At 60.2% G+C, this 126,129-nt stretch overlaps 7 protein-coding genes across 9 annotated transcripts; 1 reads left to right on the plus strand and 6 right to left on the minus strand.

Moving 5' to 3' along the window:
- Window positions 1-599: 599 nt before the first annotated feature.
- VANGL2 (VANGL planar cell polarity protein 2) lies at window positions 600-11,286 on the minus strand. 2 transcript variants are annotated; one of them, XM_054398558.1, is made up of 7 exons: window positions 11,216-11,286; window positions 10,038-10,158; window positions 7,538-8,145; window positions 5,697-5,827; window positions 3,546-3,681; window positions 1,686-1,917; window positions 600-860 (listed from the first exon to the last, which is right to left on the minus strand). In XM_054398558.1, exons 1-7 carry the CDS (start codon window positions 11,284-11,286, stop codon window positions 600-602), a joined length of 1,560 nt encoding a protein of 519 aa, XP_054254533.1. The 2 variants fall into 2 exon arrangements, with proteins under 2 accessions (XP_054254533.1, XP_054254532.1); XM_054398557.1 differs by having other exon boundaries at window positions 5,691-5,827.
- Window positions 11,287-29,580: 18,294 nt separating this feature from the next.
- Window positions 29,581-29,991, minus strand: NHLH1 (nescient helix-loop-helix 1). Its single transcript, XM_054398562.1, has one exon. The coding sequence runs from the start codon at window positions 29,989-29,991 to the stop codon at window positions 29,581-29,583; it is 411 nt and encodes a 136-aa protein (XP_054254537.1).
- Window positions 29,992-45,712: 15,721 nt separating this feature from the next.
- On the minus strand, window positions 45,713-70,328 carry NCSTN (nicastrin). The gene is made up of 17 exons (XM_054398540.1): window positions 70,202-70,328; window positions 69,556-69,660; window positions 68,472-68,595; window positions 67,676-67,794; window positions 64,860-65,005; window positions 61,382-61,532; window positions 60,412-60,521; window positions 59,671-59,823; window positions 57,030-57,134; window positions 55,399-55,476; window positions 53,779-53,948; window positions 49,977-50,079; window positions 49,632-49,727; window positions 48,222-48,309; window positions 47,381-47,532; window positions 46,425-46,637; window positions 45,713-45,846 (listed from the first exon to the last, which is right to left on the minus strand). Exons 1-17 carry the CDS (start codon window positions 70,326-70,328, stop codon window positions 45,724-45,726), a joined length of 2,163 nt encoding a protein of 720 aa, XP_054254515.1. The 3' UTR covers window positions 45,713-45,723.
- A 135-nt stretch (window positions 70,329-70,463) lies between these two features.
- Window positions 70,464-96,300, plus strand: COPA (COPI coat complex subunit alpha). 2 transcript variants are annotated; one of them, XM_054398559.1, is made up of 33 exons: window positions 70,464-70,503; window positions 71,064-71,177; window positions 72,118-72,191; window positions 72,869-72,949; window positions 73,232-73,308; window positions 73,960-74,069; window positions 75,969-76,078; window positions 76,601-76,700; window positions 76,826-76,961; window positions 78,084-78,166; window positions 78,662-78,812; window positions 79,357-79,423; window positions 79,546-79,621; window positions 83,439-83,521; window positions 84,264-84,403; window positions 84,968-85,053; window positions 85,380-85,566; window positions 86,347-86,509; window positions 87,091-87,237; window positions 88,137-88,326; window positions 88,445-88,540; window positions 89,902-89,990; window positions 90,404-90,527; window positions 90,972-91,061; window positions 91,151-91,260; window positions 91,430-91,507; window positions 91,657-91,725; window positions 91,895-92,031; window positions 92,938-93,124; window positions 93,214-93,324; window positions 93,911-94,072; window positions 94,162-94,356; window positions 95,707-96,300. In XM_054398559.1, the coding sequence occupies exons 1-33, from the start codon at window positions 70,464-70,466 to the stop codon at window positions 95,764-95,766; spliced, it is 3,723 nt and encodes a 1,240-aa protein (XP_054254534.1). In that variant the 3' UTR covers window positions 95,767-96,300. The 2 variants fall into 2 exon arrangements, with proteins under 2 accessions (XP_054254534.1, XP_054254535.1); XM_054398560.1 differs by having other exon boundaries at window positions 85,428-85,566.
- Window positions 96,301-96,797: 497 nt separating this feature from the next.
- Window positions 96,798-99,533, minus strand: S100A11 (S100 calcium binding protein A11). Its single transcript, XM_054398561.1, has 3 exons — window positions 99,459-99,533; window positions 97,788-97,925; window positions 96,798-97,063 (listed from the first exon to the last, which is right to left on the minus strand). The coding sequence occupies exons 1-3, from the start codon at window positions 99,459-99,461 to the stop codon at window positions 96,911-96,913; spliced, it is 294 nt and encodes a 97-aa protein (XP_054254536.1). The 5' UTR covers window positions 99,462-99,533; the 3' UTR covers window positions 96,798-96,910.
- A 2,493-nt stretch (window positions 99,534-102,026) lies between these two features.
- LOC128980101 (trichohyalin-like) lies at window positions 102,027-110,604 on the minus strand. Its single transcript, XM_054398541.1, has 6 exons — window positions 110,467-110,604; window positions 108,310-109,914; window positions 107,312-108,250; window positions 106,991-107,150; window positions 103,604-106,861; window positions 102,027-103,474 (listed from the first exon to the last, which is right to left on the minus strand). The coding sequence occupies exons 1-6, from the start codon at window positions 110,602-110,604 to the stop codon at window positions 102,027-102,029; spliced, it is 7,548 nt and encodes a 2,515-aa protein (XP_054254516.1).
- Window positions 110,605-118,150: 7,546 nt separating this feature from the next.
- Window positions 118,151-119,953, minus strand: LOC128980122 (cornulin-like). Its single transcript, XM_054398565.1, has 3 exons — window positions 119,816-119,953; window positions 119,009-119,302; window positions 118,151-118,906 (listed from the first exon to the last, which is right to left on the minus strand). The coding sequence occupies exons 1-3, from the start codon at window positions 119,951-119,953 to the stop codon at window positions 118,151-118,153; spliced, it is 1,188 nt and encodes a 395-aa protein (XP_054254540.1).
- Between the last annotated feature and the right edge of the window lie 6,176 nt (window positions 119,954-126,129).

Below are 126,129 nucleotides of genomic sequence, written 5' to 3' on the forward strand. Positions count from 1 at the left end.
TCCTGGGGGCTGGGGGAGGTTTTCATAGCAGCCATGGGTCACAGAGGGGTTTGGAAACCACTTCCTACCCCCCTCAGGAAAGAAAATAATAAATCTCCAGGATTAAAATCCCCTCAGGCCCAGGCACTGGGCAGTGGTTTAAGGCCAGAGCCAGGTAGAAGGTCAGAAGGTCCTTGGGACCTGGTGGTGCTTGAAGATGCTGGTGAAGAACATCTGGAGTTAGCCCTTGAGTGATGGCACCAAAACAGTCTCCTTGCTGGCCCTGCTGCTGCCCCCTGCCAGCTGGCACCTTCTGGGGGGGATGCTACAAGGACCTGGGTTTCAGAAAGGAGGAAGAGGAGGAAGAGGAGGAGGAGGAGGAAGGGGCTCAGCCCACCCCTAAGCGGGGACCGAGCCGAGGCGCGGAGGGCAGGCGACCACAGGTGGTGGTGGTGGTGGTGGTGGTGCTGGATCTCCTCTGTGCCCACCACAGCTCTGCCCTGGAGCTGTGGCCTCCCTGAGCCTTGGCTGGAGCTGGGCAGGACGAGGAGGAGAGGTGCAGAGGAGTTTCCCACCCCCAGCTGCACAGCCCTGAGCCCCTCCCCAGCCCTGGCTGCCGCTCACACCGAGGTCTCCGACTGCAGCCTCATGACGAATTTGTGCGACTTGGGGTCCACAAACTCCTCGGAGAGCTTGAAGAAAGGAATCTTCTTGGTGCTGACCACCAGGCTGAAGTCCTGCCTCTTCAGCACAAAGACCACTCCGTCCTTCAGCCCATTGGTCACTGGCTCCTCGCTGACCAGTGTCCACTGCTTGGCCAGCCAGCGGTCCTTGTGGTACTGGATGGTAGGACCAGCGGTCAGGTAGCGCTCCAGGAAGGCCTTGGGGAGGGGACAACAGGGACAGGAGAGTCACAGCACTGTCAGGGTGGGAAGGGACCTCAAGGATTATTCATTCCTTTGGTTGGTTCAGGTTTTTTTTCTCTCTGTCTTTCCTGGCCCCCACCCTTGGTGCTCTCTTGGCAACTCAATTAACCATCGTGGCCTTCATTAATGTGCTCCAAGCAGGAGCTGCTGCTGGGGGTCCTCCTGGTGGGGAAGGAGAACGTGGGCAGCACAGACCCAGCAGGGAAAAATGCCCCCAGGTGCCCCAGATTCTCTTCCCCTCTTGGAAGTCTTGGCCTTGTGTGCCAGCAGGGCTGGGGTGGGTGAGGGGATGCTCCTTGTGGCCTTCCAGTGTCTGAAGGGGGCTACAGGAAAGCTGGGGAAGGACTTTTGAGGGTGTGAGGTAGGGATGGGACTGGGGGGGGATGGAGCAAAACTAGAAATGGGGAGATTCAGATTGGGTGTTAGGAAGAAATTCTTCCCCATGAGGGTGGTGAGAGACTGGCACAGGTTGCCCAGGGAGGTGGTGGAAGCCTCATCCCTGGAGGTTCATAGGATCAGGGATTTGTCAGGGTGGGAAGGGACCTCAAGGCTCATCCAGTCCCAACCCCCCTGCCATGGGCAGGGATACCTCCCACTGGATCAGGTTGCTCAGAGCCACCTCCAGCCTGGCCTTAAACACCTCCAGGGATGAGGTCAGGCAAGGGGGCTTGGACCTGGATGACCTTCAACTTGGACCTGGATGATCTCCCAACTTGGACCTGGATGACCTTCAAGGTCCCTTCCAACCCAACCCATTCCATGCCTCCCACCTCAACACACCTTGGGTGTCATGTCGTGGGTGATGCAGAACTCCAGGTGCTGCAGGATGCTCTCCATGGTGTGGTAGGGCTGCTGCTTGGTGGTCCTCAGGTACTTCTGCATGGCCCTGGCCATGGAGGCAAAGATGGCCTGAGCTGCCTCCCGGGGGTCCATGATCTCCCTTGGGTTCTTCTGGTCGTCCTCCTGCAGCCTCTTGATGTGGGTGAAGGCTTCCTCCACTGCCACCACCAGCCTGTAGGGAGGGAAGTCATGGAGGAGATCTCCAGGGGTTGGTGAGGAGCCACTTGGCAGCAGGAAGCCCAACTTGTACCCCAGGAGAGGTCTGGGGGAAGGTTGAGGACAAGAGGGGATGGGTTGAAGCTGGGAGAGGGGAGGTTGAGACTGGAGAGGAAGAAGAAGTTCTTCAGAGTGAGGAGGAGGGAGACCCTGGAACAGGTTGCCCAGGGAGGTCCTGGATGTCCCCTCCCTGGAAGTGTTCAAGGCCAGGCTGGATGAGGCCCTGAGCAACCTGGGCTGGTGGGAGGTGGAAGATCATCCAGTTCCAAGCCACCCTCACACCAGACAAGTTTCTCCAGAAGCTCTCCACACCAGGAGACTCCACAACCTCTCTGGGCAGCGTGCTCCAGGCCTCCAGCAGCCTCACACCAAACAACTTTCTGCTCCTGGGCTCCACTTTGTGCCCCTTGGCAAGGCCCTGGGCACCACTGAGCAGATGCCAGCCCCAGCCCCTTGCCCCCCATAGGTCCTTTAGCTCTTGCTGAGCATTGCTCAGATCCCCTCTGGGGCTGCTCTTCTCCAGGCTCTCAGCACCAGGGAGCTCTCAGCCTTTGCTCCTCACAGCTTGGAACTGAATGACCATCCTCCAGTTGGAACTCAATGATCATCTTCCAGTTGGAATTGGATGATCATCCTCCAGTTGGAACTGGATGATCATCCTCCAGTTGGAACTGGATGATCATCTTCCAGTTGGAATTGGATGATCATACTCCAGTTGGAACTGGATGATCATCTTCCAGTTGGAACTGGATGACCATCCTCCAGTTGGAACTCAATGATCATCCTCCAGTTGGAATTGGATGATCATCTTCCAGTTGGAACTGGATGATCCTCCAGTTGGAACTGGATGATCATCTTCCAGTTGGAACTGGATGACATCCTCCAGTTGGAACTGGATGATCATCTTCCAGTTGGAACTGGATGACCATCCTCCAGTTGGAACTCAATGATCATCTTCCAGTTGGAACTGGATGATCATCTTCCAGTTGGAACTGAATGATCATCTTCCAGTTGGAACTGGATGATCATCCTCCAGTTGGAACTCAATGATCATATTCCAGTTGGAATTGGATGACCTTCCAGTTGGAACTGGATGACCATCTTCCAGTTGGAACTGGATGATCATCTTCCAATTGGAATTGGATGATTCTCCAGTTGGAACTGGACAATCCCCCAGTTGAAACTGAATGATCATCCTCCAGTTGGAACTGGATGACCATCTTCCAGTTGGAACTGGATGACCATCCTCCAGTTGGAACTGGATAATCCCCTTCCAGTTGGAACTGGATAATCCTCCAGCTGGAACTGGATGACCTTCCAGTTGGAACTGAATGACCTTTCCAGGTCCCTTGCACCTAGATGAGCAACCAGCTCTGGTGGAATCCACTCTTGAAGCTCCCTCCCAACCTAACCCAACCCAACCCAACCCAACCCAACCCAACCCAACCCAACCCAACCCCCACCACCAGGCTGCTCTTCCCCAAGCCCTAACGCTCACAGGAGCTGAGCCAAGGAGCTCCCCACTGCCCAGGTGGTTGGGGTGGGGGGTTCCAGCGGGCATCAGGGGGTGCAGGGGGGCAGTACCTGGCGCGGCGCTTCCGCACCCTGCGCTCGTGCTCGGCCTCCTCGTAGTAGAACTCATTGTGGCTGTTGTCCCTCCGGCGGGCGGCCGCCGCGATCACCGCCCGCGACTGGCTGCTGGAGTTGTTGGTGGAGTTCTCTGCTGCCAAGGAAGGCTGAGGTTAGGGCTCCCCAGAGCCAGCACAAAGGGTGCAAGGGGTGGGGCTTGGAGGCACCTTCCAAAGGTTGAGGTGAGTCTCCCAATGAGTTGTGGATTGGTTTGGGTTGGAGGCACCTCCAAGGTTTATGACGGTTGAGACTCCAAAGAGGCATTGAGTTATGGATTGGGTTGGGTTGAAGGCACCTTCTATGTTCACAAAGGTTGAGTTTAGACTCCAAGGAGTCATTGAGCTATGGATTGGGTTGGAGGCACCTTCTATGTTCACAAAGGTTGAGTTTAGACTCCAAGGAGTCATTGAGTTATGGATTGGGTTGGAGGCACCTTCTATGTTCACAAAGGTTGAGTTTAGACCTCAAAGAGTCATTGAGTTATGGATTGGTTCGGGTTGGAGGCACCTCCAAGGTTTATGAAGGTTGAGTTTAGACTCCAAAGTGTCATTGAGTTATGGCTTGGGTTGAAAGCACCTTCTATGTTTATAAAGGTTGAGTTTAGACTCCAAAGTGTCATTGAGTTATGGATTGGGTTGAAGGCACCTCCAAGGTTTATGAAGGTTGAGTTGAGACTCCAAGGGGGCATTGAGTTATGGATTGGGTTGGAGGCACCTTCTATGTTCACAAAGGTTGAGTTTAGACCTCAAAGAGTCATTGAGTTATGGATTGGGTTGAAGGCACCTCCAAGGTTTATGAAGGTTGAGTTGAGACTCCAAGGAGGCATTGAGTTATGGCTTGGGTTGAAAGCACCTTCTATGTTTATAAAGGTTGAGTTTAGACTCCAAAGTGTCATTGAGTTATGGATTAGGTTGAAGGCACCTCCAAGGTTTATGAAGGTTGAGTTGAGACTCCAAGGGGGCATTGAGTTATGGATTGGGTTGGTTGGAGGCACCTCCAAGGTTTATGAAGGTTGAGTTTAGACTCCAAAGTGTCATTGAGTTATGGATTGGGTTGAAGGCACCTCCAAGGTTTATGAAGGTTGAGTTGAGACTCCAGGGGCATTGAGTTATGGATTGGGTTGAAGGCACCTCCAGGTTTATGAAGGTTGAGTTTAGACTCAAAGTGTCATTGAGTTATGGATTGGGTTGAAGGCACCTTCTATGTCATAAAGGTTGTTTAGACTCCAAGTGTCATTGAGTTATGGATTGGGTTGAAGGCACCTCCAAGGTTTATGAAGGTTGAGTTGAGACTCCAAGGGGGCATTGAGTTATGGATTGGGTTGAAGGCACCTCCAAGGTTTATGAAGGTTGAGTTGAGACTCCAAAGTGTCATTGAGTTATGGCTTGGGTTGAAAGCACCTTCTATGTTTATAAAGGTTGAGTTTAGACTCCAAAGTGTCATTGAGTTATGGATTAGGTTGAAGGCACCTCCAAGGTTTATGAAGGTTGAGTTGAGACTCCAAGGGGGCATTGAGGTATGGATTGGGTTGGTTGGAGGCACCTCCAAGGTTTATGAAGGTTGAGTTTAGACTCCAAAGTGTCATTGAGTTATGGCTTGGGTTGGTTGGAGGCACCTCCAAGGTTTATGAAGGTTGAGTTGAGACTCCAAGGAGGCATTGAGTTATGGATTGGGTTGAAGGCACCTCCAAGGTTTATGAAGGTTGAGTTGAGACTCCAAAGAGTCATTGAGTTATGGATTGGGTTGGAGGCACCTTCTATGTTCACAAAGGTTGAGTTTAGACTCCAAGGAGTCATTGAGTTATGGATTGGGTTGGGTTGGAGGCACCTTCAACATTCATAAAGGTTGAGCTTAGACCCCAAAGCCCTTAAAGGTCCCCCCTGAAGCCCTCAGAGGACCCCCCCTAGAGCCCTTTCTTCCAGACCCCTGCAGCCCTAGAGCAGCAGTTGAGGTGCTGGGGGCTGCCCAATGCTCTCCACGCCCCACGGCCAAGCTGTGCTGATCCCATTCCAGAGAAGAAAACACAGGGATGGGGATGGGGAAGGGGAAGGAGGAGGAGGAGAGAGGACAAGAGGAGAAGGCAGGGGCTGGGGAGCTCACCCTCGCCAAGGGAATAGACTTTGAAGCCAGACATTTTCTTGGACAGGACGGACTTGGGCAGGTTGAGGAGGGCAGGGTTGTAGACCGGGAAGTCGTGGTAGTAATTCTCCAGGATCCAGACAGCTGCTCGCTGGATGCTGCAAGGGAGACACAGCCAGGGGTGGGGGGGCACAGGGGAGGCTGTTAGCAGCAGCTCCAGGGCTGGGGACACACAGAGGGACAGCAGGGAAGGACACAGGGACAGCTGCAGGGACAGCTTGGCCCATGGGGGCAGAGAGGCTGTGCCCAGTGTGGGGCACCCAGAGGGAGAGTGCCCCAAGCCCAGCGTGGAGGGGTGGGAAGGGACCTCTGGAGAGCATCTCCTGCACCCCCCCTGCTCCAGCAGGGCACCCACAGCAGCTTGCCCAGGGGCACAGTGCCCCTGGGGTTGGGAGCTCTCCAGAGGAGACTCCACAACCTCTCTGGGCAGCCTGCTCCAGGCCTCCAGCAGCCTCACACCAAATAACTTTTTCCTCCTGCTCAGCTCCAGCCTCTGGGCTCCACTCTGTGCCCCTTGGCCTGGGCACCACTGAGCAGACCCTGGCTCCACCAGGTTCCTCTCTCCAACCTTTTGATCTCTCCCAGAAGAACCTCACCCTGGCTGAACTTCTTGAGCTTCCTCTCTCCAACTCCTCACCCTGCCCAGCTCAGCCAGCACCCCCAACCCCAGCTGAACTTCTGGAGGTTCCTCTCCCCACTCTCTCCATCTCACCCAGCAGAACCCATCCCTGGTTGAACTTCATGAGGTTCCTCTCCCCAGCTCTCCATCCTCTCCATCTCTCCCAGCAGAACCCATCCCTGATTGAACTTCTTGAGGTTCCTCTCCTGAACTCAGCCAGCAGGACCCATCCTGGTTGAACTTCTTGAGGTTCCTCTCCCCACTCTCTCCATCTCACCCAGCAGAACCCGTCCCTGGTTGAACTTCATGAGGTTCCTCTCCCCAGCTCTCCATCCTCTCCATCTCTCCCAGCAGGACCCATCCTGGTTGAACTACTTGAGGTTCCTCTCCCCCACTCCCTACCCTTCCCACCTCACCCAGCAGAACCCAATCCTGGTTGAACTTCTTGAGCTTCCTCTCCTGAACTCAGCCAGCAGAACCCATCCTGGTTGAACTTCTCGAGGTTCCTCTCCCCACCCTCTCCACCTCACCCAGCCCTGGTTGAACTTCTTGAGGTCCCTCTCCATCTCTCCCAGCAGAACCCATCCCTGGTTGAACTTCTTGAGGTCCTTCTCCATCTCTCCCAGCAGAACCCATCCTGGTTGAACTTCTTGAGCTTCCTCTCCTGAACCCAGCCAGCAGGACCCATCCTGGTTGAACTTCTTGAGCTTCCTCTCCCCTACTCCCCACCCTCTCCACCTCACCCAGCAGAACCCATCCCTGGTTAAACTTCTTGAGGTCAGACTCCATCTCTCCCAGCAGAATCCATCCCTGGTTGAACTTCTTGAGCTTCCTCTCCCCACCCTCTCCACCTCACCCAGCAGAACCCATCCTGGCTGATCTTCTTGAGCTTCCTCTCCTGAACTCAGCCAGCAGGACCCATCCTAGTTGAACTTCTTGAGGTTCCTCTCCCCACCCTCTCCACCTCACCCAGCAGAACCCATCCTGGCTGATCTTCTTGAGCTTCCTCTCCTGAACTCAGCCAGCAGGACCCATCCTAGTTGAACTTCTTGAGGTTCCTCTCCCCACCCTTTCCACCTCACCCAGCAGAACCCATCCCTGGCTGAACTTCCCCAGGTCGCTCTCCCCACCTCCCCACCTTTCCCTGGCATCACCCTCCCCCCTCCCTGGCACTGCCCCCGGCGGGTACCTGAGGTGCCCCACGTTGTAGAAGCGGCTGGCGCCGTCGGCCGAGCGCACAGCCTTGAGGGTGAACTGCGGCTGCAGCTGGCGCAGCTCCAGCAGCACCACCGCCAGGTAGTGGACGAAGAGCAGAGCGTCCACCAGCGACACCGAGTACTGCACCACCCCCTGGTAGTTCCTGTCCCGGGAATCCAGGATCCTGACGCCGTAGAAGAGCCAATAGGAGACCACCAGGAGGAAGACCAAGACCATGAGCAGGGCGCGGAAGACGAAGACGCGAGGGAAGAAGGCTTTGGGGCGGCGGAAGAAGAGGGCCCAGCTGCCCAGCAGGAGGATGAGGAGTTTGAAGGCCACCGAGATGAAGAGCCCCTCGCAGGCCGTGCCGCAGGGTTCCAGCTCCTCCCTCCACAGCAGCTGGGGCAGCAGCATGAAGGCCAAGGGGGTGAGGAAGGCCAGCAGGGCCAGGGCCCCGGCCAGCGAGACCCCCAGGTGCCGCCAGCAGTCCAGGTGGGCGCTGTCCTCCATGTCCTTGGCGATGCGGCTGAGGTCATCGTGGGAGATGCTGTGCTCCGAGGTCCCGGTCACCACCGTGGTGGTCTCCCCCCAGTTGTCGTCCTGAGGAGGGGTACAGAGTCATGGAAGGGTTGGATTGGGAAGGGAGGCTCTGGAGGGCATCTCCTGCAAGCTACACCACCCCCCCTGCTCCAGCAGGGCACCCACAGCAGCTTGCCCAGGGGCACAGTGCCCAGAGGGGGTTGGAGGCTTTCCACAGCAGGAGACTCCACAACCTCTCTGGGCAGCCTGCTCCAGGCCTCCAGCAGCCTCGCACCAAACAACTTTCCCCTCCTGGGCTCCACTTTGTGCCCCTTGCCCCTTGGCCTGGCCCTGGGCACCACTGAGCAGAGTCTGGCCCCAGCCTCTTGCCCCCCAGCCTTTAGCTCTCGCTGAGCATTGCTCAGATCCCCTCTGGGGCTGCTCCTTCACCACGTGGGGGTTGGCTCCGTGTCCTTCCCATCCCCAGCACCCTGGAGGGGGGAGCTGCTGGATTCTCGGGACCCTCCCATCCCACCCCAGTTCCAACATCTCCCCTCTACCAGACCTCCAAGCCCGGGGCACTGCCTGGCACCATCACCCCCATCCAGCCGACGGAAGCCTCAGCCTGGGGTGGGCTTGGGACCACAACTTGGCCTAGGACCCTCCAGGAAAGCCTCCTTGGTGGCTCTGTGCTGTGCTCTGCACCTCTCCAGCCCGGCAGGAGCAGCTCTGGAAGTGGGAAGCTGCCAGCTCCCAGGCAAACCCCCTCATTAGCAGGGCCAGAAGGGACATGCCCAGCCCAACACACCCCAACCACCACCGTGCAGGAGGCAGGGAGGGAGCTGCCTCCTCCAGCCAGCACCCAGACAGGGAGCTCAGAGCCTTGGACACATGGAAACATGGAATTGTTTGGCATGGAAAAGCCCTCTGAGAGCATCCAGGCCAAGCAGCAACCCAGCACCACCATGGCCACCAAATTCTGGCCCCAAATGCCATGGCCACAGGGCTCTGGAACACCTCCAGGGATGGGGACTCCACCACCTCCCCGGGCAGCCTGGGCCTGTCCCTGACCACTCTTGCAGGGCAATCCCAATGGGGATCTTCTTTTCCCATTCCTGGAGGTGTTCAAGGCCAGACTGGATGAGGCCTTGAGCAACCTGGGCTGGTGGGAGATGTCCCTGCCCATGGCAGGGGCTAGGAACTGGCTGATCTTGAAGGTCCCTTCCCACCCAACCCATTCCATGAACCTCTGACATCCCTCAGACTTCAGGATTCATTTCCCCTCCCACCCCACAGATTCCAGCGATTCCCTTCCCAACAGCAAACTAAAGCCAGGCTGGGGACTCTCAGGAGGGATGGGAAGCGAAGGAGGCTGCAGGAGGACCCCAGCCCATGCCCAGGTGACCCCCAGGCTGCCATCAGCTGGTGACCCAGGCCGGTTGAGCCAGCAGCCACCGCAGGTCCCAGGCTGCACCGGCGCCGGCTCCACAGGGGGGAAGATTGAAAGGAGCCAGGGAGCCGCCGGCGTGGGCGGCCGGGAGCCGCTGGGAGCCGCTGGGAGCCGGGGATTGGCAGCCCGAGGAGTGCCAGTGCCCGGCGTGGGGGGCATGGGGCTGCTGGCCCCCGCGCCAGGGGACCCCAGTGGCAGCCTGGCACAGGAACCTCCAACCCTGCCGGCAGCCAGGCTGGGGCTGCCCCACAGCAGCCGGAGCTCATCCCTAGGGATTGGATCCCCAGGGTGTTTTCTAGCCCTGTGCCCACCCCGGCTGCTTCCCCAGGGCACCGTGGCAGCCCCTTTCATTTGCAGCCGGCGCCGCCTGCCCGCCCTGCCCGCGGGCACCGCGCAGGAGCCGGCCAAGGGCCAGCCCAACCGGCTCGACCGGGACACGGAGGGCGTGCCCGGGGCCCCCCTGCCCTGCCCTCAGCAGCAGGGGGGTAGGGGGGCAGAGGTGCCAAGCCCGTGCCCAGCTCACCCTCTCATCCCCCCGGGTGGACTCATTGTCCAGCAAGGGCTCTCCTGGTGCCTGGATGGTCACCGACTTGTCCCCGCGGCTCCCATCACGGCTCTTGGAGCGGTGCCGGTCCCGACGGTCCCTGGCAGGCGAGAAGAAGGCAGTGGGGTGGGTGAACACCTCCAGAAACCTGTGCCCACCCTGCCCACCCTGCCCACCTGCAGCTGCTTAGGGGCTTGGATGGCTGCTGGTGTTCACAGAAAGGGTTGGGTGGGAAGGGACCTTGAGGATCAGTCAGGTCCAAGCCCCTGACAGGGGTAGGGACACCTCCAACCAGCCCAGGCTGCTCCAGACCTCATCCAGCCTGGCCTTGAGCACCTCCAGGGATGGGAAAAGAAGATCCCAGTTGGAATTGCCCTGCAAGAGTGGTCAGGGACAGGCCCAGGCACCTCCAGGGAGGAGACTGAGGGGAAGCCACCATGGAAGGAGGCTGAGGAGAAGCCTCCGTGGAGGGAGGCTGAGGAGAATCAAGGAACAGGTTGGGTTGGGTGGGGTTGGAAGGGACCTCCAGAGATCATCCAGTTCCAACCCCCTGCCATGGGCAGGGACACCTCCCACCAGCCCACACTGCTTCAGGCTTCATCCAGCCTGGCCTTGAACACCTCCAGGGAGGAGGCTGAGGGGAAGCCACCACAGAGGGAGGCTGAGGAGAATCATGGAACGGGTTGGGTTGGAAGGGACCTTCAAGAGCATCCAGCTCCAACCCCCTGCCATGGGCAGGGACACCTCCCACCAGCCCAGGCTGCTCAAAGCCTCATCCAGCCTGACCTTGAGCACCTCCAGGGATGGGCCCATGGGCTTGGACCACAGCATTGAGGACTTGGGTCAGGGATTTTTTTTTCTCCCCTCACCACCTAAGAGCATCCCAAGGGAGGGTCGAGGACTTGAGGGACACAACCAAGCCTCCTCCAGCCTGGCCTTGACCACCTGCAGGGATGGGAAAGGAAGATGCCAGCTGGCAGTGCAGGTCCCAGCAGAGAGACCTGAGGGATGCTGCTGGAGGGAGGCAGGCAGGAGCCGGCTGGGAGGGGGTCGCACTGGGGCGCGCTGGGGTCACCCAGGCTAAGCTTTGGGGGTTCCTGACGAGCTGTCTGGGTGCCTGGGGGGCAGGGGTGGGCGATGCCAGGCTGCCCCCTCACCTGTGCTTGCGGGAGCTGCGGGAGTGCCCGGACTTGTAGGAGTAGCCTGAGTACTGCGACTCATTGTCCATGGTGTCCGAGCGCCGCCCCTTGTGCCGCTCCGCGCCGCAGCCCTTGGCTCTGCCCGGCCCTGGCACGGCCGCCAGGGCCTCCTTCACAGGTGGCTTCTTCAGGCCCAAGGGCACCTTCAGGAAGTCGACTGTCACCTTGAGGGACTCTATTTTGATCACCTGGCTGGGCTCTTCTCAGGAGAAAAGGGCTGGGCCACCTGCGGGGGGCCAATGGGGACAGGGTCGGTGTGGGGGCAACATCCCAGCAGGTGCCAGCTGTGGTGAGCACAGAGTCACAGAATGGGCAGGGCTGGAAGGGACCTCAAGCATCATCCAGTTCCATGCCCCCTGCCATGGGCAGGGACACCTCACATTGGATCATAACATCAGAGTCACAGAGTCAGAGTCTGCAGCTGGGGGGAGCCCAGCCCTGGCCCCAGCACTCCAGAGGTGCCCTCCCCAGGGCAGAGCAGAGGGGCAGCAGAACCTCCCTTGCCCTGCTGCCCACACTGAGTGCCCCCAGCAGCCCCTTGGGGGCTCCTTGCCTGTGGGGGCACCTTGCTGGCTCCGAGGCACCTTGTCCAGCAGGATTCATGGATTGAGTTGGAAAGGACCTTTAAAGCTCATCCAGTTCCAAGCCCCCTGCCATGGGCAGGGACACCTCCCACTGGATCAGGTTGCTCAGAGCCACATCCAGCCTGGTCCTAGAGATAGGAGCAGGAGGAGTGGAACAAAACTAGAAGTGGGGAGATTCAGATTGGATGTTAGGAAGAAATTCTTCCCCATGAGGGCAATCCCAACTGGGATCTTCTTTTCCCATCCCTGGAGGTGTTTAAGGCCAGGCTGGAGGTGGCTCTGAGCAACCTGATCCAGTGGGAGGTGTCCCTGCCCATGGCAGGGGGCTTGGAACTGGATGAGCCTTGAGGTCCCTTCCCACCCTGACAATTCCCTGATCCTATGAACCTCCAGGGATGAGGCTTCCACCACCTCCCTGGGCAACCTGTGCCAGTCTCTCACCACCCTCATGGGGAAGAATTTCTTCCTAACACCCAATCTGAATCTCCCCATTTCTAGTTTTGCTCCATCCCCCCCCAGTCCCATCCCTACCTCACACCCTCAAAAGTCCTTCCCCAGCTTTCCTGTAGCCCCCTTCAGACACTGGAAGGCCACAAGGAGCATCCCCTCACCCACCCCAGCCCTGCTGGCACACAAGGCCAAGACTTCCAAGAGGGGAAGAGAATCTGGGGCACCTGGGGGCATTTTTCCCTGCTGGGTCTGTGCTGCCCACGTTCTCCTTCCCCACCAGGAGGACCCCCAGCAGCAGCTCCTGCTTGGAGCACATTAATGAAGGCCACGATGGTTAATTGAGTTGCCAAGAGAGCACCAAGGGTGGGGGCCAGGAAAGACAGAGAGAAAAAAAACCTGAACCAACCAGGAATGAATAATTGAGGTGCAGGCAACGTTTCAGGCCCAGCTGGCAGCACAGGGCTCTGCCTGGGCACGTCCTCCAGCATGGAGCTGGGAATCTCACACCCAAGGAGATGATCCCAGCAGCTCCCAGTTCCTCCAGGAGCATCTCTCCACACCACCTCCAGCTCCACTCACAGCACCAAGCCAAGGTGGGCAGAGCTCAAGGCTGCCAGGGGAGGGGAAGAAGGAGGCTGCCAGGTTGCTGACCCAACTCAGGGATCCCAATCCCTGTGGTGGCTCCAAGGATTGGGATCACTGAGTTGGGTCAGCCCAGGAGCATCCAGGGACTGGTCCAGCATTGCAGGGGTGGCTTGGAGCAGATCTTGGGCAGTGATTTGTGGCCACCACATCATCATCAGGCAACCCCAGGTGCCATGGTGGCCATTTGGAGGTGCACACCTCCAGGAGCCTGGAGCCACCAGGGGGTTGGGGAGCTGCTGGGATGGGAAAAGAAGATCCCAGTTGGGCAGCAGAAGGCACTGGGAGCTCAGGGAAAGGCTTGGGGGTTGCACTGGTGGCCTGCTGGGGTCACTCCACTGGGTCTGGGGACCTCCAAGCTGCTTGCAGCTCAGGCATGGGTTTGGAGCTGGTTTGTCTGGGCCTGTGACGCCACCAGGGATGGGGCCTGGAGCCACCAAGGTGCTGCCTGGTCCACACTGGGGTCCTTCCAAACCCAACCCAAAGGTCTTTGGGGGGGCTGCAGGCATCAGGCATCACCCAGAGCCCCACACCCTCCCTTCCCAGTAGCTGATACTGGGGTGGGGGGTGGGCAGGGCCGTGGCACGGTGACACCAGGCTGGGCTCCCAGGGAGATGCCATTTAGACCCAAACCAACCCCAAAAAGGTCTTTTGGCCTCCTCTGCAGAGCCTCAAAGAAGGGAAGGGGCTGGGGGTCGAGGAGGAGAAAGGGAGTGAGGAGAGGCTGGGGGGTGTCCCTTTGTCCCAGCTGCTGGATGCTCCCCCACTGATCACCATGGCAACAGGAGCACCCTCCCCACCCCCCCCCCCCATGCTGGTTGTCTAGGAGATGGCACCGGGGCCAGGAGCTTGTCCCAGCATCCCCAGCGAGCGCTGGGGGAAGGGGCTGGGAAAGAAAGGACCCCCCTGTGTGTGCCCCCCACCCCAAACTGCCTCCTGCCAGCCCCCTGCTTCTGGGCTTTGTCTGTGGGCTGGGATCAGGTTTCCACTGGAACAATGCCTGCTGCCAGCGCTGGGGCAGGGGGCCAGCAGTGGCTGCTCCCCAGTCTGGACCATTAAGACCACGAGGAGGCTGCTCCTGGGGCAGGGGATGGAGCCAAAGGCACTCACCAGCTGGGCACTGCAGGAGGCTGGGCTGGGCTGGGGGCAGGTGGGAGCTGCTGTGCCCCTTGCCGGCGCTCACCGAGGGGCTTGGGGCATCCTGAGCCATCCAGGTGGTGGCTGCTGCTGGGGGATGCTGCTGGGGGATGCCCTCAAGGGGTGGGTGGCCAGGCTGGGGGTCCACGGTGGAGCTGGGGGAAGGAAGAGAGAAGGATGTGAGGAGCTGGGAGGCCCCTCTGGCACATGGATGCCAGGGCCGGGCACTGCCAGGCAGAGTCTTCGTCCCATCTGCAGGGCATCAGCCCCAGGAGAGCTCCTGGCTTGGGCTTGACTGCTGGTGACCACCCAAGGAGAGGAGGAGGAAGAGAAGAAGGAGGAGAGGGAGGAGAGGGAGGAGAGGGAGGAGAGGGAGGAGAGGGAGGAGAGGGAGGAGAGGGAGGAGAGGGAGGAGAAGGAGGAGAAGGAGAAGGAGGAGGAGAAGGAGGAGGAGAAGGAGGAGGAGAAGGAGGAGGAGAAGGAGGAGGAGAAGGAGAAGGAGAAGGAGAAGGAGAAGGAGAAGGAGAAGGAGAAGGAGAAGGAGAAGGAGAAGGAGAAGGAGAAGGAGAAGGAGAAGGAGAAGGAGAAGGAGAAGGAGAAGGAGAAGGAGAAGGGTTTGCAGCAGTCTGCCCCATGGATGAATTCAGCACAGGGTGACCTCCATCCACCTCCAAACCAAGGCTTAGTTCCAGCTGATGAGGACCTTCCCACCTTGCTCATACCACAGCAGGTGGTGGGCTTGGGGGGGACACAACCCCCAGCTGACCCCCAGCCCTGCCAGGTGAACTTGGCCACCAAGCAGCCACCCTGCAGCTCCCTGCAGCTCCAGGTTCTGCCATCCCAGAGTCGCTTCCAGTGCCAGCAGAACATCTCCAGGGAGAAGAGGGTTTGGTTTTGACCCAGCAGAGTAGGGAGAGCAGGTTCAGCAGCAGCAGCAGCAGGTAGTGAGGTGGAGAAGCTGGAAAGGGAAGCCTGGAATCCATCAGGAGAAGCAGCTTCAGCCTCCCAAGCCCAGGGAGAAGCACTGAGGGCTGGCAGCTGGAGCCAGCTGCATGCAAAGGAGCAGGAAAACTCCGATGGTACCACGGGGGGGAGGTGGTGAAGAGCAGAACAAAACTTCCCCAGGGCAGGAGGAGAGAGGATTTGCCACCTCCTGACATCTTCAAGTCCAGACTGGATGGTTTCTTGGGGTGCTGCTGGAGAACATCAGAGGGGTTCAAAGCAGCTGGAGCTGAGGCTTTGGGGCGGTCAGGAAAGCCTCTGCCACCCTCTCTGCTGCCTTTGAGAGCAGGAACCTCAAACACAGAGCAGCTTTGGCATTCAAATGCTCCAAGAAAACACCCAGCAGAAGAAGACATCCAAGTGGTTTGAGATGAGAAAAAGCTCTCTTGGCTCCAAATAGCTCCAGATGCCAGGGGGAAGTCAGGAAGCTCCTTGGATGGGGCAGCAAACTCCACCTGCAGTGCTCCCTCCCTGTCCCACGCAGCACCAAAACCTCAGGTCTGGACTGGAGGGAGCCAGCTCTGAGCCAAGGGCAGAGGGAGACAGCAAGGACTGAGCAGCCTCAGCCCTGGCCAGGAAGGTTGGGATGGAGGCCTCTGCATCCATGCTGGAGATCAGCTTGGGACCTGACACCATGGAGCTGGTCCAGCTCCGGAGCAATGAAATCAGCCCCAGTGGGAAGTGAGGCTCTGGCCCTGCTCCACCTCCTCAGTGTCCTCCTGGCAGTGAGGAGTCCAACCCTGCCCCCAGGATTCCAGCTGTGCCCTCCCCAGTGCCCAGCCCAGGGGCACAATCCCTGCCCTGCTCCTGCTGCTCCAAGCCAGGCTTCTGCTGCCCTTCTGGGCACCCCCTGACCCATCTCCAGCCCCTGGCACCAAGCCCCCTCCAGGTCCTTTCCCACTGGGCAGTTTCCATTCTCTTCACCCCATCCTCCCAGTATGCCCAGGAAAGGGAAGTGGCAGCAAGGCTCTGCCCATGCCAGGTGTCCCCTGGCACCACAGCAGCACCAGGGGGGATGCCCACGGTGGGGAACCAGCTTGGGAACTGGAGGCACCTCCCAGCCCCAGCACATTTTCTTGCTTGGCTTCACCACTACGCCTTGTTGCCTCCACACAATAGCTGCTTCCCTGGCCAGCCCCCACCACGCTCCCCCTGCTGCCCCCCAGAAAGCAGGAGGTGGCAGGGGGGGGGCACACACACAAGCTGTGCCCACACCAAGGCCTGGGGGAGAGGGAGGTGGCCAGCACCAGGAGCTGGGTGCCCCACAAAGGTTAGGGGAACCCCTCCCCCACCAACCATGGATGGGTGGGGAGGGAGATGGGACCCCCAGGTAGGAGCTGGGGTGGGGGGGAAGGTCGAAGCAGATCCTTCATGGCCAGGTCTACTCAAGCACCAACCTTGGAGCTGGGGGGAGGTTGAGGCAATTTGCTGCCCTCCCCTCTCTCTCTTTGCAGCCAGAGTCACCAACCCCAAACATTTCCCTTCCCATCTCATCTGCCCAGGTTGGATCCAAGCTCACAGCAGGTCCCTGAACCCTGGTGGTGTTCAAGGCCAGGCTGGATGAGAGCTTGAGCAGCCTGGGCTGGTGGGAGGCTGAAGATCATCCAGTTCCCAACAACCCTGCCAGGGGCTTTGCCCTGATGGCTTTGCCCATGGCAGGGGGGCTGGAACTGGATGCTCTTCAAGGTCCCTTCCAAGCCTGGGAGATGCCACCAGTGGGAGGAAGCTGTTGGCACCGACCAGGAGCTCCAGAGGGAGGTGGGAAAAGCCCAGGGGAAGCTTAATCCAAAGTCCTACCCCAGGGGGTCTCATTCTGCTCTCCAATTGCTCAGCGTCAGGAGGTTTCAGATCCCTTCCAAGCTGCCAGCTCCAATTAGGATCAGCAGGGATTGTTCCAATCCCTACAGGAACCTCCAGGCCCTCCATCTCCACCCAGTTTCCTCCAGTGGGGAAGTCCCACTGGGAGGCCATAGGATAAATCCCTCCCCCCCCTCCTCCCCTCCAGAACTTCCATCCCATGGAGGGTCCATAGGATCACTCCACAGCTCCAAAGGACCTCCCTGAGACCTAGGAGGCAAAAAATGGTCCCAGAGGACCAACCCCCAGCAGGGATTTGCATGGGAAGGGACCTGGATGGAAGGAGAAAGGGATTTGCAATGCAGACTGTGATGGCACCAAGGGATCCTAACTGCAGCTCCTGGAGCTTCTGCTGACCTCCCTCAGCTCAGCCTCCCCAGGAGCAGGGTGCTCAGCACCCACCCTGTGTCCTCAGCACCCACCCTGAGTCCTCACAGCCTCATCCACCTCCACCCTGAGCCTGTGGGGAGCACTTGGAGCTTCCCAGGAAGACAAATGGCAGCTTCAGCTTCATGGGGTCTGCTGCTGGGTGCCCCCCACAATGCCCAGCACCCCTCCCCAGCACCACAGCTGCCAGATCTCCCTCTCACTGCCCACATCACATCTTCCCTGTGCCCCTCTTGCTGGGTGGCATCTCCAGGTGGGACAGTGGCATGAAGTGACAAAGCTGCTGTCACCCTGGGGCACGGGAGGGGGGCACAGGATGGTCCTCTGGTGGTCCCAGAATGGCTCTCTGGTGGTCCCCAGCATCCAGCTGTGCTCACAGGGGGAGCTGAGGGGCTGCAGGGTCCCCACTCCTGGTTTGGGCTGCTCCATTCCAGCAGGTTCTGCAAGATCTGTCCCCAGGATACTGCAGTGAGACCCCAAAAGGCCACTCCTCACCCCAAAAGGGGACACCCACAGCATGAGCAACCCCTCAGAGCTCCACTCCAGCTGCCTAAGCCTCAACCCTGCTAAATGCCACCAGCTGTGGTGGGCAGCAGCCAGCTCCAGCCCATGCCCTGGAGCCTGGCAAGGCAGGGTGGGGATGGAGCCAAGTGACCAACTTCAGCCACCCACTGTGGTGCCAAGGTGGGACCAGGCTCATGGAGAGCCACAGAATGGTTTGGCTTGGAAAAGACCTTCAGGAGCAAGTCCAACCATGATCCAACTCCTCCAAGGCTTGGTCCTAAACCCTCAGCACCACATCTCCAGGCCGTTGAGACCCCCTCCAGGGATGGGCACTCAGCCACCTCCCTGGGCAGCCTGGGCCAGGCTTGGAGAATCCTTTGAGTGAAGAAATTTCTTCTGATGCCCAACCTGAGCCTCCCCTGGGGCACTCAAACAGCTTTGGAAGGCACAGGAGGATAAATCCCTCTGGTGGGATCCAGCCCTGGAGGCTGGTGCCACGATGCCCACGGATCTGGGCACTCACAGCTTGGGGAGAGCCAGGGAAGGGGCAGGGAATCCACGGTTTGATCCCAGGGCCCTTCCCAAGCATCCCAAGTGGACAATAAAGCCACAAAGCATCTGCCAGCCACGCTGGGCCCTGGCACAACAGAGCCAGCAGCTCAGATGAAGCAGGAGCAAAGCCTTGGAGCTGCTTCAGGGCTGAGGGGCTGCAGCCCCCCCCACCCCCCCGTGCCAGCCCCATTGTCTGTGAGCTGATGACAACAAGAACCCAGACCTGAGCCCTGTGCCAGCTGAGGGGACCCCAGGGGCAGCACAGGGGTGCCCTCACCCACCCCCCATGCCTTGTGCTCACCCTTGGGGTTGTGCCTTGGGGGATGGGGGGGAGATGCCCACGGGATCCACAACCTTCAACCAAGCAGCCCCAAGGGCCAGCAGCCAGGCAAGGAGCCCTGGGCAGCTCTGCTGAAGCCATCTGGTAATGAAATGAGGCTGAGGTGCCCCCCCCCACCCCCACCCCAGCACAAAGCCCAGCAGTGAAGACCCAGGCAGGCTGAGCAGGGCTGGCATCTGACTCAGGATGCCTCTGAGCCCAGCTCTGGTCCCAGCACAGTCCCAGATTGCTGTGATTAAGCAAGAGCTGTCCCCAGGGGCTCTCTTGAAGATAATATTTAATTATTTTCTCTCTCTCTCTTTTTTTTTTTTTTTTTCCCTCCCTCCTTCAAGCTCCACCACAATTATTAGAGCAAAGCCTGGGGGTAAGGGTGGTGGTGGTGGGGAGAATCCAGACTCAAATCCCTCTCTCCCCACCAAGGAAATGCAACCTCTGGCCCCAGACAGAGCAGCAGGGACCAGGGCTTGAGCTGGGTGCAAGAATGGAGGGAACTCCCTGTCTGCCTCCAGGCTCTGTGCCAGGATGGGACCAAGATAAACCGGATCAGAATCCGGATGGGTCTCTTCCCCCCCCCCCCCCCCCAGAAGGTACTGGAGGGGTGGTGGTAGGGCAGGGGGTGGGGGTGATGCAGGTCCTGAAGAGCTGGCAAGCAGCATCACCCCTCTGCACCTCCTCATCCTTCAAAGCAACCACCCAGCCCTGGCTCCAGGGCAGGGAGAGCAGGGTGGGCATTCAGGGGGTGTCCCCTCCATGAGTGTGTCCCCCCCAGTAGGTGCCCACCCTCGCCCCCAAACCCGCGGGCACAGGCAGGGAGGAGCCCTGAGCTCACCCCCAAGGCTGGGCACAAAGAGCTGCGAGGCCAAAGGGTGGCTGACTGCAGCCTGCCCAGCAGCCTCCAGCTGAAGCACAGCCACTAGGGACAGGGAAAGCCACCGTGGGGGACACACACACACCGCCCCCCACCCCCCAACCCCACAGCATCACCCCCCCGGGGACCATTCCCTAAGGGACCATCCACGGAGCCCATCCCTGGCTGCATCCCTCCCCACCCCCATCCATAAACCCAGGACGATTCCTACCCCGTCCTCTCTTTTTCCCAGCCTTAAAATCCTCCATCCTGGGGCAAACCTAAACCCCCACACCTCCTCTCCCCTCCCCTCACCCCCTCCCCAGCATCGCCCCTCGCAGCCGAGAGTCCCCCCCCGGGACAAGGCTCCCCGGAGCCGCCGCTCCCCGGCTGGCTGCGGGCCCAGGCAAGTCCCCGGCGCCTCCAGGCCCTTCCTGCGGGAAGCAGCTCGGCGCAGCCCCCCCCAGCCCCCAGCTCCCACCCCCCAGGAGCCCCCCACCAGCTCTCCCCACACTCACCATCGCCGCCACACCTTTGTGAGCGTCCTTGGCTGTGTCCCCCCCCCCCCTCCGCTCCACCTTCGCTTTTCCTCCCCAGCACCAAAATCCTGGGATCGCTGCGGCGGCGGCGGCGGCGGAGGGGGAGGAGGAGGAGGAGGAGGAGGAAGAGGCGGAGGAAATCCTGAATCCCAGCGGAGCGGCTCCCACACTCCCCCCCCCCCCCACCCCCCAGCCCAACTCCGCTCCCCACCTCCAGCCCGGTCCCGACCCCCCCTCCGCCGCCCAGCCCTGGCTCTTCCCGGCCGCTTCCCCCCACCCCCGGCGGCCGCCCATTGTCTGCGCTCCGCGCTGCGGGGCCATTGTCTGGGCACCGGGGGCGGGGGGGGGGACACGACGCACACCCGGGACCCCCGCCCACCGACCTGCAAGTGGCGGAGGGGTCACAATAAGAGGGGTGGGGGAGGGTCTTGCATTGGGGGTGTCCTGGTCCGAGGAGATCCTGGCCCCCGGGGGAGGGTCCTAGCCGGGGAGTTCTTGCCTAGGGGTGTCCTGATGCGGGGGGGAATCCTGACCCCCGGCGGGGGTCGTTTTGAACCAGAGGGGTTCTAGCCGGGGGAGTCCAGTCCAGAGGGGTCTTGTCACAGGGGGTTCTTGGTTAGGGGTGTGCTGACCCAGGGGGGATTCCCCCCCATCCCCCGGAGGGTGGAATATTGTCTGAACTCAGAAAGCTCCCACCCGAGGAGGTACTGCCCCAGAGAAGTCTCATCATGGGGGTCGTATCCCAAAAGAGTTCCGGCTGTGGGTGTCCTGCCCCAGGAGGGTCCAACCCCGGGGGGCTATCCCATTAGGAGATCCTCTTAACCCAGAGTGATCCTACCCGGGGTAATCCTCCCCCAGGGAGGGTCTCACCTGTCTCGGGGGGGATCCTGACTCGGGGGGTGTCCTGCTCCAAGAGGGTCCCCGGGGGGTGGGTTCACACCCATCCTCGACATGGATTTTTGGGATAAGGATGGTGGCGATGGTGGGGGTGAGGGTCGTCCCAACTGCTGCGGGGGGTGGCACAGTGGAGGCAGGGTTAAGCCCCACTGGGGTCTTCCCTGGTGCAGCAGAACACACACTTCCACCCCCCCCCCGGAGTGCTCCCCTGCATACGAGTGTGAGCAAGGCCAGGTTGGGGTGGGGGGGCCCGAGGATGAGCCTTGGGCCTGGTCGTTATGGGGGGGATGCTCAGTGCTTTGGGGCAGCACCGGGGCACTCAGTGGGGCCCATGGGATGGAGCCGATGCTCCCACAGCCTCCTTACACCTCCTGGAAAAGGGGTGCTGGATGACGGGGGGTGAGGGCACGGCAAGTGGAGGGGGCACCCAGTACCCCTACTTGCTCCAGAGGGCCGGCCCCCACCAGCACCCTACCCTCCTGGGGTAGAGAAACTCCCCCCCTGCAAAGCCAGACCCTTGTTGGGGCAAGGGGAGAAACGAGAGAACCCCCAAAATAAAACCCCACAGGGGGGAGCGGGCGGCGGGGGCGCAGCCCCTACGCAGAACAGCAGGGCCAGGACTGGGGCCGGGGTCGGAGCCGCTTCATCAATGAGCAGCGCTGGGAACCGGCCCCCCCGCGCCGGCCAATGGCGTGCAGAGCTCTGCCGCCGGCGCTCCCCATTGGCTGGATTTAAATTGAGCTGTTTGGAGTCAATGGGGGGGAGGAGGGAGCGGGGGCGGGGCCAAGGCCAAGGGAGGTGACAGGGGGAGAGGGACGGGGGAAAAGGGGAGAGGGAAAGGGGGAGAGGGAGGAGGAGAGGGAGAAGAAGAGGCACAGGGGGAAAGGGCAAGAGGGACAGGGGGAAAGGGACAGGGGCAGTTGCTGGGCCGAGACGAAGCTCCTTGCAGCTAGCAGGGACAGCCCGGGAGAAGGTTGCTCAGAGCCCCAACCAAGCTGAGCTGGGCTGGTGCCAGCCAGGGGGCATCTCCCACCTCTCTGGGCAGCCTGGGCCAGGCTCTGCCCACCCTCAGCACCACCAATTCCTCCTTCTCTCCACTCTCCATCTCCCTCTTGCACTTCCAACCCATCCCTCCTCTTGTCCTGCCACCCACAGGCCCTGCTCCAAACTCTGTCCCCAGCTTTCTGCTCAGCTCTGGAAGGGCTCCAGAAGGTCTCCCTGGAGCCTTCTCCTCTCCAGGCTGAACTCCCCCAACTCTCCCAGCCTGGCCTCTCAGCAGAGGGCTTCCAGCCCTGCCAGCATTGCTGTGACCTCCTCTGGCCCTGCTCCACCAGGTCCCTGTCTGTGCTGTGCTGAGGACTCCAGAGCTGGCCCCAGCACTCCTGGGGGGAGGTCTCACCGTGGTGCAGCAATGGGGCAGAAGCTGTGACCCAGCAGGTCTTGGGGGTGGCTGCTGGGTGTGTGGGGGGGTCCCCTCTGCTCTCCCTTCCCCCTGCTGCCAGCTGCCCTGGGTTGTCCTCTCGTTCCTGCTCCAGCTCCGGGAGTGATTAATGGGCTCTGGGAGCTCATTCCTGGCCAGCTGGGGTTGCTGGAGCCTCCCAGCCAGCTGGGAAGGACTTCATTGTTCCACCTTCTGATTTATGGGGGACAGTCCCCTCCCTCCACACCCTGCTCTCAGGACAGAAGGTCCTGCCTAGCTCTCCGAGATGCCCAGATCCTGGGACTCATGTGGAGCACCTGGGATCAGCAGGGCACTTCCAACCTCAACAATTCCATGATTTAAAGTTCTGGGTCCTGGGGGATGCTTTTGGGAATGTTCCCCCTGCACACACAGCTGCCCTGCACCTCTGCTCCTTGCACTGCTGCCTTGTCCCAGCCCTGCAGTGGGGTTTGTGGTGGGTCTGGAGGGTGCCAGGGGATTCTCCAGGACCTGGCTGGCAGGGACAGGACGTCCCCAGGCTGGAGGGTGCCAGGGGATTCTCCAGGACCTGGCTGGCAGGGACAGGAGGTCCCCAGGCTGGAGGGTGCCAGGGGATTCTCCAGGACCTGGCTGGCAGGGACAGGATGTCCCCAGGCTGGAGGGTGCCAGGGGATGATCCAGGACCTGGCTGGCAGGAACAGGATGTCCCCAGGCTGGAGGGTGCCAGGGGATGCTCCAGGACCTGGCTGGCAGGGACAGGAGGTCCCCAGGCTGGAGGGTGCCAGGGGATGATCCAGGACCTGGCTGGCAGGAACAGGATGTCCCCAGGCTGGAGGGTGCCAGGGGATGATCCAGGACCTGGCTGGCAGGGACAGGAGGTCCCCAGGCTGGAGGGTGCCAGGGGATGCTCCAGGACCTGGCTGGCAGGGACAGGGAGTCCCCAGGCTGGAGGGTGCCATGGGTGTGTTGTGAGTGTGCAGGGCCCCGTGCTGGGCACCCAGCAGATGGCACTGCCGCCTCGCACAGGCGAGATGGGGACACAGCTGCTGCCCACGGTGACGTCCCCCGCGGGAGCCGGGCACACGCAGCCAGCCTGGCCCCGGGGCAGGGGGCTGAAACACTTCCCCCTCCCCACCCTGGGGGTTCCCTTCTGCTCCGGCTGCTCCTTTTCTGGGGAGGAAGGGATGTGGGAGGGGGCCAGCAGCCATCCCCACCTCGTTGTCCCCAGGACAGGGACACAAATGCCACCCAGCAGAGGCAGCTGAGCGGTTTCAGGCACTTCCCTTGACCTGCTCCTTCAGGACAACCCTGAAGGGAGGCTCAGGTTGGCCACGAGGAGCAATTTCTGCCCTTTGAGGGTTGCCCAAGGCCTGGCCCAAGCTGCCCAGGGCAGTGCTGGAGTCCCCATCCCCTTCAGGGATTCTCTGAGAGCCCCCTGAGCTGGAACCAAAAGTGACCGTGGGAGCACTGGGGTCTCCCCAAGTCCCCTCCCCTGCTCCCCCCACCAGCCTGGGACAAAGTCTCCTGGCATCCTTCCCCTGCTCCCTCCCCCACCGCCGTCGTTTCCCCTCCGACGTCTCCACCGAGCCGAGGCCAATCGATTAGAAGGAGAAATTTGGAGGCAGTCGGCGAGCAGCTGCCACCTGCCCCCCGGGGCCGCCGCTTCCGAGCAGACAAAGGCGATGGAGCTGCAAACCTGGACCCCCGCGGAGCTCAGGGTGGGCTGAGGAAGAGGGGAGAGGGCAGGGGGCTTGCAGGGGGACACGGAGAAAGGAGCTCTGCGTGGTCAGCTGCTGAGTGGTGGCTTTGCAGCCAGGGATGTGCTGATTTCCGAGGGGTAGGCAGGAAGGAGAAGGTTTTTTTGGGGGTGGCCAGGGGGATGTTTGGAGCAGATGTCCTCATCCTGCTGCTGTCAGCAGAGGTTGAGCCTTTTGGGGTCTCAGCAAACCCAAGTTGGGTTCAAATGGTGACTGCAGGGCAGGGCAAAGCCCAAGAGGTGGCATCTACCCTGGTGTGGAGTGAGCCCAAGCCCAGCTGGGGTTGGCAGGACGTTGTGAGCACCAGGAGGGCATTGCCTTGAGGGTCCTGAGCTGGAGCAGTGGGCAGGGTCTCCCTCCCACCATCTCCATCCATCAGGCTGGAGGGTTTGGGGCTCAGGCTGGAAGGATTTGGGCTCAGGTTGGAAGGATTTGGGGCTCAGGCTGGAAGGATTTGGGCTCAGGTTGGAAGGATTTGTGCTCAGGCTGGAAGGATTGGGACTCAGGCTGGAAGGATTTGGACTCAGGCTGGAAGGATTTGGGGCTCAGGCTGGAAGGATTTGGGGCTCAGGCTGGAAGGATTTGGACTCAGGCTGGAAGGATTTGGGGCTCAGGCTGGAAGGATTTGGGACTCAGGCTGGAAGGATTTGGGGCTCAGGCTGGAAGGGTTGGGGCTCAGGCTGGAAGGATTTGGGGCTCAGGCTGGAAGGGTTGGAGCTCAGGCTGGAAGGATTGGGGCTCAGGCTGGAAGGATTTGGACTCAGGCTGGAAGGATTTGGGGCTGTTCAGGCTGGAAGGATTTGGGGCTCAGGCTAGAAGGATTTGGACTCAGGCTGGAAGGATTGGGGCTCAGGCTGGAAGGATTTGGGGCTCAGGCTGGAAGGATTTGGGACTCAGGCTAGAAGGATTTGGACTCAGGCTGGAAGGATTTGGGGCTCAGGCTGGAAGGATTGGGGCTCAGGCTGGAAGGATTTGGGGCTCAGGCTGGAAGGATTGGGGCTCAGGCTGGAAGGGTTGGGGCTCAGGCTGGAAGGATTTGGGGCTCAGGCTAGAAGGATTTGGACTCAGGCTGGAAGGATTTGGGGCTCAGGCTGGAAGGATTGGGGCTCAGGCTGGAAGGGTTGGGGCTCAGGCTGGAAGGATTTGGACTCAGGCTGGAAGGATTGGGACTCAGGCTGGAAGAACTGGGGCTCAGGCTGGAAGGATTTGGGGCTGTTCAGCCTGGAGAAGAGAAGGCTCCAGGGGGACCTTAGAGCTGCATTTCAACATCTGAAGGGGACCTCCAGGAAGGCTGGAGAGGGACTCTTCAGAAGGGCCTCGGATGACAGGATGAGGAGCAGTGGTTTGGAGCAGGAGCAGGGAAGGTTTGGGTTGGACATCAGGAGAAGTTCTGCACAGTGAGGGAGGTCAGACACTGGCACAGGCTGCCCAGGGATGTGGTGGAGACTCCATCCCTGCAGACATTCAACATCAGCCTGGATGTGGTCCCTGGGCAGCCTGCTCTGCTTGGGGATGTTCACTGCAGGGGGGGTTGGACAAGATGCCCTTTGAAGGTCCCTTCCAACCCTGGGCACTCTGTGAGTCTGGGCATGGCCACAACCTGCGTGGGGAATCCTCCAGCACCACCTAAGAGCCTGGGGAAGGGACAGGGGCAACCCTGGGATGAAATAAAGCAGAGAGCAGAGGGTGAGGCTGGGCACAGTGCCCTCCAGATCTCTCTTTTGCTGGCAGTTTAATTCCTGTCCCCTCCCAGCCCCTCCCCAGCTTCCTCAGGAAATCCTCACACAGCCTGAAGGGCCGAGACAGAGACATACGAGGGGTGGGCTTGGCTGGGCGGGGTCGGTTGGCTGGTTGGCTGGTTGGTTGGTTGGTTGGTTGATTGATTGGTTGGTTGATTGCTTGGTTGGTTGGTTGCTTGCTTGCTTGGCTGGTTGATTGTTTGCTTGGTTGCTTGGTTAGTTGGTTGCTTGGTTGGTTAATAGGTTGGTTGGTTGGTTAGTTGGTTGCTTGGTTGGTTGGTTGCTTGCTTGGTTGGTTGGTTGGTTAGTTGGTTGGTTGGTTAGTTGGTTGATTGATTGGTTGGTTAGTTGGTTGCTTGGTTGGTTAATAGGTTGGTTGGTTGGTTAGTTGACTGCTTGGTTAGTTGGTTGGTTGCTTGGTTGGTTGCTTGGTTCCTTGGTTGGTTGGTTGGTTGTTTGGTTGCTTGCTTGCTTGCTTGGCTGGTTGATTGCTTGGTTAGTTGGTTGGTTGGTTGATTGATTGGTTAGTTGGTTGATTGGTTAGTTGGTTGGTTGGTTGATTGGTTGATTGATTAGTTGGTTGATTGCTTGGTTGATTGCTTGGTTGGTTGGTTGGTTGCTTGCTTGCTTGCTTGGCTGGTTGATTGTTTGCTTGGTTGGTTGGTTAGTTGGTTGCTTGGTTGGTTGGTTGGTTAGTTGGTTGATTGGTTAGTTGGTTGGTTGGTTGCTTGGTTGGTTGATTGGTTAGTTGGTTGGTTGGTTAGTTGTTTGCTTGGTTGCTTGCTTGGCTGGTTGATTGCTTGGTTGGTTGGTTGGTTAGTTGGTTGATTGGTTAGTTGGTTGGTTGATTGGTTAGTTGGTTGGTTGGTTGGTTGATTGGTTAGTTGCTTGGCTGGTTAGTTGGTTGCTTGGCTGGTTGGTTGGTTGGTTGGTTGGTTAGTTGGTTGGTTGGTTGGTTGCTTGGCTGGTTGATTGTTTGCTTGCTTGGTTGGTTAGTTAGTTGGTTAGTTGGTTAGTTGTTTGTTTGGTTGGTTGTTTGGTTAGTTGGTTAGTTGGTTGGTTGGTTGGTTAGTTGGTTCCTTGGTTTGTTACTCGGTTGGTTGGTTGGTTGGTTGGTTGGTTTATTACTTGGTTAGCTGATTAGTTAGTTGATTGGTTGCTTGCTTGCTTGGTTGATTTGTTGATTTGTTGGTTGGTTGGTTGGTTGATTGGTTGATTGGTTGCTTACTTGCTTGCTTGGTTGATTTGTTGATTTGTTGGTTGGTTGGTTGGTTGATTGGTTGCTTACTTGCTTGCTTGGTTGATTTGTTGGTTGGTTGGTTGGTTGATTGGTTGCTTGCTTGCTTGCTTGATTTGTTGGTTGGTTGTTTTTTTTCCACCCTCCTCCTCCTCCTCCTCATTTTTCTTTTCCTGTCCATTTTCTAGATCCCTCTCCCAAAAGTGCACAACACAGCAAATAAATAAACCTATTTCTCAATAAATTAATTCAATAAATATCCTCCTGGCACGGGGGGGGGGGGGGTGGGAGTGGGGGGGGGTGGGGGGAGGGGATGCCCTGACCTGCCCTGCCCTGCTCTGCTCTGCCCCTGCCCTGGCTGGGGGGTGACAGAGGTAGGAATCATCTTCCCTGCTCTGATGGGGAGGGGGCAATGAGGTACAGAGCAAGGCTTGGCAGGGGGTGGGGGCAGAGGTATGAGGTGGGATGGAGCCAGGAGGTTTGTGAGGTCCCAGAAAGACCCAGCTGGGGGTACAGGGCTTGGGCACCCCTGTGTGGGCAGCAGGCAACACCTCGGGAGGGCAAAAGGTGGAGGGTGGGACCCCAGAGGGCAGGGTGGGACCCCAGAGGGCAGAGTGGGACCCCAGAGGGCAGAGTGGGACCCCCTGCTCTGGTTCTGGGGTCTGCTGGTGCTTGCAGGGCATGGCACTGAGCCTCTCACCACCACTTCTCCACCTCTGGCACACCAAGGTCCAGCTCCCCCCAGCAGCAGCCCCGTGAGGCTCCATGAGGAGCAGCCCCAAAGTGATCCCCGGGGGCCAGGTTGTGCCTCTGCTCCCCAGCCTCAGCTCTGAGCACAGCCCCACTGCCCCCACCCGGGGCACCCTGCCTGTGCCCTGGCACTGCCAGTGCAAACTGAACCCCAAACCAGGAGCACCCAGCAAGCAGGCACAGCACAGCAATTGCTCCTGCACCGAGCTGCCCCCAGCCTCAGCCTGCCCTGTGGGCTCTGCTGCTCCCTTCCCTCCCCTCACCCCCCAAGTGCTGATCCACTCCTGGAGGGGGCCTGGGAGAGCCCCAGCTGCTGGGAGCTGGGCCAAGGGGCCCTGCCTGCTGCCCCCCTCTCTGCCCCCACTGCCCTGCCAGCTGCAGGTAAAGTGCAGTTCACCCCCGGGAAAGGTGAGGCAGCACCAGTGCCATACTGGTGTGAACTGGGGGGGGGGGGGGGTCCATGGCACCCTGGGGCAAAGCCTCTTTGCACATGAGCCCCTTCCCCAGCACCAGCTGAAGGAGATGAGGGATGCTGGGGATGCTGAGCACCAGTGTGTGCCCCAGTGCTGGGCTGCGACCCCACTCAGGCCTTTGTCACCAAGGGGAGGAAGAGGAAGAGTGGGGAGGGCTGAAGTGCTGCGTGGGGAGGGCTGGTGGCCTGGGGAGGTGGTCTGGGGGTGCTTCACACTTGTGCACTAGTGCAAAGGAGGGGGGGGAGCAGCAAAGGCTGGGGTGCAGGAGGCTGCTGAGCTTTGGGGTGACCCCAATGTGCAATAGGGGGGATGGGGTGAGGGGCTTGGAGAGCCCCCAGGGACTGCTCCAGGCCTGGCAGGGGCAGCAGGCAGGCAGCACAGTGAGGGAGCAGCATCCTCCTGCCCCATCCCCAGCTGGCACCTGTGGGAAACGTGGCTAGGTCCCACCAGGCCTGCCCCACACTTGGGGGTTCCTCGCGGGGTATGCAAAGCTGGGGCAGCCCCCCAGGAGCTGCTCCCAGCCCCAGGATGCTCCTGGGCTGTGGTCCCTCTGTGGACAGGATGGTCCTGGTGTGGTCCTTTAGGTGCCCAGCACGATGCCAGGGGCAGAACAGCAGCAAAGAGACAAAATGCCCAAACTGGCCGTGCTGGGGGGGACAGCTGGGGGTGGAAGGATCAAAGGGACAGACAGACAGACAGACAGACAGACAAGCCCCCGGCGCTGCTTGGTGCTGCAGTGCTTCTCAGCTCCCTTTTCTTGTGGCTCGTTCAAAAGAAGAGCTTGGGCTGAGTGGTTGTGGGTCAGGGGGAGTGGACAGACAGACGGACGTGGGCTCAGCGTCAGGAGGATGAGCAGCAGAAGGACAGACGGACGTCAGGAGCACACTTGGTCAGCACAGGCTTCAGGCAGCAGATCCAGCAAGGACAGACAGATGGACGATGGAGCAAACATCCAGCTGGGCTCAGGCGGGACGGAAAGACAGACGGACGTGGGCTCGGTGGAGGGCGGGGGGAGATAGAGAGTTTAGATGTGGAGTAGAGGAGGCAGCTGGGGACTTGGTCCACTCGGACAGACAGACAGACACAGGCACAGCTTTCCGGACGCCCAAGGTAGGCTCGAGGGCGGCAGAGGGGCGGCCGGAGCCCAGCGCTGGGTTCGGTGCCCACCGGGCCAGGGCCGCCGCGGGCGGGCAGGGGGCAGGAGGCAGCTCAGACGTCCAGGACGTGGTTCAGGTAGGAGATGTAGCAGATGGCCAGGCGCAGGATCTCGATCTTGGAGAGCTTCTTGTCGGGGGGCAGGGTGGGCAGCAGCTTGCGCAGCTCGGCGAAGGCCATGTTGAAGGCTTCCACCCGGATCCGCTCCCGCGTGGCGTGGGCTGTCCGGTACTTGGCCGTGGCCCTGCGCCGGCGCCGCCGCTCCTCCCGGCTCAGGTGCTGAAGCTCCTTCTTCACCGCTTCCCCTGCCTCTGCCACCCGGGACTGAGGGCACAGCCCGGTGCCAGCCGAGTCCTCGGTGCCGCCCGAGCCGCCGCCGCCGCCGCCGCAGTCGCTGAAGACAGATTCGGCCTCGGAGTGAGCCGGGGGCAGGTCGAGCTCCGTCTGCTCCGAGTTGAGCATCATGGTGGGAGAGGACGAGGAGGACCCCGGGGCTGGGTGCTGCAGAGCTGGGGGGTGGCAGGAGGCTGGGGTGGCGAAGCTGAGCTGCTCTGGTTTAAAGAGAAGGGCCCCGGGTCACGGCGAGCGTCTGCTTGTTCTCCTCCTCTTCCTCCTCATCACACGCAGCCTCCCTTTGCCCCGCAGAAGTGGTTGGGCAGGTGGCAACCTTGGCAAGAGGGGAGGGGGAGAAGATGGGAGGAGGCATATAAAGGAAGGGAGGGGGGAAGCTCCTCCAGGGCCCGGGGGCTGTCCTGCTGCAGCCGTGGCAGGACCTGGCTGTGGAGCTGTCAGGTGTCAGAGCCCAACTCCTCCGGCGTGCTCTGCAAAACAGAAGGGCAGGGAGGACTCAGTGCCAGGCAGCTCCTGGCAGACAGGAGAGATGTCTGGGCAGGCATCTGGGCATCTGGGCAGGGAGGTGGTGGAGTCCCCAGCCCCGGAGGTGTTCAAGAACCCTGTGGCCACAGCACTTGGGGCCAGGGTTTGGGGGCCAGGGTGGGGTTGGGTTGATGTTGGCCTGGGTGATCTCAGAGAGCTTCTCCAACCCAAACCATTCCATGATCCTATGCAGCTGGAGAACTTGGCTCTTTGCTCTGCCATCCCTGCAGCCAGAGTAGGGCACAGGATGAGGGGCAGTGGTTTGGAACTGGAGCAGGGCAGGTTTAGGTTGGACACCAGGAGGAAGCTCTGCACAGTGAGGGTGGGGAGAGGCTGGAACAGGCTGCCCAGGGGGTGGTGGAGGCTCCATGTTCAAGATCAGCCTTGCTGTGGCCCTGGGCAGCCTGCTCGAGCTGGAGGTGTCCCTGCTGCCTGCAGGGACCCTTGGAGGGTCCCTTCCACCCCAGTGCCATCCATGAATCCCATCCCTGCTGGACCGGGATGGGGCTCCAGGCCCCCCAGTCGCAGGGAGCCGGTGGGGTGGCTCCAGGAGAAGGTGGCAATGGTTGCTGCTGGCTCCCTGGGGAGGTGACAGGTGGTGGATGAGCGAAGGGGAGAAGCAGCCTGCAGGGGCCAGGGGAGGGGGGTGCTAAATGAGTCCTTCTGTCACGGACCCGGGCACCCCAGCAGATGGGAGCCACCGCAGCTGCCCTGCTGGATGTGGCCAAACAGGCGCCGGCTCCAGGCTCCCCCGGGATGCGGCCGGGAACGCTGCCGCTCCCCTCTCCCTTTCTTCTCCTTTCCTTTCCCCTTTCCCTTTCATCTCCTTTCCTTTCCCCTTTCCTCTCCTTTCCTTTCCCCTTTCCTCTCCTTTCCTTTCCCCTTTCCTCTCCACTCTCCTTTCCCTTTCCTCTCCTCTCCCCTTTCCCTTTCATCTCCTTTCCTTTCCCCTTTCATCTCCTTCCTTTCTCCTTTCCTCTCCTTTCCTTTCTCCTTTCCTCTCCTTTCCTTTCCCCTTTCCTCTCCTCTCTCCTTTCACTTTCCTCTCCTCTCTCCTTTCCCTTTCCTCTCCTCTCCCCTTTCCCTTTGATCTCCTTTTCTTTCCCCTTTCCTCTCCCCTTTCCTCCCCTTTCCTTTCCCCTTCCCTCTTCTTTCCTTTCCCCATTCTTCTCCTTTCCTTCCCCTTTCCTCTCCTCTCTCCTTTCCCTTTCCTCTCCTCTCTCCTTTCCCTTTCTTCTCCTCTCCATGCTCCCTTTCCTCTCCTTTCCTTTTCCCTTTCCTTTTCCTCTCCTTTTCTTTTCCCTTTCCCTTTCCTCTCCTCTCCTTTCCCCTTTTGCTCTTCTCTTCTCTTCTCTTCTCTTCTCTTCTCTTCTCTTCTCTTCTCTTCTCTTCTCTTCTCTTCTCTTCTCTTCTCTTCTCTTCTCTTCTCTTCTCTTCTCTTCTCTTCTCTTCTCTTCCCCTTTCCTCTCCTCTCCTTCTCTTCTCTCCCTTCCTTTTCCCTCTCCTCTCCTCTCCTCTCCTCTCCTCTCCTCTCCTCTCCTCTCCTCTCCTCTCCTCTCCTCTCCTCTCCTCTCCTCTCCTCTCCTCTCCTCTCCTCTCCTCTCTCCTCTCCTCTCCTCTCTCCTCTCCTCTCCTCTCCTCTCCTCTCCTCTCCTCTCCTCTCCTCTCCTCTCCTCTCCTCTCCTCTCCTCTCCTCTCCTCTCCTCTCCTCTCCTCTCCTCTCTCTTTTCCTTTTTCTCTTCTTTCTCTCCCCTCCCCTCCTTCTCTCCTGCTGCCTTCCCCACACATCTCCAGAACCCTGCCAGGTGCCTCCAGCACTCCAGAAACAGAGCTGGGCAAAGCAGATCCTGCTGCAGGAGCTGGGCAGGCATGGAGCAGGGGAAAGGGAACAAACTTCAGGTGGGGAATTGGTGCTGCTGGAAGAGCTGGAGCCAGGCTGGGCAGGCAGCCAGGCAGCAATGTCCAACATGTTCCCTGTCTCAGGGCTGACAAGCTTGTAATGAGCCATGGGATGGAGAAATGGAGACTAAATCATGGACTGGTTTGGGTTGGAAAAGCCTTCTGAGATCCTCCAGTCCAGCATCAACCCAGCACCACCATGGCCACCAAACCCTGGCCCCAAGTGCCATGGCCACACATTTCTTGAACACCTCCAGGGATGAGGACTCCATCACCTCCCTGGGCAGCCTGTTCCAGTCCCTGACCACTCTTGCAGGGCAGAAATTGTTCCTCATGGCCAACCTGAACCTCCCTGGGGCAGCTTGAGGCCATCTCCTCTTGTCCTGTCCCTTGTTCCTTGCCAGAAGACCCCAACCCCCACCTCACTGCAGCCTCCTCTCAGGGAGCTGTAGAGAGCAATGAGGTCTCCCCTCAGCCTCTTCTCCAGACTGAACACCCCCAGGTCCCTCAGCAGGTCCTCCCCAGCCTTGAAGCTCAGCTCTGGGGCTGGATATGCACCATGGCAGCTCTGCCCTGGCAGCTCCTGGGCTGTGGTGAGAAGCTGCTGCGTAGACACCCAAGGTGATGCTGCCTGTGCCCAGCTCCTCTCTGCTCCTGGGGATGGGGACCTGCACCTGACCTCCTGCTCTGGCTTCAGCACTCTCCTGCCTCCCTCTGACCCCGCTCTGGAGGCACCAGGCGGGCCCTGCTCCGTTCCTGCTCTCCAAGCCCAGGTGCTGCTCTGTCCCACCCTGCCGCGGGTGCTGTCCGTGTGCTGCTGAACCAGACCCTGCCGAGCAGCTCCACTACCTGCCGGCCCCATCGCTGCAGCTCAGGGCAGGCCAGGAGACAACCAACCACCTCCTGCCCTCTCCTGGGACACCAGGCAGGAGGTTGGCATCTCATCCCGGGGCAGGGCAGGTGGCAAACCCTCTTCTCTTCAGGCAGATGGGGATGGAGACCTGGCCCAGGGGCAGTCACTGCTCTGGCACAGTCTGCAGGCTGTGGGACAGGTCCCTGTGGCTGTCTCGGTGTCCTTGAGGCTGACTTTAAGGTGCTCCACACAGGAGTCCTGCACAGGGAGGGTCTCAGTCGCAGAGGGAGGTCTGCAGGAGGCACCAGAGCATGGGCATGAAGAGAAGGTTCAGTGCTGGACCCAAAGTCCTGAGCTCCACGGGGTCAGCCTGGTCCTCAAACAGCTTCACCAGAGTGTGGGGGAGTCATGCCCTGAGCGGCTTCCTTCTGACCCTTACCTTCAGAGGAACCATCTCCTGCCACCATCCCAAACTCAGCTGGGGCAAGGACCTCACTCAGACCCACTCTGGCTCCAGCCCTGCCCTCAGCAAAGCCCCAGCAGCCCCCCGTGCTGGGCTGCACCCCAGCTCCTCGCTTCTCCTGGAGCTCCCAACCGGCTGCTGGACAATTTCTGGAGACTCCTTGGCCACACAAAGTGCATCTGGGACCTTCTCTAAGCCACCTGACCGGAGGTTCCTTGTCCCTTTCCCTCTCAGACAGGACCTGTGCCAGCGCCCAGCCGCCTGGGGCTGTGCTTTCAGCCTGGCTCCGAGGTCAAGCCCCTTCCCCAGGCCAGCCCCGCGGCTTCGTGTGGACCTTCCCCCACGGCCCACGCCGCTCATCTCCCCTCCCCACCCTCCACTCTCCCACTTCAGCACCCCCAAACCTCACAGCAGCATCCGGGAGCTCTCCCATCCCCAGGACCTCCACCTTACCCTCAAGCCGATGACCATTCCCAGTTTCTGGCTTCCCTCTCCCAGCAGGATGAAGCTCCAAGTAATCCAGGGAGGAAGGCACCTCCAGGCTCATTGAAGAGGCAGAAAGTTTCTCGGGGGGTGCTGCTCCTCCTCGGGCTGGGCTCGGGGCCGGGGGGGAGTTGTCAGGGAGAACCCCAGCGGCCTTGGGGCCAGGACATGTTGCTGCTGCTCCCCGGGCAGGAGTGCGAGAGGGCCAGGGGGCTGTGATGGGCACCCCACGGTGGGCATGTGCCCCACACTCTATATATAGACCCCAACCTCGCCCGCCGGGCCGACCCCGGCTGCCTCATTGGCCGCGCTGGTGCCCCCCCCCTCATAAATATTCAAGTAAAGGCAGGGGGATGCCATTGGCTGTGCGGGAGGTTGGAGCCCCCGGGAGAGGAGGGAGGTGGAGGTTGGATGTGGTCCTGGAGGGTGGATGGAGGTGGTGGGGTTGGGGGAGAGGGAGGCAGGGAGGAGGGTGGGGGTGCTCCGGGAGAAGCGACATCTGCTCGGCAATGCATATTGCATAAGGCGGAGAGGGGGAGAGGGGCGAGGGAGCGGCGCGGAGCCGGCACGGAGCTGGGCAGCAGCCGCGGCAGGGGAGGCAGGACGGGGCTGGAGCCTCCCCCGCGGCTCCCACGCGTGGGCAGCCCCTGCAGCCGCGTCCGTGCGTGTTGGGCCGTGGCCGTCCTGTGCCGCCGCGCACCTGTGCCACTCCTGTGCCACCACGCACCTGTGCCCCTGAGACCTGGGCAGCATCCAACCCCTGCCACCACACACAGCGTCCCTGTGAGCTGGGCACTGCTCATCCTGCGCCTCTGCACAGTGTGCCCATCCTTGTGCCACCACACAGTGTCCCTGTGAGCTGGGCACATCCATCCTGTGCCCCCACACAGTGTCCCTGTGAGCTGGGCACTGCTCATCCTGTGCCCCTGCACAGTGTCCCTGTGAGCTGGGCACTGCTCATCCTGCGCCCCTGCACAGTGTGCCCATCCTTGTGCCACCACACAGTGTCCTTGTGAGCTGGGGACATCCATGCTGTGCCACCACACACCTGTGCCCATCCCATGCCACCACACAGTGTCCCTGTGAGCTGGGCACTGCCCATCTTGTGCCACCACATACCTGCACCCATCTTGTGCCCCCTCACGCCTGTCCCTGTGCCCACAGCTGCATGATTCCCGGCTCCGTGGTGCAGGTGGGCGCTGGTGGGTGCCCGGACCATGAGGAGCAGCTCCCAGAGAGGCTCCACCGGCAGCAGCCTCCATGCCCTAGGTCCTACCTGGTGGAAAGTTCACCTGGGGTCAGGTTTGGAGAGGGAAGAGGCAGGAATCGGTGCCCAGCAGCCGCGGGGCCAGCCCTGGGACGCCGATCTCTGACCAAGCAGGGCACAAAGATCTCCGGAGCCCTGGTCTCTGCCTCTCCCCCTTCCCTCACCTCCAATCCTGAGGAAATCTACTCCAGTTTGGCCTCGTTCTCCACACCCTCCCTGCTCTGGCATCCCCACGGCCCCCGCCCCACGCCCGTGTCCTCCCCGCGGGTCTCTCGCTGGAGTCTCCTCTCCCACCTCCATCCTCTCCTTCCCAGGAGCTGCTTCCCCCTCCTCATCTCCCTTCCCAGGCCCTGGGGAGCTGCTTCCTCCCGTCCCCAGCTTTCGGGGGAAGCCCAGGTGATGGGCACGGGCACCTGGGTGGGTTCCAGCCCGTGGCACGCAGCTCCAGATGGTCCCGGGGCTTGTGCGGGGCGAGCGGGGGCCGCGGCGCGGGGCTCAGGTGGCAGCGAGGAGCTGCCTTGGCCATTGCCATGGCACCGACTGCGGAGCCAGAGTGGCCCCGAGCGGCTCCCGGGGACGGCCCGGGGTGAGCACAGCCTGCAGGGGACGAGGCAGGGGGCAGGACGAGCAGGAGGCAGCGTGGGGGGACACGACGTGGGGGGGACAAGGTGGGGGACAATAATGTGGGGGGGACAAAGAGGGGGACACAGTGTGGGGGACAGTGCGTGGGATGCAACCCCTGGGGTGCAGTGCAGTGGGGACAACGGGTGGGGGACATCATCTGGGGGGCAAGGTGTGGGACACAAAGGGTGGGGGGCACAGGGTGGGACACAGTGGGTGGGGGGCAAAGGGTGGGACACAATGGGTGGGGGGCAAGGGGTGGGACACAGCATGTTGGGGACAGCTTGTGGGGGGCAACAGGCAGGAGGCAACGTGTGGGGGCTGCATGGGGGGCAGCATGTGGGGGACAAGGGGTAGGGGACAAGGTGTGGGATGTGACCTGTGCCCACCCTGGCTCCCACACGTGTGCCACACTCCTCCCATGTGTATCCCCACAAGCAGCCCCCAGGGCTGTGTGCAGCCTTCACCAGCCCTGTTGCCCACCCTTCCTCCTCCTCCTCTTCCTTGCTGCAGCCCCCCTCGAGCCTCTTTGGGTTTGTTTCTCCTCCAGGCTTCCCTATCCCTCCTCTTCTCCTGCTCCCTGCCCACCCCCAGGGCCAGCCCCAGCTCCTCTCCCCCTGCCAGGACGCCAGCAGGGTCCCCCCAGCTCTCTCTGCAGCTGATGCTGGGCTGTGCTGGGCACCCTGCCCGGGGAGGGAAGGAGAGGAGTTGGCTGCTGGAGCCTCCCCCCGGGGGGCACCAGGCCTGAGCTGTGCTGGCCTCATGGCCACGGCACTGTGAGGCATCCAGGCAGGGTTCAGCTGCTTTCAGCAGGCTCCTGCTCGAGGGCTTGGAATCACTGAAAGATGGAATCCTTCTGGTTGGAAGAGACCTTCCAGGTCATGGTCCTCAGCACTGTCAGGGCACCACCAACCCCTGGTCCTCAGCACTGTCAGGGCATCACCAACCCCTGGTCCTCAGCACTGTCAGGGCATCACCAACCCCTGGTCCTCAGCACTGTCAGGGCACCACCAACCCCTGCTCCTCAGCACTGTCAGGGCACCACCAACCCCTGGTCCTCAGCACTGTCAGGGCACCACCAACCCCTGGTCCTCAGCACCACAGCTCCAGGGCTTTGAAACCCCTCCAGGGATGGAGACTCCACCACTGCCCTGAGCAGCCTGGGCCAGGCCTGGACAAGCCTGAAGTGGCAGAAATTGTTCCTCAGGTCCATCCTCAACCTTTCTTGGGGCAACTTGAGGCTGTTTCTTCTTGTCCTGTCTCTTGTCCCTTGGCAGAAGAGCCCAAGCCCAACCTGGTTCCAGCTTCCTCTCAGGGAGCTGTAGAGAGCCAGCAAGTTTCCCCTCAGCCTTCCTTTCTCCATCATCCTTTCTTCTCCTCACCCTGAAGAAGCCTCTGGGCAGGATCTCCTGGCAAGTGGCAGCAGCTCAGGGCTGCCCTGGCTCAGCTCCTCTCCCTCTCCCCTCCCTCTCCCTCTCCCTCTCCTCTCCTTTGTCTCCCTGGCTTTCACCGAGCGCAGGTTTTGGGAGGGGCCGGTGACAGACGGCCCTGGTGCTCCATCCCCAGACAATCTGTCACCACCCCCACTGACAGCTTTCCCAAGGAGCCTCCTTCCCTTTCATCCTGGCCGGCTCCCCTCGGCCCTGCTCGGCCCCCTTCCACACGTGGCTCCCTGGCTTTGTTCCCTCCCCCCCCCCAAGCCAAATAGCGACAGAAGCTGCTGATCATAATATTGCTCTAATCGAGTCTGTCATAATCGGATCCAATCTAATTATGTCCAGATCCCTCTCTTCTCCTGACTCTCTCTATTGCCTGTCCATCTGTCCCTCTCTTCCCTTCCAGTCTTTGTGTCCATCCATCTGTTATCTGCAGGCCTTTCTCCCTTCCCATCCTCTCCCCGGGCCCCTGCCCCATTCACAGCGTGGCCGCCCCAGCCCTTTCCTCCAGCGGCTCCCTCTCCAATCCATCTCTCTTAAAGGCCTCTCCATCAATCCATTTAGCAGCAGCTCCCTGCCTCCTCTGGCCCATCTGCTTCTCCCTTTCTGCTGGCTGGGAGATGCAGAGATGCTGTTTTGTTTGTGTGTCCATCTTGATTAGCCCCAGAAACCTCCTGCCGAAGCTGCGCTGGCACCGGGGGAAGATCACCTGGGTAGCAGGGAGCTGGAGGTCCTAAGCATCCTCCTCCAGCCCTGCCTCATCCTCCTCCTTCACCCCTGCCTCATCCTCCACCTCCTCCAGCCCTGCCTCATCCTCCTCCTTCACCCCTGCCTCATCCTCCACCTCCTCCAGCCCTGCCTCATCCTCCACCTCCTCCAGCCCTGCCTCATCCTCCTCCTTCACCCCTGCCTCATCCTCCACCTCCTCCAGCCCTGCCTCATCCTCCTCTATCCCTGCCTCGTCCTCCACCTCCTCCAGCCCTGCCTCATCCTCCACCTCCTCCAGCCCTGCCTCATCCTCCACCTCCTCCATCCCTGCTTCTTCTTCCTCCATCACTGCCTCATCATCTTCCAGCCCTGCCTCATCCTCCTCCTTCACCCCTGCCTCATCCTCCACCTCCTCCAGCCCTGCCTCATCCTCCACCTCCTCCAGCCCTGCCTCATCCTCCTCCTTCACCCCTGCCTCATCCTCCACCTCCTCCAGCCCTGCCTCATCCTCCTCTATCCCTGCCTCGTCCTCCTCCAGCCCTGCCTTGTCCTCCACCTCCTCCATCCCTGCCTAGTCCTCCACCTCCTCCATCCCTGCTTCTTCTTCCTCCATCACTGCCTCATCATCTTCCAGCCCTGCCTCATCCTCCTCCTTCACCCCTGCCTCATCCTCCACCTCCTCCAGCCCTGCCTTGTCCTTCTCCATCCCTGCCTCATCCTCCTCCATCCCTGCCTCATCCTCCTCCATCCCTGCTTCGTCCTCCTCCACCCCTGCCTCGTCCTCCTCCATCCCTGCCTCGTCCTCCTCCATCCCTGCCTCGTCCTCCTCCATCCCTGCCTCGTCCTCCTGCATCCCTGCCTCGTCCTCCTGCATCCCTGCCTCGTCCTCCTGCATCCCTGCCTCGTCCTCCTCCATCCCTGCCTCGTCCTCCTCCATCCCTGCCTCGTCCTCCTCCATCCCTGCCTCATCCTCCTCCATCCCTGCCTCATCCTCCTCCACCCCTGCCTCATCCTCCTCCATCCCTGCCTCGTCCTCCTCCACCCCTGCTTCATCTTCCTCCATCCCTGCCTCGTCCTCCTCCATCCCTGCCTCATCCTCCTCCATCCCTGCCTCGTCCTCCTCCATCCCTGCCTCATCCTCCTCCATCCCTGCCTCGTCCTCCTCCTCCTCTGAGTAGGGCTGGACACAGAGTTGAAGGAGGCTGGAAACAAAAGAGTGAAGCCCCAGGAGCAGGAGGCAGGTTGGGGAAGATCCAGCTTGGACCAGCATCTCCCCAGCCAACCTTCACAGCATCCCAGCCTGGTGGGGGTGGGAAGGGACCCCTGGAGATCATCTCCCCCAGCCCCCCCTGCTCCAGCAGGGTACCACCAGCAGCTGCTTCAGGATCCCAAAGTCCAGGAGGGCTTTGAACAACTCCAGACCTCTCCACCTCTCTGGACAGCTCATTCCAGTGCCTCCCACCCTCCCTGTCAGGAATTTCTTTCTCATCTCCAGCCTCAGCCTCCCCTCTTCCAGCTCAGCTCCATTGCTCCTCATCCTAGCACCACAACCCCTTGCACAAGGCCCCTCCCCAGCTGCCCTGCAGCCTCCCCCCTCCAGCTCCTGACTTCAGGTCATGACTTCAGGTGACAGAGAGCACTTGGTGCCACCAGCACTGCTCTGAGCTGTCCCAGGCTCAGTCCCCAGCAGGACTCAAGGCTGCTCCTGCAGCTCAGCCACCAAACTCCTGCCCCTGAATCCTTCCCTGGCCCAAATTCCTGCTCCTGAATCCTTCCCTGGCCCAAGCTCCTGCCCCTGAATCCTTCCGTGGCCCAAGCTCCTGCCCCTGAACCCTTCCCTGGCCCAAGCTCCTGCCCCTGAATCCTTCCCTGGCCCAAGCTCCTGCCCCTGAACCCTTCCCTGGCCCAAACTCCTGCCCCTGAACCCTTCCCTGGCCCAAACTCAGCCTCCTTCCCTAGCTGCTGCTGGAAGGTGGAAGACAAAGGGGCTGGAGGTGACACAACTCTTGATCCCTGTCCCTGCTGTTTCCTCCTCCCCAGCAGCCAAGCAGCTCTGGCTTTGTTCTGGAGCTTAATTAACTTTGCTGCCTCTTAATATTCCGAAGCCATAAAGTTCCCAGGAGCTGGGAGGCTCCACAAGCAGACATCTCCTCTCCTGTCCCCTGCTCTCAGTGACTGTCACCCCCATATGCCTCACCCCTGCGGGCAGGAGGGCAGCTGCAGACCCTCCTCTCTGGGCTCAGCCCCAGCCCTCAGCCTCCCAGGAGGCAGCAGAGGTCAGGGGAGTCAGAGGCTTCTCCTTGTCCCCCGCAGAAATCCCTGGAAGGGCTGGGAGGGGAGAGGGAAGGGAGGAAATTGATGCCTGCAAAGGCTGCCTGAGCACCGAGGGGGTGGAAGGAGCCTCCGTGTGTCACAGCCTGGTGCCCTGGGGGCTCAGAGAGGGGACAGCCTGTGCCAGGTGCCAGCTGCCCTGCGCTGCCTGAGGAGGGAGGAGCTGCTCACAGAACCCAGCCTGGGCTGAGCTGGAGCTGGTCTGGGGTAATCCAGGAGCTGTGTCAGCACCAGGGGTCCAGGGAGTCTCGGGGGGGGATTGAGTTGGGTGGGAAAGGACCTTCCAGGGTGACCCAGAGCAGCCTCCTGCACCCAGCAGGGACAGCCCCAACCAGCCTGAGCTGGGCTGGTGCCAGCCAGGGGGCATCTCCCACCTCTCTGGGCAGCCTGGGCCAGGCTCTGCCCACCCTCAGCACCACCAATTCCTCCTTCTCTCCACTCTCCATCTCCCTCTTGCACTTCCAACCCATCCCTCCCCTTGTCCTGCCCCGCCTGCTCCAAACTCTGTCCCCAGCTTTCTGCTCAGCACTGGAAGGGCTCCAGAAGGTCTCCCTGGAGCCTTCTCCTCTCCAGGCTGCACTCTCCCAGCCTGGCCCCCCAGCAGAGGGCTTCCAGCCCTGCCAGCATTGCTGTGCCCTCCTCTGGCCCTCTCCAGCAGGTCCCTGTCTGTGCTGGGGAGGAGGTGAGAGCAGGCACAGAGCTGCAGCTTCACCTGTGGGAGGGAGGTGCAGACAGGAGCAGCCTCTGGGAGCAGCTGCCCAGCCCTTGGCAGCCTCAGGAGTCTGTTTTGTTTGGAGGAGCAGCTCAGCAATTCTTGCTGGGAGTTGCATCACTTCTCCCCCGCTGGCAGAGGGCTGCAGAACTTGCTCCTTGCAGGCTTCATCTCCCGAGGGTGGATCTCTGCCCCTGAGCTGCCTTCTCCTCCCTCCCCTCTTCCTTTGGCTGAGCAGCAGAGAGCAGCTCCAGAGCCCTCATCCCACCCACCCAGCACCATCCCTCAGCTTGGTGCCAAGGGCTTGGAGAGAGCTCAGAGCTGTCCAGAAGTGGCAGGGGGGGAACTGGTTAGACCAGAAATGATGCAAAGCAGCCTCCAAAGGTGGTGGCTCTGGAGGAGCTTCAAGCACTGCTGCTTGGGAGCACCAAGCCAAAGCCCAAGGGGCAGCAGAGGACATTTCCCCAGGCCCTGGAGCTGGTGGTGATGCTGGGCTGGGCCTCTGTCTCCTCTGCTGCCTGTGCCAGGGAGCTTTGGTGACCCTGGGCAGCTGGGACAGTGTCTTAGCTCTGCAGCAAGGGCTGCCAGGAGACATCTGTCAAAGGCAGGAAGCAGCACAGGTATCTCCAGAGCCTTCCTGGGAATGGTTTCCCAGCTGGGCTGTGTCCTCCTGGAGCAGCTCTGACAGGAGCAGAGCTTTGCTGTCTGCCTTCAAGCAAGGAGCTGCCAGAGGTCCTCTGCTGTGAGCCACAGCTTCAGAGCCACTGAGCAGCAGAAGTTGGCAGCTCCCAGAGGTTTTGCTTCACTTCCCATCCAAACTTCTCTAATTGGCACAGCCAAGAGGCTGTGGGGAAGGAGCTGCTCAGTGGTGGCCTCACAACCAGCTTCATGCTGACACCCAGCACAGCCTGGCACCCAGGGGTGCTCCTCACAGCCAGAGATCCCCCAAATCCCAGCATGGAGGGCTGGGAAGGGAACCTCTGGAGAGCATCTCCTGCACCCCCCCTGCCCCAGCAGGGCACCCACAGCAGCTTGCCCAGGGGCACAGTGCCCAGGGGGGGTTGGGAGCTCTCCACACCAGGAGACTCCACAACCTCTCTGGGCAGCTCCAGGCCTCCAGCAGCCTCACCCCAAACAACTTTCTCCTCCTGCTCAGCTCCACCTCCTGGGCTCCACTTTGTGCCCCTTGGCACCACTCAGCAGATGCCAGCCCCAGCCTCTTGACCCCCCCCCAGCCTTTAGCTCTTGCTGAGCATTGCTCAGATCCCCTCTGGGGCTGCTCAGCTCCAGGCTCTCAGCACCCCCCAGGGAGCTCTCAGCCTTTGCTCCTCACAGAGCTGCTCAGCACCTTCCCAGCCTCCCCTGGACTCTCCCCAGTAGCTCCCAGTCCCTCTGCAACTGGGGGGGAGCCCAGCCCTGGCCCCAGCACTCCAGAGGTGACCTCAGCAGGGCAGAGGGGGCAGCAGAACCTCCCTTGCTGGGCACTCTGTTCTCCAGGGATTTGTTTCTATGACAGAGACCAAACCCCAGGCTCCATCCAGGCAGCCCCTGGAACCCTCCTTGCACACCACAGTGCTGGCAGGGCCCTGCCTGCTGAGCATTAGGGATGCTCTAATTAATGCAGCTCATCCCAGGAGGGGTGGGGGAAGCTCCACCAGGGGAGTTTCCAACTCCAGGGCCCAGGCAGCTGAGGATGAGCTGCAAGGATGGGCAGGAGGAGCTGCAGCCCCCAGCAAAGCAGCCCCCACGGAGGGAGATGCAGGAGAGGGCTGCTGGGGGGGGGGAAGCAGCCTGAGAGCAAGGGAAGGGAAAGAGTGGATGGAGAAGGAGCTCTGGAGGCACCAAGCCTGAGCTCAAAGCAGCCTGAGAGCAGGGAAGGGTGGATGGAGAAGGAATGGGAAGGATGGGAAGGAGCTCTGGAGGCACCAAGCCTGAGCTCAAAGCAGCCTGAGAGCAGGGAAGGGTGGATGGAGAAGGAATGGGAAGGATGGGAAGGAGCTCTGGAGGCACCAAGCCTGAGCTCAAAGCAACCTGAGAGCAGGGAAGGGTGGATGGAGAAGGAATGGGAAGGATGGGAAGGAGATTTGGAGGCACCAAGCCTGAGCTCAAAGCAGCCTGAGAGCAGGGAAGGGTGGATGGAGAAGGAATGGGAAGGATGGGAAGGAGCTCTGGAGGCACCAAGCCTGAGCTCAAAGCTGCCTGAGAGCAGGGAAGGGTGGATGGAGAAGGAATGGGAAGGATGGGAAGGAGCTCTGGAGGCACCAAGCCTGAGCTCAAAGCTGCCTGAGAGCAGCTCCCTCGGGGGGCAGTGATTTGGCAGCCAGACACAAAAGCAGCCAAAGCTGTCCTGGTGCCAGGGGAGGAGCTGAGCCCTCCCCAATCCATTCTCAGCTCTTTGTCTGCAGATCAGGAGTGAGACCAAGCACCCCAGTAAGGTCACAGAGATCCCAGTTGCTCCCAGTTTGCCTCACTTAGGAGCTGCAGGTGAACTCCAGACCTTTCTGTGTGCTCTGTTTGGGTGCCAGGAGGGATTTTGCTCTCCACAAGACAAAGAGCAGCTCCTTGCACCTTAAACACCTCGAGGGGCACCTCAGAGCCTCCAGAGCAGCTCCTCAGCCCTGTGACCCCCGGGGCTGGGGCACTGGTGGGACTCCCTCTGCCAGGGAGAGCAGCTGCAGGCTGGGGAAAGGCTGGGAGGAGAAAGCAGGAGAGGGGAAAGGCAGGGAGGGGAAAGCAGGAGAGGGGAAAGGCAGGGAGGGGAAAGCAGGAGAGGGGAAAGGCAGGGAGGAGAAAGCAGGAGAGGGGACAAGGAGGAGAAAGCAGGAGAGGGGACAAGGAGGAGAAAGCAGGAGAGGGGAAAGGCAGGGAGGAGAAAGCAGGAGAGGGGACAAGGAGGAGAAAGCAGGAGAGGGGACAAGGAGGAGAAAGCAGGAGAGGGGAAAGGCAGGGAGGGGAAAGCAGGAGAGGGGACAAGGAGGAGAAAGCAGGAGAGGGGACAAGGAGGAGAAAGCAGGGGAAGGACAGGCAGGAGAAAGCAGGGGACCTGGAGTCTCAGAGCTCATTTACTTCCCAGCTGAATCCCACAATCCCATCTCCTCCCCACCCCCTTCCAGCCATCACTCAGAGCCAGCTCCCCAAGGAGGGAAGCAGCAGGAACCTCATCACCAGAAGCCAGCTGAGCAAAACCAAATTCAGTGACCAGGGCAAAAGGGCCCCGAGGAGGAGGAGGGCTGCAGCCACCCACAGCTTCTGCCTTTCACCCCTCCCAGGCTGGCAGGGAGAAGGTTGGAGGGGCACAGAAACCCCCAGCCCGGGGTGGGGTTTGGGCTGGGAGTCAAGAGAAGGCTCCTGGCACTCTGCAGCCTTGGCAGAGGCTGGCACAGCTCTGGCACTGCTCTGGCACAGCTCCTGCCAGCCTGGCCCCCTCTGCATCTCCCTCCTTTTGTCAGGCCCTGATAGGAGGCTTGCTCATGGCATGGGCCACAGGGGAGACCTCTTGGCCACCTGAGGAGAGGCCTTGGGCACAGGAGGAGGGAGGCAGCAGCTGCTGGCTCCCCTTGCCAGAGAGAGGCTGGGAACAAAAAGCTGGGAGTGGAAAATGGGGCTGGGAGTGGTCAAAGGAGGATTTGTGTGGGGAAAAGTCAGAATCCCAACCAAATCCCAGCCTGGAGAGGTGGGAAGGGACCTCTGGAGGGCATCTCCTGCCCCCTCCTGCTCCAGCAGGGCACCCCCAGCAGCTTGCCCAGGGGCACAGTGCCCAGGGGGGGTTGGGAGCTCTCCACAACCTCTCTGGGCAGCCTGCTCCAGGGGCTCTGAACCCTCCAAGGCAAGAAGTTTCTCCTGAGGGAACCTCCTGGGCTCCACTTTGTGCCCCTTGGCCTGGCCCTGGGCACCACTCAGCAGATGCCAGCCCCAGCCTCCTGCCCCCCAGCCTTTAGCTCTTGCTGAGCATTGCTCAGATGCCCTCCAGCAGTGAGAGGGGAGGGAAGGAGCTCGTTTGGAAGAGTTTTTAATGCCCTCCAACTATTTATATATGTACAGAGCCCAGAAAATATTGCACCAGCAGGGAGCAGGAAGGGACACCTCCCAGCCTCAGCAGGACACTTCTGCCCTCCCTCTGCTCTGCTGCCCACAGATCCTTGGACAAGAGGCAACCTGTGGGGATGGCCACCATGGAATCCTGCTGGGCCACCTTGATCCCAAAGGCAACTCCTTCAACCTTCCCACCCTGGCCTCTTGCTTGAGGCCCATCCCAGCCCTGTCTCAGTGGCAATTCCAGGTCCAGGCTGCTGGGAAGGAAGGAGAAGTGCAACCCAAAAGGCTTTGGGGGAGGAATCTTCAGGGCTTGGTCAGCAAAGGTTTGTCTGGGAAGAGTCTTTAGTGGTGGCTGAGGAGGGCTCAGGGCCCAAGACCTGCAGCAGGGAAGCTCTGCAGACAACCACCTGCAGCCCTGGGCAGGGAGAGCAGCTTCCCAGGGTGGTTTTGCTCTTTTTGACAGCTTGGAATCCAAGAGGTCTCTCTCCAAGCCTCCCCCCCACAAGAGGATCTTCAGTAGGACACAGTCCCTGGGTCCCGTGGGATGCTGAAGAGGATCTCAGCTTTGGCATTGATGAAGTAGGTGGCCAGGAGGGAGAAGAGCAGGATGGCAACACCCACAACCAAGGTGAGGATCTGGAGAGGGAAGGAGGGAGCAGAAAAAAAAAAAAAAAAGAAAAAAAAAAAAAAAACAACACTCAGCAGGGTTGCTACAAAGAGACCTGGAGAAGAGAAGGCTTCAGGGAAACCTTGGAGCAACCTCCCAGGACCCAAAGAGGCTCCGGGAGAGCTGGGGAGGGAATTTTGGGCAAGGGGTGGGAGTGAGAGGATGAAGAGCAAGGGTTGGGAAGTGGAGCAGGGCAGATTCAGAGTGGACATCAGGGAAGGTGACAATGGAAGAGGTTGTCCAGAGAGGCTGTGGACACCTCACCCCTGGAGGTGTTCAAGGCCAGGCTGGATGAGGCCTGGAGCTAGGGGAAGGTTGAAGATCCTCCAGTTCCAAGCCCCCTGCCATGGGCAAAGCCCATGGCAGGGGGCTTGGAACTGGAGGATCTTCAACTGGGAACTGGATGATCTTCAAAGGTCCCTTCCAAGCCAACCCAATCCCTGAATCCTTGCTGCCCAGGAGCCACCAAAAGTGCCCTCCTGGCCAAGAAGGTCTCAAGGTTTCCCTCCGAACACTTTCCTCTCTTGGAAACCTTTCCCAAACTCACCTCCAGCTCCTTGCTGGCCACCAAGAAGATCCTGGCTCGGATATCCTTCCACCTGCTCTCTGTCCAGGTGGAATATTCAGTGGATCCCCACTGCCTGAGCTCAAAGGCAGGGGACAGAGCCTTGCTGAGGTGCACGGTGGAGCGGACGCAGAAGGGAAGCCTGGAGCTGGAGTTGGGCTCCAAGGAACCTTGCACCCAGCTGTAGTCAAAGAGCTGCAGGGGATGGGGAGGAGGGGGGGGGAAAAGAGGACAGTGAGGGACAGCAAACAGCCACCAAGGGCTGGGCCTGATAGGAGAGGGAATGAGGTGAAGCTGGACCAGGGGAGAAAAATCTTCACAAGGCTGCGGCTGCTGCCTGGCTGGAGGTGCTCAAGGCCAGGCAGGATGAGGCCTTGAGCAAGCCTGGGCTGGTGGAGGTGTCCCTGCCCATGGCAGGAGGTTGGAGCTGGATGAGCTTTAAAGGTCCTTTCCAACTCAACCCATTCCATGAAGCCATGGACCCTGCTGGACAAGGTGCCCAGCAGCCAGCAAGGTGCCCCCCGGGGGCAAGGTGCCCCCCAAGGGGCTGCTGGGGGCACTCAGTGTGGGCAGCAGGGCAAGGGAGGTTCTGCTGCCCCTCTGCTCTGCCCTGCTGAGGTCACCTCTGGAGTGCTGGGGCCAGGGCTGGGCTCCCTCCCCAGTTGCAGAGGGACTGGGAGCTACTGGGGAGAGTCCAGGGGAGGCTGGGAAGGTGCTGAGCAGCTCTGTGAGGAGCAAAGGCTGAGAGCTCCCTGGGGAGGGGGCTGAGAGCCTGGAGCAGAGCAGCCCCAGAGGGGATCTGAGCAAGGTGGGAGCCCTGCTGGAGCAGGGGGGGTGGGAGAAGAGGATCTGCAGGGGTCCCTTCCAGCCCCTCCACGCTGGGACTGGCAGCAGCTGCCCTCAGCAGCAGAGCTGCCCTGCCCCCAGCCCTCACTCACCTCTCTCTCAGTGCTGGGACTCTTCTCAGGGCTCAGACATTCCTCCTTGGTGAGGTTGACCACAGTGCCTGTGAGGTTGGCCAGGACATACTGCACCAGGTAGGTGGTGTTGACAGGGCTGGAAACAGCCACATAGTGCTGGGGGACATCCCCTGGAACAGGCAGAGAAATGAGGCTGGGGGGCAGGGGGGCACTGCAGAGAGCTGCCAGGGAGCACACAAGGGCAAAGCCACTCCCTGGGCTCCTGCAGCCTGGAGAGAAGGCTCCAGGGGCACCTCAGAGCTGCCCCCCAGCACTTGAAGGGATCCTCCAGGAAGGCTGCAGAGGGACTTCAGGCTGGAGGTGAGGAAGTTCTTCCCCATGGGAGTGGTGAGAGCCTGGAATGGGTTGTCCAGGGAGGTGGTTGAGGTCCCATCCCTGGAGGTGTTTGCAGCCAGGCTGGATGAGGCTCTGGCCAGCCTGTGAGGTGTCCCTGCCCATGGCAGGGGGTTGGAACTGGCTGAGCCTTGAGGTCCCTTCCAGCCCTGCCTGATTCTCTGATTCTATGACTCTGCATGAGGGGGTCTGAGACAGGCCAAGGGGGAAGGGTTTGGAGCTGAGGCAGAGCAGGGTCGGAGTGGAGCTGAGGAAGAAGCTCTGCAGTGCCAGGGTGGGAAGACCCTGGAGAGAGAGGCTGTGGCTGCCTCCTCCCTGGGGGTGTCCCAGGCCAGGCTGGACGAGGCCTTGAGCAGCTGAGTCCAGCTGAGAGGTGTCCCTGGGCACGGCTGGGGTGGAGCAGCTGATCCCTGAGGTCCTACCCAAGCCAGCCTGAGCCATTCCATGATCCCTGTGCTGCCCTTACCCAGGATCCCTTTCAGGTCTGCTTTGATGATGGACTGGAACCAGGAGTTGTTCATTTTGATCAGGAAGCCATAGAGCATCCGAGTGACCTGGGGGAGAGAGGGGAACTGAGCCTCCCAGGGAGCAGAGCCCAGCACCTGCAGCAGCTGCACCTCCTCAGCCACTGGGCTGGCATCAGATGCTTCCCACCCCAGGGCCCAGCAGAGATTTTATGTCACAGGAGGATAAAAGTCAGAGCTGAGCTCTGAGTGGCAGAGCTGAGAAGGAAATTCCCTCCAGGGATGTCCTGCAGTTGGGGAGGGGAGAAAAAGAAGGAAGAAGAGGAAGGCAGAAAGAGGAAATGGCCTCAAGGTGCCCCAGGGGAGGTTCAGCTTGGCCATGAGGAACAATTTCTGCCCCTTCAGGCTTGTTCCAGGCCTGGCCCAGGCTGCCCAGGGCAGTGGTGGAGTCTCCATCCCTGGAGGGGTTTCAGAGCCCTGGAGCTGTGGTGCTGAGGGCCATGGCTTGGGGGTACCCTGGGGCAGTGCTGGGTGAAGGTTTGGGACCTCCATGGTCTCAAAGATCTCTTCCAACCCAACCCATTCCATGATTCTATTCCATGATTCCATCTCTAACATCTCTTTCCCAGCCTCCAGAGATACAGACCCTGGAGCAGGCTGCCCAGAGAGGTTGTGGAGCCTCCTTCTCTGCAAGCTTTCAAAGCCCACCTGGGTTGATGCCTTCCTGTGTGCCCCCCAGAGGTCCCTTCCCACCCCCCAGAGGTCCCTTCCCACTCCCCAGAGGTCCCTTCCCACCTCCCAGAGGTCCCTTCCCACTCCCCAGAGGTCCCTTCCCACTCCCCAGAGATCCCTTCCCACCCCCCAGAGGTCCCTTTCCACCCCCCAGAGGTCCTTTCCCACTCCCCAGAGGTCCTTTCCCACCCCCCAGAGGTCCCTTCCCACTCCCCAGAGGTCCCTTCCCACTCCCCAGAGGTCCTTTCCCACCCCCCAAAGGTCCCTTCCCACTCCCCAGAGGTCCCTTCCCACTCCCCAGAGATCCCTTCCCACCTCCCAGAGATCCCTTCCCACCTCCCAGAGGTCCCTTCCCACCCCCTGCCATCCTCTGACTCCAGCTCCACCAACCCTTAGCTGCTGCCTGGGGCCCCCCAGCTCCCTCTCCCTTCCTGCAGGATCAGGAGCTTGGTTCTGCAGGGGGCTTGTGAGGCTGCAGAGCCTGCCCTGAGCTGAAGGGGCAAGGAAGCAGGGAAGGGTGGAAGGGTTTGTGGTGGGGCCAGGGCAGCAGGGAGGGAGGCAGAGCCCTGCTGCAGGCAGCCAGGGCAGCCCTGCTGTGCCAACAGCCAGGAGCAGAGCCAGGAGGGAGGGAGGCTGAGGGCTCAGCAGGGCTGCCAGGGCCTCAGCTCCTTTGCTCTCACCGTCCTGGGGTCTGCCTGGATGGCAGAGGTGCTGCTGGCTCCTCCTGCCAGCTGGTAGAGAGCTCGAGCCACCACTGTGGCCACCTCTGCCAGGGCCTGCAAAGGAAGAGGAGCTGGGTGGGCATCACGGTGGGCATCAAGGTGGGCACAGCCCCAGCTGCAACCAGCCAGGAGCCACCACCCCCTTCTTGTGGGGCTGCTGCTGCTGCTGCTGAGCGCCTTTGGCACTGCCCACCACAGCCCCAACCTTCTTCCTGGGGCAGCTCTGCCCCCTTCCCCCCACCCCTTGCTGCCCTTTGCCCCATTCAGCTCCACCCCCACCCCCAGAAGATGTGAAGCAGGAACCTTGGCAGTGTCTGTGACGTACTCCAAGGCCTCCTCAGGACTCAGCCCCTCGGGGTACTGCACCTGGATGTTCTCTGGGGTGTCAAACCTGCTCTGGTAGTACCTGAGGAGAGGAAGGAGGAGGCAAAGAGAGGCTGGGGAGGGGCAGAAGGCAAGCAGGGGGCTGTGGGATTCAGCTCTGAGTGTGTCCAGAGCACAGAGTGGGAGCAGGCTCCTGGGAGCAGGGCTCCAGCTCTGCCAAGGCACTGCCCTGCCACACTTAAGCCACTTAATGAGGCTCCCTAATTAACTTGGCCCCTCCACAGCTTCTCCCAGCTGAGGAGCTCTCTCCACACCACTCCCAAGCTGGGAGGAAGCTCTCAGGCTGGGGGGGGACAGCCCCCAGCTACTGAGGGGTGACCTCCTCCAACTACTGGGGGGTGACCTTCTCCAACTACTGAGGGGTGACCTCCTCCAACTACTGAGGGGTGACCTCCCCCAACTACTGGGGGGTGACCTCCCCCAGCTACTGAGGGGTGACCTCCCCCAGCTACTGAGGGGTGACCTTCTCCAACTACTGAGGGGTGACCTCCCCCAACTACTGAGGGGTGACCTCCCCCAACTACTGAGGGGTGACCTCCTCCAACTACTGAGGGGTGACCTCCCCCAACTACTGAGGGGTGACCTCCTCCAACTACTGAGGGGTGACCTCCTCCAACTACTGAGGGGTGACCTCCCCCAGCTACTGAGGGGTGACCTCCCCCAACTACTGAGGGGTGACCTCCCCCAGCTACTGAGGGGTGACCTCCTCCAACTACTGAGGGGTGACCTCCCCCAGCTACTGAGGGGTGACCTCCCCCAACTACTGAGGGGTGACCTCCTCCAACTACTGAGGGGTGACCTCCCCCAGCTACTGAGGGGTGACCTCCTCCAACTACTGAGGGGTGACCTCCCCCAGCTACTGAGGGGTGACCTCCTCCAACTACTGAGGGGTGACCTCCTCCAACTACTGAGGGGTGACCTCCCCAGCTACTGAGGGGTGACCTCCCCCAACTACTGAGGGGTGACCTCCTCCAACTACTGAGGGGTGACCTCCCCCAGCTACTGAGGGGTGACCTCCTCCAGCTACTGAGGGGTGACCTCCCCCAGCTACTGAGGGGTGACCTCCCCCAGCTACTGAGGGGTGACCTCCCCCAACTACTGAGGGGTGACCTCCCCCAACTACTGAGGGGTGACCTCCCCCAGCTACTGAGGGGTGACCTCCTCCAGCTACTGAGGGGTGACCTCCTCCAACTACTGAGGGGTGACCTCCCCCAGCTACTGAGGGGTGACCTCCCCCAGCTACTGAGGGGTGACCTCCTCCAACTACTGAGGGGTGACCTCCCCCAGCTACTGAGGGGTGACCTCCTCCAGCTACTGAGGGGTGACCTCCCCCAGCTACTGAGGGGTGACCTCCCCCAGCTACTGAGGGGTGACCTCCTCCAGCTACTGAGGGGTGACCTCCCCCAACTACTGAGGGGTGACCTCCCCCAGCTACTGAGGGGTGACCTCCCCCAGCTACTGAGGGGTGACCTCCCCCAACTACTGAGGGGTGACCTCCTCCAACTACTGAGGGGTGACCTCCCCCAGCTACTGAGGGGTGACCTCCTCCAACTACTGAGGGGTGACCTCCCCCAACTACTGAGGGGTGACCTCCTCCAACTACTGAGGGGTGACCTCCCCCAGCTACTGAGGGGTGACCTCCTCCAACTACTGAGGGGTGACCTCCTCCAACTACTGAGGGGTGACCTCCTCCAGCTACTGAGGGGTGACCTCCTCCAACTACTGAGGGGTGACCTCCCCCAACTACTGAGGGGTGACCTCCTCCAGCTACTGAGGGGTGACCTCCCCCAACTACTGAGGGGTGACCTCCCCCAGCTACTGAGGGGTGACCTCCTCCAACTACTGAGGGGTGACCTCCCCCAACTACTGAGGGGTGACCTCCCCCAACTACTGAGGGGTGACCTCCCCCAGCTACTGGAGGAGAGGCTGAGGCAGGGGACAAGGCAGAGGGGAAAAGGTCTGCTGGGAGGAGGGTTTTGGAGGTGAGCAAGGCAAGGGGGGGTTGTGAGGACCTCAATGAGGGCTGTGAGGAATCCCTTGAGGGATTTGCCAGGAATTCCAAATGACTGCTCCAAGAGACTCACAGCAAGGGGTCTGCAGCCCCTGGGCACGGGGGAGGCCCAGATGTGACCTCTGCACCCCACAGCCCTGGCACTGATCCCTGCAGGCTGGCTCACAGCAGTCAGCTCCTCCTCACCCCTTCAGAGCAGCCAGGCCAAGCAGCAGCCCAGCCCCCCCCTGCCCACCCACCCTGGCCCCAGAAACAGCTCCAGGGATGAAGGCTCCACCACCCCCTGGGCAGCCTGGGCCAGGCCCTGACCACTCTTGCAGGGCAGAAATTGTTCCTCATGGCCAACCTGGACCTCCTCCTCCTCCTCCTCCTCTCTATCCTCTGCCCCATAATCCTCCTACCCTCTTCCCCATGTTCCTCCTCCTCTCTGTCCTCTTCCTCCTAATTGTCCTCCTCCTCCTCCTCCTCTTCATCCTGTATCCCACCTTCTTCCTCCTCTCCATCCTGTGCCCCACACTCCTCCTCTTCCTCTCCATCCTGTGCCCCACAATCCTCTTCCTCTCCATCCTGTACCCCACACTCCTCCTCCTCCTCTCCATCCTGTGCCCCACACTCCTCCTCCTCCTCTCCATCCTGTGCCCCACACTCCTCCTCCTCCTCCTTTCCATCCTGTGCCCCACAATCCTCCTCCTCCTCTCCATCCTGTACCCCACACTCCTCCTCCTCCTCTCCATCCTGTGCCCCACACTCCTCCTCCTCCTCCTCTCCATCCTGTGCACCACACTCCTCCTCCTCCTCTCCATCCTGCACCCCACACTCCTCCTCCTCCTCTCCATCCTGTGCCTCACACTCCTCCTCTTCCTCTCCATCCTGTACCCCACACTCCTCCTCCTCCTCTCCCCCCCCCTACCACTGAGGAGGAGCAGGGAATCCCTAAGGAGCAGACTGCAGTGGGGTCATGTGGGGTGAACCCAAAGTGGCCTGGGGGGAAGCTTTCAGATCAGAGATGAGAACTGGATTGGAAAACACAGAGGGGGGAAAAAAAAAAACAAACAACCTAAACAAAAAGGAGGCAAAACCAACCCAAAAAAGCCAAGTAGGCAGCCAGCTCCTGGCAGCACAGCTGAGGCTCAGTTGCCATTTGCTCACCTCTGGCTCCCAGCCAGCTGTGGGCAACATTTTGAGTGCAAAACTGCAGCTCTCTGCCTTGTCACAATAATTCTGTTGTGCTTCTGCAGCCCACACAGCTCATGCCTGCTCCTCTGCTCCCCCCCAGGGGCTGCTGCCACTGATGGGAGCAAGCAGAGCCCTGCCAGAGGGCAGCCCAGCAGCTGCCAGGCCCTCTGCTGGCCCTTGCCAACGGGGGAGAGGTTTAGGGAATGGGTTGGGTTGGAAGGGAGCTGGAAGCTCATCCAGCTCCAACCTCCTGCCATGGGCAGGGACACCTCCCCCCCAGCCCAGGCTGCTGAAGGCCTCATCCAGCCTGGTCCTGAGCACCTCCAGGCAGAGGGCAGCCACAGCCTGTTCCAGGCTCTCCCCAGCCTCACTCTCAAGAGTTTCTTCCTCCTCTCCCCTCTCTCCCAGCTCACAGCCACCGTCCCTCCTCCTGGCACTCCCAGCCCTTGTCCAAAGTCCCTCCCCAGCTCTCCTGGAGCCCCCTTCAGGTACTGGCAGGCTGCAGTGAGCTCTGCCCCACACCCTGCCCCATACTTGTTGTGGAAGGAGGTCCTGTGGTCAGTCAGGACCACGCCAGGGATGTGCTGAGCACGCAGGAAGCGCTGGAAGGAAGAGGGAGGAAGAGGCTGCGAGGCTCCAACCTCCTGCAGGCTGACGTTGAGCCCCAGGCTGCTGTTCCTGAGGACATCCAGCAGGTGCCTGACCTGCAAGAGGAGGCAGAGACACTTCTGTGCCATCCCCCCGGGGTGCAGCTCAGGGCAGCACAGAACTGCTCGGGCTGGAAAAGCCTTCCAGGGCCATCCAGGCCAGCGCCATCCCAGCACCATCCCAGCACCACCATGGGCACCGAACCCTGGCCCCAAGGGCCATGGCCACAGGGCTCTGAGCAGCTCCAGGCATGGGCACTCCACCACCTCCCTGGGCAGCCTGTGCCAGGGTCTCCTCCCCCCCACTCTGAAGAGTTTCTTCCTCATCTCCAGTCTCGATCTCCCCTCCTGCAGCTTAACTCCATCCCTCTCCTCCCATCCCTCCCAGCAATGCTTGGACTCAGCCATAGGAGGCTTGAGGAAGCCCTTTGGGATCAAGCCCAACCCCAACCCAACAACTCCAACCCCAACCCAACAACCCAAATTCCAACCACCCCAACCCCAACCCAACGACCCCAACCCAACAACCCCCAACCCCAACAACCCAAATTCCAACCACCCCAACCCCAACCCAACCACCCCAACCCAACCACCCCAACCCAACGACCCCAACCCAACCCCCCCAACCCAACAACTCCAACCCCAACCCAAGAACCCCAACCCCAACCCAACCCCCCCAACCCCAACCCAACCCCAACCCCAACCCCAACCCCACCCCCCCCCCCCCCCCCACCCCCCCCCCCCACCCCCCCCCCCCCCCCCCCACCCCCCCCCCCACCCCCACCCACCCCCCCCCCACCCCCCACCCCCACCCCCCCCCCCCCCACCCCCCCACCCCCCCCCACCCACCCCCCCCCCACCCCACCCCCCCCAACCCCCCACCCCCCCCCCCCCCCCCCACCCCCACCCCCCCACCCCCCCCCCACCCCAACCCCCCCACCCCCCCCCACCCCCCCACCCCACCCCCCCCACCCCCCCCCACCCCCCCCCCCCCCACCCCCCCCCACACCCCCACCCCCCCCACCCCACCCCCCACCCCCAACCCCCCCACCCCCACCCCCACCCCCCACCCCCCCCCCCACCCCCCCAACCCCCCCCCCCCCCCCCCCCCCCCACCCCCACCCCCACCCCCCCACCCCACCCCCACCCACACCCCAACCCCAACTCAACGACCCCAACCCAACAACCCCAACCCCAACCCAACAACCCCAACCCCAACCCAACAACCCCAACCCAACAACCCCAACCCTAACCCAACAACCCCAATCCTAACCCAACCACCCCAACCCAACAACCATAACCCTAACCCAACAACCCCAACCCCAACCCAACAACCCCAACCCAACAACCCCAACCCAACAACCCCAAACCTAACCCAACAACCCAAACTCCAACCCAACAACCCTACCCTGAAGCACCACAAGGATCCCCCAAAGCCTTTCCCCAGCCCCAGAGGTTCCATGGCTGGGCTTGGATGAATGAAAGCCTGCAGGCTGCCTCCTCTCACCTGCACCTCAACAGAGTGATTCATCCTGGAGACAGGATCTGTGTGCAGCCAGAGTGTGGAGCCATTCCTCAGTGCCACCTGCAGCAGAGGGCACAAAGCTCCCCTCAGCAGGGGGCACAAACCTCCCTCAGCAGAGGGCACAAACCTCCCTCAGCAGGGCACAAACCTCCTCTCAGCAGGGCACAAACCTCCCTCACAGAGGGCACAAACCTCCCTCAACAGAGGGCACAAACCTCCCTCAACAGAGGGCACAAACCTCCTCTCAGCAGGGCACAAACCTCCTCTCAGCAGGGCACAAACCTCCCTCAGCAGGGGGCACAAACCTCCCTCAACAGAGGGCACAAACCTCCCTCAGCAGGGGGCACAAACCTCCCTCAGCAGGGGGCACAAACCTCCTCTCAGCAGGGCACAAACCTCCCTCAGCAGAGGGCACAAACCTCCCTCAGCAGAGGGCACAAACCTCCCTCAGCAGGGCACAAACCTCCCTCAGCAGAGGGCACAAACCTCCCTCAGCAGGGCACAAACCTCCCTCAGCAGGGCACAAACCTCCCTCAACAGAGGGCACAAACCTCCCTCAGCAGGGCACAAACCTCCCTCAGCAGGGCACAAACCTCCCTCAGCAGAGGGCACAAACCTCCCTCAGCAGGGCACAAACCTCCCTCAGCAGGGGGCACAAACCTCCCTCAGCAGGGGCACAAACCTCCCTCAGCAGGGCACAAACCTCCCTCAGCAGGGCACAAACCTCCCTCAGCAGAGGGCACAAACCTCCCTCAGCAGAGGGCACAAACCTCCCTCAGCAGGGCACAAACCTCCCTCAGCAGAGGGCACAAACCTCCCTCAGCAGAGGGCACAAACCTCCCTCAGCAGGGGCACAAACCTCCCTCAGCAGAGGGCACAAACCTCCCTCAGCAGAGGGCACAAACCTCCCTCAGCAGAGGGCACAAACCTCCCTCAGCAGAGGGCACAAACCTCCCTCAGCAGAGGGCACAAACCTCCCTCAACAGAGGGCACAAACCTCCCTCAGCAGGGCACAAACCTCCCTCAGCAGAGGGCACAAACCTCCCTCAGCAGAGGGCACAAACCTCCCTCAACAGGGCACAAACCTCCCTCAACAGAGGGCACAAACCTCCCTCAGCAGAAGGCACAAACCTCCCTCAACAGAGGGCACAAACCTCCCTCAGCAGAGGGCACAAACCTCCCTCAGCAGAGGGCACAAACCTCCCTCACAGAGGGCACAAACCTCCCTCAGCAGGGGCACAAACCTCCCTCAACAGAGGGCACAAACCTCCCTCAGCAGAGGGCACAAACCTCCCTCAACAGAGGGCACAAACCTCCCTCAGCAGAGGGCACAAACCTCCCTCAGCAGAGGGCACAAACCTCCCTCAGCAGAGGGCACAAACCTCCCTCAACAGAGGGCACAAACCTCCCTCAGCAGAGGGCACAAACCTCCCTCAGCAGAGGGCACAAACCTCCCTCAGCAGAGGGCACAAACCTCCCTCAGCAGGGCACAAACCTCCCCCTCAGGCCAGCCCAGACCCTGGAGGAGCAGGGCAAGGCTGGCTGGGCAGGGCCCAGGGGCAGTTGGCAGAGTGGGAGGTGGAAGGGAGGAGGTTGCCCAAGCTGGGCTGCACCTGGTTGAGCTCCAGGAAGCTGTGGAGGTTGTCCAGGCGCAGAGGGAACTTCTCCTTCTCCATGTCATAAACCATCCTGGAGCTGCCAATGTAGTCAAAGGTTTCCTGCAGGAGAGGAGGCAACAGTCAGCAAAGGAGGCCCAGGGGGAGAGCTGCTGGGGGCCAGCAATGCTGAGAGGCTGAGCTGGGCCCCAAGAGTCAGCAGCAGGTAAGGCAGGAGGGGTCTGGTGCCAGGAGATTTGGGAGGGCAGCTCTGGAGGCCTCAGCACAGACAGGGACCTGAGGGAGCAGGGCCAGAGGAGGCCACAGCAATGCTGGCAGGGCTGGAAGCCCTCTGCTGGGAGGCCAGGCTGGGAGAGTGCAGCCTGGAGAGGAGAAGGCTCCAGGGAGACCTTCTGGAGCCCTTCCAGGGCTGAGCAGAAAGCTGGGGACAGAGTTTGGAGCAGGACAAGGGGAGGGATGGGTTGGAAGTGCAAGAGGGAGATGGAGAGTGGAGAGAAGGAGGAATTGGTGGTGCTGAGGGTGGGCAGAGCCTGGCCCAGGCTGCCCAGAGGGGTGGGAGATGCCCCCTGGCTGGCACCAGCCCAGCTCAGCTTGTTTGAGGATCTGAGCTGCAGTTCTGAGAATAAAAAGAGAGAAATGAGTTTGCCAGGGGGTGCTGGGCAGAGCCTGGGGGAGCTGGGCAGAGCCTGGGGAGCTGAGCAGAGCCTGGGGGTGCTGGGCAGAGCCTGGGGGTGCTGGGCAGAGCCTGGGGGTGCTGGGCAGAGCCAGGGGGAGCTGGGCAGAGCCTGGGGGAGCTGGGTAGAGCCTGGGGAGCTGAGCAGAGCCTGGGGGTGCTGGGCAGAGCCTGGGGGAGCTGAGCAGAGCCTGGGGGTGCTGGGCAGAGCCTGGAGGTGCTGGGCAGAGCCTGGGGAGCTGAGCAGAGCCTGGGGGAGCTGGGCAGAGCCTGGAGGTGCTGGGCAGAGCCTGGGGGAGCTGGGCAGAGCCTGGGGGAGCTGGGCAGAGCCTGGGGGAGCTGGGCAGAGCCTGGGGAGCTGAGCAGAGCCTGGGGGTGCTGGGCAGAGCCTGGGGGTGCTGGGCAGAGCCTGGGGGTGCTGGACAGAGCCAGGGGGAGCTGAGCAGAGCCTGGGGGAGCTGGGCAGAGCCTGGGGTGCTGGGCAGAGCCTGGGGTGCTGGGCTGAGCCTGGGGGTGCTGGGCAGAGCCTGGGGGTGCTGGCAGAGCCTGGGGAGCTGAGCAGAGCCTGGGGGAGCTGGGCAGAGCCTGGGGGTGCTGGGCAGAGCCGGGGAGCTGAGCAGAGCCTGGGGAGCTGAGCAGAGCCTGGGGGCTGGCAGAGCCTGGGGGAGCTGGGCAGAGCCTGGGGGCTGAGCAGAGCCTGGGGAGCTGGCAGAGCCGGGGAGCTGGGCAGAGCCTGGGGGTGCTGGGCAGAGCCTGGGGGTGCTGGGCAGAGCCTGGGGGAGCTGGGCAGAGCCTGGGGGTGCTGGGCAGAGCCTGGGGGAGCTGAGCAGAGCCTGGGGGAGCTGAGCAGAGCCTGGGGAGCTGGGCAGAGCCTGGGGGTGCTGGGCAGAGCCTGGGGGAGCTGGGCAGAGCCTGGGGGAGCTGGGCAGAGCCTGGGGGTGCTGGGCAGAGCCAGGGGGAGCTGGGCAGAGCCTGGGGGAGCTGGGCAGAGCCTGGGGGTGCTGGACAGAGCCAGGGGGAGCTGGGCAGAGCCTGGGGAGCTGGCAGAGCCTGGGGGTGCTGGGCAGAGCCGGAGGGCTGGGCAGAGCCTGGGAGCTGGCAGAGCCTGGGGGAGCTGGGCAGAGCCTGGGGAGCTGGGCAGAGCCTGGGGAGCTGGGCAGAGCCTGGGGAGCTGAGCAGAGCCTGGGGGAGCTGGGCAGAGCCAGGGGGTGCTGGACAGAGCCTGGGGGAGCTGGGCAGAGCCTGGGGGAGCTGGGCAGAGCCTGGGGAGCTGAGGTGCTCCTAAGAGGAGCCACAGCAAGGCTCAGCCAGGCCCCAGCCCTCCCCTCCACTGACTTACAGGCAAAGCTCCTCAGCCCTGCTCCACCCTGGGAGCAGGACAGAGAAGGATCCAACTCTGCCTCCCCAGCTCCTGGGAGGAATCCTGAGGGATCTCAGGAGGGTGACTGAATGGAATCACATGGACACAGCATGGGGCTGTGGGAGGCAGCTCCAGAGAGCTGCACAAAAGGAGCCAGCAGCTGAGATGCCTGGAGGGGAGCAGCAGCTGTTGGGCAGCAGTTCCTCCTCCACAGGCCCTGCTCTGCTCCTCCACAGCTGCCAGCTCCAGAGCCCAGCCCCATTCTGCTGCTCTCCACACTAGGAGTGGTTTAATTTTGTCTTTCCTGGGCTTCAGTTCAGGATTTAAAGCCTGGGCACAGCTGATGATCCCCCCCCAGGGGCGACACAGAGAACAGACACCCAGGAGGAGGGGGAGCAAGGCCTGAGCCCTTCAGCCAGGATGAGCTGAGAGGCAGCACCCAGCTTGGTGGCACCCCCAAACCTCCTGAGGCTGCCTCAGTGCCACTGCCCAGGAGGTTAACCAGCCCTGAGGGAAAGGCTCCACACACAGAGCAGGGAGGAAGCTCAGCAGCAGGCAGCCAAGGGCTGGGCTGTGGTCTTAGGGGTGCTGGGCACTGCTCTTACCCCTTGGAAGAAGGTGAACATCACATTCCTGGGCAGCAGCTGAACATCTGAGGCTTTGTGAAGGGCTTCAGCAGCAGCCAGGTGGGTGACAAAGGAGGCCACAGCAGCCTCTGCCCCGGGGGCAATGTTCCAGAAGAAGGAGTGGCTGTCAATCTGCAACCAGGAGCAGCAGAGCTGAGCCAGCAGCTCCCTGCTGGCAAAGCAAAGCTGCCAGCTCCTCCCCACCCCCCTCAGCATCCCTGCAGCACTCAGGAGACCTCAGAGCTGCTCCCAGTGCCTGCAGGGAGCCTCCAGGAAGGCTGCAGAGGGACTTGGCATGAGGAGGTCTGGGACAGGCCAAGGGGGAAGGGTTTGGAGCTGAGGTAGGGCAGGGTCAGAGTGGAGCTGAGGGAGAGGTTCTGCAGTGGTGAGACTCTGGCACAGGCTGTGGCTGCCTCCTCCCCAGAAGGGTTCAAGGCCAGGCTGGAGGAGGCCTTGAGCAGCTGAGCCTAGAGCAGAGGTGTTCCTGCCCATGGTGGGGAGGTTGGAGATGAGCTCTGAGATCCCTTCCCACTGGAGCCCTTCTATCATCCTGAAGGCTCCTTCCAACCCAAAGCATTCCACGGATCTCTGAAAGCCAGGAGCCAGCCAGCTCCAAGTGTTTGGAAGGAATGAAAGCAGCTAAGAGGAGGCTCTCAGCCCACACCTGCCCAGAGCCCCTCCTCCCCCATGCTCTGTCAGGAAGCCCCAGGAGGGACCTACTCTTGTGGCCACCATGATGACCTCCTTGTCAGGATCAACCTTGCCAGAGGAGTTGATGGGCTGCAGGGTGCTCCAGACATTGTAATCCAGGAGAGGGTCACAGACAACCTCTGGGAAGCAGAAACAACATCACTGGGGTTGAGGATTGATCCCTGCCCAGGGCCAGGCCAAGGGGCAAGAGCCTGGGGCCAGACTCTGCTCCCTGGTGCCCAGGGAGAGGCCAAAGGGCACAAAGTGGAGCCCAGGAGGTTCCAGCTGGGGATCTGAGCAATGCTCAGCAGGAGCTAAAGGCTGGGGGGGGGCAAGAGGCTGGGGCTGGCATCTGCTGAGTGGTGCCCAGGGCCAGGCCAAGGGGCACAAAGTGGAGCCCAGGAGGTGAAAGTTGTTTGGGGTGAGGCCTGGAGGAGGCTGCCCAGAGAGGTTGTGGAGTCTCCTCTGGAGAGCTCCCAACCCAGCAAGAGCTAAAGGCTGGGAGGCAAGAGGCTGGGGCTGGCATCTGCCCAGTGGTGCCCAGGGTCAGGGACTGGGAGCTGCTGGGGAGAGTTTGGGAAGGTGCTGAGGGGCTGAGCAGCTCTGTGAGGAGCAAAGGCTGAGAGCTCCCTGGGGGGGCTGAGAGCCTGGAGCAGAGCAGCCCCAGAGGGGATCTGAGCAATGCTCAGCAAGAGCTAAAGGCTGGGGGGGGGCAAGAGGCTGGGGCTGGCATCTGCTGAGTGGTGCCCAGGGCCAGGCCAAGGGGCACAAAGTGGAGGCCAGGAGGAGAAAGTTGTTTGGGGTGAGGCTGCTGGAGCTGCCCAGAGAGGTTGTGGAGTCTCCTGGTGTGGAGAGCTCCCAACCCCCCCTGGGCACTGTGCCCCTGGGCAAGCTGCTGGGGGTGCCCTGCTGGGGCAGGGGGGTGCAGGAGATGCCCTCCAGAGGGTCCCTTCCCAGCCCTGCAGGGTGGGCTCTGCTGTGGGGGCTGGGAGCTGCTGACCTGGGTTGATGCTGAAGGTGCTCTGCAGGGAGCTGCGGCGCATGCAGGTGACAGTGCTGCTGACTGCATGCATGTGGGAGAAGAGCTGCATGGCACACAGGGGGTACTGGGGGCCAGAGCCCCCCTGGGGCAGGTTGTGCTCCTGGTAACACTGCAGGGAAACAGAAAGCAGCACAAAGCTTCAGCTGCCTGCAATCCCCTGCCTCCTGCCCTCCCCACCTCCCTTCTGCTGCTTGGGTTGGGCTGGAGAAGGCCTTCAAGATCCTCCAAGATCCTCCAAGATCCTCCAAGATCCTTCAAGATCCTCCAAGATCCTTCAAGATCCTCCAAGATCCTCCAAGATCCTCCAAGATCCTCCAAGATCCTTCAAGATCCTCCCAGATCCTCCAAGATCCTTCAAGATCCTCCAAGATCCTCCAAGATCCTTCCAAGATCCTTCAAGATCCTCCAAGATCCTCCAAGATCCTCCAAGATCCTCCAAGATCCTTCAAGATCCTCCAAGATCCTCCAAGATCCTCCAATATCCTTCAAGATCCTCCAAGATCCTCCAATATCCTTCAAGATCCTCCAAGATCCTTCAAGATCCTCCAAGATCCTCCAAGATCCTCCAAGATCCTTCAAGATCCTCCAAGATCCTCCAAGATCCTTCCAAATCCTTCAAGATCCTCCAAGATCCTCCAAGATCCTCCAAGATCCTTCAAGATCCTCCAAGATCCTCCCAGATCCTTCAAGATCCTCCAAGATCCTCCAAGATCCTCCAAGATCCTTCCAGATCCTTCAATATCCTCCAAGATCCTTCCAAATCCTTCAAGATCCTCCAAGATCCTGCAAGATCCTCCAGATCCTCCAGATCCCTCCAGATCCTCAAGATCCTCCAGATCCTCCAGATCCTCCCAGATCCTTCCAGATCCCTCCAGATCCTCCAGATCCTCCAGATCCTCAAGATCCCTCCAAGATCCTCCCAGATCCTTCAAGATCCTCCCAGATCCCTCCAGATCCCTCCAGATCCCTCCAGATCCCTCAGATCCTCCAGATCCCTCCAGATCCCTCCAGATCCCTCCAGATCCTCCAGATCCCTCCAGATCCTCCAAGATCCCTCCAGATCCTCCAGATCCTCCAGATCCTCCAGATCCTCCAGATCCCTCAGATCCCTCCAGATCCTTCCAGATCCTCCAATCCTCCAGATCCTCCAATATCCTCCAAGATCCCTCCAGATCCCTCCAGATCCCTCAGATCCTCCAAGATCCTCCAGATCCTCAGATCCTCCAGATCCCTCCAGATCCCTCAGATCCTCCCAGATCCCTCCAGATCCCTCAGATCCTCCAGATCCTCCCAGATCCTTCAAGATCCTCCAGATCCCTCCAGATCCCTCCAGATCCTCCAGATCCCTCCAGATCCCCTCAGATCCCCTCCAGATCCCTCCAGATCCCCTCCAGATCCCTCCAGATCCCCTCAGATCCCTCCAGATCCCTCCAGATCCCTCCAGATCCCTCCAGATCCCTCCAGATCCCTCCAGATCCTCCAGATCCTCCAGATCCCTCAGATCCCCTCCAGATCCCTCCAGATCCCTCCAGATCCCTCCAGATCCCTCCAGATCCCTTCCAGATCCCTTCCAGATCCTCCAGATCCTCAAGATCCTCCAGATCCCTCCAGATCCCTCCAGATCCTCCAATATCCTCCAAGATCCTTCCAGATCCTTCCAGATCCCTCAAGATCCTCCAATATCCTCCAAGATCCTGCAAGATCCTCCAAGATCTTCCCAGATCCTTCAAGATCCTCCCAGATCCTTCCAGATCCTGCAAGATCCTTCCAGATCCTTCAAGATCCTCCAAGATCCTCCCAGATCCTTCAAGATCCTCCAAGATCCTTCCAGATCCTTCAAGATCCTCCAGTATCCTCCAGTATCCTCCAAGATCCTTCCAGATCCTCCAATATCCTCCAATATCCTCCAAGATCCTCCAAGATCCTCCAAGATCCTCCAAAATCCTTCAAGATCCTCCAATATCCTGCAAGATCCTCCAAGATCCTCCCAGATCCTTCAAGATCCTCCAAGATCCTTCCAGATCCTCCAAGATCCTTCCAGATCCTCTAAGATCCTTCCAGATCCCTCCAGATCCCCCAGATCCTCAATCCTCCAGATCCTTCAAGATCCTCCAAAATCCTTCAAGATCCTCCAAGATCCTTCCAGATCCTCCAATATCCTTCAAGATCCTTCAAGATCTTTCAAGATCCTCCAATATCCCCCAAGATCCTCCAATATCCCCCAAGATCCTCCAATATCCCCCAAGATCCTCCAAGATCCTTCAAGATCCTTCAAGATCCTCCCAGATCCTTCAAGATCCTCCAAGACCCTTCCAGATCCTCCAAGATCCTCCAAAATCCTTCAAGGTCCTCCAATATCCTCCAAGATCCTCCAAGATCCTTCAAGATCCTTCAAGATCCTCCCAGATCCTTCAAGATCCTCCAAGACCCTTCCAGATCCTCCAAGATCCTCCAAAATCCTTCAAGGTCCTCCAATATCCTCCAATATCCTCCAATATCCTCCAAGATCCTTCAAGATCCTCCAAGATCCTTCAAGATCCTCCAAGATCCTTCAAGATCCTCCAAGATCCTCCAAGTCCAAGCATCCTCTGACTCCCCCAAACCTGGTCCTAAGCCATGGCCCTCAGCACCACAGCTCTGCCTCTCTGGAAGCCCTCCAGGGATGGGGACTCAGCCCCCAGCCTGGGCCAGGCTTGGAGAACCTTCCCAGGGGAGAAATTTCTTCTCATGTCCATCCTGAACCTCCCCTGGGCCAACCTGAGGCCAATTCCTCTTCTGCTGTTCCCTGGCAGCAGAGCCCAACCCCCCCCTGGCTCCAGCCTCCTCTCAGGGAGCTGCACAGACCCAGGAGGTCTTCCTCAGCCTCCTCTTCTCCAGCCTCACCACCCCCAGCTCCCTCAGCTCCTTCTCTTGTTCTCCAGACCCTTCCCCACCTTCCTTGCCCTTCCCTGCCCCCTCCCCACCCCCTCAATGTCCTTCTGGCACTCAGGAGCCCAACCCTGCCCCCAGGCTCCCAGCTGTGCCCTGCCCAGTGCCCAGCCCAGGGGCACAATCCCTGCCCTGCTCCTGCTGCCCACCCTGGAGCTGCTCCATGCCAGGCTGCTGCTGCCCTTCTTGGCCACCTGGGCACCCCCTGGGCTCCTCTCCAGCTGCTGGCACCAACCTCCCCCTGGTCCTTTCCCACTGCCCCCAGCCTGGAGCCTCCATGGAGCTGCTGTGACCCCAGGGCAGGAGGCAGCCCCTGGCCTGGCTGACCCTCAGCCCCTTGGCTTTGTGCCACCCACCCTGGTGCCCAGACCCCTCCTGCAGCTGCCTCCTGACCCTCCAAGCTGCCCAACTCTCCCTCCCAGCTTGCTGCCACCTGCAGCCTCCCTCCATGGCTCAAGGAGGGTGGAGAAAGCCACTGGAGGCCACAGCCCTGAGCCCCACTTGTCACCTGCTTGATGACTTGAGTCTCATTGGCATCCTCCAGGAGGAAAATAGGGAAGTCAAAATCCTCATAGGACAGCCCAGTGCCCAGGGGGTTCCACACAGTCCTGTTGCAGTGTGCAAACTGGGGGCCATAATCCTTGGAGTAGACCCCTGGGGAGAGAAAGGGAGGAGGCAAATGGGGAGCCTGCAGGAGAAGAGCAGCAGCAGGAGAGGATGAAGCCTGCTGGGAGCACAGCTGGGAGCACTGCTGGGAGCACAGCTGGGAGCACAGCTGGGAGCACTGCTGGGAGAACAGCTGGGAGCACTGCTGGGAGAACAGCTGGGAGCACTGCTGGGAGCACTGCTGGGAGCACAGCTGGGAGCACTGCTGGGAGCACTGCTGGGAGAACAGCTGGGAGCACTGCTGGGAGAACAGCTGGGAGCACAGCTGGGAGCACAGCTGGGAGCACTGCTGGGAGAACAGCTGGGAGCACTGCTGGGAGAACAGCTGGGAGCACTGCTGGGAGCACAGCTGGGAGCACTGCTGGGAGAACAGCTGGGAGCACTGCTGGGAGCACAGCTGGGAGCACTGCTGGGAGAACAGCTGGGAGCACTGCTGGGAGCACAGCTGGGAGCACTGCTGGGAGAACAGCTGGGAGCACTGCTGGGAGCACTGCTGGGAGCACAGCTGGGAGCACTGCTGGGAGCACTGCTGGGAGAACAGCTGGGAGAACAGCTGGGAGCACTGCTGGGAGCACAGCTGGGAGCACTGCTGGGAGCACTGCTGGGAGAACAGCTGGGAGCACTGCTGGGAGCACAGCTGGGAGCACTGCTGGGAGCACAGCTGGGAGCACTGCTGGGAGCACTGCTGGGAGCACAGCTGGGAGCACAGCTGGGAGCACTGCTGGGAGCACAGCAGCAGCTCCACTGTGGAGCCATGGAATGGTTTGGCTGGGAAGGGACCTCCAGAGGGCATCCAGCCCAGCCCCCTGCAGTCCAGGGACAGCCTCCACTGGATCAGGTTGCTCAGAGCCCTGTGCAGCCTCCCCTGGAGGCTCTCCAGGGATGGGACCTCAACCACCTCCCCAAGCAACCTGCTGCAGTGCTCCAGCAGCCTCCTGGTGCAGCAGCTGCTGAGGGAGCCTCAACCTTGCTGCTGCTGCTGCTATGGCTGAGGAGGACGTTGTGGGCTGAGGAGCCAGCTGCCAGCAGGGCTTGGAGAGCTGGAGCTGGGCACTGTGTGTGGCACAGAGCAGAGCTGGTGCCATGCAGAGAGGAGGAGGAGGAGGAGGAGGAGGAGGAGGAACGTTGCTGCTGGAAGCCATCAGGTGGTGGGAGGCTGCTGAGAGCTCTCAGGCAGTGCTGAGCACAGGCTGGGAGAGGGAGGAGGAAACCCCCACAGCCCCTCCTGTGCTGAGCACAGCCCCAGGGCAGCTCCAAGTGCCAGCAGCTGCTGCACCAGGGCCTGGCCAGCACTTCAGAGGCTGCTGGGGACACCTTTGACACTTCAGAGGCTGTCTGGGGACCCCTTTAACCCCCAGCTGCTGCTGGGGACCCCTTTAACCCCCAGCTGCTATTGGGGACCCCTTTAACCCCCCAGCTGCTGCTGGGGACCCCTTTAACCCCCCAGCTGCTGTTGGGGACCCCTTTAACCCCCAGCTGCTATTGGGGACCCCTTTAACCCCCAGCTGCTGCTGGGGACCCCTTTAACCCCCAGCTGCTATTGGGGACCCCTTTAACCCCCCAGCTGCTGCTGGGGACCCCTTTAACCCCCAGCTGCTATTGGGGACCCCTTTAACCCCCAGGTGCTGCTGGGGACCCCTTTAACCCCCCAGGTGCTATTGGGGACCCCTTTAACCCCCAGCTGCTATTGGGGACCCCTTTAACCCCCCAGGTGCTATTGGGGACCCCTTTAACCCCCAGGTGCTGTTGGGGACCCCTTTAAGCCCCAGGTGCTGTTGGGGACCCCTTTAAGCCCCAGGTGCTATTGGGGACCCCTTTAACCCCCAGCTGCTGTTGGGGACCCCTTTAATCCCCAGGTGCTATTGGGGACCCCTTTAAACCCCAGGTGCTGTTGGGGACCCCTTTAACCCCCCAGCTGCTATTGGGGACCCCTTTAACCCCCAGGTGCTATTGGGGACCCCTTTAACCCCCAGCTGCTATTGGGGACCCCTTTAACCCCCAGGTGCTATTGGGGACCCCTTTAACCCCCAGATGCTGCTGGGGACCCCTTTAACCCCCAGCTGCTATTGGGGACCCCTTTAACCCCCAGCTGCTATTGGGGACCCCTTTAACCCCCCAGCTGCTATTGGGGACCCCTTTAACCCCCAGCTGCTATTGGGGACCCCTTTAACCCCCAGCTGCTGTTGGGGACCCCTTTAACCCCCCAGCTGCTATTGGGGACCCCTTTAACCCCCAGCTGCTATTGGGGACCCCTTTAACCCCCAGCTGCTGTTGGGGACCCCTTTAACCCCCAGCTGCTATTGGGGACCCCTTTAACCCCCCAGCTGCTATTGGGGACCCCTTTAACCCCCAGCTGCTATTGGGGACCCCTTTAACCCCCAGGTGCTGCTGGGGACCCCTTTAACCCCCCAGCTGCCCTCTTCCCCTCAAGCCCTGGCCCAGGCCTTGCTGAGATCCCAGCTCAGAGGAGCTGCTTCAGAAGGACTCTTTGAGCCTCTCTCCAACAGCACTTTGGCCAAGAGGACCTCTGAGGGTCCCTTCCAGCCTGGTGCAGCCTGGGAGCCTGCACTTTGCTGGCTGCAGCTTCAGCTGTCCCCAGGGGCTCTGAGCACACAAGGCAGAGGCCTCAACTCCTCCCCAGCCCCCACACCTCCTTACCAAAGCCATCATTGGGGCACTGCAGGCCAGGAGAGAAGCCCTGGGCAGGGCTGGGCCTGGCAGCAGCCACAGCCAGGCCTGAGACTCGTGAGGTTCCCTTCAGCTGCTGCATCACCCTCCTGGAGAGAGAAAATGGGGCAGGGATGGAGCCTGGGGGCTGAAGAGGCACAGCCCAAGGCAGGGGAGGCTGAGCTCTGAGGATGCCTTAGATAAAAAGAACCAAAATGTCTCTTTTCCTTCTCAGAACTGCAGCTCAGAGCCTCCAACAGCCTGAGCTGGGCTGGTGCCAGCCAGGGGGCATCTCCCACCTCTCTGGGCAGCCTGGGCCAGGCTCTGCCCACCCTCAGCACCACCAATTCCTCCTTCTCTCCACTCTCCATCTCCCTCTTGCACTTCCAACCCAGCCCTCCCCTTGTCCTGCTCCAAACTCTGTCCCCAGCTTTCTGCTCAGCCCTGGAAGGGCTCCAGAAGGTCTCCCTGGAGCCTTCTCCTCTCCAGGCTCAACTCTTCCCACCTGGCCTCCCAGCAGAGAGCTTCCAGCCCTGCCAGCACTGCTGTGCCCTCCTCTGCCCCTCTCCCCCAGGTCCCTGTCTGTGCTGAGGCCTCCAGAGCTGCCCCAGCCCTGCAGGGAGGTCTCAGCAGGGCACAGCAGAGGGGCACAATCCCCTCCCTGCCCCTGCAGTGCTGAGTGCCAGCCCCTCTCCAGCTCTGACATGAAAATGACTTTGCCAGCACCAAGTTAGGGACCCCCAGTGACCTTCTGGACCCCAGCCACCCTGGGAAGGTAAGAACTGACCTGGTGAAGAGGCTCCCATCTAGCAGCACCATGTAGGGTGGGTGTGGGCCATCAGAAAGCACCCAGCTGAGGTCCTCCTCCTTCTCCACCACGTGGATCACTCCTGTGTCCCCACTGATGGAGGCTGTGGGAAGAGACTCACTGGAGCCCAGCCCAAAGCAACCCAACCACAGCCAAGGCACTGCCATGGATGCATGGAATGGGTTGGGTTGGAAGGGACCTGGAAGCTCAGCCAGCTCCAACCCCCTGCCATGGGCAGGGACACCTCCCCCCAAGCCCAGCTTGCTCAGGGCCTCATCCAGCCTGGTCCTGAACACCTCCAGGGAAGGAGATGAAAAAGCTGCTGCTAAACACAAGCGCTCTGCCCACAGGCAGTCACTGCTGCTCCTGAGCAGGCAGACAGCCCTGCAGATGCTGCCTGCTCCCCAACACCCCAGGCAAGGCTGAAGAGCAGTCAGGGAACCTTGCTCCCTGCCTTATCTGGCAGCCCAGGTGCTGCTGTGCTGCCCTGCAGTGGCAGCTGCCAGCCCTGGCTCCAGGCAGTGGCTCAGGCAGGAAGCAAAAGGTTGACTCAGAGAAACCTGAGTGGAAGACACTCCTCCAGTGGGGGCTCCTGCACCTCCCTTCTGCACCCTCAAGGGGCTGAAATTGTTCCTCAAGGCCAACCTCAACCTCCCCTGAGGCACCTCGAGGCCATTTCCTCTTATCCTGTTCCTCGTTCCTTGGCTGAAGAGCCCAACCTCCCCCCGGCTCCAGCCTCTCCTCAGGGAGCTGCAGAGAGCAATGAGGGGACCCTCAGCCTCCTTCTTTTCCAGGCTGCACACCCCCAGGCCCCTCAGCTGCTCCTCACAGGCCTTGTGCTCTCCACCTCCTGCCTCAGAGCAGGCAGAACCAGGCTCAGCTTGATCCACATCAGCTCAGCAGCGTGGGGGAGGGGGCACACAGCACTGAGCACAGAGGCAACACTCCTGCAGGCCAGGCCAGGGGCAGAACTTCGCTGCAGCCTCACCCCCCACCAGGGGGAGAGCACCCCCAAGAGCAGCTCAGGGCCCAACCCCCCCCCCCCCAGCCCTGCTGTACTCACACTGGCAGCCGACCTGGTGCGTGGCGTTGAGCAGGCGAACGCAGGGAGCTGTCCTGTTCAGGGGGATGTAGATCTTCCTCTCCACGGAGTTCCCCTGGCTGCAGCCTGAGGAGGAGAGGGCACAGCCCCAGCTCAGGGCGGGGCAAAGCAGGGGCTGCCCACGGCTCAGGGAGAGGGGAGAAGGACAGCATCCTTCCCAGCCTGGAGAGGGGCAGGCGAGGGGGCTCCAGGTGCCTGCATCCCAAGGGACAGGTGAGGGGATCCCGGTGCCTGCATCCCAAGGACAGGTGAGGGGATCCCAGTGCCTGCATCCCAAGGGACAGGTGAGGGGATCCCGGTGCCTGCATCCCAAGGACAGGTGAGGGGATCCCAGTGCCTGCATCCCAAGGGACAGGTGAGGGGATCCCAGTGCCTGCATCCCAAGGAGGGGACAGGCGAGGGGATCCCAGTGCCTGCATCCCAAAGAGGGGACAGGCGAGGGGATCCCAGTGCCTGCATCCCAAGGAGGGGACAGGCGAGGGGACCCCCGGTGCCTCCACCTCAAAGGGAACCCCACGAGGCCCTCCCTGCCCCTCAGCCATTCCAAACCGGGCGAGGCCAGCCCCACCCCTCCCCTCCCCATCCCTTCCCTTCCCAAGGGCCTCACCCGCTGCCAGCACAGCCAGAAACAGTCCGCGGAGCAGCCCCCACCAAGGCAGGAGCTGGGGCCGGCAGCTCCCCTCCGCAGCCTCCCTCCCGGGGCTGCCCCAGGCTCTCCCGGCCGCCGCCGCCATCTTCCCAACGCCTTCCGCTTCCTGCGGCCGCTCTGCGCAGCGGAGGCCTCGCACTCGATGGTTACCGGAAGCGGAAGTTGGCTGCGGCCACTTCCGGGGCGCTGACGTGGAGCGCCCGGGCGGTGGCGAGGAGCGATGCTGACCAAGTTCGAGACTAAGTCGGCTCGGGTGAAAGGTAGCGCTGGGGCTGGGGGTGGGCTGGGAGGCTCTGGGAAGCGCGGGGAGGCTGCCCCTGGGGGTGGGGGTCCGACCGCAGCCGGCCCTGGGGGCTGTAGGCAAAGGCGGGGCCCAGGAGGGCGCTCAGGGCTCCTCCGGGCTCCTGGGGGTTGGCAAGGGGAGGTACTGGGACGGGCAGAGTGAAGTGGGGAAGAGTCCTGGGAATGGAAACTGACGGAGTTGCGGCGCCCTGAGCAGCGAAGGTTCCAAGTCTCCCAAGCAGGGGTGGGCAGTGGGAGGTGGGCTCACAGCTGGGTAAGCGCCGGCTGGGCCCCGGAAGACCTCGAGGTAAGGGAACGGTGAATTTCTGCAGTTAGGAGGGGCTCTGGTTCCTATGTAAGATTCAACTCATGCTTCACAAGGTCTGTAAGGCCCTTGGCATTGGCCTGCAACCCCCTGCTCCCTCCTGGCATTGTGCTAAACTTGTCCCTGCGTGGGCCTGCACTTTGCACCCCGGGTGGCAGAATCCACTTCTGGGACGAGAGGGGAGGCCTCAGCGTCGCGTCTGTGCCTCCACAGGGCTCAGCTTCCACCCCAAGAGGCCCTGGATCCTCACCAGCCTCCACAATGGAGTCATCCAACTGTGGGATTACCGCATGTGCACCCTCATCGACAAGTTCGATGAGCACGACGGTCAGTGGGCTGGGGGCTGCTGCTGGGGGAGCTCTGGGGTGCAGGAAGGAGGAAAGGAGGCTCTGCTGAAGTGCTGCTGAGGCTGCTTTGACTTCAGAGCCTCTCCTTTTGAGCCTGGGTTTCTTTGTTTGCTGGGAGCACTGCCTGCACGCTGCGGGGTTTGATTTATTCTGGTATGGAAATGAAGCTGCAAAAGAAGTTTGGGGGTTGGGTCCTCATCCCTGGAGGTGTTGGAAAGCTGCAGGGATGTGGTGCTGAGGGCTATGGTTTAGCACCAGCTGGGTAGGGAACAGTTGGAGTGGAAGAGCTTAGAACCATTAACTTTGGCAGGGAGCTTAGAGCTCATCTCTTCCAACCTCCCACCATGCCCAGGGACACCTCTCAGCTGGACTCAGCTGCTCAGGGCCTCATCCAGCCTGGCCTTGAACACCCCCAGGCAGGAGGCAGCCACAGCCTCCCTGGACAGCCTGTGCCAGGCTCTCCCCACCATGGTACTGAAGAACTTCTCCCTCAGCTCCACTCTGACCCTGCTCTCCCTGAGCACCAAACCTTGGCCTGTCCCAGACCCCCTCATGCAAATCCCTCTGCAGCCTTCCTGGAGGCTCCATTCAGGTCCTGGCAGGAATCTCTAAGGCCTCCCTGGAGCCTTCTCCTCTCCAGGCTGCCCAAGCCCAGCTCCCTCAGCCTGTCCTCATGGCAGAGCTGCTCCAGCCCTTGGATCTTTTCTGACCAAACCAATTCTCTGACCCTGTCCAAGGGGCCTGGATGTCTCCTGGTGGGGTAGCTGCAAGCATGTTGGAAAGGAATGAGTTTGGGAATAGGAGCTCAGAGGGTTAGGTGCTGGGAAGCTCTCAGTTTAGCAGCAGAGCAGCTGTGGGTTGGAGTCTCCAAGTGCCCTGCAGCCCTCTTGCTGTGCCAAACCTGCTCTTGCTCTTGGCAGGACCTGTCCGGGGCATTGATTTCCACAAGCAGCAGCCTCTGTTTGTGTCTGGAGGTGATGATTACAAAATAAAGGTAAGAGCTGAGCTCTCCTCTGCCAGGCAGCAGCCGAGGGAGGGAAGCTGGAGGTAAAACTGATTAAAAGAGGAGCAAGAGGCTGGGTGGGAGGGAAACAGTGTTTGGGAGTGGGGATTCTGCTCTTGCAGGGGAGTCAGAGCTGAGTGCAGGGAGCTGGAGCCTCCTGGTAGGTTGTGTGAGGAACACATCTGCAGGGGGTGGGCAGAGGCTTGAGGGTGAACTGAAGCTGTGAGGATGTGCCCCAAACAATCTGGCAGGTGGTGGTGCACATCCCAGGATCCCAGCCTGCATTGGAAGGGACCTCTGGGGAGCACCTCCTGCACCCCCTGCTGCAGCAGGGCACCCACAGCAGCTTGCCCAGGGAGGGTTGGAAGCTCTCCACAACCTCTCTGGGCAGCCTGCTCCAGGGGCTCTGAACCCTCTAAGCCAAGAAGTTTCTCCTGAGGGAACCTCCTGGGCTCCACTTTGTGCCCCTTGGCCTGGGCACCACTCAGCAGATGCCAGCCCCAGGCTCTTGCCCCCCAGCCTTTAGCTCTTGCTGAGCATTGCTCAGATGCCCTCTGGGGCTGCTCTGCTCCAGGCTCTCAGCCTTTTGCTCCTCCCAGAGCTGCTCCAGGCCCCTCAGCACCCTCCAGTGCCCTCCTGATGTCCTCTCCCTGCCCTGTCCCCTGCAGGTCTGGAACTACAAACTGCGTCGCTGCCTCTTCACCCTCCTGGGCCACTTGGACTACATCCGGACCACCTTCTTCCACCATGTGAGCTCCACCCCTTCCTCCCCCTCCCCCCATTCCCTGCTCCCACTCTGGGTGTGGAAGGGAACCTCTTTGGCTTCCCTGGGTGGGGATCTGTGCTCAGGACACTCTGCAGGAGCTGCTGCTCGGAGATGTGCTGCAGCTGTGGTGGCCTTGAGGGGTGTGAGAGGCAGAAACTCAGCCTGCAGGGTCTTAAAGTGGGCAGAGGGGGAAATGCCAGGTGGGGAGGGAATGTCTGGAGAGGGGGGAATTAAAGTCCTCTCTGGAATGTTTTGTCTCTTTTAGGAATATCCCTGGATCCTGAGTGCCTCTGATGACCAAACCATCAGGGTTTGGAACTGGCAGTCCAGAACTTGTGTTTGGTAAACTCAGTGGTGGCTTCAAAGCAGAACAGCAGAGGCTTGGGGGGGGTCTTGGGGAACAGCTCTGAAGCCCTCAGCACAGACAGGGACCTAGGGGAGCAGGGCCAGAGGAGGCCACAGCAATGCTGGCAGGGCTGGAAGCCCTCTGCTGGGAGGCCAGGCTGGGAGAGTGCAGCCTGGAGAGGAGAAGGCTCCAGGGAGACCTTCTGGAGCCCTTCCAGGGCTGAGCAGAAAGCTGGGGACAGAGTTTGGAGCAGGGCCTGTGGTGGCAGGACAAGGGGAGGGCTGGGTTGGAAGTGCAAGAGGGAGATGGAGAGTGGAGAGAAGGAGGAATTGGTGGTGCTGAGGGTGGGCAGAGCCTGGCCCAGGCTGCCCAGAGAGGTGGGAGATGCCCCCTGGCTGGCACCAGCCCAGCTCAGGTTGTCTGGGGCTGTGAGCAGCCTGCTCTGGTTGGGGCTGTCCCTGCTGGAGGCTTGCTTTGAAGGTCCCTTCCATGCTACACCACTTTTGGGGTCCATAGCTCTTGAGGAGCAGCATTTAGCAACCTCCTGCTCTTCAGCTTCCTTCCTGAGGCTGAGCTGAGAGCTGCTGGGGTGGATTTTTGAGGTGGGTTTGATCTTCAGAGGCTGTTCTCTGTCCTTCCTCCTGCAGTGTGCTGACAGGACACAACCACTATGTGATGTGTGCCCAGTTCCACCCCTCTGAGGACCTGGTGGTGTCAGCCAGCCTGGACCAGACTGTGCGAGTTTGGGACATCTCTGGTGAGCCCAGGGGGTGCCCAGGGGGTGCCCAGTGCCAAAGCTCTCCTCAAAACTGCAGTGGCAGAAAGCCAGAGGGGAAGGGAAGGGAGGATCTGGTCTGAGAGCAGGAGGAGAGCCTGGCTGGAGGAACCTCAGGCAGAGAACTCAAAGCTCTCTGTGTCTGGGCAGCTGCTGCTCCTCCTCTCAGCTGCCATCAAGCTGAAGGATGTTGGAGGCCACCAGAAATGATCTCAGTGCTGCAGCAGCTCTGCTGTGAGGCCAGGCTGAGATTGGAGCTGCTTCAGCCTGGGGAAGGCTTCAGGGAAGCTGGGGAAGGGGCTGGAGAGCTGGGGAGGAGCAGCTGAGGGAGCTGGGGGTGTTCAGCCTAGGGAAGAGGAGGCTGAGGGGAGACCTTCTGGCTCTGTGCAGCTCCCTGAGGGGAGGCTGGAGCCAGCTGGGGTTGGGCTCTGCTCCCTAGTATCAGATGGTAGAATGAGAGGAAATGGCCTCAGTCTGCCCCTGAGGGCAGGTTCAGCTTGGCCATGAGGAACAATTTCTGCCCCTTGAGGCTTGGCCAGGCCTGGCCCAGGCTGCCCAGGGGCAGTGGTGGAGTCTCCATCCCTGGAGAGGTCTCCAAGCCCTGGAGCTGTGGTGCTGAGGGCTTGGTGGTGCTGGGGCAGTGCTGGGTTCAGGCTTGGACTCCAGGATCTTAAAGATCTCTTCCAACCCAAACAATTCCATGACCCCTGAGTGGTGGGAAGCAGGTTGGGTTCCTGGTGCTGGTGGTTTCCTCATGGAGCAATCCAGAACCCCCTGAGCTGCAGCTCTCCAGCTCTCCCTGTTGCAGAGTGGCTTGGATGTGCTGCACACATTCAGCTGTGTCACCAGCAGGGGCTTGGGGACAGGAGGGGCTGGTGGTGATTTAAAAGCTGTCCCCTCTTTGTTAGTGCCAGCCTGGGGAGCTGAGCAGCTCTGCTGCCAGCAAGCTTTGCTTTGCTGCTGCATCCCCCCCCCCCAGCCTCTCTCAGCAGAGCTCCAAGCTGCCAAATTGGTTTGGAGATGGCACAGCCCTGGCTCGTTTGGTTTTGGTTTTTGTTGTTGTTGTTGTTTCCTCCTCCCCTGGTTCCTGTGCTGAGGGGGGTGGAGATGTGCTGAGGTATTGACTCAGCTGCCACTGCAGGCAGGCACCACTCTGAGAGCTGGGGCTGGCTGGGGAATGGATCCAAAGCAGCATTTCCACCCCCCACTTTGTCCCCTAAAGTGACTTTTTGTCCTTCAGCTGGGCTTGCTCTGGCTGCAGCAGCCTCCAGGGGTGGGTGAGAGCCTGGCTTTGGCTGCTGGCTCTGCAGATGACCCCAGGCAGGCAGAGCAGCTCTGGCTGTGCAGCCCTCGCTCTGCTGGGGCCTCACAGCTCCTGCTGACAGCTGAGGGCTTTGGTGCAGCAGGGATGGGGAGCAGGGATGGGGACAGGCTGCTGAGCAGGGCCTGTGGTGGCAGGACAAAGTGGGGATGGGTTGGAAGTGCAAGAGGGAGATGGAGAGTGGAGAGAAGGAGGAATTGGTGGTGTTGAGGGTGGGCAGAGCCTGGCCCAGGCTGCCCAGAGGGGTGGGAGATGCCCCCTGGCTGGCACCAGCCCAGCTCAGCCTGTTTGGGGCTCTGGCTGGGGCTGTCCCTGCTGGCTGCAGGGGGTTGGACTGGGTGAGCTTTGAAGATGCCTTCAACCCAACCCAGTCCATGAATCTAGAAAGGGAAGGGGAAAGGGCAGGAGGCTTCTCACCCTCCATGCTCCCAATCCCTACCTGAAGCTGTGCGGAAGCAGCCCAGGAGAGCACCCAGCAGGCTGATAAGCTAAAAACATTGCCTTGAGGACACCAGGCTGGCTTTCTTCACCTTGCTTCTCTTTCTTCTCTCCTCCCCAAGGGCTCAGGAAGAAGAACCTCTCCCCTGGAGCTGTGGAGTCAGATGTCAGGGGGATAACAGGAGTGGACCTGTTTGGCACCACGGACGCGGTGGTGAAGCACGTCCTGGAGGTAGGGCTCAGGGCACCCCCAAGCACCACAGCTCCAGGGCCTGGCAACTCCTCCAGGGATGGGGACTCCACCACTGCCCCTGGGCAGCCTGGGCCAGGCCTGGACAAGCCTGAAGGGGCAGAAATTGTTCCTCATGGCCAAGCTGAACCTCCCCTGGGGCAACCTGAGGCCATTTCCTCTTGTTCCTTGGCAGAAGAGCCCAACCCCAGCTGGCTCCAGCCTCCTTTCAGGGAGCTGTAGAGAGCCAGAAGGTCTCTCCTCAGCCTCCTTTTCTGCATGCTGAACACCCTCAGGCCCTCAGCTGCTCCTCCCCAGCCCTGTTCCCTGCTAGCTTGTGCAGGACCTTTGCTCAGTCCGACGCCTCCGATCTGGAGCTGGTTGTGCCCTGAGCAGCCTGCTCGAGGCAGGGGACTCAGAACTGGATGATGTTGAAGGTCCCTTCTCAGCCAACCCATTCAGTCCTTTGTTGCCTTGCCCTCTGCTGGTGCCATTCAGTCCCCAAGGCTCTGCTCTTGCCCCCAGGGCCATGACCGTGGGGTCAACTGGGCTGCCTTCCACCCCACCATGCCCCTCATCGTCTCGGGGGCTGACGACCGGCAGGTGAAGATCTGGAGGATGAACGGTGAGGAGCCTGACCTGCAGGAGCAGCTGGGCAGGCCAGAAAGGATCCCCTCCAGTACCTGAAGGGGGAGCCTGCAGGGAAGGACCTTGTGACCAAGGCTCCTTCTTTGCCATTTCTGGGGGCAGAATCCAAGGCCTGGGAGGTGGACACCTGTCGGGGGCACTACAACAACGTCTCCTGCGCCGTCTTCCACCCGCGGCAGGAACTGATCCTCAGCAACTCTGAGGACAAAAGCATCAGGGTCTGGGACATGTCCAAACGGTGAGGGCATGGCCAGCAGCTGCCTGCTCCTGGGGGAGACCCTCTGGATGGTCTGGAGCTGCTCTGGGAGCAGCTGGGCAGTGGAGGAGGAGGGAACGGGAGCAGGGCATGGGAGGAGGAGGGAACAGGAGCAGGGCATGGGAGGAGGAGGAGGGGACAGAAGGAGGAGGGCATAGGAGGAGGGCACAGGAGGAACAGGGCATGGGAGGAGAAAGGCATAGGAGGAACAGAGCATGGGAGAAGGAGGGCACAGGAGGAACAGAGCATGGGAGAAGGAGGGCACAGGAGGAACAGGGGCATGGGAGGAGGAGAAGGGCACAGGAGGAATAGGGCATGGGAGGAGGAGAAGGGCACAGGAGGAGCAGGGCATGGGAGGAGGAGAAGGGCACAGGAGGAGCAGGGCATGGGAGAAGGAGAAGGGCACAGAAGGAATAGGGCATGGGAGGAGGAGAAGGGCACAGGAGGAGGGCACAGGAGGAACAGGGCATGGGAGAAGGAGAAGGGCGCAGGAGGAGCAGGGCATGGGAGGAGGAGCAGGGCATGGGAGAAGGAGGAGGGCACAGGAGGAGCAGGGCATGGGAGGAGGAGGAGGGCACAGGAGCAGGGCATGGAGAGGAGGCACGGAGGACAGGCATGGGAGGAGGAGGAGGGCACAGGAGGAGCAAGGCATGGGAGGAGGAGGAGGGCACAGGAGGAGCAGGGCATGGGAGGAGGAGGAGGGCACAGGAGGAAGAGGGCATGGGAGGAGGAGGAGGACACAGGAGGAAGAGGGCATGGGAGGAGGAGGAGGGCACAGGAGGAAGAGGGCATGGGAGGAGGAGGGCACAGGAGGAGCAGGGCATGGCAGAAGCCACTGAGGTTCTCCAAAGATCAAAGCTGGCCAGTTCAGGTCTCCCTCCCTCCTCTCTGTCCCTGTGGCACACACAGAGCTTGGTCACTGGGCACATGCAGGAGGTTTGAGCTGCCACTGCAAATCTGTTAAAGCAGAAGATTTTGTCTGGCAGAAGGCTTGGAAGTGGTGGTTTGAACCTGCTGGGGCGTGCTCTGTGTGGCACAGCCTGGGGTCTGCTCTCTGGGAGCTGAGCTTTGTGCCCAGTTCCCACTTGGTTCCTTCCCCTCCAGCACCGGGGTCCAGACCTTCCGGCGTGACCATGACCGGTTCTGGGTGCTGGCTGCTCACCCCAACCTCAACCTCTTTGCTGCAGGTAACACAAGAGGTCCAACCTCCCCCTCCCCTGCAACATCTCGAGGCTTGGGAAGCCCTCCAGGGGTGGAGACTCCACCACTGCCCTGGGCAGCCTGGGCCAGGCCTGGCCAAGCCTCAAGGGGCAGAAATTCTTCAGGTCCATCAAGGGCAACTTGAGGCCATCTCCTCTTGTCCTGTCCCTTGTTCCTTGGCAGAAGAGCCCAGCCCCCACATGGCTCCACCTCCTCTCAGGGAGCTGTAGAGAGCCATGAGGTCTCCTCTCAGCCTCCTCTTCCCCAGGCTGAACACCCCCAAGCCCCCCAGCCCCTTCCCCACCTTCCTTGCCCTTCCCTTGCCCTTCCCCACCCCTTCAACGTCCTCCTCGGAGCGCGGTGCCCAAAGCCAACCCCGGGGATTTGAGGTGCAGCCTCCTCAGTGCCAGGTCCAGGAGGGGCAAATGCCTGCCCTGGGCCTGCTGGCTGAAGGTGCTGTGAGGTCCTCCTGCTCTCCTCAGGCCACGATGGGGGCATGATAGTGTTCAAGCTGGAGCGGGAGCGCCCTGCCTACGCCGTGCACGGCAACCTGCTCTACTACGTCAAGGATCGCTTCCTGCGCCAGCTGGACTTCAACAGCTCCAAGGATGTGGCTGTCATGCAGCTCAGGAGGTAGGGCCTGGGTGCCCATGGTGCTGCCAGGCTCCTGGACCCCCCCTCTGCAGTCCTTTGGTTGTGTTCTCCTGCCTCAGTCCGGCTGGTTCCACCCTGATGGGGACCTGGCGGTGCCAGGAGGGGGCCAGGCTCTGCTCAGGGGGCACTGGCTGCAATCTGGAGCCCTGCAGGTTCCACCTCCACGTGAGGAGAAGCTTCCTTGGTGTGAGGAGCCCTGGAGCAGGCTGCCCAGAGAGGTTGTGGAGTCTCTTTCTCTGGAGGCTTTCAAGACCCACCTGGAGGAGGTCCTCTGTGACCTGCCCTGGGTGACCCTGCTCTGGCAGGGGGCTTGGACTGGAGGATCTCTGGAGGTCATTTCCAACCCTACCATTCTCTGACTCCACAGGAAGGCTGGGGAGGGGCTGTTCAGAAGGGCCTGTGGCAGCAGGCTGAGGGGCAGGCCCAGCTGCCTCAGCCCTATCCTCACAGCAGAGCTGCTCCAGCCCTTGGCCTGTTTGTGGCCTCCTCTGGACTTCACCTTTCTCTTTTCTCCACCCTGCAGTGGCTCCAAGTTCCCTGTGTTCAACATGTCCTACAACCCTGCTGAGAATGCTGTCCTGCTCTGCACTGTGAGTCCCTGCTGCTGCCTCCTGTGCTGCACAGCCTCCTGCAGGGCTGTGGGCAGCAGCTCTGGCGAGTCCTCTCCCAAGGTAACCTTTGGGTTTTTGTCTCCCCCACCCCACTCCTGCAGCGAGCCAGCAACCTGGAGAACAGCACCTACGACCTCTACACCATCCCCAAGGATGCTGACTCCCAGAACCCTGATGGTAGGCACCTGGCATCTTACACAGGCACAGAGGCAGGGGGAAGGGACCCTTGAAGGTCGTTTTCTCCAACCCCACTGCAGTCAGCAGGGACATCTCCAGCTAGAGCTGGTTGGCTTTGGTCCTACTTGTTCCATCTCCAACTAGATCTACTTGATTTTGTTCCACCTACTCCATTTCCCCCTAGATCAGGTAGGTTTGGGTCCTGTTTCATCCATCTCCAACTGGATCAGGTTGGTTTTAGCCTACCTCCAGCTAGATGAGGTTGGTTTCGGTCCTGCTTTCTCCATCTCCCCCTAGATCAGGTTTGGTTTGGCCCCATTTACTCCATCTGCACCTAGATCAGGTTGTTTTTAGTCTCTCCCAACTAGATCAGGTTGGGTTTGGTCCTGTTTTCTCCATCTCCCCCTAGATCAGGTTAGTTTTAGTCCCATTTTCTCCCTCTCCCCCTAGATCAGGTTGCTTTTGGTCCTGTTTTCTCCCTCTCCCCCTAGATCAGGTTGCTTTTGGTCCTGTTTTCTCCATCTCCCCTAGATCAGGTTGCTTTTGGTCCTGTTTTCTCCATCTCCCCCTAGATCAGGTTGTTTTAGTCCCTGTTTTCTCCCTCTCCCCCTAGATCAGGTTGCTTTTGGTCCTGTTTTCTCCATCTCCCCCTAGATCAGGTTGCTTTTGGTCCTGTTTTCTCCCTCTCCCCCTAGATCAGGTTGCTTTTGGTCCTGTTTTCTCCCTCTCCCCCTAGATCAGGTTGCTTTTGGTCCTGTTTTCTCCCTCTCCCCCTAGATCAGGTTGCTTTTGGTCCTGTTTTCTCCCTCTCCCCCTAGATCAGGTTGCTTTTGGTCCTGTTTTCTCCCTCTCCCCCTAGATCAGGTTGCTTTTGGTCCTGTTTTCTCCCTCTCCCCCTAGATCAGGTTGCTTTTGGTCCTGTTTTCTCCATCTCCCCCTAGATCAGGTTAGTTTTGGTCCTGTTTTCTCCCTCTCCCCTTAGATCAGGTTGCTTTTGGTCCTGTTTTCTCCCTCTCCCCCTAGATCAGGTTGCTTTTGGTCCTGTTTTCTCCCTCTCCCCCTAGATCAGGTTGCTTTTGGTCCTGTTTTCTCCCTCTCCCCCTAGATCAGGTTGCTTTTGGTCCTGTTTTCTCCATCTCCCCTAGATCAGGTTGCTTTTGGTCCTGTTTTCTCCCTCTCCCCCTAGATCAGGTTGCTTTTGGTCCTGTTTTCTCCATCTCCCCCTAGATCAGGTTGCTTTTGGTCCTGTTTTCTCCATCTCCCCCTAGATCAGGTTGCTTTTGGTCCTGTTTTCTCCCTCTCCCCCTAGATCAGGTTGCTTTTGGTCCTGTTTTCTCCCTCTCCCCCTAGATCAGGTTGCTTTTGGTCCTGTTTTCTCCCTCTCCCCCTAGATCAGGTTGCTTTTGGTCCCGTTTTCTCCCTCTCCCCCTAGATCAGGTTGCTTTTGGTCCCGTTTTCTCCATCTGCCCCTAGATCAGGTTGCTTTTGGTCCTGTTTTCTCCCTCTCCCCCTAGATCAGGTTGCTTTTGGTCCTGTTTTCTCCCTCTCCCCCTAGATCAGGTTGCTTTTGGTCCTGTTTTCTCCCTCTCCCCCTAGATCAGGTTGCTTTTGGTCCTGTTTTCTCCCTCTCCCCTTAGATCTGGTTGCTTTTGGTCCTGTTTTCTCCATCTCCCCCTAGATCAGGTTGCTTTTGGTCCTGTTTTCTCCCTCTCCCCCTAGATCAGGTTGCTTTTGGTCCTGTTTTCTCCCTCTCCCCCTAGATCAGGTTGCTTTTGGTCCTGTTTTCTCCCTCTCCCCTTAGATCAGGTTGCTTTTGGTCCTGTTTTCTCCCTCTCCCCCTAGATCAGGTTGCTTTTGGTCCTGTTTTCTCCATCTCCCCCTAGATCAGGTTGCTTTTGGTCCTGTTTTCTCCATCTCCCCTTAGATCAGGTTGCTTTTGGTCCTGTTTTCTCCATCTCCCCTTAGATCAGGTTGCTTTTGGTCCTGTTTTCTCCATCTCCCCCTAGATCAGGTTGCTTTTGGTCCTGTTTTCTCCATCTCCCCTTAGATCTGGTTGCCTTCATTCCCATTTACTCCAAACCAAAGCAGTGTCTGGAGAGCTCCAAGCTTTCCATGCACCCAACCTGCCTCCCCAGCCCCCACTGATCCTCAGGGGTGTTTCTTGCTCCATGGCACTGCCCTGCCCCCTCTCCCACCTCCCTCTCTCTGCCATTTTCAAGCCTTTCATTTCTCTCAGCCTCTCCTTGGACTCTTCTCCCTCTTTCCCATTGGCCCCTGCAGCACCCCCAGCATTTGGCAACCTTCCCTCCTCTCTCCATCACCCTGCACTGACTTGAAAAATTCATTTCATCCCAAACTTTTACTGCCACAAATCTATATTTTATAATCCTCTTATTAGGAATTTTTTTTTCCCTCCTCCCCCTGTTCCCTTCTGACCCAGCAGGCAGCTGTCAGCAGAGATGAATTTCCACCAAAGATGAGGATTTTGTTGTGATTTTTTCTTTTTTTTTTCCCCCCCTCTGCTTGAAAAGTGGCTGTAAAAGTGACAGCCCTGAGCTGCCAGCAGCCATTCTTCCTCCCAGCAAAATTCCACATCACTTTGGTGCAATTTACAAGGGGGGAAGCTTGATTTAGAGGGGAGAAAAAAAGCCACCAACCCCAAACCCTCCTCCTCCTCATCATCATAACTCTTCTCTCCTCAACTCTCAATTCCATTTGGGATCTGAAACTCCAGCTGCTTCCTCCTGCCTCTGTCAGCAGGGCTGTAAAGGGTTTGGAATGAGGGGGAGGTGATGGAAGGGGGGGACTGGGAGCCAGCTTGCTGGCTGCTGGGTTTTACTGGTGGTTCTGGGTCTAATGAAAGGAAGATTTCTTTGCTGAGCAGCATGGTCCAGAGCAGGTGGGTTTAGGGGAGAGAAAGCTTTTGAGGGGCTTGGTACAGATTAAATGTGGCTGAATCTATTCCAGATGCTTGGTTTGAGACCTTCAGAGCTGATTTATGGAATCCTAGAATGGCTCAGGGTGGAAGGGAGCTCAGAGATCATCTGCTCCGAGCCCCTGCCATGGGCAGAGACCCCTCTCAGCTAGACTCAGCTGCTCAAGGCCTCATCCAGCCTGGCCTTGGACACCTCCAGGGAGGAGGCAGCCACAGCCTCCCTGGGCAGCCTCTTCAGAGTCTCACTGTGAAGAATTTCTTCCTAATCTCCAGTCTCAATCTCCCCTCCTCAAGCTTCAACTCAGTCCTTCTCATCCAGTCCCTACAAGCCCTTCTCAAAAGTCCCTTCCTGGCTTTCTTGTAGTCCCCTTCAGGTACTGGAAGGAGGTCCAAAAGAACAGAGAAGAATCCAGGGGGACCTTAGAGCTGCCTGCCAGTACCTGAAGGGATCCTCCAGGAAGGCTGCAGAGGGACTTTGCATGAGGGGGTCTGAGACAGGCCAAGGGGGAAGGGTTTGGAGCTGAGGCAGAGCAGGGTTAGAGTGGAGCTGAGGGAGGAGTTCTGCAGTACCAGGGTGAGGAGACTCTGGAGAGAGAGGCTGTGGCTGCCTGGGGCTGTTCAGGGCCAGGTTGGATGAGAGGTGTTGGTTGAGAGGGGTCCCTGCCCATGGCAGGGGCTCAGAGCAGATAACCTCTGAGCTCCCTTCCCACCCAAACCATCCCCGGGCGACTCCTGTGTGGGGCTGAGGGGAATGAGGCTTGGGCACAGCCCTCAGGGCTGTTAACCAGGGCTTGGTAGGCTGCAGCTGCAGAGCAGCCCAGAGGGGCTCAGCCCCCTGAAGCTGCCAGGGATGTGATGTCTGTGCCTGCTCTCTGCCCCCAGCCCCCGAGGGGAAGCGCTCCTCAGGCCTCACTGCCGTCTGGGTGGCTCGGAACCGCTTCGCCGTGCTGGACCGAATGCACTCGGTGAGTGCAGGCTGCCTGGGGCTGGCAGGGGGCTGCTGCTGCTGCCACAGGCACTGGCAGCTCTGGGGAAAGGGATCTGGGAGTGCTGGAGGAGAACAGCATCACCAGGAGCCAGCAAGGTGCCCCCGTGGCCAAGGAGGAACCCCAAGGGGCTGCTGGGGGCGTTCAGTGGGCAGCAGGGCAAGGGAGGTTCTGCTGCCCCTCTGCTCTGCCCTGCTGAGGACACCTCTGGGGTGCTGGGGCTGGGCTCCCCAGTTGCAGAGGGACTGGGAGCTACTGGGGAGGGGACAGGAAAGGGCAGGGACACCTCTCACCAGCCCAGGTTGCTCAAGGTTCCATCTAGCCTAGCCTTGAACCACCCCAGGCAGGAGGCAGCCACAGCCTCCCTGAGCAGCCTCTGCCAGAGTCTGCAGAACTTCTCCCTCAGCTCCAGTCCAACCCTGCCCTCCCCCAGCTCCAAATCCTTTCCCTTTGGCCTGTCTCAGACACCCTCATGCAAAGTCCCTCTGCAGCCTTTCTGTAGGATCCCTCCAGGTCCTGGGAGGCAGCTCCAAGGTCCCCCTGGAGCCCCTGCCCAAGCCCAGCTCCCTCAGCCCCTCCTCACTCCCAGCAGAGCTGCTCCAGCTCTTGGCTCCCAGGATTTCAGCTCTGCAAATCTTCTGAGCCCAACCACTCCACAGCTTTCCTCACAGAGGCTGCCTGACTGCCCTGTGCTCTTCCCTTTCCCCTCTTCCCATGGCAGATCCTCATCAAGAACCTGAAGAATGAGATCACCAAGAAGGTTCAGGTGCCAAACTGTGATGAGATTTTCTATGCTGGCACTGGGAACCTGCTGCTGAGGGATGCTGACTCCATCACCCTCTTCGACGTGCAGCAGAAGAGGTAAGGCTCAGCCTGCTGGGAGCTGCTTTCCTGGCCCTAATCCTGCTGCTCTGTGGCCTCCAGGGATGAGGAGGAGCTATGAATGCTCTCCAAAATCCCAGCCTCAGCTGCTGGCTGCCTCGGATGGATCCAAGGCACGGCGAGCAGAGAGCCAAGGTGGCAGCTCTGCAGCAGGCACCCTGCCAGCTGCCAGGGGGAGATGGCTGCCAGGGCCTGGCAAGTCCTGGCACTGCAGAGCTGGGTGCTGTGAAACAGCAGAGAATGGCTTAGGGACCTCAGAGACCTGCTCCAGCCCCCACCAAGGGCAGGGACACCTCTCAGCTGGACTCTGCTGCTCTGCTGTCTCATCCAGCCTGGCCTTGAGCACCCCCAGGGAGGAGGCAGCCACAGCCTCTCTCTCCAGAGTCTCCTCACCCCAGAGGGGCTCAGCTCTGCCTCGTGGTTTTGTAGCTCTAGGAAGTAAAAGGAGGCTGCAGAACATCTGGAGACTGGGGTTGGGTGGCTTGGAGCTCCTGAGCTCACTGTGAAGGGTCAGCTCTCAGCTCTCTGATGTCCCCCCCCCAGGACCCTGGCTTCAGTCAAGATCTCCAAGGTGAAATATGTCATCTGGTCTGCTGACATGTCCCACGTGGCTCTGCTGGCCAAGCATGGTAAGGGCTGGGGACCCCTCCCCCAAATCCCAGGGCACAGCAGCTCCTGCCTTGGCAGGCAGCAGAGAGGCCCTGCTGGAGAAACCACTCAGGGAAGGGCACCTGGAGGCACTCAGGGGTGGGCTCTGCCTCCCTGTCTCTCACAGCCCCCTCCCTGTAAGCCTCTAAAGCTTTGTGTAGCCCTCAGGATGCTCCAACTCCTCCCTTCCAGCAAACAAAGGGCAGATGGTGGCAGTTCAGTGCTGGCTGCCATCATCTCCTCAGTGCCTGACACTGAGTCAAGGCTCTGCTGCTGGGGCCCTGGGTTGGAGGCAGCTGTGGAGCAGTGGAGCCTGCCCTGGCTGCTCCTCACTCCTGCTGCCTTTGCTCTGCAGCCATCATGATCTGCAACAGGAAGCTGGAGTCCCTCTGCAACATCCATGAGAACATCAGGGTCAAGAGTGGGGCCTGGGATGAGAGTGGAGTCTTCATCTACACCACCAGCAACCACATCAAATATGCTGTCACCACTGGGTGAGTCTGGGGGCCCTGCCCCAAGGCCTCCTGCAGTCTGCTCAGAGCTTCTGTGGCAGGGCCCAGAGCTGGGGCTTCTGAAATGGCTCTTGGAGGACAGCATGGAGCCACCCTGCCTGCCCTGGCACCCCTGCATGGTGGGAAGGGACCTCTGGAGAGCATCTCCTGCTGCACCCCCCCTGCTCCAGCAGGGCACCCACAGCAGCTTGCCCAGGGAGGGTTGGGAGCTCTCCACACGAGGAGACTCCAAAGAGCCTGCTCCAGGGCTCTGAACCTCACACCAAGGAAGTTTCTTCTCCTCCTCCTCAGCTGGTACCTCCTGGGCTCCACTTTGTGCCCCTTGCCCTTGCAGACCCTTGGAGCCTGCTTGGCTGTGGGGGCACTTGCTGGCTCCTGGGCACCTTGTCCCCCAGGTCCTTCTCTATGGAGCTGCTCTCCAGCAGCTCCCCCCCTGCCCTGTCCTGCTGCAGGAGGTTGTCCCTCCCCAGGGGCAGGACCTTCCACTTGCCCTGCTTGAACCTCAGGAGCCTGGCCAGCCCTGCTTGAACCTCAGGAGCCTGGCCAGCCCTGCTTGAACCTCAGGAGCCTGGCCAGCCCTGCTTGCTGCCCCCTGCTCACCAGGATGCCCTCCCTGCTCCTGCTGCCTGCCCACTTCCTCAGGCTGGGGTTTGCCTTTCCCATGCAGAAGCCAGAGAGGCTTCTGTGGGAGGGGGAGGGGCTGCAGCCCTGCCGGTGCCTGGTGGTGAGAGCTGTGCCACACTGTGGCCTGTCCTGGCACAGGGACCATGGCATCATCCGCACCCTGGACCTGCCCATCTACGTCACCCGGGTGAAGGGCAACAACGTCTACTGCCTGGACAGGGAGTGCAGGCCCAGGGTGCTCACCATCGACCCCACCGAGTTCAAATTCAAGCTGGCTCTGATCAACAGGAAGTATGATGAGGTGAAGAGACCTGAGAGCCCTGGCTCCTCCCTCCCCCCCTCCCCCGGCTTCTCCCTCCCCCCCAGGCTCCACCCTCTTTCCCCCCCTGGCTCCCCCCTCCCTCTTTCCCCCCCTGGCTCCCCCCTCCCTCTTTCCCCCCCTGGCTCCCCCCTCCCTCTTTCCCCCCCCTGGCTCCCCCCTCCCTCTTTCCCCCCCCTGGCTCCCCCCTCCCTCTTTCCCCCCCCTGGCTCCCCCCTCCCTCTTTCCCCCCCCTGGCTCCCCCCTCCCTCTTTCCCCCCCTGGCTCCCCCCTCCCTCTTTCCCCCCCTGGCTCCCCCCTCCCTCCCGAGGTTCCACTCTCCTTCCCTCCCTCCCCGGCTCCTCCTTCCCTCCCCCATCTCTGAAGGTGAATCCCAGCATGGTGCAGTTGGGAAGGGACCACTGCAGATCATCTCCTGCACCCCCCCTGCTCCAGCAGCCTGCCCAGGGGAGGTTGGAAGCTCTCCACACCAGGAGACTCCACTCCACAACCTCTGTGGGCTCAGCACCCTCCCAGGAAGGGAAGTTGTGGTGAGGTTGAGTGCCTGGGGCTGGTCCTGGCAGGTGCTGCACATGGTGAGGAATGCCAAGCTCGTGGGGCAGTCCATCATTGCCTACCTGCAGAAGAAAGGGTACCCAGAGGTGGCTCTGCACTTTGTCAAGGACGAGAAGACTCGGTTCAGCCTGGCCCTGGAGTGTGGCAACATCGAGGTGAGGTTGGCAGGTGGTGCTCTGAGGGTCTTTGGATCCAGCCAGGGGGCATCTCCTACCTCTCTCTGGGCAGCCTGGGCCAGGCTCTGCCCACCCTTGGCACCACCAATTCCTCCTCTCCACTCTCCATCTCCCTCTTGCACTTCCAACCCATCCCTCCCCTTGTCCTACCACCACAGGCCCTGCTCCAAACTCTGTCCCCAGCTTTCTGCTCAGCTCTGGAAGGGCTCCAGAAGGTCTCCCTGGAGCCTTCTCCTCTCCAGGCTGAACTCCCCCAACTCTCCCAGCCTGGCCTCCCAGCAGAGGGCTTCCAGCCCTGCCAGCATTGCTGTGCCCTCCTCTGGCCCTGCTCCAAAGGGAAGAAGATGTAGTTGGGGGTGGCAGAGCTGAGGATGCCAACAGCCCTGCCAAGGCCCTCAGCCAAGGGATGCTTTAGTGCAGTGATCCTTGGTGGTGATGGAATCTGCAGCACAGGAGGTTCCACCTCAACACAAGGAGGAACTTCTTTACTGTAAGGGTCACAGAGCACTGGGACAGGCTCCCCAGAGGGGTTGTGGAGTCTCCTTCTCTGGAGACTTCCAAGGCCCTTCTGGATGTGTTCCTCTGTGACCTGAGCTGGATTGTGAGGTCCTGCTCTGGCAGGGGGGTTGGACTCAATTGATCTCTTTGGGTCCCTTCCAACCCCTGACATCCTGTGCATCCTGGTCTGGGCTGGAAGGAGCCTTCAAGCTCACCTCATGGTCAGGGACACCTCCTGCCAGCCCAGGCTGCTCAAGACCCCTTCCAGCCTATCCCTGAGCCCCTCCCATCCCGGAGCCTAATCCCAACCTTTCCACCACCGAGAGAAGCCTGCAGAGAAAACTCCTCCAAGCCTTCACTGGCTCCTTTCTCTCTATCAGATTGCTCTGGAAGCAGCCAAAGCTCTGGATGACAAAAACTGCTGGGAGAAGCTGGGGGAGGTGGCCCTGCTGCAGGGCAACCACCAGATTGTGGAGATGTGCTACCAGCGCACCAAGAACTTCGACAAACTCTCCTTCCTCTACCTCCTCACCGGCAACCTGGAGAAGCTGCGCAAGATGATGAAGATTGGTGAGTGCCAGGCTGCTGGCCACGAGATCAGAGCAGCCAGGGGGGCATGAGGGGCATCCTGGGGCAGGTGGAAGAGCAGCCAAGCTGTGAGGAGCGACCTCTCCCTCTTGCTTTTCAGCTGAGATCCGCAAGGACATGAGTGGACACTACCAGAACGCTCTGTACCTGGGAGACGTGGCAGAGAGAGTCAGGATCCTGAAGAACTGTGGGCAGAGTGAGTCAGAGAGCCAGGGAATGGCTTGGGTTGGAAGGGTCAGCCAGTTCCAATCCCCCTGGGACACCTCCCACCAGCCCAGGTTGCTCAAGGAACTCACAGAATGGTTTGGGCTGGAAGGGGCCTCAAAGGTCATCCAGTTCCAACCCCCCTGGGGCACTTCCACCAGCCAGTGTCAGGCCCAGATGGTTGGTTGAAGGCCTCAAGGCCATTCCACCCCCTGGGCACTCACCAGCCAGGTTGCTCAGGCTCAGATGGTTTGGGTTGGAAGGGCCTCAAAGATCAGCCAGTTCCAACCCCCCTGGGACACCTCCACCAGCCCAGATTGCTCAGGGCACTCATGGAATGGTTTGGGTTGGAAGGTGCCTCAAAGATCAGCCAGTTCCAACCCCTCTGGGACACCTCCACCAGCCCAGGTTGTTCAAGGCACTCACAGAGTGGTTTGGGTTGGAAGGAACCTCAAAGATCAGCCAGTTCCAACCCCCCTTGGACACCTCCCACCAGCCCAGATTGCTCAGGGCACTCACAGAATGGTTTGGGTTGGAAGGGACCTCAAAGATCAGCCAGTTCCAACCCCCCTGGGGCACCTCCCACCAGCCCAGATTGCTCAGGGCACTCATGGAATGGTTTGGGCTGGAAGGGGCCTCAAAGATCAGCCAGTTCCAACCCCCCTGGGACACCTCCCACCAGCCCAGGTTGCTCAAGGCACTCACAGAGTGGTTTGGGTTGGAAGGGGCCTCAAAGATCAGCCAGTTCCAACCCCCCTTGGACACCTCCCACCAGCCCAGGTTGTTCAAGGAACTCACAGAATGGTTTGGGTTGGAAGGGGCCTCAAAGATCAGCCAGTTCCAACCCCCGTGCCATGGGTTGGAAGTGGATGATCTTCAACCTTCCACCAGTCCAGGCTGCTCAAGGCCTCATCTAACTTGGCCTTGAACCCCTCCTGGGAGGGGGCAGCCACACTCTCCCCTGGGCAACCTGTTCCAGGCTCTCCCCACCCTCACTCTAAAGAATTTCTCAACCTAGGACATGTCCCTGTGGGCTGGGTTGAGGCTGGGGAGGTCATTGGGATGGTCACAAATTCCTGGAGGCAGGGCAGCACAATCCTTCAGCTGAGAAGCTCAAAGCAGATGAGCAGGAAGTAGCTTAGGAGCTAGGAAGCAGCTTCCAGGGGCCCTGAGGCCACTGCAGAGCAGGTTCAGATGATCAGCTGCAGTCCCACATCCAGTCCCCCCCACCCAAGGAGTGCTTCTGCCCCTTGGGGTGCTGCTGGTGAGGGACAGTGTGGCCATGCCTGGAGGTGTGAGAAGTTTTGCTCCTCCAGGCCCTAGTGAAGAGCCCTCCCTGGTGTCTCCTTGCAGAGTCCTTGGCCTACCTGACAGCTGCAACTCATGGGCTGGATGAGGAAGCTGAGAGCCTGAAGGAAACCTTTGATCCTGAGAAGGAAACGGTGAGGAACCTGCCCAGGGCTCCCTCCTCCCTGGGAGCACCTGGGGAAGGTGCCAGTGGGACCTGCTGCTAGTGACAGCTCCCTTCTGGGAGGGAAGAGCCATCCCCATCCCAGGCACTGCTGAGCTCAGAGTCCCAGCATGGAGGGGTGGGAAGGGACCTCTGGAGATCATCTCCTGCAGCCCCCTGCTCCAGCAGGGCACCCACAGCAGCTGCCCAGGGGGGGTTGGAGACTCTCCACACCAGGAGACTCCACAGCTTCTCCGGGCAGCCTCCAGCAGCCTCACACCAAACAGCTTTCTCCTCCTGCTTTTCTTAGGCTTGAGGCCCTCTCCACCAGCTGAAGATGGGAAGCTCAAGGGTTGGGATTTTCCTTGAGTGGCCTTTAACTGTTTCCTTCTCCTCTCTGCTCAGATTCCAGACATTGACCACAATGCCAAACTGCTGCAGCCTCCTGCTCCTGTCATGCCTCTGGATACCAACTGGCCCCTGCTGACTGTCTCCAAGGGCTTCTTTGAAGGAACCATTGCTAGCAAAGGTTTGTGCCTGGAGGAGCTGCATGCAGCTGGGCAAAGGCTTTTGTCTCCATGGCTCCTGAGTTGTTGCTGGAGGCCTCAGCCCTGCTGTGTGTCCCTGGCAGGGCTTGGAATCCAGCTGGGCACTTGGTGAGGTGGGTCAGGCTCTTCTCCCAGAGAAAAGGAACAGGAGGAGAGGAAATGGCCTCAAGTTTTGCCCCAGGGGAGGTTCAGGTTGGCCATGAGGAACAATTTCTGCCCCTTCAGGCTTGGCCAGGCCTGGCCCAGGCTGCTCAGGGCAGTGGTGGAGTCTCCATCCCTGGAGAGGTCTCAAAGCTCTGGAGCTGTGGTGCTGAGGGCTTGGTGGTGCTGGGGCAGTGCTGGGCTCAGGCTTGGACTCAATGATCTCCAAAGTCTTCTCCAGGCTCAAGAGTTCCATGCAGTGAAGGCTTCTTCCCTCTCTGCAGGCAAAGGAGGTGCCCTGGCTGCTGACATTGACATTGACACTGTGGGCACTGAGGGCTGGGGAGAGGATGCAGAGCTGCAGCTGGATGAAGGTGAGAGGACCCCAGAGCTGCTCTGGAGGAGCTCTGCTCTGTGTCTGTGTGAGAGCCCTGAGAGCCTCCCCCCTGCCCTCTCCCTGCAGATGGCTTTGTGGATGCTGGAGAAGGCTTTGGAGAGGAAGGCCTGGTGAAGGGGCAGGAAGAAGGAGGTGGATGGGAGGTGGAAGAAGATTTGGATCTTCCCCCTGAACTGGTAAGAGGCTTCCTAAGGAGCCCAGCTGCAGCTGTTGGGAAGGCAAAGACAGCTCCTGGTGGTGCTGGGGGTGGTGTGGGCAATGTCTTCTGGGCTGCAGAGGTTTGGTCAGCACAGCTCTGGCTGCTGGCAGCTTCCCCACTCACCACTGCTCTCTGTGTTCCCCCAGGATGTTCCTGCTGGCCCTGCAGGAGCAGCAGAGGATGGATTCTTTGTGCCACCCACCAAGGGCACCAGCCCAGCTCAGGTAGTGGCACAAGTCTGGGGTTGTCTCCTCCTTGTCCTGGGAGTTCTTCTCGTGGGCTCTGCCCTGTGAGCACAGCAGAGGAGCTGTGCATGGGGGGCTGTGGTGGTGAGGACAGAAGTGGCTGCAGCTCCACACTTCCTTCTCTCTAGGTGTGGTGCAACAACTCTCAGCTCCCTGTTGACCACATCCTGGCAGGCTCCTTTGAGACAGCCATGAGGGTAGGTGCCCCCTGGAGCTGCCAGCTCCCTTCTGCCCAGTCTGAAGCTGGGCTTTGAGGCCTTCCCTGGAGCCACTGCTGCCTCTGGCTGTGAAACCAGAGCTGCTCTCATCCGGGGGCTTGGCCTTTGCCCCAGGCTGTGTCTCAGCAGATCCCTGTGTCTCTTGCAGCTGCTCCATGACCAGGTTGGGGTAACAAACTTTGGTCCCTACAAGCAGCTGTTCCTGCAGACCTATGCCAGGGGCCGCAGCACCTACCAGGCCCTGCCCTCCCTGCCTGCCCTCTATGGCTACCCTCACCGCAACTGGTAAGCAGCTGCCTGGGCTTCTGCCTCTGCTCCCTGCCTTCTGCCTCCCAGACTCACACAATTCCAGCATGGAGGGCTTGGAAGGGACCTCTGGGGGTCATCTCCCCCAGCCCCCCTGCTCCAGCAGGGCACCCACAGCAGCTTGCCCAGGGGCACAATGCCAAGGGGGGGTTGGGAGCTCTCCACACCAGGAGACTCCACAACCTCTCTGGGCAGCCTGCTCCAAGGGCTCTGAACCCTCCAAGGCAAGAAGTTTCTCCTGATGGAACCTCCTGGGCTCCACTTTGTGCCTTTTGTCCCTTGACCTGGCCCTGGGCACCACTCAGCAGAGTCTGGCCCCAGCCTCCTGCCCCCCAGCCTCTAGCCCTTGCTGAGCTTTGCTCAGATCCCCTCTGGGGATGCTCTTCTGCAGGCTCTCAGGACCCTGTGACAGCCTGGTCAGAGATGTCTCCTCTGTCACCTTCCTGTCTGCTGGGTGGAAGTGGGGAACATTGCCTCTGCAGTGGAGCTTCCCTGCTGCCTGCTCTTGGCTTCAAAGCTGTCTCAGCTCCTCCACGTTTTGGAGGGCCCTGAGCCGGGGGGAGCAGCTGAGATGCTGTCCCCCAGCACCTCTGACAAAGCTGCTCTGAGGCATCTCAAGCCACCCCCTGAGGGGTTTCTACAGTGATGTCCAGAAGGCTTTGTAGAAAAAGGAGGCTGGGCTGCTGCAGAGGGAGCTGGGCAGGGTGGGTGGCAGGATGATGGCAGCCCAGAGGTCTTCTGTGCCAAGCTGATGGCAGAGGAACCCAGCAGGAGCCTGGGAAGGTTTCGGACAAGCTGCAGTCCAGCTGGCTGTGGTCTGTGTGTCCTGCTGGGCTCTGCAGTGGTCCTGTTTGTCCCCCCCCAACCCCACTTTGGTGCCCTCAGGAAGGAAGGTGGCCTGAAGAATGCCCTCCCTGCTGTTGGGCTGAAGCTCAACGACCTGATCCAGCGCCTGCAGCTCTGCTACCAGCTCACCACCGCCGGCAAGTTCGAGGAGGCCGTGGAGAAGTTCCGCTCCATCCTGCTCAGTGTGCCCCTGCTGGTGGTGGACAACAAGCAGGAGATTGCTGAGGTGAGAGGCAGACCCCTGGGAGTCTGTTGTTTTGCCTTCCTCCTTGGGCAGGAGGCTGAAGGCCTGACCCTTGTCTCCCTCCCTGGAAGGCTCAGCAGCTGATTGCCATTTGCCGTGAGTACATCGTGGGGCTCTCCATGGAGATCGAGAGGAAGAAGCTGCCCAAGGAGACCCTGGAGCAGCAGAAGAGAATCTGTGAGGTACAGAAGCTCTGGCACTGGGAGGGAGGTGAAGGAGAAGTGGCCTTTGGGTTTGAAAAGGGATTGGGAATGCTGAGTTCTGCCTGGAGAAAAGGAGGCTGAGAGGAGACCTCCTGGCTTGATACAGATCCCTGAAAGGAGCTTGGAGCCAGGTGGGGTTGGGCTCTTATGCCAAGAGAAGAGGACACAACCTCAGGTTGCCCCAGGGGAGGCTCAGCTTGGCCATGAGGAACAATTTCTGCCCCTTGAGCCTTGTCCAGGCCTGGCCCAGGCTGCCCAGGGGCAGTGGTGGAGTCCCTCTCCCTCGAGGGCTTCCCAAGCCCTGGAGCTGTGGTGCTGAGGGCCATGGCTTGGGGGTGCCCTGGCAGTGCTGTGGACCATGGCTTGGTGATGCCCTGGCAATGCTGGGTGTAGGATTGGGACCTCCATGGTCTCCAAAGATCTCTTCCAGCCAGAAGGATTCTGTGATTCCACCACTCCCTCCCTCAGGGCAAGGATCACCTGGGGAGGGATCCTGGCAGTGTGTTGAGGGCCGTGCAGCCCTGCTGGTGCTGGTGGTGACCTTGTCTCTTGCCCCCTGGCACAGATGGCAGCCTACTTCACCCACTCCAACCTGCAGCCTGTGCACATGATCCTGGTGCTGCGCACTGCCCTCAACCTCTTCTTCAAGCTGAAGAACTTCAAGACTGCTGCGACCTTTGCCCGGCGCCTGCTGGAGCTGGGGCCGAAGCCTGAGGTGGCTCAGCAGGTACAGCCCTGAGCCCTAGGGATCTGCTGAGCTCAGCTCCCTCCTGGGGCTGCTTCTCAGCTGCTCCTCTCCCTGCTGCTCCTTGCCAGACCCGCAAGATCCTCTCAGCCTGTGAGAAGAACCCCAGTGACAGCCACCAGCTGAGCTATGACATGCACAACCCCTTCGACATCTGTGCTGCCTCCTACCGCCCCATCTACCGCGGCAAGCCCCTGGAGAGGTGTCCCCTGAGTGGGGCCTGCTACTGCCCCGAGTTCCACGGCCAGATCTGCAGAGTCACCACGGTGAGAGGGGCTCCAGCCTCCCCTCCAGAGCTTCCCCTCCAGCAGCCTCCCCTCCAGAGCTTCCCCTCCAGACTCCTTTTGGAGCTTCCCCTCCAGACCCCCTTTGGAGCTTCCCCTCCAGACCCCTTTCGGAGCTTCCCCTCCAGACCCCCTTTGGAGCTTCCCCTCCAGACCCCTTTTGGAGCTTCCCCTCCAGACCCCTTTTGGAGCTTCCCCTCCAGACCCCCTTTGGAGCTTCCCCTCCAGACCCCCTTTGGAGCTTCCCCTCCAGACCCCCTTTGGAGCTTCCCCTCCAGACCCCCTTTGGAGCTTCCCCTCCAGACCCCCTTTGGAGCTTCCCCTCCAGACCCCCTTTGGAGCTTCCCCTCCAGACCCCCTTTGGAGCTTCCCCTCCAGACCCCCTTTGGAGCTTCCCCTCCAGACCCCCTTTGGAGCTTCCCCTCCAGACCCCCTTTGGAGCTTCCCCTCCAGACCCCCTTTGGAGCTTCCCCTCCAGACCCCCTTTGGAGCTTCCCCTCCAGACCCCCTTTGGAGCTTCCCCTCCAGACCCCCTTTGGAGCTTCCCCTCCAGACCCCCTTTGGAGCTTCCCCTCCAGACCCCCTTTGGAGCTTCCCCTCCAGACCCCCTTTGGAGCTTCCCCTCCAGACCCCCTTTGGAGCTTCCCCTCCAGACCCCCTTTGGAGCTTCCCCTCCAGACCCCCTTTGGAGCTTCCCCTCCAGACCCCCTTTGGAGCTTCCCCTCCAGACCCCCTTTGGAGCTTCCCCTCCAGACCCCCTTTGGAGCTTCCCCTCCAGACCCCCTTTGGAGCTTCCCCTCCAGACCCCCTTTGGAGCTTCCCCTCCAGACCCCCTTTGGAGCTTCCCCTCCAGACCCCCTTTGGAGCTTCCCCTCCAGACCCCCTTTGGAGCTTCCCCTCCAGACCCCCCTCCAGACCCCTCCAGCCGCTTTCCCCACCCAGATCCCCTCCAGCAGCTTCCCCACTGCTTGCCCCAGACTTGACTCAAACCCTGTGCCAAGTTCAGTGCCAGAGGACCTGGGATGGGAGGTTGGAACCGTTTGGGACTTGGGAATTATGGTGGAGAGCAGCCCTGAGGAGAAGGTCCTCAGGTGCTGGGGGGTGAGGAGCTGGCACTGAGTGCTGCCAGCCCCAGCTGTGCCCTGCTGCCTCTGGGTGACCTCTGAAGGTCTCTTCCCACCCAGACCAGTCTGGGATTCTAATTTGAGTGCTTCCTGCAGGCAGTGACTCTGCAGCCTGCACCCCTGAGACATGTCTGGGCTGGGCAGGCTGCAGCAGGGCTGGGCAGGGCTGGGCACTTGGGTTCCTGACCCATCTCCTTTTGCTCCCCAGGTGACAGAGATTGGCAAGGATGTCCTGGGGCTGAGGATCAGTCCCCTCCAGTTCCGCTAGGACCAGCCTGGCCGGGCAGGGAACCTCCCTCAGCTCCCACCAGGGTGGAAACCTTCCCCTCCCAGCTTCCACTCTTGGTGTCTTCACCCTAGCCATGCCCAGGCCCTGCCCTCCCTGCTCTTCCCCACCCAGGAATGCTCTTAGCTGCTGCCACGTAGTTGTCAGTTGTGCTGCTGCCTCCAGCCCCCATGGAAGAGTCTCCCCCAGGCCCTGTGATCTCTCTTGTCCTTGCCAGGGGCTGAGTCTGGCTTTTGCCAAGCCCCACAGCAAGCTCTGCAGGACCTGTTTGAGAGGCAGCAGCTGCCTCAGAGCCTTCAGTGCTGGGCTCCTGGAAGAAGACCTCCAAGCCCTGCTGAGCCTGCCCAAGAGGAGGAGCTGAGCCTGGCCCTCCCCAGGAGCATGGCACTGGCTGCAGCTGAGGTTGTCCCTGCTTGGGGCCAGCTCTGCTGCCTCCTGAAGGGCCAGGAGAGCAACTCAAGCTTCTGGTGCTGCTGTGGAGTTGTTGTTGTTATGTTTTGTGTCCCCCAACTAATCAACTTCCCCTGAATAAAGGCCCCTGCCCACCCTGCTCCTCCTGCTTTGGGGCTCACTTGGGTCTTGCTGAGGCAGAAGAGATTCAGTTTTCACCTCTCCCTCCCTCTCTGGCACCCTCAAGCCACCAAACCTGGAGAGGTTTGAGGTTTTCCAGGCACTGGAGGCTGCAAAGCTTGCAGTCATTCATCATGGTCCTGCTAATTGCTGGTGGTTAAGTGCTGCTGCCACTGCTCCCCTCCTCCTGGCTCTGCTTTTTACCTCCTGGAGTTGGACCCTTCAGAGTCTGTTACACCTTGCCTGGACCCTTTAGTCCTTGCCCTGTGGTATTTAAGAGGCTGAAGGATCTCCAGGGCTTGCAGTGGTGAGCACAGAGATGTCCTCACCTCAGGTGGAGGAGCAGAGGGCAGGGCCTGGAGCTCCTGCTTGGGGCAGGGTTTTGTTCCCTGCTGCTGCAATCAAACCATTTCCTCCTGCTGGTGTTTGAAACCTTTTGGGTTTTTTAATACATAAAAAAGGGAGTGGGGAAGTGCCCAGCCCCAGGGCACTGCTGCCAGCTGTGCATCCATCTTCCAGGAGTGTTCAGAGAGCTGGAGGAAAGCCAGAGCCAGGCTCAGTGGGTAGGGGTCTTCACCACCAGGGTGTTGTGGCAGGCCACTGCTATGCCCCCAATGAGGTTGAGGAACTCCTGGAAGTCCAGCTGCCCATCACTGTTCAGGTCAAGCTTCTTCATCATCCTGTCCACCACAGCTGGGTCCTTCTGGTTCTGGGAGAGACCCAAAGAGGTGAAGACCAAAGAGGGAGAGAGGGACTCCATGGCAGCCTTGAGCCCCTCACTGAACCCACCCCAGGTATGGAGCTGGTGGCTGCTGAGCTCCTCACCAAGGAGAGGCTTTGGCAGAGGGGCTCCAGCCAGGCCAGCTCTTGGTTTTCAACCAAAGAGAGAGCAAAGATGTGAGGAAGTCAGCTCTGGAGTCCTCAGACAGGGACCTGGTGGAGCAGGGCCAGAGGAGGTCACAGCAATGCTGGCAGGGCTGGAAGCCCTCTGCTGGGAGGCCAGGCTGGGAGAGTTGGGGGAGTTCAGCCTGGAGAGGAGAAGGCTCCAGGGAGACCTTCTGGAGCCCTTCCAGGGCTGAGCAGAAAGCTGGGGACAGAGTTTGGAGCAGGGCCTGTGGTGGCAGGACAAGAGGAGGGATGGTTGGGAAGTGCAAGAAGGAGATGGAGAGTGGAGAGAAGGAGGAATTGGTGGTGCTGAGGGTGGGCAGAGCCTGGCCCAGGCTGCCCAGAGAGGTGGGAGATGCTCCCTGGCTGCCACCAGCTCAGCTTGGTTGGGGCTGACCCTGGGTGAGCTCTGGTGGTGTCTCCTGCCCACGATTCCATGACTCTGGGGGGACTGAGCTCCTCCAATCCCCCACCCCAGGGTGCTTCCAGGGGCACAGCCTTTAACTGCTGTCCCATGGGAGACAACTTTGGAGCTGGAGTTGGCTCACCTTGGTGAAAGCAGCCAGCTCCGTGTTCATGAAGGCCAGGAACTCCCTCTTGGACAGGGTGCAGTTGTCTCCTTCCCTGCCTGCATAGCGCTGGAAGACGGCCAGGAGGGACTCGATGCAGCGTTCGGTCTCGGTGGGCTGCGGGAGCAAGGGCAGGACCTGGTGAGCCCTGCAGGGGGCTCCGGGGCTGGCTGAGGAAGAGCCGAGGGTTGGGTGATCTGTTGGACTCGGTGATCTTGGAGGTCTCTTCCAGCCTGGTTGGTTCTGTGATTCTGTGACCCTGGCTGAGGAAGAGCCTGGCCCCGGGTGAAGACCCTGACCCTGGTCGACCACCCTGCCCCTGGGTGAAGAGGAGCCTGCCCCTGGCCTCTGCCCACCCTGCCCTGCCTCACCCTGCCAGTCCCTGGAGGAGGGTTGGGCTGCTGGGGGGCCTCCTGCCCTCGGAGTCTCCTCTGCCCAACCTGTCGAGCTGCATTTTTCCCTGCCCCGACTCTCTCCCCTGCCTTGGCAGAGCAGGGCTGGGGTGCAGGCAGCGACCCAAGAGGGCTGGGGAGTGGCTGATGGAAAATCCCCCGGGGAGATGTCAGCTCCCGTGGAGGAGTCTCCTGGGTGGTGCTGCAGCCACAGCAACCTGCTGCTGTGTTCCCTGCTTTCCTGGCAGGGGAAGTCCTTTCCCCTCCCCCTTTTCTTCCCCTTGCCCTGCCTGGACAGAGCAGAAACTCTGAGTCAGGAGAGAAAAATGCGGATTTGGCTGCTGCCAGCCAGCAGGGGCTGGCCCGGGGGGGAGGGGGAGAGGGGAGTGTGAGGCTCCTTCAGGACAGGGTTTAGTGGCCGTGGTGGGCTTCGGGGGCTGTTTGGAGCCGATGATCCCAGAGGTCTTTTCCAGCCCGACCCATTCTGAGTTTCCTTCCCCTTCCCACAGCTGGGAGGAGTCTGCCCCTCCCTGCCTAACCTCAGCATCCTGAGGCCTCTTGGCCACATCCTGCCCTGCCCGAGGCTCGCTGCAGCCTGGTTGGGTGGGAGAGGAGCTGGGCTGCTGCTGCTGCTCTTTGGGGGGTTCCTTGGTACCCCCTGCCCTGGTGCTGGGGCCGGGGAGGGGGATGGAATGGGTGAGAGCAGAGCTGCAGCCCTGAGTCTGGGGGTGGGGTTGGTGGAGAACAACACAAATGCCACCCCCTGGTCCCCTACATCTGCAGGGACCCTCTGCCCGTGCCCAGGCCCCCTCCCTAGGGGAGATATAGCTCAGCCCTTGGCACCAGCTCCAATTCCTGTGCCACAGGGCAGCTCAGCAGCAGCTCTTGAGGCAGAAGCTCCTCTGCCTTCTCTCTCCCCCCCTCCTCCGCCCCTTCTTCTTCCCCTCTTGCCCTTTCTTCTCCCCCCCACCTCTTCTTCTCTCCCTCTTGCCCCTTCTTCTTCTCCCTCCTTGCCCCTTCTTTTCCCCTCCTTGTCCCTTCTTCTCCTCTCCCTGCCCCTTCTTCTCCCCTCCCTGCCCCTTCTTCTCCCCTCCCTGCCCTTTCTTCTCCCCCTCTTGCCCCTTTCTCTCCCCCTCCTTGCCTCCATTCTTCTCCCTCTCCTTGTCCCCCTTTTTCTCCTCCTCCTTGCCCCTTCTTCTCCCCTCCTTGCCCCTTCTCCTCCCTTCTCCCTGCCCGTGGTGGCTCCCAGCTCACTCACCATGGCTGGTGCTCAGCAGGGCTGTGTCCCGGGCAGGGCCTGGCAGCGATGTGGCAAGGCAGGAGCTGGGTTCGTTGTGAGCCTTACCGCAGAGCCACCGCCCTCGGAGCCAGCGCCCAGCCCTGACTCAGCCCCGGGGCTGCCCTGGGCTGTGTCAGCTCTAACGGCGAATCTGGACCTGCCTGAGGTCCCCAAGCTCCTGGCCCCTCCTCTAGCCTCTGGCCCCTTCTCCCTCCCCGATTTTTCCTTCTTTCCGATTATTTCCAGTTTCATTTTCTCCTCCCAAGCTCTTCTCTCCCTTCAGTGCTTTGCCACCTGTCCCTTTACAGATCCATTTCTTCCATAGCGTGAAGCAGAGGAGGCTGAGGAGAGACCTCCTGGCTCTCTACAGCTCCCTGAGAGGAGGCTGGAGCCGGATGGGGGTCAGGCTCTTCTCCCAGGGTCTGTGCAAGAGGGAATCCCAGGGGAAGGGGTGGTGGCCAGGCTCCTCCTGGCCGCAGGGAGGGATTTCAGGAGGTTTCTTGCTGCTGTCGGTGTGTTTGCAGTCCAGGCTCTGGCTGCGGTTGCAGACAGCTCCATCTGTGCTGCCATATGTCTGTCACCGAGACGCTGCCACTGCCACACGGCAGCGAGGGGACGTGGCTGAGAGCATCTCCCCCTGCCTGGGACAGACCTTTCCCCCCTGGCACCATCGCAGGCTGGTGACCGTGGCTTGGTGGGGGAGTGAGGAGCCCTTAGGGGCTGTCCCCTGGGCCTGTGGTGGAGCTGAGAGGCTCTCGTCCGTCCTGGCCCAGCCCCACCAGCAGGCAGCAGGCTCCGCTTGCGTTCAAGAGCAGGACGCAGATGGTGCTGGGCTTGTCCTGGCTTCTCCTGCTGCCTTCTTGCAGCCTTGCAGCTCCATCTGCTGCTGAGGGAACTCCAACTCTTGCTCCAGGGACAGAAAAGGGAATTCAAACCTGGATTTCTGCTCGGGGATGTCTCCATCTCCAGAGCTTTGTGCACCACAGGTAGGGTTTGGTGCATCTTCCATGCCCTGCTGCTGCCTCTCTGCTGCCCAAGGATCCAGGAAGGGGAGAGCCCAGGGGCAGAGGCAGCTGAGTGCATGTGGCCAGGGAAATGTGCACCTGGGTGGCCTTGGACTGCTGGTCCTCCCCATGTCCAGTGTCTGCCATGACAGCAGAGCACAAGGGCACATCCACAGCTTCCTGGGAAGGCTTTGGACCACAGCATTCATGAGCTGGGATGGAAGCCTCTGAAATCAGCTTGAGGAGGAGGAGGGAGGGAGGGAGGGAGACTGAGATACTTCTGTGGGCTCCTAGCAGGGAGGACTTGGAGACCATTTTCAGCAGCAGGGTTGAGTGAAGTGCCTGAGATGTGGAGGATCAGAGGTGGTGGAGCCATTCCAAACCCACCTGTGAACCTCTTGTGGCAGAGGGCTGGACTGGATGATCTCCAGAGGTCCCTTCCACCCCTTCCCACTCTGTGATTCTGTGATCTGAGCTGGGCCACCTCCCACCAGGTTGAGGCCCTTGTGGAAGTCACAGAATCCTGGAATGGGTTGGGTTGGAAAGGACCTTAAAGCTCATCCAGCTCCAACCCCCTGCCATGGGCAGGGACACCTCCCCCCAGCCCAGGTTGCTCAAGGCCTCATCCAGCCTGGCCTTGAACACCTTCAGGGAGGGGGCAGCCACAGCCTCCCTGGGCAGCCTGTGCCAGGCTCTCCTCTGACTCACTGTGAAGAATTTCTCCCCACTCTCCACTCTCAATCTCCCCTCCTGCAGCTTCAACCCCCCACCCCACCCCCCCCCACCCCTCCCCCTGCAAGCCCCTGTCGAAGCTGGGTGTGAGGATGAAGGAAGGCAGCAGTGGTGCAGGCAGCAGCAATTTATTCTGATTTTTTTTCATGCGATACATCAGAAGGAGAAAGAGGAAACCCAAACCCCCTTCCACCCACCCCCAGCACCCTGCAGGAGCCTCAGCAGAACTCAAAGCCTCTGTGGAGCAGCAGCCTGGGAGGCTGCTCAGCTGTGAGGAGAGCAGGAAAGTGTCACCCAAAGCTCTGCATCTACAAAAGGGAAGAGTTTGGCTGTTTTGTGGGTTTTGTTTTTTTTTTTCTTCCCAGACTTGAGGATTTTCAGCCCTCAGAAGGAGCTGCTGGAGCTTTCAATTCTTTTTGTTCAGAAGGCTGAGGAGCTGTGAGGGTGGTGAGCTGCAGCTGTGCCACAGGGGAGGAGAGATGAGAGAGGACCCCAAGGACAGAGAGAGACCCAAGGAATCCAATTAGAGCTGCAAGGTGACTAAATACTGCATGAAGGTGGCCAAGACATGGTGCAGGGAGGCAGAAGCTGGAGATCCTGAGGCAGAGCCTCTCTGCTGACGATTTGCTACCTGGAGAACCCCCAAAGCCACTCGGCACCATCTCCCTGCAACCCATTAAGCCTTTGCGTGCTGTGGTGGCAGCCTAAGGTGAAAGCAGAGAGAAGAAGTGATCCTAAAGTGAAAGCAGAGAGCAGAAGTGATCCTCAAAGGGGCTCGGGGAAGCTCTGCCGGCTCCAGGGGCAGGACTTCTCAAGAAGCTTTGGTTGCATCCTTGGTCGCACGGCTCGGTGCCTCCTGTGGGGTGCCGGAGGGGCCCTGGCTCTGCTTGGTGCCCGGACGGGGCTCTTCCTCCCGCTGAGCATCGCTGTCTGCCCAGGGGCTCCTCCTGGCGCTCTCCTGCCGGGTCTGGTTGCTCCTCTCGGCAGGAGGAAGCTCCGCAACCTCTCGGCCGCGGCTGGCTCCGTCCCTCCGCGCCGGCTGAGCTCGGCTCTCGTCGGCAACTCTCCGGCTCTGCTGGCCGGCTTCCCGTGGCTCCGCAGCCTGGGGCGGAGGTGGGCAGTCCTTGGCCTCCCTGTCCTCACGATCCCTCACCTGGCAGCTGGGTTCAGGCTCCCGCAGGACCCTCTCCCTGGCAGCCTTTGATCCATCTCCCTGGGGCTGCTGCTGCCTCTCCTCTGCGCTGGGCACCTCGGGGCGCTGCCTGTCCCTCCGGTCCTCCTTGGTCTTTGCCCGGCCAGGGTCAGCCTTAGCAGCCCCCAGCTCGGTGGCAGAAGCCCGGGGAGCCCCTTCCTTCACCCCTCTTTCGGTTCTCTCCTGTGGCTCTTCGAGATCCTCTGGGTTTTCCCGGGAGCTGGAAGCTGGGGGGTCCTCTTGCCGCAGGGGTTCGAGCTCCTCCGTTTCTCCCTCATCCCTTTGGGGCTGTGGCTCCGGGGGGCTGTTGGCATCGCAGGGAGCTGCTGGTGGCTTGGCTGACACCTGGCACTTCTTCACGTAGAGAGGCTGCTCCGGGTCGTGGGGCTGGTGGCAAACGATCTCATAGGTGGTGGCTTCAGGATCGTTCACGTTCTGGATGACGTGGACCAGGTAGGCTATGGTCTGAGGGTCGCAAGGCTGGGGCAGGACCCTCACCTCTGGCTGCACGTCAGGCTCGGCGGGGATGTAACGGACCCGCAGGTCACTGACCGGTGCCTGGTTGCCCGGCAGGGAGAGGTCCCTGGTATCCACATCCACGGTTTGGTAGAGGCTCCTCTCACGTCGTCGTCCTTCATCCTCACGGATCCAGCTGCTGTCTGCCTCAGCTGCTTCTTCCTCCCGTAGAAGCCTGCGGGTCCTCTGTCCCTCCTCTGCCTCAGACACTTCACGTCGTAACTCAGCTGCCTGACGGCGTTGGACGAAGTCAACTTCCTGCTCTTCCTCGATTATCTGGAGCCTGCTGCTCTCACGGGAGTCCCTCTGGCTGGCCCTGGCTCGTTCTTCTCTTTCACTGCTACCTCGTCTTTGGCTCTCAGAAATTTCCAGCTCCCGTTCCCGATCGATTCTCCTCTCCCGCACAACCTCTGCCCTCTCTCGTTCCCTTCTGATCCTCCTCTCATCCTCTACATCTTCACGGACACGGCCCCGGTCCCTCCTTTCCTCAATTTCCTCAATTGGCTCCAGGTCCCGGGATTCACGATGGATCTTGACACCAGCTTCAGCTGCTGCTCTCTCAGCCTCTCGTGTCCTCTCGTACCTCACTGACTCTCGCTGTCTGCCTTCTCCATCCCTGCTCTCTCTCCTGGCTCCTCGTTCTTCCCTTTCTCTTGTTTCCTGGCTGCGGCGTTCATAACCCTCCAGGTCCAGCTCCCGTTCCCGGTCGATTCTCCTCTCCCGCACAGGCTCTGCCCTCTCTCGTTCCCTTCTGATTCTCCTCTCATCCTCTAGATCTTCACGGACACGGTCCCGGTCCCTTCCTTCAACAACCTCCTCAATTGGCTCCAGCTCCCGGGATTCACGATGGATCTTGACACCAGCTTCAGCTGCTGCCCTCTCAGCCTCTCGTGTCCTCTCGTACCTCACTGACTCTCGCTGTCTCCTTTCTCCATCCCTGCTCTCTCTCCTGACTCCTCGTTCTTCCCTTTCTCTTCTTTCCCGGCTCTGGCGTTCGTAGTCCTCTAGGTCCAGCTCCCGTTCCCGGTCGATTCTCCTCTCTCGTTCCCTTCTGATCCTCCTGTCAGGTTCTTCACGGACACGGCCCCGGTCCCTCCTTTCCTCAGCTTCTTCAATTGGCTCCAGCTCCCGGGATTCACGATGGATCTTGACACCAGCTTCAGCTGCTGCTCTCTCAGCCTCTCGTGTCCTCTCGTACCTCACTGACTCTTGCTGTCTCCTTTCTCCATCCCTGCTCTCTCTCCTGGATCGTTGCTCTTCCCTCTCTTGTGTCTCCCGGCTCTGGAATTCATAGCCCTCCAAGTCCAGCTCCTGTTCCCGACCGATTCTCCTCTCCTGTACAACCTGTGCCCTCTCTCGTTCCCTTCTGATCCTCCTCTCATCCTCTAGATCCTCACGGACACGGCCCCGGTCCCTCCTTTCCTCAACTTCTTCAATTGGCTCCAGCTCCCGGGATTCACGATGGATCTTGACGTGAGCCTCAGCTGCTGATCTCTCAGCCTCTCGTGTCCTCTCGTACCTCACTGACTCTCGCTGTCTGCCTTCTCCATCCCTGCTCTCTCTCCTGACTCCTCGTTCTTCCCTTTCTCTTCTTTCCTGGCTCTGGCGTTCGTAGCCCTCCAGGTCCAGCTCCTGTTCCCGATCGATTCTCCTCTCTCGTTCCCTTCTGATCCTCCTGTCAGGTTCTTCACGGACACGGTCCCGGTCCCTCCTTTCCTCAGCTTCTTCAATTGGCTCCAGCTCCCGGGATTCACGATGGATCTTGACATCAGCTTCAGCTGCTGCTCTCTCAGCCTCTCGTGTCCTCTCGTACCTCACTGACTCTCGTTGTCTTCTTTCACCATCTCCAGGCTCTCGTCTGTCTCTCTGGATGGTCCTGGATCGTTGCTCTTCACTTTCTCGCCTCTCTCGGCTCTGGCGTTCGTGGCCCTCGAGGTCTACCTCCCGTTCCCGGTCGATTCTCCTCTCCCGCACAGGCTCTGCCCTCTCTCGTTCCCTTCTGATCCTCCTCTCATCCTCTAGATCTTCACGGACACGGTCCCGGTCCCTTCCTTCAACAACCTCCTCAACTGGCTCCAGCTCCCGGGACTCCTCTTGGATCCTCAGATCAGCTTCAGCTGCTGCTCTCTCAGCCTCTCGTGTCCTCTCGTACCTCACTGACTCTCGCTGTCTGCCTTCTCCATCCCTGCTCTCTCTCCTGACTCCTCGTTCTTCCCTTTCTCTTCTTTCCCAGCTCTGGCGTTCATAGCCCTCCAGGTCCAGCTCCTGTTCCCGATCGATTCTCCTCTCTCGTTCCCTTCTGATCCTCCTGTCAGGTTCTTCACGGACACGGCCCCGGTCCCTTCTTTCCTCAGCTTCTTCAATTGACTCCAGCTCCCGGGATTCACGATGGATCTTGACATGAGCCTCAGCTGTTGCTCTCTCAGCCTCTCGTGTCCTCTCGTACCTCACTGACTCTTGTTGTTTCCTTTCTCCGTCCCTACTCTCTCTCCTGGATCGTTGCTCTTCCCTCTCTTGTGTCTCCCGGCTCTGGAATTCATAGCCCTCCAGGTCCAGCTCCCGTTCCCGGTCGATTCTCCTCTCCTGCACAACCTCTGCCCTCTCTCGTTCCCTTCTGATCCTCCTCTCATCCTCTAGATCTTCACGGACACGGTCCCGGTCCCTTCCTTCAACAACCTCCTCAATTGGCTCCAGCTCCCGGGATTCACGATGGATCTTGACACCAGCTTCAGCTGCTGCTCTCTCAGCCTCTCGTGTCCTCTCGTACCTCACTGACTCTCGCTGTCTGCCTTCTCCATCCCTGCTCTCTCTCCTGACTCCTCGTTCTTCCCTTTCTCTTCTTTCCCGGCTCTGGCGTTCATAGCCCTCCAGGTCCAGCTCCCGTTCCCGATCGATTCTCCTCTCTCGTTCCCTTCTGATCCTCCTGTCAGGTTCTTCACGGACACGGTCCCGGTCCCTCCTTTCCTCAGCTTCCTCAATTGGCTCCAGTTCCCGGGATTCACGATGGATCTTGACACCAGCTTCAGCTGCTGCTCTCTCAGCCTCTCGTGTCCTCTCGTACCTCACTGACTCTCGCTGCCTCCTTTCTCCATCCCTGCTCTCTCTCCTGACTCCTCGTTCTTCCCTTTCTCTTCTTTCCCGGCTCTGGCGTTCATAGCCCTCCAGGTCCAGCTCCTGTTCCCGATCGATTCTCCTCTCTCGTTCCCTTCTGATCCTCCTGTCAGGTTCTTCACGGACACGGCCCCGGTCCCTCCTTTCCTCAGCTTCTTCAATTGACTCCAGCTCCCGGGATTCACGATGGATCTTGACATGAGCCTCAGCTGTTGCTCTCTCAGCCTCTCGTGTTCTCTCGTACCTCACTGACTCTTGTTGTCTCCTTTCTCCATCCCTGCTCTCTCTCCTGGATCGTTGCTCTTCCCTCTCTTGTGTCTCCTGGCTCTGGAATTCATAGCCCTCCAGGTCCAGCTCCCGTTCCCGGTCGATTCTCCTCTCCTGTACAAGCTGTGCCCTCTCTCGTTCCCTTCTGATCCTCCTCTCATCCTCTAGATCTTCACGGACGCGGTCCCGGTCCCTTCCTTCAACAACCTCCTCAATTGGCTCCAGCTCCCGGGATTCACGATGGATCTTGACACCAGCTTCAGCTGCTGCTCTCTCAGCCTCTCGTGTCCTCTCGTACCTCACTGACTCTCGCTGTCTGCCTTCTCCATCCCTGCTCTCTCTCCTGACTCCTCGTTCTTCCCTTTCTCTTCTTTCCTGGCTCTGGCGTTCATAGCCCTCCAGGTCCAGCTCCCGTTCCCGATAGATTCTCCTCTCTCGTTCCCTTCTGATCCTCCTGTCAGGTTCTTCACGGACACGGTCCCGGTCCCTCCTTTCCTCAGCTTCCTCAATTGGCTCCAGGTCCCGGGATTCACGATGGATCTTGACACCAGCTTCAGCTGCTGCTCTCTCAGCCTCTCGTGTCCTCTCGTACCTCACTGACTCTCGCTGTCTGCCTTCTCCATCCCTGCTCTCTCTCCTGGCTCCTCGTTCTTCCCTTTCTCTTGTTTCCTGGCTGCGGCGTTCATAACCCTCCAGGTCCAGCTCCCGTTCCCGGTCGATTCTCCTCTCCCGCACAACCTCTGCCCTCTCTCGTTCCCTTCTGATTCTCCTCTCATCCTCTAGATCTTCACGGACACGGTCCCGGTCCCTTCCTTCAACAACCTCCTCAACTGGCTCCAGCTCCCGGGACTCCTCTTGGATCCTCAGATCAGCTTCAGCTGCTGCTCTCTCAGCCTCTCGTGTCCTCTCGTACCTCACTGACTCTCGCTGTCTGCCTTCTCCATCCCTGCTCTCTCTCCTGGCTCCTCGTTCTTCCCTTTCTCTTGTTTCCTGGCTGCGGCGTTCATAACCCTCCAGGTCCAGCTCCCGTTCCCGGTCGATTCTCCTCTCCCGCACAACCTCTGCCCTCTCTCGTTCCCTTCTGATCTCCTCTCATCCTCTAGATCTTCACGGACACGGTCCCGGTCCCTTCCTTCAACAACCTCCTCAACTGGCTCCAGCTCCCGGGACTCCTCTTGGATCCTCAGATCAGCTTCAGCTGCTGCTCTCTCAGCCTCTCGTGTCCTCTCGTACCTCACTGACTCTCGCTGTCTGCCTTCTCCATCCCTGCTCTCTCTCCTGACTCCTCGTTCTTCCCTTTCTCTTCTTTCCCGGCTCTGGCGTTCATAGCCCTCCAGGTCCAGCTCCTGTTCCCGATCGATTCTCCTCTCTCGTTCCCTTCTGATCCTCCTGTCAGGTTCTTCACGGACACGGCCCCGGTCCCTTCTTTCCTCAGCTTCTTCAATTGACTCCAGCTCCCGGGATTCACGATGGATCTTGACATGAGCCTCAGCTGTTGCTCTCTCAGCCTCTCGTGTCCTCTCGTACCTCACTGACTCTTGTTGTCTCCTTTCTCCATCCCTGCTCTCTCTCCTGGATCGTTGCTCTTCCCTCTCTTGTGTCTCCCGGCTCTGGAATTCATAGCCCTCCAAGTCCAGCTCCCGTTCCCGGTCGATTCTCCTCTCCTGTACAAGCTGTGCCCTCTCTCGTTCCCTTCTGATCCTCCTCTCATCCTCTAGATCTTCACGGACACGGTCCCGGTCCCTTCCTTCAACAACCTCCTCAATTGGCTCCAGCTCCCGGGATTCACGATGGATCTTGACATCAGCTTCAGCTGCTGCTCTCTCAGCCTCTCGTGTCCTCTCGTACCTCACTGACTCTCGTTGTCTTCTTTCACCATCTCCAGGCTCTCGTCTGTCTCTCTGGATGGTCCTGGATCGTTGCTCTTCACTTTCTCGCCTCTCTCGGCTCTGGCGTTCGTGGCCCTCGAGGTCTACCTCCCGTTCCCGGTCGATTCTCCTCTCCGCACAGGCTCTGCCCTCTCTCGTTCCCTTCTGATCCTCCTCTCATCCTCTAGATCTTCACGGACACGGTCCCGGTCCCTTCCTTCAATAACCTCCTCAACTGGCTCCAGCTCCCGGGACTCCTCTTGGATCCTCAGATCAGCTTCAGCTGCTGCTCTCTCAGCCTCTCGTGTCCTCTCGTACCTCACTGACTCTCGCTGTCTCCTTTCTCCATCCCTGCTCTCTCTCCTGACTCCTCGTTCTTCCCTTTCTCTTCTTTCCCGGCTCTGGCGTTCATAGCCCTCCAGGTCCAGCTCCCATTCCCGGTCGATTCTCCTCTCTCGTTCCCTTCTGATCCTCCTGTCAGGTTCTTCACGGACACGGCCCCGGTCCCTCCTTTCCTCAATTTCCTCAATTGGCTCCAGCTCCCGGGATTCACGATGGATCTTGACATGAGCCTCAGCTGTTGCTCTCTCAGCCTCTCGTGTCCTCTCGTACCTCACTGACTCTTGTTGTCTCCTTTCTCCATCCCTGCTCTCTCTCCTGGATCGTTGCTCTTCCCTCTCCCGTGTCTCCCGGCTCTGCTGTTCATAACCCTCCAGGTCCAGCTCCCGTTCCTCGTCGCTCCTCCTCTCCCTCCTCCTCTCCCTCCTCCTTCCATCATCTCGTTCCTCCCACTGCTGATCCTCACAGATTTCTCTCTCGCTTTCCTCATATTCATCCTCGTGTTGCTGGACCTCCTCCCGCTCCGGGACTTCTCTTTCTGGCTCACAGCAGCTGCGGTCGAGCTCTAGCGGCTCCTCCAGGCGTGCCTGGTGTGGGCGTCTCCGGGCCAGGCTCTCCGTCTGCCGGCTGCTGCCTTCAGCTGATCTTTGGCCCAGCTCACGTAGCAGGTAGCGGCTTCTCTGTTCTCTACGTGGCTGGTTGGACCTTATTCTATCTGCTTCCTGTGGCCATTGGCTCCTTTGATGCTGTGCTGGCCACGCTGGTTCCTGTGGCCCAAGGCCACCCCACCGGTCCTGCCGTGGTTGAGGCTCACAGCCCCGGCTGCACCTCCTCACGTCTCGCAGCTCCTCTGGACGAAGCCTTTCTAGCTGTGGCCTCTCCTCTTCCTGCAGCCCAGCTTGCTGTGCTCTGCTGCTGTTCCTGCTGAGCTGTGCCTCTCCTTGGGCTGGCTCTGGAGGCTGACGTCTCCTCTGGTCCCGTGGCTCCTGGCTGCGTTCTTCTCGGAACTCCTCCTGCTCGTTGCTTCTTTTGGTGTCGTCTCTGCTGTGTTGGTTACGTTGCTGGTGCTGCCCCCTCGTTGCCTCAAGCCTCTCCAGCTCGTTGACCCTGGTGCCTCGTTGCAGCTCTGGTTCACACCGGGGGTGGTTGCTCTCCTGGGTTCCTTCTTCTTCCTCCTGGAGCTGCCGACGGCTCCCTCTGCTCTTGATTTCAGCTTCCTGGAGGGACTTGCTGGTGGTTGTCAACTTGGTTCTTTGCAGCAGGGTTGGGCCCTTGGGCAGGTACCAGTAGCAGGCCCTGGCCACTTTGAACACCAAGAGCAGGTACTCGGTGAAATCGATTTTCCCATCCCCATCCCACTCCAGGAACTGCAGAATCTTCTCAACCGTCTGAGGGTCGTGTGGCTTCTGCAGGGAAAAGGCAGAGAAGGAAAGAGGAGAGGTCACCCTGCCCCTCCCCAGAGAAATGCAGACATGGGGGTGGCTGCTGCTTGCCCACAGCACAATGCCCAGGAGGGGCTGGAAGCTCTCCACACCAGGAGACTCCACAACCTCTCTGGGTATCCTGCTCCAGGCCTCCAGCACCCTCACACCAAACAACTTTCTCCTCCTGCTCAGGTGGCACCTCCTGGGCTCCACTTTGTGCCCCTTGGCCTGGTCCTGGGCACCACTGATGAGAGTTTGGCCCCAGCCTCTTGCCCCCCAGCCTTTAGTTCTTGCTGAGCATTGCTCAGATCCCCTCTGGGGCTGCTCTTCTCCAGCCTCTCAGCCTTTGCTCCTCACAGAGCTGCTCCAGGCCCCTCAGCACCATCCCAGCCTCCCCTGGACTCTCTCCAGTAGCTCCCAGTCCCTCTTGAACTTCCTCCCCATCCCACTCTCATAAGGATCTCTCCCCTCTCCTGGAGGAGATGTGGTCCCTCCATTCCAGCCTTGGCCTGGAACTCTGGCAGCAGCACTCACAGCTATGACATCTGCAAACTCCTCCTCAATGAGCTCCTTCATCCTCCTCCTGCTGAGGCTGGAGCAGCCTCCATCTTCCTTTGCATGCTTGTGGAAGAGGCCAATGATGGTGGCAATGCTGTCCAAGAAGCCAGGCATTGTCCTGCAGATTCAAGCAAACCTGCAAGAGGAAGAGGAGGAGACCTCAGGATGGGAGATTTGCTTCCTCTGAACGTGAGGAGGAGGACCTGGGGGGCACTGGGTGCCATGTGGTATGCTCACTGCTGGGCCACAGCCAGCTCTGCTTCGCCAGAGCCCTGCTGCCCCCAGCATGAGAAGGACACAGAGCTGTTGGAGTGGGCTCAGAGGAGGCTACCAAGATGATCAAAGGCTGGAGAACCTTCCCTGTGGGACCTGGCTGGGAGAGTTGGGGCTGTTCAGCCTGGAGAAGAGAAGGCTCCAGGGAGACCTCAGAGCAGCCTTCCAGTACCTGAAGGGGTTCCAGGAGAGCTGGGGAGGGACCTTGGACAAGGGTTAGGAGTGCCAGGATGAGGAGCAATGGCTTTGAGCTGGGAGAGGGGAGACTGAGACTGGGGATGAGGAAGGAATTCTTCAGAGTGAGGTGGGGAGAGCCTGGCACAGGTTGCCCAGGGAGGCTGTGGCTGCTCCCTGCCTGGAGGTGCTCAAGGCCAGGCTGGATGAGGCCTTGAGCAACCTGGGCTGGGGGGAGGTGTCCCTGCCCATGGCAGGGGCTTGGAGCTGGATGAGCTTCAAGGTCCCTTCCAACCCAACCCAACCCAACCCAACCCAATCCAACCCAGTCCAACCCAACCCAACCCAACCCAGTCCAACCCAACCCAACCCAGTCTATGAATCCATGGGAAGACTTTCCTGTCCCATGGGGTTTTGGTGGCATGGGGAGTGTCCAGCAGCCTGTCTGCTGACGTGGGTGAGTGACGCTGGGCAGGGGATGGCAGAGCGCCCGCGGTCAGGGATTGCAGGGAGCAGCTGGGGCTGCTGACTCAGGAGATGCCCCAAGGACCCCTCCTCATGGGGCTGCTGACTCAGGACATGCCCCAAGGACCCCTCCTCATGGGGCTGCTGACTCAGGACATGCCCCAAGGACCCCTCCTGATGGGGCTGCACCAGCTGCTGGTGTTTCCAGGACCCATGCTGCTGCCTCAGCTTGGCACTGAGATACATCAGCACCCAGCAGGTGAGGCAGAGGATGTCTGACAGCAGCACCACCAATTGCTCCTTCTCTCCACTCTCCATCTCCCTCTTGCACTTCCAACCCATCCATCCCCTTGTCCTGCCACCACAGACCCTGCTCCAAACTCTGTTCCCAGCTTTCTGCTCAGCACTGGAAGGGCTCCAGAAGGTCTCCCTGGAGCCTTCTCCTCTCCAGGCTCAACTCTCCAAGCCTCAACTCTCCCAGCCTGGCCTCCCAGCAGAGGGCTTCCAGCCCTGCCAGCATTGCTGTGACCTCCTCTGGCCCTGCTCCCCCAGGTCCCTGCCTGTGCTGTATTCCCCAGGGCTGCCCCCAGCACTCCTTGTGAGATCCAACCTAGCAAACAGCTCTGGGCCAGAGGGCAGCTGCCAGGTCCCCTTGGTCTCAGCTCCTCTCTTACCTTCACTGAGAGTTGCCTGGCAGAAGGCAAGGCTCCTGCAGGAGCTTTGCATCTGGAAACCTCAAAAGCCACCTCCTTGTTTCCTTCTTCCTCAGAGGATCCCCAAGCCTGGTATCAGTGCTGGGATCTTGGGGTGCAGCTGGGGAAGCTGTGCCCTGGCGGCCTCGGTAACGTGCAGGCAGGCACGGACCCAGCTGCAGCTGCAGAGCAGCACATCTGGCCAGCTGTGCCTGCTGCAGGAGTGACCCTTCCACCCAACACCAACCCTAGAGAAACCACCACGGAGTGCCCTGAGAGAAACTGAGGCCCTTGGCAAAGGATCACAGCGTGGCTCAGGGGGGAAGGGAGCTCAGGGCTCATCTACTCCAACCCTGCCATGCCCAAGGACTCCTCTCAGCCAGACTCAGCTGCTCAGGGCCTCATCCAGCCTGGCCCTGAACACCCCCAGGCAGGAGGCAGCCACAGCCTCCCTGGGCTTGGGCAGCCTTGTGCCAGAGTCTCTCCACCCTGGCACTGCAGAGCTTCTCCCTCAGCTCCACTCCAGCCCTGCTCTGCCTCAGCTCCACTCCAGCCCTGCTCTGCCTCAGCTCCACTCCAGCCCTGCTCTGCCTCAGCTCCACTCCAACCCTGCTCTGCCTTAGCTCCAGCTCCACTCCAGCCCTGCTCTGCCTCAGCTCCACTCCAGCCCTGCTCTGCCTCAGCTCCACTCCAGCCCTGCTCTGCCTCAGCTCCACTCCAACCCTGCTCTGCCTCAGCTCCACTCCAGCCCTGCTCTGCCTCAGCTCCACTCCAACCCTGCTCTGCCTTAGCTCCAGCTCCACTCCAGCCCTGCTCTGCCTCAGCTCCACTCCAACCCTGCTCTGCCTTAGCTCCACTCCAACCCTGCTCTGCCTTAGCTCCACTCCAACCCTGCTCTGCCTTAGCTCCACTCCAACCCTGCTCTGCCTTAGCTCCACTCCAACCCTGCTCTGCCTCAGCTCCACTCCAACCCTGCTCTGCCTTAGCTCCACTCCAACCCTGCTCTGCCTCAGCTCCACTCCAACCCTGCTCTGCCTTAGCTCCACTCCAACCCTGCTCTGCCTTAGCTCCACTCCAGCCCTGCTCTGCCTCAGCTCCACTCCAACCCTGCTCTGCCTTAGCTCCACTCCAACCCTGCTCTGCCTTAGCTCCAGCTCCACTCCAGCCCTGCTCTACCTCAGCTCCATTCCAGCCCTGCTCTGCCTCAGCTCCAGCTCCACTCCAGCCCTGCTCTACCTCAGCTCCACTCCAGCCCTGCTCTGCCTTAGCTCCAGCTCCACTCCAGCCCTGCTCTGCCTTAGCTCCAGCTCCACTCCAGCCCTCCTCTGCCTCAGCTCCACTCCAACCCTGTTCTACCTCAGCTCCACTCCAACCCTGCTCTGCCTCAGCTCCAAACCCTTCCCCCTTGGCCTGTCTCAGACCCCCCCTCATGCAAAGTCCCTCTTCAGCCTTCCTGCAGGATCCCTCCAGGCACTGGCAGGCTGCTCTGAGGTCCCCCTGGAGCCTTCTCCTCTCTAGGCTGCCCAAGCCCAGCTCCCTCAGCCCCTCCTGATGGCAGAGGTTCCAGGAGCAACTCACCCAAGCTCACCCAGGGGCTCAAGTGGGGTTCCTGTGAAGCCGTGCAGAGAGCCTGCAGGACCTGGGTGCTTTTATAGGGTCCCTGCTGGAGCTCCAGCCAGGAGCCAGCCCCTTTGTGGATGTTGTCCTGATTCATCCCTGGCCAAGCCCAGCTGCACCTTCACGTCCTCAAACGAGTTATTTCACTTATCATTCCCCTTCCCTATCATTTTAACCCCGAAATAGCTGCTGCCATGTGGCAATCCAGGCCCTGCTGGGTTCCACCTCACCCTGTAAAGTTCTTTTACAGGGCTGGTGGCAGCTCAGATTTGTTTGATTTGTCTGTGGCAGCTTTCAAGTCAATCTGAAGTTAATGAGTCTGTAATGGGAGGGTGGCAAGAGTGCCTCTGCCCTGCTCTCCCTTTATGGATGGCTCCTCCAGGCAGGATGGAGCAGTGTGGGGCTGGGGACAAGAGGGGTGGAAGAGGTCACTGTGAGCAGGTGAATCATAACCAAGCTCTGCCTTGACCACCCTCTTGCTGCCTCAACCACAGAGGTGATTTTTGTTTCCTTCCCATGCATCATAGGATTGGGTTTGGGTTGGGAAAGGCCTCTGAGAGCATCGAGTCCAATCAAGACCACCCCTGGCCATCAAACCACCTCCCCAAGTGTCCTGGCCACAGGTTTCCTGAACACCTCCAGGGATAGTGACTCCACCAGCACCTCCCTGGGCAGCCTTAAAGTCCCTTCAAGCCCTGGACTCCCTTCAGCACCTTGGCCATGAGGTCAGGGAGGTTTAGGTCAAGGTTTTGCTCCCTGAAGGGCAGAAGGAGACCTAAGTGAGATGCAAAGGCTGAAGTGCAGGAGGACAGCAGCAAGAGCTCCAAATCCTCCAGGTCCTGGCTTGTGACAGAGGTTGGGAAGGACCTCCAGAGGTCATCTCCAAGCCCCCCTGCCAGTGCAGGGTCACCTAGAGCAGGACCTTGTAGAGTGTTGCAGTTTTGGTGACTTCCTCTTCAGGAGCTTTATTTTTTTGTGTGTTCTTCTACCTCAGCCACCAGCAGAAGGTTTTGAAGTGATGAAGTTTGCATCAGACTCAGGTTTTGTGCAAGAAGAAGACTCCTGATCACTAAGGAATGGCTGGGAGGAACCAGACCAAACCCTTGGTGTGCATCTGGAGATCTCCCAAGAGTGGCTTTCATCTCAGCCTTGCTTGGTCTCTAACTCCAGACTGCTGCTCTCAGGCGGAGGGTTGGGCTGGATGACCTCAAAGATCTTTTCCAAGCAAAGAAACTCCATGGATCTATGAAGTAAAAGGAGGAACCTCTCTGCTGAGAGCTTGGTCCATGCTGACTCTTCATCTGGTTGCCCTCAGCAGCTCTTGCTGTGGTTCCAATCCCCTTTTTGTTCATCATTTAACAGGAGAAACCAAAGGGTTCCTTCATTCAGAGCCTCCTGGAATGGGTTGGGTTGGAGCTCATCCAGCTCCAGGTCCCTGCCATGGGCAGGGACACCTCCACCAGCCCAGGCTGCTCCAGGCACTCATGGAATGAGTTGGGTTGGAAAGGACCTTGAAGCTCATCCAGTTCCAAGCCCATGGCAGGGAGCTTGGAGCTGGATGATCTTCAACCTTCCACCAGCCCAGGTGGAAGGTCCTCCTCCTCCTCCTCCTCCTCCAGCACACGGATCACTCCTGTGCCCCCACTGATGGAGGCTGTGGGAAGAGATTTATTAGACCCAAAGCAAACCAACCATGGCCAAGGCACTGCCATGGATGCATGGAATGGTTTGGGTTGGAAGGGACCTGGAAGCTCATCCAGCTCCAACCCTCTGCCATGGGCAGGGACACCTCCCCCCAGCCCAGGTTGCTCAAGGCCTCATCCAGCCTGGTCCTGAACACCTCCAGGAAGGGAAGATCCACAACCTCCCTGAGCAACCTGCGCCAGGCTCTCCCCAGCCTCCCTGTGAGGAATTTCCTCCTCATCCCCAGTCTCAATCTGCCCTCCTCAAGCTCCTTCCCCACCTCCTTCCCAGTTTCTCCCAGTATGAAAAGCACGCAAGGGAGACCCCAACCCTGCCCCCCTGCCTCCCTGCCCCCTGCCCCTGGCTCTGGTGCTGGGGTGGTGCTGTGCCAGGCGTGACAGAGCCACAGCAGAGAGCTTCTGGAGCATGAACTTGTCACACAGCCTGGGGTGAGTGGCTCATCTCTCATCCTGGGTGTAGGAGCCTAATTAATTAGTGCTGGTAACACCTTGGGGACACTCAGAGAGGGCTCACTGAGGGCTCCTGCTCCACCACACTTCATTTTTTCAGCTTTTTTTTTTTTTTTCCCCTTGGCTCCCCTATTAAAGGGCAAATTACAGCCCAGCTGCAGGGTAATGACAGCCTTGGGCAGCTGTAATTTTCGGCTGGATTGGGGTTATTAGGAAAATTAGAGTCTCATGGTGTGGTTTGGTGGCCTCTGACAGGCACTAATCCCACCCCCCCCCCCCCTCCCCCACCCCCAGGGCTGGGGCACCACGGGGTGCTGCCACCCAGCAGAGCTTAGGGAGGGAGGCAGGAAGAGGGAAGGTCAGGACTGGGCCAGGCACAGAGTCACAGAGAGGTCGAGGTGGGAAGGGACCTCTGGAGGGCATCTCCTCCACTCTCCCTGCTCCAGCAGGGCACCCCCAGCAGCTTGCCCAGGGGCACAGTGCCCGGGGGGTGGGGGTTGGGAGCTCTCCACACCAGGAGACTCCACAACCTCTCTGGGCAGCCTGCTCCAGGGGCTCTGAACCCTCCAAGTCAAGAAGTTTCTCCTGATGGAACCTCCTGGGCTCCACTTTGTGCCCCTTGGCCTGGCCCTGGGCACCACTCAGCAGATGCCAGCCCCAGGCCCTTGCCCCCCCCAGCCTTTAGCTCTTGCTGAGCATTGCTCAGATGCCCTCTGGGGCTGCTCTGCTCCAGGCTCTCAGCCCCCCCAGGGAGCTCTCAGCCTTTGCTCCTCACAGAGCTGTTCCAGGCCCCTCAGCACTTTCCCAGCACTGTGGAGTCTCCTGGTGTGGAGAGCTCCCAACCCCCCCTGGGCACTGTGTCCCTGGGCAAGCTGCTGTGGGTGCCCTGCTGGAGCAGGGGGGGTGCAGGAGATGCCCTCCAGAGGTCCCTTCCAGCCTCACCTTGCTGGCATTGGGAGATTTAGGGATTTTATCTCTTAATCCAGAGCTGAGTAGCAAAGAGATCTTGGACAAACCTCTTCCTGAGATCTGTCTTGGAAGAAAGCTGGAAATTCCCCAGGAAAGGATGGAATGGCTTTGGGTGGAAGGCACCTTGGAGATCAGCCAAATGCAGAGCCTGGGGCAGTGTCTCAGGTGGAATGGAGTTGGGGTTGGGTTTGGTTTGGGTTTTGGTGTTGTTTTTTTGTTTGGTTTTTTTTTTTTTTTTCTTTTTGACTGACAGATGATGAAATTCAGTTCTTGGCCTGTCCAGGGCCATCGTGAGATGGCTCAGGAGGAATTCAGCAGCAGTGGTGCTGAGCGGTGGCCTCGGTGCCTGGTGCTGACCTGGAGGACTTTGGACCTGAGTCACTTTGGTGAGGGACATCTGGGGGCAGTTTTGAAACTTCTTTGGCTTTTCTGACTCAGCACCCAGCAGGTGGTGACATCCTGGGGGTGTCCCAGAGGGGTGACCTCTGCAGCCAGGGCTCTGCCTGCTGCTGGCCACCAGCCCCAGAGCAGGGGCTGTGGGTGCAATGTCAGCTGCTGATGTGGCTGACAGGTCACCAGTCAGGGGCAAGGTGGTGAAAACCAGGCTGGGCATCACCCACCCTGTGGTGGTCTGAACCCCCTAATGAACCTCTCTGACTTCACCCCTCTGAGTCAGCCACATCCCTATGGGCTCCTGACTGGAGCTGGGAAGAAGTTCTCCAGCGTGAGGGTGGAGGAGAGTCTGGGACAGGCTGCTCAGGGAGGCTGTGGATGCCAGCTGGAGGTGCTCAAGGCCAGGCTGGATGAGGCCTTGAGCAGCCAGGTCTAGTTGAGAGGTGTCCCTGCCCATGGCAGGAGGTGGGAGTAGATGAGCTCTGAGGTCCCTTCCAACCTAAGCCCAAGGAAGGACCTGGGACCCTGAGCTGAACCCAAGTTTGAGATGGGCTCTGCTGGTTCATGGTTTGGATGTCAGCTTTTAATGGTTGGACTTGAGGATCCAAGACCCTCCTGACCTTCTGCAGCCAACCCTGCAGCCACCTGGATGGACACTGAGGTCCTCTGCCCCTCCTCAGGCCCAGCTGGCTGCTTGCTGACCCCCAGCACACACCCAGGACACTGAGTTGCTGCTTTCCTTCAGCTTTATTTATTGCTTTGCTTACAAGGCAGAGAGCAAGAGGGAAGGGCTGGGGCCATGCAAAGCTCAGCACCAACCAGGGCTTGGTGAGGAAGTGGAGGAGACCTGGCAGATGGGAAAGCAAACCCCAGAGTGGGGCTGGGCAGGAGGTCCCAGCAACCTCTCTGGGCTTGCTGCAGCCTTTACTGCTCTGGTGGCCACTGGCACAGAGGCTGCAGCTGCTGCTGCTCCATCACAGGCTGTCTCTGGTGCTGAGCATCTCCTTGGTGCTGAGCTGGGTGAGGTGGAGCCTCTGCCTCACCATGCCCCTGCTCCAACTCCTTGGATTCAGGGAGCAGATGGAAAGCTGCCTCCTGGCATGGTCCCTGTTGGGGCAGCAGCTCCTGGGGGTCGCCAAGGTTTGGGTCCTGCCAAGGGCCATTGCAGACCTGGGGCTTGTTCTTTGGGTCTCTGTCTTGTGTCTCAGAGGGAAAACTCAGGTCCTGCTCTGCTGGCTCTGCCTCAGGGTGATCTGAGCCTTCTCCTGGTGCCTCAGGTCCTGGGGCCTCAGAGCTTTTGAGATCCTGCTTTGGTGTCTCAGCCTCTTCAGCCTCAGCTCTGTTCTGCTCTGGAGCTGCAGTGTCCAGCACCTCACCTCTCTCTGGATCCCCTTCTGGTGCTTCAGTGCCATCCTCCTGCTGTGTGTCCTGCTCTTGCTCCAGTCTTTCACCTTCCTGACTTTGATGGTGCTCTGGGTCCTGTTCTGCTGTCTCTGGGTCCTGTTCTGCTGTCTCTGGGTCCTGTTCTGCTGTCTCTGGGTCCTGTTCTGCTGTCTCTGGGTCCTGCTCTGCTGTCTCTGGGTCCTGTTCTGGTGTCTCTGGGTCCTGTTCTGCTGTCTCTGGGTCCTGCTCTGCTGTCTCTGGGTCCTGTTCTGGTGTCTCTGGGTCCTGTTCTGCTGTCTCTGGGTCCTGTTCTGCTGTCTCTGGGTCCTGCTCTGCTGTCTCTGGGTCCTGTTCTGGTGTCTCTGGGTCCTGTTCTGCTGTCTCTGGGTCCTGCTCTGCTGTCTCTGGGTCCTGTGTCTCAGTGCTCTGCTTGCTCACAGCCTGCTCAGGGCCCTGCTGGTTGTGGGAAGTCCTCTCCCCAGTGCTCAGCCCCAGCAGCTGTTTCCCCCCTGCCTTCTCTTGCCCTGTTGGCTCTTGAGCATCCCCCAGAGCCTGGGGCTGCTGCTGTGGCTGGTAGCAAGCCTTGGCCACCCTGAACACCAGGCTGAGCAGCTCCCTGAAGTCCACCCTGCAGCTGCTGTCATCAGCCAGGAAGCACAGCACCTTCGTGACAGTGGTGGGGTCCTGGGGGCTCTGTGGAGAGGGAGCTGTTGGCAGAGCCTTCCAGACATTGGTGCCACCTCTCTAGGAGCACTCAAGCAGCCTCAGGGCAGAAACCCAGCCCCAGGTCCCCAACCCCTCATGGCACAAACCCAGCCCTAGGTCCCCAACCTCAGGGCAAAAACCCATTCCCAGGCCCCCAACCCCTCAGGGCACAAACCCATCCCCAGATCCCCAGCCCCTCAGGGCAGAAACCCAGCCCCAGGTCCCCAACCTCAGGGCACAAACCCAGCCCCAGGTCCCCAACCCCTCCTGGCTCATGCTGCTCCCCACCCCAAGCTCTCCAAGTTGATGGCACTGGGAGGGTGAGGAACCTCTCCTCTCCCCTGGGCTTTGAAGGCATCTGTGCCCTTCCCACATGTCCTTTCCACCTGCTCAAGAGTGCTTGGCTTTGCCCACCCCACCCCCCCAACCCCATGCTCCCAGTGCCAGCCTGAAGCAGACCCATGGTGGGCAGCAGCTAGGGGGGGGGGTCCAGGTCCTCACCTCCATTGCATCCTCAAACTCCTGCTCCATGAGCTGCCTCAGCTCCTCCCTGCTCAGGGGGCTGCAGCTGCCCTCACCTCTGCTGCAGTTATAGAAGGCAGTGATGATGCTGTGGATGTTCTCCTGCAGCTGGGACATCCCCCTGCAAAACTGAGGCAAGGCAAAGAGAGACAAAAAGAGACTTTTTTTTTTTTTGTGGGGAGGAGGATTAGGTTGGTAGTTTCCAGAGAATTTGCTCTGAACCAACAGGAGTGGAGGAGAGGAGAGAGGTGGAAGAGCTAGAGAAGGGCAGAGGCAAAACGGAACAGCCTCAGGGAAAGGAAAGGGAGAGCAAGAAGCACCTCACAGGGTAAGGAAGCTGAAGGATGAAACTCAAGAGGTGGTTGGTGTGAGGACCAGCAGGGGATGGACACAGAGGTGAGGGACAGCAAGAGCCAAAAGCTGGGGACACAGTGAGAGAGGAGAGGGGAAAGTAAAATCCACCCTGGGCTTCCTCTGTGGGCAGAGGTTGTCTCCTCCAGGGAGTTTTGCCATCCCAGATCTCATCCTCTTTCCTTTTCCCTTCAGGATAGCTCAGCAGTGGCAGCTCCAGGGACAGCTTCATGGCCAGGAGCTGGTGCAGGGCAGGCAGGGGGAGGGGAGCCTGCCCAGCCTTACCTAGGTGAGCAGCAAGAGCCTGGGGAGCAGAGTCTGGAGCAGCTCAGCCCTTGGCCAGCTTTATATAGAGCTGAGGATCACAGCCTGCAGCTTCCAGAGGAGACACCCCAAAAGCAGGGTGCCCAGGGGCAGCTCTCCCCCTAATTACCCTGTCAGGGCCCTGCCTTCGGCTGCCTCTTGCTCATTCCCTTCAGCTCTGGGGTTTGTCTCTGCCCCTTCCCAAGCCTGCCCCACCTGCAGAGGAATTTGGCAGACAAAAGCTATTTTTGACCGCTGGATTCTTGCCTTGCAGGGGATGCCGGAGCCACGCCTGAGGCTCTGCAGCCTGGCAAGCAAGTCCAGCGAGGAGCAGGTCCCCGAGGGACTACCACGCAGGGAGGAGACCTCCCAGCAGCGCTGGAAGAAGGAGCAAAGGCAGGAAAAGGAAGATCCTGCGAGGTTCCCTTCCAGAAGCTCCCTCTCCTGGATCCCGACCGGCAGCGAGCAGAGAAACCTTTTCCAAGAGTGCCACCAAGTGGCATTGGAGGCGGACAGGAGGGGACAGGGAGTGCCCCGGAGCCAGCCAGCAGCTGGGCATGGTGCCCAGGGTGGGCTGCAGCCATCTGGCAGGAGGAGAACCTGAGGCACATAGCAAGGAAGGGACTGAAGCTGTCCTGGGCAGTGCCCTTTTGTTTGCCTCTGTGGAATCGTGGAGTGGTTTGGGTTGGAAAAGACCTTCAGGGTCTCTAACTCTAACTCTGTAAAGTCTGGAGCTAAGCCATGGCCCTCAGCACCACAGCTCTGCACCTCTGAAACCTCCCCAGGGCTGGGGACTCCACCACCCCCCTGGGCAGCCTGGGCCAGGCTTGGAGAACCCTTCCAGGGAAGAAGTTTCTTCTCATGTCCAACCTGAATCTCCCCTGGGGCAACCTGAGGCTTTCCCCCTTTGTCCTGTCCCTTGTTCCTTGGCAGCAGAGCCCAACCCCCACCTGGCTCCAGCCTCCTCTCCGGGAGCTGTAGAGCCCCAGAAGGTCTCTCCTCAGCCTCCTCTTCTCCAGCCTCACCACCCCCAGCTCCCTCAGCCCCTGCCTCCACTCAGGGAGCTGCAGAGAGTGAAGAAACCTTTCAGGGTGGCGTTTGGAGAGCTGGAATTCCATGGGGCTCAGGTGGATGAGGCTTGGTTTGGGACCTGGAGGTTCCCCTGGTGGCTGTTTCCTTCCCAAGCTGCCTCCTTTGCCCTTCCACCCTTTGCTTTCCTTCTCCCCACTGCCTGCTCAGACCTGAGGGCTCCTTCCCCCCAGGCTGAACCACAGGAAGGCTGAGGGCTCAGCTCCCTTTTTCCTGCCTCATTCCCTCCAGGAAGCAGAATTCCAGAGCCTTCCCCTGGGCTGGAGCCCACTGCAGGTGGAGGCTTTTATCAGCACACCTCTGCCATTAGCTGGAATTAAGCTAATTGCAACAAAAATGCTTTTACTGCCCTGTGCCACCCAGGCACTGCTGCCAGCTGCTGCCAGCTCCCTGCCTGCTAATTCCTGGTGCCAGGCAGAGGTGGCAGAGGAGCAGCAGCTTCTGCTCTAATTCCTGGTTCCACTTTATTAGTGTTTTTTGATGGTAATGAGCAGATTTAAGGCATTTCCCCCCTGGATAATTGGATTCTGAGGGCACCCTGTGGTGATGCTCTGAGTGGTGCCTTGCAGCTCCCAAAGGCTCTTCCCACCCTGGAATAAGCTCATTATTAAAATTAGGAATTAATCTCTGGGTTGAAATGAGAAATGAGGCTTTGGGGTTTTTTTTATCCTTTTTTTAAAAATTATTTTTATTTTTTTTTTCTCCTGAGGAGATTTGGCTTCTTTTGAGGCAGGTTTCATGCAGATGTTAGCCAGTAGGGAATCCTACAGTGGGTTGGGTTGGAAAGGACCTGGAAGCTCATCCTGCTCCAACCCCCTGCCATGGGCAGGGACACCTCTCCCCAGCCCAGGTTGCTCAAGGCCTCATCCAGCCTGGTCCTGAACACCTCCAGGGAGGAGGCAGCCACAGCCTCCCTGAGCAACCTGTTCCAGGCTCTTCCCAGCCTCATTGCAAAGAATTTCTTCCTCCTCTCCACTCTCACTCTGCCCTCTCCCAGCTCAAAGCCATCCCCCCTCGTCCTGGCACTCCCAGCCCTTGTCCAAAGTCCTTCCCTAGCTCTCCTGGAGCCCCTTCAATTCTGGTGCCCTTTGCCTGGTGCCCAGCACAGCAGCAGGAGGACCTCAGAGCCTTTTGCTAAGCTCCTTCTTGGAGGCAGCTGCAATTCCAGGCAGTGGTCTGAGCTCCCAGCTTCGGTGCCTGCTCCAGCTGGGGCACAAAGCTGCTTCCTGCTGTCCTGAGAAGCAGCTCTGACCACCAAGGAGCTCCTGCAGGGGCATGGAGGGCAGGGGGAGAGGAGGCAGCTGAGAAGTGCCCAGGGGTGGCTGTGCTGCAACCCCAGAAGTGTTGTCTGGAGCAGAGGGTGTATGAGGGCAGGGAGGACTTGTTGAGAAACATGACCTGGTGGAAACCTCAGCACAGGCAGCCTGGCAGCGTGGGGCATCTGTCTGGGCAAGGTGCCACTGGGCAGGGACCAGGAGTTGCTGGGCTGGGCTGGCAGCCAAGGACTGGAGCTGGTGCTCTGGGGCAAGATGCAGCCTGCCTGGCAGGGACTTGTGCTTGGCACTGGCAGGGCAGCACTCAACGAGTCACAGATTCTAGGGGTGGGAAGGGAACCTCTGGAGATCAGCTCCAGCAGGGCACCCACAGCAGCTTGCCCAGGGGCACAATGCCCAGGGTGGGGGTGTTGGAAGCTCTCCACACAAGGAGACTCCACAACCTCTGTGGGCAACCTGCTCCAGGCCTCCAGCAGCCCCACAGCAGAGAATCAGAAGGGGATTAGAGGCTTGAAAAGCCAAAGGCAAAACCCTGCCTGGGTTTCAGGCAGAAGTGAGCACTGACAGAGGAGGCAGATGATGAAATGGAGACTCTCTGGGTGCAGCTCATCCCTGCACTGCACTTTTGCCATCGTGGCTGCAGTCAAGAGCAGACAATAAAAAACCCAAGCTGTAATTACCAGAGGATTGAAAAGTGGATTTTTTTTTATTAAACATGGAGAAAATTTCCTCTCTCCTTGTTCTGCTTTGAGGGACCAAAGAGACCTCCCCCAGGAGGCACTTCAGGGCATGGTTTAATGGCCACAAGCTGATGGTTGGACTTGATCTGGGAGGTCATTTCCCGACCCAAACCATTCTCTGGTTCCATGATTCCGCAGGGAAACATCTCCTGGCCCCTGGGCCTGCTGCTGATACTCTCATTTCTTGCCTCTCAGCCAGCCCTGGCACCTGGCCAGGCACTGCTCCACCATGGCAGCCGTGCGGGTGGAGAGGCAGAAAGGTGCTCGTGGGGAGAGGGTCCTGGTGGGGTCCTGGGTGGAGCTGGGCTCTGCAGGTCCTGTGCACAGCTTCAGGGTGCTCTGGGCTGTCATTGGCCCTGGGGGTCCTGCAGGGCTCTGGGAGCTGCACAGCTCTGTGCTAAGCACACTCTGGGGTCTGCAGGCATCCACAGTTTGGGGTCTGCAGGGATCCACAGTTTGGGGTCTGCAGGCATCCACAGATGGACCTGAGCTCTGCTCAGGGCAAGGATCCCCAAGGATCCCAACCTTGGCACAAGGCTCCTCCGTGCAGGGCCCAAGCACCTGGAGGGTGCAGAGCTCCCCAGCTGAGGTTGGCTGCTGCAAGGAGATGTCCTCCAGGCAGGGCTCCACTGGTGAGGCTGTGGGCTGGGGGGTGCAGGTCTGCACTCGTGGCCCAGCTGTGCCAGGCAGGCAGAGGTCCTCCATGGAGATCAGGTGCTGGAGGGGGAAGGTCTCCACACAGGTCCCAGCTGTCTCCAGGGTGCAGCAGGGATCCCCTGTTGAGGTCAAGCCCTTCACGGTGATGTTCTCCACGCAGGGACCCCCAGGGGAGCCAGGGGGGAAGGTGTCCACACAAGTCACAGCTGCCTCCAGGCTGCAGAGCTCCTCTGGTGAGGCTGTGGGCTGGAGTGGGAAGCTGGAGCCTCCCTTGCTTTGAGGGGGGTCAGAGGAGCTGGCTGCTGTGGCAGCCCCCCAGGGAGCAGCAGAGGAGCTGCAGGCAGCTGCCTGCTCAGGGCAGCAGGAGGCCACAGAGATGGGGAGGATAGGAGGAGGACAGGGGGGGACAGGCTGAGGACAATCATCCAGGCAGGTGGCTGCAGCCTGGGAAGGCTGCTCAGGACAGGGGGACACATCCTGCACGGATCCAGCCAGGTCCAGCGTGGCAGAAGGTGCTGGGCAAACGCTGGCACAGGCAGGGTGGGGCAGGCAGGGCAGCTGGCACTGGGAGGACATCTTCTGCTCTGCAGGCAAGCCTGGAAGAGCAAGAGAGGTTTGGTGGCTACCAACCCAAACCTTCAGGGTCTTGGGTGGTGAACCCAGCAGGGTGGCTGCTGGGGGTGCCAGAGTTTGGTCACAGAATAAAGGACAGAGAGGAAAGTTGATGGTTTGGGTTGGTTGGGTTGGGGTTTCCCCCCCCTCTGCCCAGATTCTGCAACCACTCATTGAGAAAAGGGTTTGGATCCTTCTCCTTTTCTCCATAAACCTCCAAACTCATCTTTTCTGCCCCCAAATCAGCTCCCAGCCAAACAGTTTCCACCCTCCCCCAGCAGCATTTTGATTGTGCAGAGAGCCCCAGATCTGAGCAACCTTTTTCAGCAGGTTCAGCAAGTTTGGGTTAATCCTCTCTCTCTTTTCCCCTTTTTTTTTTTTTTTTTTTTGTTTTGTTTTTGTTTTACCTTCTAGATGATTCCTCCTTGCCCTGAACCACCCTTGGAGGACAATACCCAGCTCAGGGCAGCTCAGGGAGGTGAAGCTGTTGCTGCCCTACCTTCACCACAGCTCAGAGCACCAACAGGCTGGGCAGGTAGAAGCCAGAGGTGGTTGTGCAGGTTTCCCAGGAGCTGAAGAGCTCTCACCTGAGCCCTTGGTATGAGGCTTCACCACCCAGATGACAACAACCCAGAGCAGTGCTGGCTCCTCCAGCAAGGGGAGGGCTGAGTCCTCCAAACCCAATGCTGGGACAGCAGGAAGGGTTTGCAGAACATCCCTGGGAGGCACAGCAAAGGAAGAGTCAGAGTCAGAGTCAGAGAATGGCTTGGAAGGGACCTTTGAGATCCTCCAGTTCCAACCCCCTGCCACGGGCAGGGACACCTCCTGCTAGCTCAGGTCACTCAAAGCCTCATCCAGCCCTGATCCTAAACACTTCCAGGGATGAGGAATGCACAGCCTCTCCAGGTAACCTGTTCCAGTGTCTCAGCAGCCCCAGAGTGCAGGAGGTGATTGATTGCTGCTTCAGAGCCTCAGCAGCGAGGAGCTGGAAGAGCCAAGAACCAACTTCCCTCACAAGCAGTCAGGAGAAAACTCACATCAGGCCTGGGCTCAGGTCTGAACAGTGCCAAAGCTGCTGAGATCCCAACAGTGCCAAAGCTGCTGAGATCCCAACAGTGCCAAAGCTGCTGAGATCCCAACAGTGCCAAAGCTGCTGAGATCCCAACAGTGCCAAAGCTGCTGAGATCCCAACAGTCCCAAAGCTGCTGAGATCCAAACAGTGCCCAAAGCTGCTGAGATCCCAACAGTCCCAAAGCTGCTGAGATCC

This window comes from Indicator indicator, unplaced genomic scaffold (genome assembly GCF_027791375.1).
Source record: "Indicator indicator isolate 239-I01 unplaced genomic scaffold, UM_Iind_1.1 iindUn_scaffold_64, whole genome shotgun sequence".
NCBI classification, from domain to species: Eukaryota; Metazoa; Chordata; class Aves; order Piciformes; family Indicatoridae; genus Indicator; species Indicator indicator.

What these genes read in the sequence shown, in the direction of transcription:
- VANGL2 (XM_054398557.1), bottom strand. Translation starts at nt 11,286, where the DNA reads ATGGACAATGAGTCGCAGTACTCAGGCTACTCCTACAAGTCCGGGCAC. An exon ending in CGCAGCTCCCGCAAGCACAG is followed by an intron (nt 10,159 to 11,215) that starts GTGAGGGGGCAG and finishes CTCGCCTGCCAG; the next exon opens with GGACCGTCGGGACCGGCACC. An exon ending in TACAACGTGGGGCACCTCAG is followed by an intron (nt 5,828 to 7,537) that starts GTACCCGCCGGG and finishes TCTCCCTTGCAG; the next exon opens with CATCCAGCGAGCAGCTGTCT.
- NHLH1 (XM_054398562.1), bottom strand. Translation starts at nt 29,991, where the DNA reads ATGATGCTCAACTCGGAGCAGACGGAGCTCGACCTGCCCCCGGCTCAC.
- NCSTN (XM_054398540.1), bottom strand. Translation starts at nt 70,328, where the DNA reads ATGGCGGCGGCGGCCGGGAGAGCCTGGGGCAGCCCCGGGAGGGAGGCT. An exon ending in TGTTCACCTTCTTCCAAGGG is followed by an intron (nt 57,135 to 59,670) that starts GTAAGAGCAGTG and finishes CCTCTCCTGCAG; the next exon opens with GAAACCTTTGACTACATTGG. An exon ending in AGACCTGAAAGGGATCCTGG is followed by an intron (nt 47,533 to 48,221) that starts GTAAGGGCAGCA and finishes TGCCTGTTCCAG; the next exon opens with GGGATGTCCCCCAGCACTAT.
- COPA (XM_054398559.1), top strand. Translation starts at nt 70,464, where the DNA reads ATGCTGACCAAGTTCGAGACTAAGTCGGCTCGGGTGAAAG. An exon ending in GCGAGTTTGGGACATCTCTG is followed by an intron (nt 74,070 to 75,968) that starts GTGAGCCCAGGG and finishes CTCCTCCCCAAG; the next exon opens with GGCTCAGGAAGAAGAACCTC. An exon ending in AAATATGCTGTCACCACTGG is followed by an intron (nt 85,567 to 86,346) that starts GTGAGTCTGGGG and finishes GTCCTGGCACAG; the next exon opens with GGACCATGGCATCATCCGCA.
- S100A11 (XM_054398561.1), bottom strand. An exon ending in AGCTGGCTGCTTTCACCAAG is followed by an intron (nt 97,064 to 97,787) that starts GTGAGCCAACTC and finishes GGTCTCTCCCAG; the next exon opens with AACCAGAAGGACCCAGCTGT.
- LOC128980101 (XM_054398541.1), bottom strand. Translation starts at nt 110,604, where the DNA reads ATGCCTGGCTTCTTGGACAGCATTGCCACCATCATTGGCCTCTTCCAC. An exon ending in AGTTTGCAGATGTCATAGCT is followed by an intron (nt 109,915 to 110,466) that starts GTGAGTGCTGCT and finishes TTTTCCCTGCAG; the next exon opens with AAGCCACACGACCCTCAGAC. An exon ending in ACGGGAGCTGGACCTGGAGG is followed by an intron (nt 106,862 to 106,990) that starts GTTATGAACGCC and finishes CTGAGAGAGCAG; the next exon opens with CAGCTGAAGCTGGTGTCAAG.
- LOC128980122 (XM_054398565.1), bottom strand. Translation starts at nt 119,953, where the DNA reads ATGTCCCAGCTGCAGGAGAACATCCACAGCATCATCACTGCCTTCTAT. An exon ending in AGTTTGAGGATGCAATGGAG is followed by an intron (nt 119,303 to 119,815) that starts GTGAGGACCTGG and finishes CCCTCTCCACAG; the next exon opens with AGCCCCCAGGACCCCACCAC. An exon ending in AGACACAGGACCCAGAGACA is followed by an intron (nt 118,907 to 119,008) that starts GCAGAGCAGGAC and finishes CAGGACCCAGAG; the next exon opens with ACAGCAGAACAGGACCCAGA.